This window comes from Vulpes vulpes, chromosome 2 (assembly GCF_048418805.1).
Source record: "Vulpes vulpes isolate BD-2025 chromosome 2, VulVul3, whole genome shotgun sequence".
Taxonomy (NCBI): Eukaryota; Metazoa; Chordata; class Mammalia; order Carnivora; family Canidae; genus Vulpes; species Vulpes vulpes.
The window spans coordinates 77156845-77301023 of NC_132781.1; the positions used below are offsets into that span (position 1 = coordinate 77156845).

The window sequence follows — 144179 nt, forward strand, 5'->3', positions numbered from 1 at the left end:
TGAGTACTTGTCTAATGAGTGCCATGAGGAAAAACTCCTTATCTTTTTCGTCACATTGGACTCCCAGCACAGGAGGCATTGCCTGGCATGCTAGGTACCAATGAAATATTGGTAAGTCGAGCGACTCAAAATTTGATTCCTTATCAACCACCTGATTGCTAGTTACTTTGGAAATATATTCAGTTTCTCTAAGTCTCTGTCTTTTTCTCTGGTAAGTGGAGCTCACAATAACTATGTCACAGAATCTATGCAAAGAAGATGTACGATATTGTGTATACCACGCTTCATAAATTATTAAACCTTGTATTATAGAATTTTAAATTTTAAATTTCAGATTCAGCTTCACCCCTCGGAAGCAAAGGGCACCTCCTCCTGTGTGCTAGGCTAAGCTTGCAGAAAGAGCAATATGTGGGCAGTTTTCGCAAGGCTTGTAACTGGACTCCAGGGCGCTCAGGGGCTCAGAAAGGAGTGAAACGGGCCCAGCTTGTCCCCTGAGAAGTGCACTGGCCCCTCAACGGAGCTAGATGCTCAGATTGCTTATTTAGGCTTCAGAGACTCAGCCACCTCCTGTTGGCCTTTCATCCTCTTTCCTAACTGACTTCTCCCCCAAAGCACAAAGCCAAAGGGAAACCCACAAGGGCATGTGTATCAACAGAGCACATGTCCTTGGAGGGGCAGGGTGATCTGTGGTTATTTTAGGTAATAAAAAGATGGAAAGGCTCTGCAGTCACCTCAAACACGGGGCTCTTATCTATACTCAAAGTAGACATCACCCTCTTGACTGCTTATAGATGTTTGGAAGGAAAGGCTATGTCTGACGCAGACTAGGACTTTCCCCAGGGGTTTTGATGAAAACCCTCTTGCTTCTTATTGATCTGGACCTAAAAAAGCAGTAGCATCAGTAACTGTATTAGGGGAAAGGTCAGGATGATTTGAGGCCATTTGCTAGGGCAAGAGGTCACCTGTGGACACCAAGGTCTAAGATATATGCTTTCCTTTGACTTTTTTCTTCGCATCAGTGGGCGAAGCATCTGTGGAACCATCCTTGGAAGTTCTCTAATCCTCTCTAGCACCTCGAGGTAAACAGAGTACCTCAGAGCAGACTACAGAGCTTCCTTGCCTTACAATGACTTACATCTTGATAAATCCATTGAAATATCATAAGTAGAAAGGCATTTAATACACTTCACCTCCTGAGCATCGTTAACTTAGCCGAGCCTGCTTTCAACATGCTCAGAACACTCACATCAGCCTACATACAGCTGGGCAACATCATCTAATGTAAAAACTACTTTATAATAAAGTGCTGAACATTTCACACGATTTCTTAAATACTGAAAACGAAAACCAAAATAATTGTATAGGTACAGAATGGTGATAAGGGGGTCAGTGGTTTGCCCACATTCAAACCCAGAATTGTCAAAGTCCGGAGCCCAGATTCCAATCTAGGATGTTTCTCTTGACCTTGAATAATGAGTAGAACTCTGGGATGAGTATTTGAAAGTACTTCTCAAAGTAAGAGTCATAAAGAAAAAAGAGAGGGTGGGGTTGACATGGCACCAGCCTGGGAATCGATATTGGAACAGAAACTTGAAAACTGGTGTGTCCTGCCTGGAGGAGAATGTGCTGAGCGGGCCCAGCTGTGGTTGGTGCACACCTGGTGAGCAAGCAGCCGCAGTTCACGTAGCACCCTGGGCTGGCAGCGGGAGCTCCAGGGAGGGGAGCTCGGACTCCCTCGCACTCCCTCCAACCAGGCTGCTGCTGCTGGGATCTGCTGTGAAAGCAAAACACTTCCCTCCTTAAACACCAGGTAGGCCCCCTCCTGTTACTCTGACTAGCTGTAATAAGAGCTGGAGGGACGCATCAAAGAAACAGCAGAGCTGGGGATCCCGTTCAGCAAACTTTAATTGCTCCAAAGGAACGGTTATAGTGTGTCTACATAAAAGCCCCTAATTATCTGTTAACCCAATAAAACAAATTTCAAAGGGCCCACAAAGACCTATTAACCAAATGTGTAATCTGTAATTACAAATCATCCATTGGGCAATCAATAGATGTTTTAGCCATTACTTGAAAGTTTATGTATTTCTGTGGGAGGTGGTTTTCCTGAAGCCTTTTATGTTTATTTTTAAACTGAAATATACATAAAAATTGGATCATTGGTATGAGCTACCCACTGTTAAGGGAATCCCACATCAAGACGGAATATCTGGACGCTGATGGGTTTACAGATGCAGACGACGATGTTGAGAACAGTTCCTAAGTTGTACTAAAGGCAATGTACGAACTTGAAATTGGGTCTACAGGAATAAAATGCTGGTCTTAATTCAAGAACTAACAGCTTTTGGTGTGTCTCAGCCATGAAACTAGAGCATCCTGGCTCTTGGGCTGAACGAGACCCTCGTAGGTGGTTTCACCCACGTATATGTTCATTCAGCCAACAAATATTCATACTGTACTCCTACTCTATGCCAGACACTTCGCTACACAGGAGGATTAGATTGACAAGGCCCTGCTCCCAGTGAGCTTGTATTTGGATGTTGGCAAGAAATAAGTAAATGGATAAGATAATTTCAGAGACTGGGTCGCTATTGAGACACTAAAGAGGGATGAGGGGATAGTGATGATCCAGTAGGAGGCTGGAGAGGGACTGATCTAGATTGAATAGAAGGCCTCTTGGGGAATGGGATTCTTTAGCAGAAGATTGATGAGAAGGATCCAGGAACATAAAGATCAACAGTGAGCTTGCCGTGTGTGAGAACCAAACAGAAGGCCAACGCGGCTGGAGCACAGTGAGCAAAGTGGTTACAAAACAATATCAGAGAGGCAGGCAGGGGACCAGCTCATTTGGGAAGTTGTCATTCTGTGTTTCATTTTAAGTGCAGTAGGAAAACTGTAGGAGTGTTCAAGTAGAGGGATGACTTGAAAATATACATTTAAAAATAAAGAGCATTCTGACTACTGAGCTGATAATAGATCACAGGAAAGCATGAGTAGACAAGGAGACAGCTCAGAGGCTATTGGAATAATCCACACAAGAGGAAAAAAGAAAAAAAAAACATAGGCTTGGATTACAGTGATAACAATGGAGATGGTGAGAAGTGGTTGGGCTTGGCATCTATCCTGGCTCAGAGCCAACAAGGCCTACTTCATATGGAGGATGACGGGAAGTGATAAATGGAGGCTAATTCCTGGGATTTGGACCTGGGCTATTGGGTGGATGACGGAAGTGGTCGCTGAAATAGGGGAAGGCAGATGAGGAGGAAGTTTCAGGAGCTGGAGCTGCAGGAATCGGTAGGTCTACTTTGAAAATGAGTTGCGTCTGCCTGTTGGGTATCGAAGCGAAGAGGTCAAATTGGCACCGAATGACTTAGAGCTCAGAGGAGAGGTCAGGATTGGAGCTTTTACATATTGAAAAGTATCCCCATGTCAGGAAAATGGAGACTTGGGCAGAGGGGTCGTATATGATTGAGGTCCTACAACTCATGAACATAACCTCCCAGACCCCCATGAGGGCCTCCTTCTACCCCTCAGCAGCATTCACGGCCCCCTTGCCTGTTGAATCTCCAGCCACACTGACTTTCACTCTGCTCCTCAAAGGTCCAGACATTCTTCTAGTTTCAGCCCAGACATTCTTCTAGTTTTCAGTCCAGCCCAAAGTCATTTCTCAGAAAAGCTTTTCTGACCCCCTGAAGTAGATCGTGTATATCTCTGCAATCCGTATTCGCAGTTCCTTTTATGTGTTACTACGAGCCGTAATCAAATTTAAATAGGTGTGATTATTTGATTAACTTCTGCTCCTCCCCTAGAACATAAGCTTCATCAATGATCTCTTACTACCACAAATCCAGGACCTGGTAATCAGGAAATAGACATTGAAACTGGCAATTCATAAATAGTGGCAATCGATAAATACATGTCACTATATGTTGAAAGAATGAATACATTTTTAAAACGTTATGATTTTCTTATTGAATTCTAAAAATTAGGGCGGCCCGGGTGGCTCAGCAGTTTAGCACCAACTTCGGCCCAGAGCGTGATCCTGGAGGCCCGGGGTTGGAGTCCCACACCAGGCTCCCTGCATGGAGCCTGCTCCTCCCTCTGCCTGTGTCTCTGCCTGTGTCTCTCATGAATAAATAAATAAAATCTTTAAAAAAAAAAATTGATGACTAGATGGATAGTTGTGTTGCCTGAATGATGTCAAGGAAGTTATTTAGCTTTCCTTCATCTTCTGCTAGATGTATAAAATGAAAGTGAAAACATTTTCTTTATCCTTCTGGGGATGTTAAAAGGCTAAAGATAAAGTGCAAAAAAAGTGCAAAAAGCTTTGCAAGTTTAAAGATAAGACCTGTATAAGTATATAAGGGTATTTCTAGACACAGAGAAAATATCTGTACTAAATCCATACTAAATATCATTTAGTTAGCAGTCTACTTTATCAAACCTTTTCTTAGAGTGGTAAACAAATTCATTTGAACAGATTTGTGTTTTTCCTCCCTTCTCATCCTTTGCTCACCCACTTTTAGAAAGTGGCAATATTTAAAGAAAATGTTTCAGTTTGAGAGGGACCAGGAACGTCCCTGGTAATCTTCTAATAACTACGGAGTTAATCCCCAGAGGTTAGAAAAGCTGAGTATTTTTCTCTCCTGTTGCCTTCTTCATTGATGGCCAAAAGACTTGGGACCCAATAAAGCCATCACAGGGCATCGGTGGGCCATGGGAAAAAAAGTGCCCTTCGCACTTGAGCCAAATGTAAGAAGCCCAGCTACCTGCTGGAAAGACCATGTGCAGAGGGGAGAGGTCCTGGGATTACACCAGGGTCACTGGGAGCGTGAGAGCATAGCCCAGTGAGCGGTGGAGCCAAATCTCCCTGCCATCCCCACCAAGGTCCCAGAAATATGAGCAAATCAGGTCTGGAGACTTTAGTCCCTTGGCCCCCACCGTGACTATAGGCACAGCTGACACTGTATGTGAAGCAAAAAACTAACTGCCAAGTTAGTCCACAGAATCACACGAGATCATAAATTGTTGCTTTAATCCTCTAATATGTGTGATGATTTCTTAGGCATCAATGCAAAAGATTATTGTATTTTTATATACCACTCACAATAATATTGCTTCAAATATCATTTATGCTTCAAAACAATTAAATATTTAGGACTAAATATAACAAGAGCTGTTAAGATTTATGCGCTGAAAGTTATAAAATGTTACTGAGAGAAATTGAAGAAATCCTAGGTAGGACCTACTTGCTAAATTGGGTGCTGCCTGAATCAAAAATCCCTTAATCGAGCCAATTAGATAGGAGGAGGGGGGGGGGAGGAGGAGGAGGAGGAGAAGGGAGAGGAGGCGGAGGAGGAGGAGGAAGGAAAGAAGGAACGAAGGAAGAAGGAAGGAAGGAAGGAAGGAAGGAAGGAAGGAAGGGAGAAAAGAGGGAAAGGAAAGACAATAGAGAAAAGACAAAGGAAATCCCAAATAAACTGAAAGCTAGGCCAATTTTCATGACCCAGAGATTAATAGCATAAGATACCCATCTCCTCAAACTAATCTACAGATTTAATGCAATGCTAATAAAAATTCCAACAGGTAATTTTGTCAAAAATTGACAAGAGAATTCTAAATTTTATATGGAAGTACAAAGGGTTAAGAATAGCCTATCTACTCCCTACATCGTGAAGAAGTTCTAATTTAGAGAATTTAGATTACTAGACATCCAGTCTTAATTATAAAGCCCTGGTAACAAAGACCGTGTGATGTTTGCACAAAGATCTACAAATAAACAGAGAGCACAGGATAGATTTCTGCCCAGATGGACACTTTTATTGACTTTTAAAGTGGCAAAGTAAAGCAGAGAGGAAGATACGCTCTTTTCAGGAAATGGAGCCATTTACTTGTACACTTTCCTGAACGTATATTCCACTTCAATAAAAATACCTATTAAACAATTACTTTGCCAACGTGGGACGGGAGGCCCTCCTTGGCCTTCAGAGGCGAGTCTTGAGAAGAGCACGTTGCTGGTTTAAGAGTCCAGCCTGGAATGCAAAATCTGCGTCTAACCATGATGAGCATCACTCAAACCCCAAGTGAGGAATGATCTACTTTAAAAGTGTCAGCGTCACGCAGGACAGAGAAGGGCCGTGGAAATAGTCCAGATCAAAGGAGACACAACAGTGAAACATAATACCTGATGCTGTGCAAAAGGAGTGGACTAGATCAAGAGATCTAACTGGACGACGGCACTACTTTCATGAAACCCAATATTTAAGCAAAAAGGGCGATAGTGAATTAAGATTAGTCTCAGATGGCTCAGAAAAAAAACATTTCACATATATACACAAATAAAAGTACACATAGCAGGTGAATCTGGGTGAAGGGTAGTCGCTGTGTTTTATGTACAATTCTGATTCTGGCATATTTTCTCTAAGTCCGCAGTTATTTCAAAATAAAAAGATTTCAAAATTTGCACTGGCTTATTGGATACCTCCACTGCACAGACCCTAGTTGACATGGTTTCTGAGTTTATACGTGTTACAAATAACTGAATAAATGGTTGAATCGCCCGCCACAGCCTGTTCTGCGTGGTTCTCTGGGCCCAGCCACCCAGCTAGGTGTAATGAAAAGGGTGTCCCCCCATAACCCTACAGGTGGACTCAGCAATCAGATTCTGTAAGTGGCATTGGCAATGACTTACAAGTCATGTTTAGTGTCCCTCAAACTTGGGAATATAGAATGCCTGTGACACTCGCATGTCTTTCCTTCTCATTGATCAATTCGCCCATGGAGCACCTACTATGTGCCAGGCCCTGCTTGAGGCTCTGAGCATAGAGCTGAAAAGTAGAGAACCCACATACTACCCAAACTCCAGAAGGGAACATTAGAAGGGAGCGACATAAGAACAATTTAATCGAGGCAATACTGATTTCATAAATGCTTATTGACTGGATTTCGATACAATGGGAAAGTTTTTCAAATGATGATTAAATACACAAACAATAGAGCTATAAAAATTCGGTCTACTTACTGGGTAAGGATCCAGAATTACCCTGCTAGGGTGGCATGTGTGTGGCCATGGCCTTCCCCCCATATATTCAGAGCCGCCCACCAACCTCCCATGGGGTGCACACCAAAGAGAGCAAAAAGAATGGAAGCAATCATCTGTGGAGAGATTATTGTCTACTGGACGGCTTGGTGGAGAGTTGAATCGTGCCCCCCCCCCCAAGAGATACGTGGAACGACTAGCCCCCCTTTACCTGTGAATGTGGCCTTATTTAGAGAATAGACTCTCTGGGCACCTGGGTGGCTCAGTGGTTGAGCATCTGCCTTTGGCTCAGGTCGTGATCCCGGGGTCCTGGGATCGAGTACCGCATCGGTTTCCCTTCGAGGAGCCTACTTCTCTCTGTGTGTCTGTCACAAATAAATAAATAAAATCTTTAAAAAGGGGGGAAAAAAGAAAATAGGATCTTGGCAGATGTAATCAAATTAAGATGCAGTCATAGTAAATGAGGGTGGCCTCTAACCCAGCGACTGGTGACTTTGTAAGAGAAAGGACAGGAAGATGAAGCACATGGAAGGTGGGCAAGACATGCCCTTGACGTCAGAGGCAGAGCCTGGAGAATGCCCCAGGATCGCCTGCAGCCACCAGCCACTGGGAAGGCAAGAAGGAGTTCTTCCCTAGAGTCTTCAGAGGGAGGCTGGTCATCCCTGCCCATAGCTTGATTCTCAGCCTCTGGACTCCAGAACTTTCCAACCACCCAGTCTGGGGTGACCCTAGGAAACTAATGCAGCCCTGGTTTATCACTGAGGATGCTGGAGTTCAGAGACGTTGCTGCTTGCTCAAGTTCACACAGCTGGTTATTAGCAGAACCAAAAGCCCATCCTGGCACTTTCTCTCCCTCTCTCCAACCCTGACCTCTCTCTCTCTCCTGCATCACACCTGCCATATCAAGACGTCTACCTTGTAGTGTGACTGGATGACGCATAGGCGTCTCTTCCATGTCAAAATTAACGGGTCAGAAATGAACCCTTGAGTCTCCCTTCTCCACCTCCCCCCCAGACTTCCCATCCCAATAACTTATATCGCCATCCACTCAACTTTTTCATTGAAAAACCAGAGTCACCCCTGCTTATTATCCCCCATTCCCCAATTCTTGTGTCTAATCCATTAGCGAGTGCTGCTCAGTTCATCTCCAAACTGAATCCTCAAGCTGGCCATGTGTTGTGGCCCTCAGTGCAGCCATACTGGTCAGGGCAACGTTAACCCATCTCCACCTGGCAGCCGGGGTGACCTTTGACAGATATAGATCAGGTCCTACCGCTTCCTGGTGAAGGTCCTCCAATGACTTCCTATTTGCACTCAAATAAAAAGCTAACCTTTGTCATGACAGAACAGACATCTGTCATTTCTTTGGTGATTCAGAATCCAAACCTGCTTTCTACATTTGGGGAACTCCCTGATTTGTGAGTTTTGATGGGTGCCAGAGTCTACTTCCCACTCCAGAACACTCCAGATACTAATTTTCCAGGCTGTTGTGTCCCCTAAAATGTGGGCAAGTGACCACTCAGCCAGTGGGCTGCGCTTACCCACCACAGTGGTTAAGTTTATGTGTCAAGTCGACCTGGCCAGGGAGTGGCCAAACGTGGGGTTAAACATGATTCTGGGTGTTCATGGATGAGATAAGCGTCTGAGTCAGTAGACTCCGCGAAGCAGGTAGGTCTCCCCAGAGTGCGCAAGCCTCATCACTGAAGGCCTGACTAGAACAAAAGGCAGAGACGCGGAGTTAGCTCTCTCTGCTTGAACGTCTTCGAGCTGGGATGTGGGGTTTTTTTTGCTCCCTGCCTTCAGACTGGGACTCAGGGACTGGAACTCACACCGTTGGCTCTCCTGGGTCTCCAGCATGCCAACTGCAGATCTTGGCACTTCTCAATCTCCATAATCATCTAAGCCAATTCCTTATAATAAACCTCTTTATCTATCCGTACACACATAGCACACATGTCCTACATCCTACTGGTTCTGTTTCTCTGAAGGACCCCGATATACCCACCGCTTGCAAGCTCTGGTGACTTCAGGGAATCGTCCTGATGGTGGTGGCTTGAAGCAGCTTGGTTGCCATCCAGGGAAGTGTCCGGCGACCAGTGCTGGCAGGGGAGGTAGCATTGTCTGAGTCCAGCTGCCATCCCTTCCCTTGTCACGCTTCCATATCTGTCCCTGGCAAACCTACCTAAACTCTTTTCAATACATTCCTTCTCTGATATAATCAACCAGTCAGCCTCTGTGACTTACAAAGGGACCGGTTTATGGTAAATGTGGCCTGTAAGCCTTACAAATGCTACCTCCTTGTCCAATTTCATCATACCCCACCCTTCCCACTGGGTCCCTACACTCCATCTTTCTGGATCTTTTTCTCCAAACCCTTGCCCCCTGGGTCTTTGGTGCTCAGCCTTCCCCAGGGGTCTTTACATGGTGGCTCCTTCTTATTACTGAGGATTCAGCCCAAAGAGCTCCTCTCGGGGACTGTGTGACTTCAAGCAAATCCTTCCCCACCAAGATACCTTCATTATTTTTTTAAATTTTCTTGATAACACTTGTAATTACCTTAAAGTGTCTTGTTCATGTGTTTACATGTTTATGGTCTACCTCTCCCATGAGAGGTAGAGGGGAGTCCAGGAGAGCAGAGACTTTTTCTTCCCCGTCAATGCTGCATCCCCAGGACCTCGAATGACATCTGGCACATGGTCAATGTGCAGGAATCATTTGCAGAATAGAAAAAATAAAAATAAAAATAAATGAAGGCCCCTCATGGGAAGCACCTGGGGCTAGACTTCTCGGGGGCCCTCTGCCCTGCTCCAGGCCTCACGCTTCATGCCCGAGCATTCATTTCTGAGTGTAGTAAACTCATGAATTTTTTTCTTTCTGAGGATCTGGGCTTTATCCCCCTCAGGGTGCCAGCAGGGGTGGTTCTGTCCATGTCGATTACTGCCATTTAAACTCTGAAAACTGCTAGAGTGTTTGACAGGGAAAAGTTAGAAGGCCAAAGGCCCTGACCACCCCCAGCTACAAATGTCATCAAGAGAGCCCTGGCTGTGCTGGCGACAAAGGGCATCCACTGGTACTTTTCACTAAGTAGCAATAGTTACAAAAAAAGAAAAAATTCTTTCTTTGTTCTGGTCTGTCCTAATCCTATTAGCATGTTTCTTGCTGGAGAAGGGAGGGCACAGGGAAGAAGAGGACCTGGTTTTTCAGGCTTTGGGAGGACTATTTATAGAACCAGGCTGTTTGGGGTGGGCATGGGGAGGAGGATGCAGATAGGGGGAAATCCAAGGGGAGGGAGAAGGGAGGGAGAGAGCCAATCTCAGAGGGCAGCAGCGAGCTGGGGGAAGGAGGAAATGCAGCAGAGGGATGAAGGATGGAGGCAGGAAAAGGGGAAGGAAGGAGAAGAGCAGAAGGGAAAGGGAAGGAAGGGAAGGAGGAGGAAGAGAACCTGAGGCCAAGGAATGGGACAGGTATGGAGAAGTGTGGATCCCAGGCCACTTTTTTTTTTCTTTTTGTCCCCAAAACAGCAATTTCCCTCAGTGAGGTAGTAGAAGGGGCTCCTATGTGGTTCATCTGGATCTGGTGCACCACCCTCCCCTCCTTCCTCCATCCTCCAGACTCCGGCCCATCGGACATCCACAGCGATGAGCAAACCCAGCACACTTGCAGGGGGCCCCACACTGCTCACGTTACCCCTTAAGCCTTGCAAAGGCCCTAGGCGGGAAGACCGGTGCCAGTGGCCCATTTTTCAGATGGGAAAACCGAGACGCACAGAAGTGAGTTAAGCCTGCTGGGGGTCACACGTCTAATGAAGCGGAGCTGGGGTTCAACTGCAAGCCGTCGAGCTCCGGAGTCCGACTGTTGCAAACATCCCTCCCTGCCACAGAGAGTGGAGCTGCCAGTGCACTCGGGGCTCCCTGACGTCTCTTCCCTGACCCGCTCAGGCGAAGCTGGCCACCCCCTTCTGCACTCCCAAGGTGTGTGTGTGCCCCAGGTGTCATCATGATAGATTGTCCCTGGACGATCTGCTTGCCCCGGGAGCCCTGACGTTGCTCGAGGGCTGCTGGCTATGCCTCCTTTCCCACGTGCACCTGGCACCCAGTCGTGCACCTCGCACACAGCAGGTCCCCACGCAGAGGGGGTGTGTTGGCTCACAGGGAGTGCGCCACTGCTCTGCCAACGTTACCCCCTCAGAGCCCGGTGCTGCAGGTGCCGAGGCCGCAGTGAGGGCCCCAAGGCAGTGTGCAATCGCCTGTCCCTGTCCCGATGCACGTACCACCAACTCGTGCAGCCCAAGACGAGCTGGGAGGCCGGGTGGGGCAAGCAAGGGGTGCAATCACCAAAGCGGGGAGGGGGAGGCAGGGGGCATTGCATCCACAACTCCAATCCCCAAGGGGCCTTGCCCAGCCCAGGGGGCTCGGGGCTGGCGCAGCATCTCTGGGATGCAAGCCCTTGGGGGCGGGCCCAGTGGGACAGCACCGAGGGGGCCTCGGTAGGACAGCAGACTGGGGAAAGGTCACCCCCCTTCTCAGCAGATGCCACCGCCTTCACAGAATCCCAGGCCCCAGAGCTCAACCCACTGGTGGTTTGCAGAACCTTTCTCTTGCCTGAGCAGCAGGACCCTGTCTTCCGACCAGAACCCACGGCGGAGAAATGTCAGGGGGCTCTGGTTAACACCGGGGGTGGGGGGGGGGGACTCAGACGTCCCACCACTCCCACCTCCACACTCGCGGAGTGTTTTGAAAACCACAGAGGCAGCACGACTGGCTCATTTCAAAGAGGGCGACCCCCAGAGAACCTGAATGACCCAGAGGAGGTGACCTCGGGGCCAAGGGGCATGTAGGTGGGGTGAACCAGACCCGAAGATGTGCCCTCCACTATGTCCCTCTGCTTCTTTTTAGAATAAATACAAATCCACTACGAGCAGTGATGAAAAGGGTGCTCCGAACGCTCCAGTGGGTGGCTGTCAGGGCGCTCGCTGCCTGCTGGAACCCACCGACAGGCCCCTGGACGAGTGGCAAAGCCCTGGCTTGTGTTCCGTGCGCTGGTGTTAACACCCGACGGGCGGAGAAGCTCTTTTTTGGATGTGGTGGTGTCCTCTGTTGAAAGATGAGTTTGCCTGACAGGCAGATGCTGCTAGAAGACAGACACCTTCTCCCTTCTGTCGCCTTCGCTTTCTAGAGGCTGGGTTCCCGGCAAGGCCTTAGGCAGGTTTGCCCAGAGGGAGTGAGGTGGCAACTGCAATCCTGTGGGAGGCACTGGGATGGGGGAGGACTTGGAGAAGCTCTTCACAGGGTCTAGGAGCTGCCCTGGAAGGCAGGCAGCTAGGATTCGGGCTCCACACCAGTAGGGGGGCAAGTCCTCAGTGGACAGAGCCAGGCCCAAGGCAAAGGTCAGGGCCCCCCCAGCAGTCACCAAAGCAACAGGCGTGCCTGGCTTCCAGGGGACCGTGCATGACTTTTCTTTCCCCAGCTTTTTTGGGGTATAATCTACAAATTAAACTGTAAGTATATTATATTTAAAGTGTGCGATGACATGATTTGGTATATAAGTGCATTGTGGAAGGATTCTCACTACTGAGTTAATGCACACATCCATCATCTCACATCGTTACTTTTTGTTTGTTTTCTTTTTTTAGTGAGAACACGTATGATTAATCTCTCGCCAGCTTGGTAGGATGGGGGTGTGGAGAAGCTAGAATTTGATTTAGAAAAAGAAATGTGACTTGTCTTTTGGAGACAAAAATGCTGAGATCCCCATCATAGACAAGATTGAGGGAGCCAAATAAGCCAAATACACTTGGCGCCTTATCTTCTCTGGGCTCCGCACTATGACGTGAGGTAGGTAGGGCACGTGCTACTGCTATATTCTCATTTTCTCAATGAGCAAACTGGGTCTTCGAGTGGTTTAGTGTCCCACGGCTACTAAGAGGGTCTTCTCCTTTTTCCTCCAAATATCACTTCCAAGATTTGTCTCAGAAAAAAGGATATAATTGCTTCTCCCTCTGCCTGTGTCTCTGTCTCTCTCTGTGTGTGTCTCGAATGAATGAATGAATGAACAATAAATAAATAAATAAATAAATAAATAAATATCTTTAAAAAAAAGAAAGGGTGGTGGGGGATCCCTGGGTGGCTCAGCAGTTTAGCGCCTGCCTTCGGCCCAGGGCATCATCTGGAGACCCGGGATCGAGTCCCACGTCGGGCTCTCTGCATGGGGCCTGCTTCTCCCTCTGCCTGTGTCTCTCTCTCTCTGTGTGTCTCTAAAGAATAAATAAATAAATAAAAATCTTAAAAAAAAAAGAAAGAAAAAGAATATATTGGATATGATGTCATGGGAGAGCTTGCTACTCTTAAGAAAGTAAGGGGATGGGTGCCTGGGTGGTTCAGTCAGCTGGGCGTCTGACTTCAGCTCAGGTCATAATCTCGGGGTCCTGAGCTGGATCCCCACATCAGGCTCCCCACTCATTGGGAAGTCTGCTCCTCCCTTTCCCTCTGCCCCTCCCACTGTTCATGCTCTCTCTCAAATAAATAAATAAAATCTTAGGGAAAAAAAGAAAGTAAAGGGATGGGAGTATTTTTGTAATTAGATTCCCCCAAGCTTGGACTCAAAAGGATGCACAGTGACTCAGAAAAATCCTTAAAGTGAGGATGCCTGGGTACCTCAGAGGTTGAGCGTCTGCCTTCAGCTCAGGTCTTGATCCTGGGGCCCTGGGATTGAGTCCTGTGCTGGGCAGCTTGCAGGGAGCCTGCTTCTCCCTCTGCCTGTGTCTCTGCCTCTCTCTCTCTGTGTCTCTCATGAATAAGTAAATACAATCTTAAAAAAAAAAAAAAAAAAACTTGTAGTGTAGGGAATGGGCCCCCTGCATCCATTGCAACCTTCTTCTGTCATTTGCAGCTAACAGGATGTCCTAAGCTCCCTTGAAGCTAGGGTTCTGGCTATGAATTAGATTCCACGCGTTTCAAGTCTTTATGTGAGATGGAGCAGGTGAAAGCGACACAGGGCCATCTTTCCCCTCCCGCCTCAGCTGCTGCATTGGCCCACATGGGCACAGGGACAGGGATATCCTTGCCTGGCCCTTAGCTTCATGGGTGTGAAAGGCAGTAGCAGCAACTCACCAACAGCCATGTCTTCATCCCTGCACTGCAGCTCCGAGGGGAGCTTTGGAAGTCAACAATTCCAGTGGCGGCCTCCTGATTTTCATTTCCTGCTCAGAGACATTAGTTAGCTGACTCTACTAAGACAGTTTTTACAATAGAGGTAGCTAGATTTAACTCCTGCAATTAAAAAAAATTCTGAGACAGTGGAAGGATGGGGAGACACCATTTTATATATTTTTAAAACATATTTTTAATATCTTAATATAAACATTTTAAAAATATGTATATATTTATATATAAACCCATAATTTTAAATATACAAAAATATTCATTATACATATTATATAAAATATTTCTATAATATTTATATTTATATAAGCAAATATAAATATTATATTATATAATATAATATATGCACCAGAGACAGCAGCTCCTTTGGTGAGTCAGTTCAGCAGTGTTTTTCAGAGGGCGTACTTACAGGACTGGTCTAGAGCCCACCTTTTAACGCTTTAAACCCTGCATAAACACAATACATCTCCTGTATTAAATCTCTCTCTACTTGAAACAGAACAGTTATGGGTTTTGTATCGGTACCTTGAATGATACACAAAGTTCCATAAGATAACATAAGCCTTAGAAAACTATACTGGAAAATGAAAGGGGGGCAAACGAGGCATGTGATTAGTACAAAGTGCGTATCATCACACTGTCTCCATCTGCAAGTGGTGGATCGCTCATTTGGTTCTAACCTTTCTAGGAGTGACTCCTGAGAGGAGAAAGAAGCATTTGATTTGCAAAATTCATTAAGCCAAAACATTCCATTTCAGGGAAAAGCACCATTTGTTTCAGGACCGGAAAGAGAGTTCTCTCACGGGTCTTAAAAATGCTGTTAATGACAATAATGTAGTAGGAGTGATCTGGGCACAGTATTTCACTAATTGATTTAAAAACAAAACAAACAGAACCCCAATACTGGTTAAAGTGGGGGGCAATTATTTACCAAAACATCATGATACAGGCACACCTTATACCTTTTATTTAAATTAATCCTATGAATATATGTTTGTTTCCCAATCTTTTGGTAGGGTAAGGCCCTTTCTTTGATTCTGAATCTTCTGCTTTGAGTTATGGTGTCATCTTTCTTCTGTAAATCACATCCACAATACATCATGACTTGAAGTTAAACTGGAGCATGAAATTAAACAAATTGTGAAGTATTTTGAGTGTGTATTTCTTCTGGGGTTTTTATAGTTTTTTCCCCCATTTTAAAAATTGTTGTTATATTCATACCTACACTGAGAGCAATTTTTCTTGGCTACTGATCTTTATGAAGTTTTTCCAAATATTTTCCTTTATTTTTATTAAAATAAATTGCAGTCATACATATTGGAGCATTTTAATGTAAATATCAAAATATATTACTGTGATAAATTCAACTGACATAAATATGTTTGGAATAAAACAACTTGGCTGGTATGAGCACAAGTGGGAGGGCAGACTGGAGAAGAACCCTATTGGCCCAGAGTGTCCAGAAGGTCTGGACATCAGTCTTTATGATTCACAGAGGGTCTAGAGGACTCTGGTGAAAGTCATGCTCAAGTAAGACCATGAGCTGAGTACCGTACTGCTAGAACTTAACACAGGTTATCTCATGTAATTCAACAAACAGCCTATGAGCTAGGAGCTGTTGTTATTTCTATTTAACAGATGAGACAGCTGAGGCTCAGAGAAATTACAGGACTGGCCTAAAGTCTTATACTTAATAGATGGCAGGGCTGGGATCAAAACTCAGGTCTTCTCAGGGCACCTGAGTGGTGCAGTTAAGTGTTCACCTCTTGGTTTCAGCTCAGTTTGTGATCAGGATTGTGAGATTGAGCTCTGAAACAGCTCGGCACCCAGTGGGGAGTCTGCATGAGGTTCTCTCTACCTCTCCTCCTGCTCTTCCCCTCACCACTCCCTCTCTGAAATAAGTAAATCTTCAAAAAAAAAAAAAAAACCAAACTCATGTCTTTTCAACCAAACATTAACCACAATAATGTTCTTTTTTATAATATTCTTAATCTAAGGTGGAAGCCAATGGAATATCCCAATGTCTAATTCAGCAAAAGAATTTCTGGGGATTATGGGACAATATAAACCTAGTCTGTGCGCACAGCTTTCTTCTGTTCATGGATAGAACTTGACGTTCAAATGAGAGGGGAGATGAACTAATTATTCTTTAGACAATTGTGCATAAGCATGGTTTCTATCTATGTGGTTTTCAATGGATTCTGAATGTCAGGGAGTTGGAGGTTACCCTGCCTGACAAGTACCTGGAATGCAGCTATTTTCACTGTCAGGATAAAAGCAGACTAATGCTTTACTAATCAGCCCAAAGAGGGGCAAGGATTGACATTCATGGGAGCAGGGGAGTTGCGATCATTGGGCAGCAGTTCGAAGAAAAGGTGATAGCCTATTGTAGTCTGAACAGTTCACATCTAATGTAACCATGGTGTGGTTTGGCTTTATTTTACTCAGAGACAACTGAGCTCTAAAGCATGGGTGTGATTGAGAAATAACTCCTTTCTTCCAATTTCCCTTAGACATCTAAGAAAAGCTAATAATCTTACTTTTTAAATGCATTGAATAAAAACCAATCCAGGCAAACTAATATTCCTTCTACTTTTTTTGTCCTTTTTTTTTTTTTTTTACCAACTAAAGGATATTATACTTCCGGTCTTCAATAATGAATGCATGTACCCGCCTAGCACCGCTCTGTACCCTCTCCTATGGATCATCTTTATTTAATAAACTGAATAAAATGTATTATCACATACTTCCTGTTGATTTAGCTTCTTACCCAAACAAAACAATGCATGATATCCTCTACATTTGTTAGAAGTGGACCAAAAATATTAGGTCTTAGACTTCCAGTAGCCAATGTGGCAAGCTCTTATCTAAAAACATCAGGTTTTTGGCATGTCCATCCTATGGGAAATCATATGTTTAATTTATATGGGATGATCTGTCGTGATAATCACCGTATATTGGAAGTTAAAAATGTAAGTTGTAGTATTAATAATATCCCCATTTCTTTAAAAAATTTTTTAAGATTTATTTATTTATTTTATAAAGAGAGAGAGAGTGGAGGGAGGGGCAGAAGGAGGGGGAGAGAGAGAATCTTAAGCATCACTCGTCACTGAGCATGGAGCCCTGCTCAGGGCTCAATCTCATGACTCTGAAATCATGACTTGAGCTGAAACCAAGAGTCAGATGCTCAACTGACAGAGCCACCCAGGCGCCTCTATCCCTATTTCTTAAATAATAGGAATATATATATATATATATATATATATATATATATATATATATATATATATCGAAAGGTATGGAAGGAACCATACCAAAATGATCATTGATTACCTAAGGGACAGTAACAGCTCAACAAATCTTTTCAAAATAATAGTATATGACATACAAGTTAAAAAGAAATTTGGAAACAAATTGGTGCTGGAGAAGTCTGGAAATATTGCAGACAAGGAAGGTGTACTTTCTTCTCTGTCTCCTTACTAAGTCAAAAGGGGAGTCTGCGGTTAAGTGGCTGGGGACTGCCCCTGAAGTGCTGCAGGCCTGGGTGTCTTCCAGCAAGAAGAGGCATGAGCCACAGCCAACCACAGCAGGTGGGATGGCATTTTAAGCTTCTGAACTGCAGAGGACTTTCAGTGGTCTTTGTAAGATGAGAGAGTCTGGGGGTAGCTGTGGGACGGGGGTGTAGAAGCCTGGTAAGTAGACTTCAGGGACCCCATTGCCACTGTTTTGGAATTTTCATGTAACTTGGGCTGCAGCAGAGGCAGCAACAAAAGAAGTTGAAAATTTCCAATTCCACTCAGAGGGACTTTGGAGTCAAACAGAATGTACTTCATCTCCCTCTCACACAGCTTCCTCATCTATGTAACATAGATAAATTCAGACCTTTTAGGGCTGTTAGGAGCATAACAAGAAATAATGCAGCTAGGTACTTAGCATTTAATATATGGTCACTTAAAAGAAAAAAAGGGTCACCTACATGGTAAATAGAGGCACAAGTCGGGCAAGTGACAGGCTTGGAATACCTTCCACTATACCACTGTCTTCAACTTTCTCTGTCACCTTGAGACATTATCCATTTCAGAGACCTGGGTTAAGTGGTCACCAACATGTGTTCTGAGCACCTGTTCATCCTGGGAACTTCCTCTTTCCCTGAGAAAGTCATCGCATTTTGCCAGGCTCCTTCCTAAATGCTCATCAGCCTGGGAGGAAAGAAGGCCAGTAGGACACAAAGCTCATGTCTAGTGATCGTGATGGTGAAGACCCCCTTCTTGGATTGTAGGCCAGGACAAAATGCAAGGCCTTTACTGACCCAAGCAGTCTGTCTTGATCGAAACAGGATAATAAATACACAGACAGGAAGTTTGACATGATGTTCAGAACCCCAACTCTGAAACTAGACTCCCTGGATTCAAATCCTGCCCCAGCCCTTATTGACTATGTGGCCTTGGTCAAGTTACCTGCCCTCTCTGTGCCTTAGTTTTCTCATCCATAAAATAAAAACTATTGCATATGCTTGTTGAGAGGGTCAAATTAGTTAATGTACGCAAAGCACTTAAAACATAGTAAGAGCTATGTAAGTGTGCGCTATAAGTGAATACACATGCTACATTTCTCACCGACATAAATCGATGACAGCATTCTTTTTTACTGAATCTCTTTGAGGTCTCTGTAGCCTTCTGATCAAAGCCACTCTATGTATTGTTAATTGATTGGTTCCCCAAATGAAAACTATTTTCATATCATATTATAATGCCAACTGGAATGTTTAGAGGTAAGCAGTAGAGAAAGTCAGTTCCCTCATACCAGTTCTCTATGTCAAACACTCTGCAAAAGTAAAAACATATTTTTATTAGAGGCAAATGATGCCATGCAAGGGAGATTGGGCACTCAGACCAGGCAGCTTGCTGTGTGGACACAAGGGTTTTTAGCAGCCCTAGAATGCTTATTCACATCCTGAGACAAGCAGCCATGAAAACGTCCTTTTGCCTGTCCTCATTCTTCATTTGCTATAGAATACGAGTGGCTGCTAAGCCACAGACCACAAAGAAAAAGGTCAGTCTCATAAAATACGCCACAGTCCTGCTGATGTGCTTGAAAAAGCACGCACACTTCAAAGCCAGCTACGGACGGAGACACATGGGTGAACCACTCGAGAACATTCATTTCAACTAGGAACATTTACCCTGAGGACCCAGCCCTTGTGAGGTTAAACCCCTCATAGAAGAACCCACATCATAAAAGCTGCATTTAACCAACAAAAGTGGAATCAACAGTGAAGGAGACATATGGCTAACAGCTTGTTAATTTATAACCAACAATAACAACTGTTGAAGCGAAGGCAAAGTTGTGTTTTCACCCCCTACTCTCACTGAACCGAAATTCTTGATTTGCCCTCTCTCTCCTGCTCTTCTCTGCACTTCAGACCCCACCCCCTCTGCCAACCCAACATTTTTTCTTGTGAGGCTCAAATGAACAACTGTTGTTTGAAACATAAAGGGAAAAATGTTCCTGGAGAGTATGGGGATCTTTGCGTGGTACAAAAGGGAGTGGACAGATGAGGAACCTGCTAGATCAATAGATGATTCTGGAACCTCACATTTAGTTTTTACTTCAACTGCCATTCTCACCAACATTTAGAAGAGCTGGTAATGAGTATCAAAGTGGTTGATTTATCTTTTCTTATATTTTTGAAGGTGAATGAAATGGTTAAAAGATCACCCAAAGCCCAAAAAATGAATAATAAGGGACTTGCCCATATACCAATTGGATTGGTGACATTATTGTTTAGAATCCTAGGATTCAAAGGTCAAGCAAACTAGCACTTGCCTCTCAGCTCCACTGCTCTTAAACATGAGGTTTAAGCAAGATAGTGAGCCTCTGAGAGGCAAAGTTTTTCATCTTTATTTTTTTAATGATTTATTTATTATTTATTTATTTATTTGAGCAAGAGAGTGAGAGGGAGAACAAGCAGGATGGCAGGGAGAGGCAGACAAGCAGACTCCCCAAAAAGCAGGAAGCCTGATTCGAGCCTCCATCCTAGGACCACAGGGTCATGGCCTGAGCTGAAGGTAGATGCTTAACCAACTGAGTCACCGAGGTGCCTGTTTCTTCATCTTAAATGGAGATAAATCATAGCTACCTCCGGGTGGTAATGTGAGGTATAAATAAGGAAATATGTATAAAACAGCCGATGTAGATCCAGGTACACGGTAGACACTCAATAACTATCATTATCATTATCACCATCATCATCATCATCATTGATGATGATCCAAACAAGGTAAACCTATCAGTTATCACTGTTAATTTTATGACCAAAACATCTAGAAAGATCCCAGAGACAATAAGTGAGACTGGATGAGTGTGTGCATTCTGTAAGAGACAGTCAGACGTGTGATGTCATCTTACAAGGCAAGAATATTGAAAATTAATCCATGGAAATTATTTTAATATCTATTAACTACAAACAGGTATGAGAGAAATTGAGGGGAGGATGAGGGCAATGTTCTAAACTGAATCACAGGGATGGATGAACAACTTTATAAATTTAATAAAATCACTGAATTATATACTTACAATGAGTGAGTTTTATGATATGTTAATTATACCTCAATAAAAATGCCAAAAAGATTCTCCATGGACAGGAGCTGAAGGGGAATTCAGATAACAGGAAAACAGAAACTGCCTTGCATGAAGCATAAAAAGACAAAAAGAAGGAAAATGTGAAAGTTGGGTTAGAAGACAGTGAGAACAGAGTAAGAGACTCTGTGGTGCACTGAACGGGAATCCCAGAAGAGAAACATGATGGGCAGAGGCAATTTTAAAAGGGCTGACAATGTCACAACATTGATGCAAGACACCAGTCCACAGATTCTAGAAACCAAAGAATCCCTCAGAAGATAAATAAAAAGAGATCCGAGTTTAGATAGACGATAGTGACACTACAAAGACCAAAGGCAAAGGGACAGTGTTAAAATCAACAAACAAAGCAAAATAACTATCCTTAATTTTTTTTTTTAATAAGTATCCTTAAAAGAGCAAATTGATCTGACTTCTCAACAGCAATGATGGAAACCAGAAAAGAGGAAAATAAATGTGCTGAGATGAATGTGCTGAATATAATTGGCATTCTTAAATTCTATTTCCAGTGAAAATACTGTTCAAGATTAAAGGTGAGGGACCCCCCGGGTGGCTCAGTCAGTTGACCATCTGACTCTTGGTTTTGGCTCAAGTCATGATCTCAGGGTCCTGAGATCAAGCCCCAAACTGGGCTCCGCAATCAGCAGGGAGTCGCCCTCTCTCCCCTCCCTTTGCCCATCCCCCTGCTCATACACACTCTCTCTAAAATAAATAAAATCTTGGGGGAATCCCTGGGTGGCTCAGTGGCTTGGCACCTGCCTTTGGCCCAGGACACAATCCTGGAGTCCCAGGATAGAGTCCCGCGGTGGGCTCCTGGCATGGAGCCTGCTTCTCCCTCTGCCTGTGTCTCTGCCTCTCTCTCTCTCGCTCTCTCTCTATGTGTGTGTGTATCATGAATGAATAAATAAAATCTTTAAATAAATAAATAAATAAATAAATAAATAAATAAATCTTAAAAAACAAAAAAGAACAAAGGTGAGATAACACCTTTAGACTCCAAAAACAAGGAGATTTGCCACCTACAGACCTTTACGACAATCCAATTCCTCCTGATGTTGGGTTTTTGTTTTTTTGTTTTGCTATCACTGAAACTCTACATTTCTCCATGAGTTGGGCCTTGATAATCAATAATTAGATGCAATGCCTAACTTCAAGAATCCCCAAATCTAGATAAGAGTTATTAGATTTAGCAAACAAAATAAACCCAGTTTAGTGGATTTAACAAAAATGCAACCCAGTTTAGTTTGCATTTCAGATAAATGATATTAGTATCTGTGTGTGCCAACTAGCGCACAGGACATTTAACTAGGTAGCCTCTGTTTTACTGGCAACCACAGTCTATTTGAGGGGAGAGATGTCAAGATAGCACTGGAAATTGTCAGCTTATAGGTGACGCCCACATCCCAGGGTGGGGACTGGATGAGACAGATCTGAGCTTGGTGAGGGCATGTCAGGTGAAAGAAGACAGTAAAGGACCAGGCCCAGCATTCCAACCTTCGAAGAGTGAAAAGAAGAAAAACAGAGAAGAGGAGGACAGGGAGGGCAGGCCAGAAGGCAAGTTCCAACGAGGAGGACTTTCCCATCACATGAAGCTGCATTCATTCGACACGTATTCAGTGTCTGCTACAGACCAGAGAGCATGGTGGACATTGTTCTAAATAATAAGAAAAATTGAAAAGGGTGCCCTGAAATTTGCACTTTGGAGATTGTATTCTTAAAGTTCCTCGAGAGCCAATTTTACTACTCTAGTGAGGACCAGGTCACCGGCTACAATATGGAGGGATTTTGAGGCCTTCCTGTTATGGATTGAATTGTGTCCCATCAAATTCATATGTTGAAGTCATAATGGTAACTAACTCCCAGGACCTCAGAAGGTGACCTTATTTGGAAATCAAGTCATTGCAGATGCAGTTAGTTGAGTTCATACAGGAGTAGGTCCAACAGGACCACTATCCTTATAAAAAGAAGAAATTTGGATGCAGACATACACACAGAGGGAGAACACCATATGAAGACGCAGAGCTCTGCAAGTCAGGGAATGCCTAAGATTGCCAGCAAATCACCAGAAGCTAGGAGCGAGGCATGGGACAGATTCTCTCGCAGCACTCAGAAGGCGCCAACACTGCCAACACCGTGTTCACCTCCAGAACTGTGAGACAATACTTCTCTGTTGTTTCCACCCATTTTCCCCCGCAACATGCAGTACTTCATTACAGAAGCCCCAGAAGACTAATACTTCCTTCCACAAAAATCTCCTTGGATGCTGACCAGATGGTACTTCCTGCTACAGCTTAGCTGGTCCCAAGTTCCCTCATGGGGGGTGTTTCCCCATGCAGATGCTGCCCCACATCAGCCCTCTCCTAAGATCAAGCCTAGAATGGTGGAGGTCTCCCATCAGCAGTTTCTGTACTCCCAGTCCAGGGACTTGTTGGTAGCTCCAGTGCCTTTCCCCCATTCCAGCTATGGAAAGAGAATTTCTGCCCCTGCTCCTTCCTGCCTACACTTCCCCATCCACCCAAGTCCCCCTTTTGTCTACTTCTTAGCTCCTCGCTCCCACAAAGCAGCTGTGCACCCCTCACCAAGCCTGCCCAAAAGAAGTTTCCTCGTTCCCCTTTCCCTTTCTCCCGAAAGAAAGACTTAAAAACCCTCTGACACACCTCCCACACCCTTAGTGAGTGTAAAATAAAGTCCCACTCTGGGTAAAAGTTGTGTTTTTGTAGAGTTCCTATCTTTCCTGGACCCATGTCTTCCCAGATGGCTCTCCCTTACTCCATGCTGATGGGATGTTTAATTATTCATTCAAAAATATTAATCACTCATGAAGCACTGTCCTAGAATCTTCCTGAGTGTCTGAGACAGAGACCACCTGTGTCTCAAGAAAGTTGAAATGTGGTAATCATCTAAGGGTGACAAGGCTTAGGCTAACTCCAATAGATCTGTATGGGCTCCCTGGAGAAGACTGGGACTTCTAAGGCACCTTGGCTCTTTGAGAAAGAGTGATAGATGAGCGATGTCTGCACGCACATGCAGTGAGGGACGTCAGAATGGGAATACTCGCCACCCCCAAAGGACAGTCTCCAATCTGGATCCAAATTCTGGCTCCTTGTCACTCCTCCTAAGTGAATTTAGGGAAGTCTTAAGCTCTCTCACAACCTCCTGAGCAGTTTAACCTTTGGAGTGTTAGATAAATATTTTAACAAGGAAGTGATGATCGCTAAACCTAGCAATCCTAGCACATAGAGGTATTTTATGTTCACTGATTTTAAGACAGGACAGAGTGGGGGATGAGGAGGAGACATACGAACCAAAATAATGACCGTACAAGACAGAAGAGATTTTAAGAGCAGTAAGTATGAGTAACGCCATGGGAATCGAAAGCCATCTTCCAACTGAGATCATTTCCCTGGTCTTGAAAGGTGGCAGCTGAAAGGAAAGGAACAGACAATATGAAGTCTGAATGGGTGGAGGCAGAAAGAGTGGGGCATATTCATGGGTATATGGTAATGTAAGAGAAGCCAGGAAGGAAGGCTTGATCAAGGACAGGGAGCCCTGCATTCCTGGCTAAAAAGTTGGAATTTTAATAAAACACAGAAATCTCCATAGCAAAGTCAAATTTCACAGCAAACTAGTGCGATATTGTTTGCATTTGGGGGAAAAAAAACAACTAGAAGCAAATGTTGACAGTACCGTTCCACATGGGATACCAGCTGGGTTATGCTGGTACAGGAGCATCTTCTTTGTTCCTAGTAAGCCTAACTAGTCTTGACAAAAGTTAGCATTTGTGAGCACTATTTATGTATTAGGCATATGAATGTGGTGTCGACAGCTTCACATTAGTACATTGAGGCAGATCATACTATTATGGAAACTAAGATTTCAAGAGCCGATCTGCCCAATATCACGCATTTTAGTAAGTGGTCAAGACAAGGCTGGAACCAGGACTTGAGCCCAGGTTTAGCCAGGACATCAAGCACCTTGATGCTACTGTGTGATTAGAAGCTGAGCCGGTTGACAGACACATGAAAAATGCTCCACATCACTCGGCATCAGGGAAATACAAATCAAAATCACAATGAGGTACTACTTCACACCAGACAGAATGACTAAAATTCGCCAAGTCAGGAGAGGACCGATGCTGGCGAGGACGCAGAGGAAGGTGAGCCCTCTTGCACTGTTGGTGGGAATGCAAGCTGGTGCAGCCACTCTGGAGAGTAGTATGGAGGAGGTTCCTCAAAATGTTGACGATAGAGCTACCCTATGACCCAGAAATTGCACTACTGGGTATTTACCCCGAAGACACAAACGTAGTGATCCAAAGGGGCACCCACATCCCAATGTTTATAGCAGCAATGTCCACAATAGCCAAACTATGAAAAGAGCCCAGATGTCTATTGAAAGATGAATAGATAAAGAAGAGGTGGGATATATACAATGGACTACTACTCAACCATCAAAAAATGAAACCTTGCTATTTGCAATGATGTGGATGGAACTAGAAGGCTCAGAGAAAACAATTATATGATCTCATTTGCATGTGGAATTTAAGAAACAAAACAGGATCAGAGGGAAAGAAAGGAAAAAATAAAACAGGATGAAATCAGAGAGGGAGACAAACCATAAGAGACTCACTCTTAAGTACAGGAAACAAACAGGGTCACTGGAGAGGAGAGGGGTGTGGGGGAATGGGGTAACTGGGGGATGGGCATTAAGGAGGGCACAGGATGTAATGAGTACGGGTATTATATAAGACTGATGAATCATTGCTCTCCCTCTGAAACCAATAATACATTATATGTTAATTGAATTTAAAGAAAATTGAAAAGAATTAAAAAGAAAGGAGAAAAGCTGGGGCCAGTCAGGGAACTAACTAGAGCCTAATAACACAGGGGCTGTCGACGGGCTTTTAACTCAAGATTTCACACAACGAAAAAGTCTAAATAACACTGAAAACATTCAGAAAGAAAGGACTTCTTTGTTTTGTGGTCAATTAGCATTCATTCCTGTCTGTAATATAATAATGGAAAAAGCTTGGCAGAAATGTGGGTGCTTTCACAGAAAATTGAAGTGTTCCTGGCCACACCATTCCCTCCGTAAAAGGATTCTTCTTCATTGTAGGTCGCACCTTTCACCTTTCTTCCTTTTCCTTTCTGGAGAGAACTTCTGTAGGTTTGGACGCCACGTCAATAAAGAAAATCAAAACTGATGGTGTTTTATGTGCCTAACTCATTTTTAGGAGGATTCTGTGGTTCAGGGTTGTTGTTTGTTTCAAGATGGGAGGACTCGCAGGCCCTGGACAGGTTTCCCTGGTCTGGACAGTATTTCCTAATCACAAAGGATGCTCCGGCCACAGGACAGGACCCAACTAATTGGCACAAATCACCTTCCTCCAAGCAAGAGACAGAGCTTAACTGTTCCAGAAGCAAGTGAGAGTAATGGTTGAAGGGTAGAGCATGAACATCTCATGATGGACCAAAACTCTTTTCAAAATCCAAGCCAACAAGAACACACACCAGTGTCTTGGGAGTCCTCATGTCAACCCTGTGGATTACTTTACAGTTCACGTTCATTTTTAGGCAATCTCTTTCAGGAGGAAACATGCCAGTTATATCAGACTGAACCACATGAAATTGCTATTTAGCTATCATTTTGCCCACAAAAACGGTCATTTCACACAAATCAACCTAATTATAATCATAGCAATGCGTAGTATTCTCAAAATGTTTCCTATATTTATTTTTCAATTTACACGGGGACACTGGGTTGCAAAAATAAAAGGAGAAAATACAGCACATACTAAATTCTTAATATATCTGTTGAATCTTCAAGTATATAAATCCTAGTGATGCGACGGCCTTGCTCAGATCCTAGGCCCGCCAGGAACAAACTTTCTAATGTCAGAGTGAATGCACTTTAACACTCTGAGGTTGGGTTTCACTAAGCTTGAAGAAATAACCAAACAATTCCACTTGATTTATATATGTACATTTTTATTAGAATTCTTCAGAACTGTCAACAATTGGACAACATACCAGGAAGAAAAAAAAAAAAAACACATGGAATACCAACATCCTTTAAACTTGCACCGCTTACTTATTTACACATAAAGTTACTGTATATATAAAAAATATTTTCAAGGACTCATGGGCTTAGGAATATTCAAAAGACATTATTGCTACATTTCAATATTTACAAAAAAAGCCATAAAATAATTTCAAACATTAAGCCACTGCAAAGAAATATCCGATGTAAAAAAAAATTATAAAAATATAAACTTTCAAGAATATCCAAGACAAAACTCTCAGTGAAGTGCCCCTGAAGTACCTAGACATCTACAATTAACAACCACTTTTCTTACCATAATCAAAGTCAATAGAAACACAAAGGAAAGTTTCTGACAAAGGAGAGCAAACAGCGACAATCTCTTACGTGACGACAAAACCCCAAAACCTGTTACCTTTGGAAAGGTGCAAGAGTATAGAACTCCAGTGCAAATGGTTACTTCCAGATAAATGACCACAATTCTCTAAAATGTAGTCTAAGGGACCCAGGAGGGGGAACCATGAAGGCAGCATACCTGAATCTCGCAGGACAACACACGAACCTTACCGCAAACACGTGGACCTCTGACAGTTGGGCAGTGAGTTTTTTTTTTTTTTTAAAGTGAACTCTAAGAATAATATCCAGGCTACAGCATAAAGGGTAAAATTTAAATATGCTTTAGCGGGAAAGTAGCCTTAGGTCTAAGGAATGGGTACAGTATATTGAGTCTAAACAACAGAGTGCTTGAAGTGTAGGTGGACTGCAAAAAAATATTTAAGCACTCTGCTTCCTATATGGACGCTATGTAAGCTTTTGGGAAGCTCCTCTAGACAGCTAGGTTCAGAGAAATGAGCAGTACTGATGATAAAAGCCAAGCTACTCTTGGGCTCAAGGCAAAGAACACCCCCCCAAATATTTTTCTACAAGCACACACATACGCATACACGCGCACACACACACTTATATAGGTACTGGCCCGGTGTCCAGGACATGCCTGCAGTTGGAGGCTGGATCTAAATTTAATTTCTGGCTACCGAAGAATCCGAACTAAAAGAGCACTGTATCGTCACTCCCGCGGGAGTCATGCAGTAGTAAATCAAGTCACTTTTTCAAACGGCATCAAATCCATTGAGCGCAATGCCATTCTTTCTGAAGCTGGTAGGCTTGTTCTGGAGAATCTGCAGAGCAAGTTCATAGACTACAAAAGGAGATTTTTGTGAAGATTGTGCTTGGCAATTATGTATTTTTTTTTTTTTCCTTAAAAAAGAAAAAAAGAAAAAAGAAAAGAAAAAGCACGGTTTCCTTCAATCCTGTCTGGCTCTTCATCTATTTCTACAACACAGCAGACTTGAGCCAGGGTCGTATCCAGAAACTACATCTTGTGGGTCCCCGCCCCCCTTCAAATATAGGAACATGTACAATTTATAGATGAGTATATACAGATGCTGGCTGGGGAGGCCTTCTCTCCAATTCTCAGCGTCCTAATAGCAAACTCTATTTACAAACCAGGTCAGTAGTACAAAGGCTCATGCACAGCAGCGAGTCTTTATTCATGCTCAGGGAGCATTTTTCCATGGCCTATGTCTCATTCCCAGCATGAAATACTAGATTTCTTAAGCCCAGACATTCATAAGCTTCTGCCCTTTGTTCTAATAACATTCCATTTTCCACATCAAGAGATCAGGTTTCAGCTTCTAATCTTGCTGCATCATCATATCATTATGGATGGTTAGGAGGCCCAAAGGCGACCACTGCCATTTATTCAAATAAACTATCAACTGTGCTTTTCAAACAGAAACTGGAGAAGCCTTGGAAAGGACTCGGGGTGTCTAGCCCATTCCATCCTCCCTTGCTCCAAGTCTGTATTATTTTTTTTTCATTAATGGGGGCTGCCTTGCTATTGGGAATACAATATGCAGTCTGAACTCTTACAACAGGATGGTGGCTGATGACAAAAGTCACTGGCCACTAGTTAGAGTGTGCTTGTAAAGAGGGAGGGACAGAGGGGTGTCCGCTACCCTGGAATAGGATGCAAGCCGAAGGAGGACAGAATAACCAGTATAGGAACCAAAAGAACAGGGATCGCTCTTGTTGGGGAGACCCCCGGCACTCCTCCTGCTTCACACATCTTCGTGTACCAGCAGAGGCTGGGTGGAAGACGCGCTGCTGCCCACGGAATTGATCCGCACGGAATGGTCCACCACGGGGCGCTCTGGGTTGGGGCTGCAGTTCGCGAGGTTGGAATAAATCTGAGGAAAACAAGTCCACAGTTAATATGCCAGTCCCCACAACGGACACAGCAACCAGGGGGGGGCACATCTGCATTCTCAGATCACAAATAACTCACAAAGCTTCTTAAGGAGAAGAGATTTACAAGACTTTCACAGCCAAAACCCCATATTGATGAAAGAAAATATAAGCTTTGTCTTATTCTTCGTTTCCCCCAAGGTCTGATGCATAAGAAGTGATGGCCAAAAAAAAAAATTTACTTTTTTGCTGGGACACATATGGAAACAAGTACTATCTAACCTATTAAATGGGTTTCTAAACCTCTGTAGCCAACTATAACCCAATGGCTGATGTCATTTACTGGGGAATGGGTGGCCTTCCCAGGGGCCCTCTGCTGAGAATTAAACATATAGGTGGGGAATGCTGTTTAATTTGAAACATGCTCTGACACCCAAAAAGAGCAAGCTTTAACCCCAAAATACCAGTGGTATGCTTTTAGAAAGGATAGCTCCAGGCCAATCCATCCAAAAAGCAGCTTTAAAAAAATCTGAGTTAAAGTAAGGATCACTAATTCTTCCGTAAGAGGGGGAGGAGAAATAATGGATTTGAGTTTTTGAATTCCACCCCTGCCCCCCCAAATCACTGGCAGGGATCTCCCAAACTCAAAAAGCTCTTCATGCTATATGGCTTGTGGGCATGACAGCTAGCTGCCATTTCTGGCTATGCTTGTTTGAGCAGAAGGCTTATTTCACTGCTGTAACAAGCTGTCTTTTCTGTGCTTTTATTCTAGTTCATGTTACCCCAACCGTCCCAAGGCTGAATGGCCCGGACACGTGAGGCAGAGACCACGCCGACCCCATGATCAGCATTTGGGGTGGGGAGGAACCATGGCAAATCTGTATGGCAGGCTCAGGACAGGGGTTGGCCCGGAAGAACCTGTTTCATTGCCTTCCTAGACTCCCCGAAGCCCAGTACACTGCTTAAGCCAAGGAGAGAAGGGGTGGATAACAGAACCCCCCGAGCCTGAGAACCCCAGGAGAAAGCAGGGAGGTTCTATGGCTGGCGGGAATGAACTCACATGATTGGTGCTATCTGAAATCTGCTTCTCAATTAGCTGCACGATCTGCTTGAACGTCGGCCTTTTCAGGGGATCAGCATCCCAGCACGTCTTCATGATGTCATACCTGCAGAGCGAGGACCATTTCCTGTCACTCCTCAACGCCCTTAGCCTGGCTTCTCATGGTGCACGGTGTCATGCGACAGTCTCAAAAATAATTCCAGGGCCATGCAAACTGGACGTATCATGCATGAACTAAAACACCGTGCATGTGAAAGGCTGCTGAAACTTTCTGCATATTTGGTGACAAGAGATTATGAAAAGAAGCTACAAAAATGACATTTGATCACGACACGTCATAGGAAGGAACCAGGAGACACTGCTGTTTCAAACCATGAAACCCTAGTGAAAACCCTCAACACTCAGGTTTCGGTCTTTGAAAAGGAAAATAAAAGGGGAAGCATGATCTGAAGGAAATATCTCGGCCCTTACATTTCAGCAGGTGCATGCTCAGGGCTGAGCATCCGGAACCCTTCCTTGATCATCTTGTAGAACTTTGAATCGACTGGCATCCCAGGGTAGGGGCTGCTTCCTGAGGCACAAACGGTTTGCAAATCAGCATTAATAATAAGCAAGCAGGACCCTGCTAACCCCTTAAAGAAGAGCTCTCGCCCAACCAAGGTGCCTTTGCCCAGGCGTTTTACCTAAAGAGAAGAGCTCCCACAGAAAAATCCCATAGGACCAGACATCACTTTCAAATGTGTACACACAGTTGAAAATGCTCTCAGGGGCCATCCACTTCACAGGTAGCCGAGCCTGTAATGGAAGCACAACAGATCCGGCAATGTTAATTAAGAAGCTCAAAAAAAAAGAATAGAAAGTATTCCTACAGACATCGCTCCAGCTGAGGGGGTGAGGGTGAGAAGGTGACGGCCATCTCACAAAGGCCTTTTACCCTATGACCTCAGAGGACTCCTCCCCACTTCTGAAATAGGTGGCTCACATGGTACTACCCTCATCTTCAAGATGGGGACATTGAAGGACACCTGGGTGGCTCAGTTTGTTAAGTGTCTGCCTTCGGCTCAGGTCATGATCTCGGGGTCCTAGGATCAAGTCCCACATGGCACTTTCCGGCTCAGTGGGGAGTCAGTTTCTCCCTCTGCAACCCCCACTCTGCTCATGCTGTCTCTCCCTCTCAATTTCTCTCTTACAAAATCTGTAAAAAAGGCGGGGGGGGGGCACCCTGAGTCCATACAGCATGGTGGTTAAGAGCACAGATGTCAGAGACAGACACACGGGTTCTATTCTTGGCTCCACCACTGGCCTTGATTAACACAGATTTGTTAGTTGCCACTGAATATGTTTTCCCTTTTTTCCTTAATAAGAGAAACATGGTCCTCCTACAATAAAAACTATACATTCCCAGCTCCTTTGCGGCTTAGCAGAGCCATGTGACTCAGGGTCAGGTCATCTGTTGGAAGATAAGAGACTTCTAATAAGACGTGATAAGAGACCACTAAGTGGGAAGTATGATATGGCAGGTGCAGGGAAGCCTTCTTAAGACATGGCTGGCGTGTGCCCTTTGCTCTTTTCCTTCTTGTCCCTCCTCCATCCTACCTCTGACTCTGGTGGCTGGCTATCTGGTGGCCATCGTGGCCCAAGGAGGGCCACACCAGCGATGGTAAGAAAATAGAAGAGTAGATGGACTTGGTCCCTAGTGCTTCACAGAAGCTCTACACCTGCCCTGGCCTATGGCTACGACACTTCTTTGACTCTTCTTTTGGGTTTTCTCTCACATGAAACCCAAACTATCCTTTACAAATACATTGCAAACGTCACTTAAGTATCTGTAAGTAAGCCTCAATATGTTCTTGTGTCAAGAAGAAATAACGTTTCAAATTTCATGAGTCATTTTGCGGGTTAAATGAGATCGTGTGGGTGGCCAAAGGTGCTTAGCACAGTACTGCTGACTCACTAATCTCTAAGCAATTGCCTCGCATAAGCAGACACACAATGAACAGTAGGGGCTTATGGTGACCATGACTATTCCAAGGTGGCGAGCGGCAGTTCGGGTTTTAAATTCAACAGCTGAACCTCACATCCCAAACCCTTTCTGCTAAAATTGAGCCAAACTTGCTGTGACTATTCCTCTTATAGACACTGTGGGTTCTTGGATCTTAATCTACCATAAAAAGCTACATCAATCCTTCTCTTAATCCATTTAGGGTTGAAAACTGGGAAGACCATCTTTTTTATAGCGTTAAAGTTATTTTAGCCAGCAGGAAAAAATAAAGTAAGAAAGAGAGCAAGTGGGTGCCTTGGTGGCTCAGTGGTTGAGCATCTGCCTTCAGCTCAGGTCGTGACCCCAGGGTCACGATCAAGTCCCGCATCGGGCTCCCCATAAGGAGCCTGCTTCTCCCTCTGCCTGTGTCTCGCCTCTCTCTGTGTCTCTCATGAATAAATAAATAAAATATTTTTAAAAGATAGGAAAAAAGCCTTCTAGTATCCCCTTCCCAGATTTTATGCTCGTAGTCCCATGGGGGCTCTTAACCTGAGACCTACTACCGGTGTCTTGGGTTCAGGGGCCTGTGAAAGACCTTTCTGAGAAACCGACACAGGGACATCTCAGTGACTGGATATAGTGAATTTGGGGTGGTAACAAGCTGTGTGAGCTTGGTGAGGAGAGATTTGTAATTGGTTAGTTCAATGGCCCTGAGCTGGAGCCCCCGATCTTGAAGCCAGGTGGGACCTAACCCATCCTTTTTCATTCCAACTATGGTCACTAACCAGTAACAAGCTAGTAAGAAGCTGCAGCCTAACAACCACTGTCATGATTATTTATATTCCAAATCAGCCATCTATAAAGAACAGTTCGGAAGAACAAGTGCCATGTATTAGCTGCAACGTGGCTGGCACTGTTTTAAGCACTTCACATAGATTAACTCATTTAATCCTCACAACGTGATGAGTCAGGTGACAGTTATTATTCCCAAGAGGAGGAAAACAAGCAAAGTTGAGAGGCACTGGGTAATTCTTGCCAAATAATAACACACAGCCACTTAACGATGGAACCAGATTCAAACTGGGGTAGACTGGGTCCTGAACCTGCTGCCTTCCTCCTCGTGCCCTTCATTCTTTCTTCCAATACTGCATGGACCAGAATGGAGAGAACTTGCTTCCATTAACCCTCATAATGATGGAACCTAGTTTTAGAAGAGGTTTATTCGAAATGCATGCATTGAGGGGCACCTGGGTGGCTCAGTGGATGAAGCATCTGCCTTCAGCTCAGGTCATGATCCCGGGGTCCTGGGGTCGAACCCCTGCATCAGGCTCCCTGCTCGGGCTATTTCTCCCTCAGCCCCTCCCCCTTGCTGGTGCTCTCTCTCAAATAAATAAATAAATTAATTAATTAATTAATCAAACAAGGAAAGAAATACATGATTTGATCAGGAAGTAAAGCCAGCAGCATTTCTACAAAACCAAGTCAAGTACAGAGATGCCATGGTGATGGAGGAGAAAATATTACATTATCATAAGGCACATAAATAGTTACCTCCAGAAATAAATCTGGACTGGGGAAATGGGCCTGGGCAAATAGATGTAGAAGAATACATAGATACAGGACTATATGGCTTCCCATACTAATGGGACGTTGCTCTGGAGATCGTGGGCTCTGGTTTCAGCCTTTACCGACCTGTGTCATCTCAGACTTAGCTGATGCTTATTACTAAAATATATAAAATAGACTGAGTTTTAGTTTCTCCAACGCTGAAAATGTGAAGACACTGCACTCCAATGCCAGGGGCTTGTTCTGATGCTACATGGAGAATTGGCAGGGACATAAAGCACTTTGAAATAAAATCACTATGTTCTCTAACCCAATTATTACTTACGAACCTATTTAATATGCTCTCTATTGATTAGAAGATCCAACATTCTACATACCTAATTCTGAACATTATCTTAGATTTTAATCTTTTGCGCATAGCATGTCAATCTCCAAGTTAAAATTCCCCTGCTGTGACCTTCAGGCCCACATTTGTTTCACTTGAACAAAATAGAGTTCATTGCTATTCTCAGGCTATAATGAAAATTAAGGCTATTTCTGTTTCCTTCACATGCCCCATAATTACACAATTAGAATTAGGAATTCTATTATCGGAATGTTAGTTGTAGTAATGTTCAGCCTACCATGCAAATTTTGCTGAAGTACACTTAATTTGACTGCTAAAATACATGGTATCTCAAAGGTAGGATTTGCATTAGGAAACTCATAAAAAGCAATTCTTAGAAAAACTTGAAACTAAAATCCTTCACTGGACTGTCAAGCAGAGTGGGTACTCACGTTTCCTTTGACCACATAATTAGAATCATTCTTGATGTCTCTGGCTAGACCAAAATCACAAATCTTTGTGATTCGACCATGAGTAAGGAGGATATTTCTAGCAGCCAAGTCTCTGTGAATACACTATTAGGAGAGTGGGAGAGAAAAAGAAAACCATTTACATTTATTTTAAACTCTTCAAGAATGAAAACTCTGTTCAACACGAGAATGCTGCTATGTCACACAAATCCAGTACCTTGGCTTTGCCTTGAAACTCTTCGGTGCACCAAAAATAAAGATCTAAATTATGCTCTGAATGATGTTCAAAATTTGTGTTTCACATCGTTTAGGACCTTAATTACGATAATCACTTTCCAAACCAACTCGAATAAATTTTTTTTCTTCTTATGACTTGCTTTCATTCATAGGAAAATACATTATAAATAGTCGTATCATATTTTTTAAACCAAAACCTCATTTTTCATGCTTCTCTTTGAATGTCCTTTTATAGAGTTTTTAAAATGTCTTTGCAACTCCAATTTGATGTCTCCCGAGGACACAGGGAAGAGGCTCTTTATTTCAGCCATCCTATATCCCTCTTTTAGTTTCGTAATTGTTTGGAAATGTCACCAATGACACTTAAGGGTAGGATCTGTTCCCTCCTCCTGGTCTGCTAGTCTCATTTGCTACTGAATTCCTCTCACCCTTCCAGAGACCATGTTCCTTGCTTTGGTTCCTTCGTTCTCTTCCCATTTCTACCTTTGTCCCAAATGCTTATTATTCTCTCCGATTCCTTATTCCCCCACACTTCATGAAGCCACACGATATCTGAGGCCCCTCTTCAACAAGACCCAAGCACGTGCTTCACCAAGCACTGCAATTGCATGAGGTACCTCCTCCCTTTGCTGATGAAACCATTCTCTATTTTCTAAGAGCAGCTCCTGTATTCTAAGAGCCAGGATTTTTAAATGAATTTGCTGCATTAAAAAAAAAAAATTCATAGAAAGTTCATTTAGACAGGCTTACACTTTAAAGCTTATAAATGAGAATAGGAATTCCAAAAAGATAGCGGTTGGAACATGAAGAAATGAAATTTCCCCTGTTTTAGGTTACCACACTTCAAAACGACACTGTGCATTCTAACTATGAACTCTAAAATGCGCCGCTGGGGTTAGGGGGTTTTGGGGGTTGGCACGGCGCGGGGGGGTGGTGGCAATACTCCTCGAGAACCACTTCCACTCACATTCTTCGAGGCCAGGAATGCCATGCCCTTGGCCACCTGGTAAGAAAAGCTCAGCAAGTCCTCTAGATCTAGAGCCAACTCATCATCTTCCATGATGGCGGGAGTCACATCTCTTTCTATGTATGAGCCTGTTAGGAGAAGAAGGACTTTCTTAGCAATTAAGCCTCAAAACTTGGAAAACAGAAGACAGCACAACAACAATACCAAAGGTTGGTAATAAGGAACTGATGTGACCGCGCAGGCAAGTCACCCACCTAGCGTTGAGGAAAGTTAAGTGCCCAAGCACCAAGTTAATATTCACAGGCTGGGGCTTCAGGGGAGAAGGATGGTGGATAAATACACAAATCTCCTATTATTTTCTTTTTGATGTGTAAAATACATAGTTGATACACATATATCTTCATTCGTGCAGTGAGATGCTCCTATACGATAACGAACACTCTCTCACCCCAATGCTCACTTGGAAACCTGACCTGCCACTGACCAGTGGCTTTGCCATCGGGCCCTCCTAGAAAGGAGAACCAGGGGAATCCCTGGGTGGCTCAGCGGTTTGGCGCCTGCCTTTGGCCCAGGGCGCGATTCTGGAGTCCCGGGATCGAGTCCCGCGTCAGGCTCCCGGCGTGGGGCCTGCTTCTCCCTCCTCCTGTCTCTGCCTCTCTCTCTCTCTATGACTATCATAAATAAATAAAATAAAATAAAAATTTAAATAAAAAAAAAAAAAAAAGAAAGGAGAACCAGTCACTATGGGGCATGGTAATGTATTTCCCAGCAGTATGAGTAAGCCTTTGTAAATGAAGCTGTTTTTATTATTTGATAGGTACCCACCTATTCTTGCAGATCTCCTTTTGTCTGCCTTGGTTGGCACAACGTAAGAAACGCCGGGTTTCATGTCCATGTATTCATTAGTACTGTCGCTGCTGTGAGAGATGAAATATCCATCCATCAAATTATGACTGAATAAAATGGGAAAATGGGGGAGTTCCCATGGGGCAAGCTCTATCTCCCCACTGCCTTTTTACGTAAGAGGCTGATTTTATTCAGAGAAAGTATTACTAGGTTTGAATGAAGAAAAGCTTGTTCATTATACAGGAGTTTTTAATATTCAACATCAGGGCCCGATGCCCAGGAATGAGACGGTCTCTTTTGTGTTCATAGATGGGACTCAGGTTAGAAATGTCCCATCTCTTGACACCAGAGGTGTAATGGGAAACAGAGAACCATAAACAGTATCCCCTGTTCCCTCAAAGTCTCTAAATTAGCCCCAAGAGACAAGATGAAAGACACAAGAAAGACGAGAAGAGCAAGAGCTCTGAGATGTGTGATGGGGAGGAAGGCAGGGATCGCTAACATAGAGCGACTGATGGAAGAAGGTTTAAAAAAACCAAGTTTAGTTCAGATAAACACCAATAATTTGGATGATTTTCTGAACCATCTGGACCTCTTGAATCTGCAACATTTGGCTGGAAAGTCTTCAAGATTTCTAGTACTTCCTGCTTCTGATTAGCATAGAAACACTATGACAACAATCTCCTTCAGAGTGTGCTGGTGGTTCCAGTCCCATATGGGATCCCAAAGCACAAAGAACACGACATCGGATGGAACAATTTGAGCCATTATTTCAGCAAGTTGAAAAACATGTATGGGGCCAAGGTTTTAGAAATAAGGCAAAGTGGCTCATTTATTCACATAAGGAGCATATGCTCTGGAGAAACTAACAAAAGGTGGTTTGTAATGTGTTTTTACTACCACTTGACACTACCCAAGTCTATAGGACTAAAAAAAAAAAGGAAAATGAAAAGGCTTCACCTGGGGTGAAGAAACCCTTTAGTCAAGGGGTACAGAAAAGGTCTTTAAGAAGTAACCACCCATCAATAATAGTTGCTGAGGCCTTCTTGAGGGCCTGGAGCTAAGTTTAAGAAACACAGTCTTGCCATCTCAAAACGTAGGGGACAGAACGAATAGAAAGGAGAGGAAAAAATCCACCACACAACTTCAGAAATATAAAGTATAAGGGATTGGGCATGATGAATAGGATTTCTGTTGGGCTGGGTGCATCTAGGAAATCTTTCTCAACCTTTGGAAAGAACAGGCAAGGCCAGGCAGAGAGGAATCCTATTCTGGTTGTTAAGCCACACTAATTGTTCTTAAAGGAATCTGAAGCTCTTTGTACGTCATTCAAATTCAGAAGGATATTAAAGAGGAAAAGAGATGAAAATAAGGTACAGAATTTTTAAACACGTGCTAGAATCGTGCCTTTTTATAGCATGACTGAGTTTTTTTTTTTTTTTTTTTTAAAAAGAAGGGCAAGGTATACGGAAATAATTCAGCGGTAGATGGTGAGAAACCTACGTGCAGAGATATGTTCAGAGCTCTTTTGCCACTCCGTTAAAGGTTTTCGAGAAATTTACCGAGACAACTTGACAGACTTTAGCATTTTCCCTACAAACAGTGTCTCACTGCAGAGATCCATACAGTACCAAGCCCAACAGAATAAATGAAAGGACACACGAGAATAGAGCCCTGATAAGTGAAAGAATTATTCAAGTGAACAGAACACTTTGAAAAAAAAAAAAACTAAAGATGCATTAAAAAAAAATCAATAAAAATCTAAGTTCAACACTATTTAAATCTTTACAAACGCTATTCAAACTTCCTAAATTGTTGACGACACCTAAATGATTTAATAATTCTGATTTGGCGCCTCAAAGTACCTCTGTTCATTTGTTTAAAGAATCAGCCTTGATTGCAAACCCTTTCGACCCCCTGAACTGCCTGTTGACAGCTATTTATGTAAATCAGTCTTACCAGGAAGACTCCTTTGAATGCAGAAGGTTCTTATAAAGTGCCACTTCTCCGTGATCTTCCTGCTTTGAGCAAATAAATGAATCACGTTTCCTTCGCAAAAAATTCAAAAGATCACCATAGCAACAATATTCAGTAATGACCAAGGTGGGCCCTGCAGATATGTAAGAGAAGGTTAAAGAGAGGTGAGCTCTCTAGACGATCCTGCCCCCTTTAAATAGACTCAGGGGCCATCATGACCGTTTTCATTCAGGTTCATTGATAAGGCAAATACTTAGCAGGCTTAGCAAAAACCAGCATTCTGAGGAGGACAACTCAACAAGTAAGCCTCCTTTTACCCCTTCCTAAGTGAGGTCAGTGCTCGGGGCCTGGCCTGACTTACATCCAAGTTACCAACTTTCAACAATATCCTACGATCATCATAATTTCCTGCACGAATCCTTCCATCCACTTCGGTCTGCAACAGGGCTTCACGCCCTCTCCTCATGTTATTATGGAAATGATGAAGGGCAGAAAGTGCAGCCTCAGAGGAAAACCAATGGCACGGGATGGCCAGCTGAGATGACCCTGGAGAGGGTGAGCACCTGGCACGCCAGGACACCACCTGCCTTCTGAGCACTACCGGCCACCAGTGTTTCCAGGGCTGTAATTAAACCTCACGCTGCAGCTCTGAAGTCAACAGGCACCCGATTAACTTGGGCAGGAATTTTTACCAACAGGTCATGATGTGGAAGCAACATTTATGGGGCTGTTTTAAGAAGTAAGTTAAGCTGTCAACTTGACCGTGAACCTCAATACATCTTGAGGAATGGCTCATTTTACACATCTCTGTTCCTTTAGACCAAAAGGTTTTCTGGAAACATCACAGAAATCCTTGATGGAAGGCTCTACCTCAGAATTGCTTCCAACTGGAAATTTACTTTTTTTTTTTGCCCAGGTGAAGTGTTTGTCTCATTTGGTGTGTACTGGAGAACTTGCAGGCTTCAAAGTCTATCTTTAATTATGGATAGTAACCCTTTAGTGACTAGATATGCTCCAGTAAAATAGCTTGAAAGATAAAAGAAAAGTTTTCTGGAGGAGATGAGAGGTTCTCAAGATCCTCAAGAGGTTGATACTGATGCAACGCCCATGACAGTAACAAGGGTATGTCCCCATGATGATAAAACTCAAATATACATTCTTAAGAATGGCTTTTGGGGCAGGGGTGTGAAACATCTACAAGAGGTAACAACCCGGGTAAAAATCTTGCAATAAGATATAACCAAGCACTGTCGAAATCATATTAAAATCTCCCCTCTTTAGATAATTTGAAAGATAATGAAAGTTAATTTGGTCATGGCCCTACCTCCAACGGTGCATGCTCCAAGAAGATTCACAATATTCATATGATTACCGAGGTAACTCAAGACTTTAAGCTCAGACATTAGTGCTTCTCGTTCGGTTAAATGGGCACTTGCTAAAATCAGAAAAAAAATTTCATTTTAGCAAGAAGCAAATTTGGCAAGCCAATGTTGAGGGCATGCAGCCACCTGCAGAAACTTACGTTTGAGCATCTTAACGGCAACGGTCATGGCCGCATCCGACTTAATCAGGCCATATGCAGTGGCTTCAACCACTTTCCCGAAGGCACCAGCACCCAAAGTTTTCCCTGCAGAAAGGAAGAAAAGAGTAAGGGGTGGTGGTAGGACCAAAGGAGCATCTGGGTAATTTCAAAGTCAACAATCAAGGAATTGTGAAGGAATTAAGGACAAATCCAGCTAGAGACATTTCTCTATAAGGTGCTTTATGTGGAATCTATCAAAAGTGATGAAACTTCACAGAAAATACTTATTGTCTCAGTTGGAACAGAACAAAGGAAGCTAATGGGGTTCCCTAAAGTCATTGTTACATGTACACAAAAAAGGTTACATGGAAAGCCCCTGTTTCATACTGACCAAAGCTCAGCCTGTTTCTGGGAAACTCCCATTTGTGATCGTAAGGAAGCTGTGTTGGGTCTATGTAAACATAATTGTTTCCATTGATCTCCTCAACAACCTTCCACTGTACTTCATACATGGGTTTCTGGTCGGGGGAGAAAAGAGAGACAAATCATCTTTTAATGAATAACATCTCGATCATTATAGCACTTAGGGTAGAGAACAAATGAATGATTACCTGTAGATATTTGTAGGTAAGAATCATCACGATAATGCACATCATTCCAGCTGCGATCACAAAGCCAATCAGCAAAGGTGTGAACAGGGTGTGGGGATGGATTTGTTCTAAAATGAAAGGGGAATGTGGAATCACAACGTATTAGCAGGGGTGGAGCTTCATGACAACCACCTGACCCCAAACTCACCCATCCCCCACCTTACAGACCATGGCAGGATTCAAAGCCAAGGGCATCTCATAAACTCCTTGCCTTGCTAATACTACCTTCCTCTGGTTATTCAAAGGGATCTCTTGAAGGAACAACTTCAAACCAGACTACTGTGGAAGTTGAGATTTCTGTAGCCCACAAATAATTTTATGGCTGTTTTGTCAATAAAAAGCAACATTATAAATGAGCTTTGTATTTCAACTAAATTCCTGCCTTGGACAACTTTAAGAAGTTTCCTTTACGGATAGTTATATTTTCTTCCTTACGCTTTCCTGTATTTTCCAAATTTTCTACACTGATAAGAATTTCTTTTACAACCAAGAAAATATCTTTAAAGTGTTCTTTTCATTGCCTGAGGGGGGAAAAAAAAACCTGTGATGAAGAACAATGTAAGATTCTTGCCCTCATTACTCAAAAACCGGAAGTATACCACTTATTGGCACACATCTTTGCCAACTCAAGAAAACAAAACTAAGCCCTGGGAATGTAGATGCCCAGCTTCTTTGTCTTCCAGCTTCATACCAATTCATCAATGTATCCACAAGGATCATTTAACTTAATGTTCAGAGGTAGTCCCTCATGAATCAAATCTGACAGACATGAAAGAAATGGCTCACTGATGTAACTTCATAAAAGGCAATGTTAACTTTCTTGTATAGCATCCAGCAATGTGTTCAAATACACGATTTTCAAGGACTAAAATTTTAAACTCAATTTAAAAATTTTAACTGCCCTAATTCTGGTTATATCTGGCTGTGAAGCAAATATAATTCCCTATTTTCTTTCCCCGCCCCTTTTCAGTAGGAATGACTGGAAATACGCAATTCACTACATACACACACACACACACACACACACACGCAAGCGTACATACATACGTGCATATACACATGTAAATATATATGTATGTGGTTAAAATCGCTGCGTACATGTTATTAACAAACTAGTACAGGATGAAACGTAGTGAGTTTGATGACAGCATGGTACAATGTGGAAATTACCAGAAATGACATGGCCATTGATGGAATGGACTTAATCATGATTGATATGGCAGGCAGAGCCTAAACATCCCCTTAAATTGGATTAAAAAGAAATATACCTTTGCTGTTACCTTTAAATGCAAAGTTAAAAAAGGCAGAACTCCTGCCTACATTGTTGTAAGCCCTACACTCGACTGTGCCATTGTGCTTGAAGGCACTATAATCGATGGAACTCTGAACCACTAGTTTTCCAGACGGTGACAGAGACGAGTTTTGCATCTGCACATCCATTGGCCCAATAGGGACAGAACATCTAGAGGGAAAAGAAAATAACAGCCCGGATTTACTCTAGGAAAATCAATCAATCAATCAATCAATCACATTGGAATTGGCATACATTTAAAACTAAGGGAGTGGGTCATAATCAGAAATGTCCTTTTTCAACCAAGGGTGTGAGGATGCATGAGCACTCCCCTGGCGCCGTGAGCAAGAGAAGCAGGGCGGAAAGGAAGAAATGGGGAGTGAGACAGGAGTTTGAATCTGGATTCAAATACCTGTTTTATTGACAAGCTACTTAAAACCCTCCAGGACTCCGTTTCTACAGCTAGAAGGTCGGGATGGTAATACCCACTTTGGAGAGTTACGGAAAGGGCTGGAAATGAATGGAAGAAAGGGAGCTGGCACACAGTAGACCTTTATAAAGTAACTGTGAAAGGGTACATGCGTGAGGGTTGAAAAAAGAGCTTAGAGGAGGAGAGAGTTCAAGTCTACAAGGATGAAGACAGAACATCTAGAGGGAAAAGAAAATAACAGCCCGGATTTACTCTAGGAAAATCAATCAATCAATCAATCAATCACATTGGAATTGGCATACATTTAAAACTAAGGGAGTGGGTCAATCACTTTGGGGAGCGGCCCCCCAAATCCCAGCAGCTGAGATCCTGATCCAGGTTTTAGAGGGAGACAGAGGCCGGACCACTGGCTTGTACTCCAGGTAGCAAAGCCCATCCATCAGGGGCTGGACCCCCATTTTAAATTATGTCCCCCATATACCTAATATTTTTCTATTCCCTTATACCTTGCTTTATTTTTCTCATTAGCACTTAACTGTTTATTTCATCTTTTGCTCACCTCTCTCTACCCATTAGATATAAACTCACAAAGCTGGGACTCCGAGGTGTGTTTGGCTCACTAGACCAGGGTATGGCATACAAGTGGCACCCCATAAATATTTGCTGTATGGAGAACAGTAACTGCTGGGGTTACTTCCACTGTAGGGGCTTTTCCAGGGGCCTCGGGTCCTTCTTACTGTTCCCCGAAGAAAACATTCCACTAAAACGCCGCTGAAAACAACAATCCTACGTAACCTCTTCCAACGTGTTGTGATAAAAAGGACTATTCTGTGAGAAATAAAATTTCTATTATTATCCTGACTATTCAATTGTGATGTTACACTGGGCTTTTAAAGCCCGAGCGCAAAATAGCATTTGATGGATAAAAACAGCCATGGTGACCCCATTTTCATCTTCAGGTAATGTGAAAGGACAATTTAAGGCTTAAGTGCAGATTGGAAGGGAGAGGAAGCACCCTGCCAGATGTGCTCTGCTCAGGGGCCGGGCACCTAATCAAGGAGAAAAAAAAAACCTTTTAAAAACACGCAGCTTACAAATGCTGTATGTATGTTGTAACTGCACGATCATTACTTTTTGGTAACTTGGCAATTAACTTCTGAGGCAATTTTTTTTCATGAAAACTACAGCCACATCTCCCACACACATTGCCTCCTGTGTACAGAATGGAAATCTAATTACTCTGTCCTGGAAAATTGCTTTATCTACCTGCAGGCTAGAAATTGCATGATAAATCCAAAAGATAACCACCAAAACAGAGAAGTAAGTCACTCAGTAATCATTTCTCAGCAAACAAAATTAATGTCTACCACGAAAAATATAGCAATTATGCCCCCCTTAAAAAAGCACATGGATAGGGGAAAAAAAAGGATAATCAAACAAAGCTTTAAAAAAAAGAATCTGAAAACCTATCTGAAGTTCAACTACCCTGCTGTCCTTCCCTCGTGCACGTTAAGTAGTAGCCAGAATAATCCTCTCACCTCTGCTCAGCTCCTGGACAGAAATACCAATCTACTGCGGGCTCTGGGAATCCTGCAACCACACACTGGAGCATGCCATTCGTGAGACTTTCATGGGTCAGGATTTCTGGTTTTGCTGTAGGAAAAGAGAAATGGCCATAGGTCAGACTGCTGGAACACCTCACCAAGGCTCCCCTCCACAGTTTCCAAATCCTTAGAACCTTCTTGAGTTTGAAGAGGACCCTGAGGGAACATATTCAAAGGGGAGCATCGGAACCAGTGAGTGGAAGGCACAGGGAGGCAGAAGCGAGGGTCAGACCAGGAAAGGGTTTCCCCCGTTTAGAGCTGCCTGGCCCCATTGTGGACTGTCCACACTGCAGGTGAGAACTCCCTGTTTGGGGTCGAGTGAACGGAGGTGGGGTTCGCAGGACCCCTGGCCGGGTTTCTGCTTCCAGTTGGGGGGTGGGGGGCAGAATTTGCAAGACTGCTTCTAATCCAAACTTTAGGATTCCAAACTGTTGTGAAGGTGGAAATCGTGTTTAAGATTCTTGCCATCAGACTTTCAAATTACTGAACCTGTCATAGAGAATTTCAAGTTATGGCACAGACTGGGATGGATAAAATTAAGAGGAGTTCTAGGAAATGAGAAGCCCCCCACCCACTTCCCCCCCTCCAAGAATGTCCTCTTTTTTAGGGGTGGGGGCAGAAGGGAGTGGGTGGAAATAAAAGAACTGAATCACCCTATTTACGGAGAAGCCAAAACATAAGAGTAAAATACAATATGGGCTTTTAAACTCCAAATTTGTATTTCAAATGCAAAATATGGACAGAAAATTTTAAGAGGAAACCAGCCCAAGAGTTTTATTCACATGTCTATCTAAACCTGTATATAATCACTGAAAAAGTAGGTTGTATCAGCAGGCATGCTCTAATTTCTGGGGAACGACAATAATCAACTGATATTCATTCAATCAAGGGTGCCTAAAAGCACTGCAAATTCTTGAGATTATTTTCTAAAGTGAAAGGAAAATGAACTTATTACATTCAGTTGTTCTACAGGAAATATAAGTGAAGGGGTCTAAGCCTTGGAGAACGAGTAAGCCGACCTGTAAGGATCTGATGGCAGGGGCGGGGATGCGCTCACCCTGGATCCTCAGTATGACATCAGACACAGAATGGGATGCACCCCACTGTGTGTGTGTGGGGGGGTGAAGGGTGTCCTGCCGCCGGCTCCCACGTTTACCAATAATCTGTCCCTCCATCAAGCCTCCTCGTGTGTCATGTGGGAATAACAACAGTCCCCATTTCATAACGATGCTGGGACAATTAAATGAGATGGAGCACCCAAAGGAGGAAGAATGTTTCGCAGACCCGAGACAGTTTTATTAACCATTAATTTATTAACGATTCAGCTATCATTTCCTATTTTGGAATACCTACCCTCTCTGGTTAATCAAGTTTGCTACCCCTCAACTGTGTTTGCCACCAGGAATATTCTCTTCAGTGATCTAAAAATCTTCAGATAGTGTGATAATGAGTGTCTTAACCCGACGCGTTGGGAATCTGACCTTGATTAGGTTGCAACTGATAGGAAAATTGTACATGGTGAGAAGATAGGGACCGACAGATCGGAAGCTCAGGAGCGTATTTCTTCAAGGGAAGGTACCAGTGTAGAACCACCTCTCAGCACCTCACCTCCTTGCAGGCAAAACGGCTTGACGGGGATCAGTGTCCACATGCATGGCACACCCACCTGTCACTCAACCTGGCCCGACGCATGGGCAGGCCATTTGGCAAATACACACAAAAGAGTGGCACTCCAAAGCGATCTCAAGGTAGGGGCATCCTTGAGAGTTTGGATCCAATGCCAGCTTTCACAAATAGAGCAAGAAGACGAGCCATCGTCTTGCGAAAGTATCCATCTGGCAAGTCTCATTTAATTATCATGGGCAACTGTGTGATTGCGCTGAAAAGTAGGACAGAACACAAAAAAACAGTGGAACTTTAGGAGAATGCTATTTGCTGAAGACGGCAGGCGCCATAAGGCAGGTCTCTCTGGACTCCATTCAAGTGTCATCTCCTGTTCCAAGCCATCCTCAACTCTCCAAAGCCAAGTTGGTTGGTCTCTCCTCCCTCTTCCCGCAGCATGCGAGAGCACCTGACACTCTTACACAACCTTCTGGGCTGCCTCCTCCATCAGACTCTATGCTCTCAAGGGCAGAACCACATCTCCCTGATTGTACCTCTGACTCGGAGCAGAGTCTGACCTGTTGCAGACACACAAAGGAAGAGCTGTTTGAACCACTAAGTCCCCTCTAAAAAACCAAGTTCCTCGGAGTCCAAGGAATTCGATTAGAATCATAAGAAGGGACCTGGGACAAGAGCCTGATGTTGACTTTGCTGTGTTAGGGGCTCTCTTCCCACTCTTACAAGAAGCTATCCACACATCTACCTGGCCAGGTGAATTCTTCTTTAACACAGAGATTGTAGGTGAGAGGGGAGGTCTACACAGAGATGGCAAAGGTAACAGGATAGGACTTAGACTGGAATCGAGGTCCTAAGATGGATTCCCTCCCATCGACATTCCTTTTGTCACCCATCCTTCCTAATCCAAATGATTAGATTTCTTAGAGTGGAATTAAATATTAATTCAATAGGGAAAAAAAAGGCTGAAAGGGTACCTTAAGATGTTAACGATGGTTACCTCTGGGTAAAAGGATTATGGATAGTTTCTACTTTATTCTTTTGACTTATTTTCTCTCTCTCTTTTTTTTTTTTACGGTGAACATGTAGCTAATAATGAACCAATAAAACATTTTTTAATTAAAAAAATTGGAACAGCTCAAAATTACATAATCAATTACATTCAGCTCTGGCTACAAGTGCTCAAGATCCAAGCCTTCCAGCGTGACACCTGGTGGCAGTTACACAACGGCCAAGGCTGGCAAGTGGTGTAGTCCGGTTGGCCTACTTGTTCCCGTGTGCTGGTTAATTGGGCAGACTTTTAAGCTACCGTCTCAGGCCGGTTGTAACCCGAGGCTAGCAGAGCAGCTTTGTCCTGTTGGTCTTTAGCCTGGCCAACCAAGCCCAGAAGGTCTCTAAACATTAATGTGTGTTCGAAGTATTAGGAAAATAAAAACTAAAAAAATAAACATTTCTGCCCCCTACCCCTACCCCCATCCCAGAGATTCAGTAAGCCAAGGATCTGACCTAGCAATGCACCTTTTTAGTGGACCTACAAAAAAGATCCTGACTGGGGGTAGGATGAGGGTGAGGCAAGAGAAGCACATCAGGTGTGGAATTTAAGAAGGCACTCACCCTCCTCAAGGTCTTGCAAATACAGGGCTGGCACCTCGAGTGAGCTCTTCCTTAAATTCTACACCCCAGGCGCCTCGCCCTAATCCCAGTCGTGTCCCTAACATTGGTGATGACAGACCTCATTTTGAAAAGGCTAAATTACACGAGTACAGTTTCAGATCTACATGGCAAGTTGCACTACGAAAATGTTTAATGCATAAAGAATGAGCTAGGTATAAATCTGATTCCTAAAAATGAAAATCTGGGCTCATCTGCATTTTGTAAGTGCCTCAATGCACTGTGTAAGGCATTAAATATGCATTTTGCTTTTAAAGACACATAACTGCAATTCTCCAGGTTAAATCTGAGCTGTGGTTTCTGAGATATTCGGCAATCAGCAGTATACCAAATGACACATTCCCTAATTCCTCCCAGGTTGGAGGTTTGGATAAGCCTAAGAGGTGCATGAGTTATGTATTTCCTGCGGAGATTAAGAAAATAGCCTTTTCTCCTTTCAAAGCGTTGTGGGCCTGGGTCATTCCAGCGTCTGCAACAACACTGATCAACTTGTAGGCTGATTTCAGAGTGCTTACGACTCTACTGAGAATTTATGGCTCGTGCAATTAAAAACCCTAACCATTTGCTGATTTACCCCAAAGATATGTGATCTTGAAAAAATACTCCTTCTCACCACCATCAGGTCCAGACGGGAGGCAAGAACAAAACAAATTTTTAAGACACAGCACAGATAATAAGAGCTGGGGTGGGGTGGGAGGAGATGCACGAGTCATTGATGGGGAAGCATTTCTGAGTTGAGCTCCCCTCTTGCCCCTGAGCACCTCGACCAGTTCCTGCTAATAAACCACATTTGCCCACACTCTATAACCAGCAAAGAACATAGACTGAAGCCTCCACAAGCAATAAAAGACTAAATGAAGAGGGATCATAAGGATGCATTTTGTTTTTACGATTGTGGGTCTGCTGTAGTTTTAATGGCCACACAGCAATGCTTTCCAGCAATTTGGCCCTATTTGGGCCTGGGTCAAATCTACATTCCTGCCATAACACTGCTATGAAAAAGGAACTTAAATCAGCTAAAACAGGACTACAAAAAATTTCAGATTAACTTTCACTTATATAAGGCTATACTTAAAAAACAAAAACAAAATAAAACTGGAATAGATATCCTGAGATTTAGCCCCGCTGAATGGATTCAGGCTCCATGCTCGGCAAAGAGCCTACTTAAGATTCTCTCTCTCTCTCTCTCCCTCCCTCTGCCCTTCCCCATCCCTCTCTCCCCTTTCTCTTAAAAAATAAAAATTAAAAAAAAAAAGATTGTTAGAAACTGGCATATGGGCACTTTGATAGAAGTTTGTTTAACAAATGAAACAAAACTTCAATTGTAGTTGCCTGTATCCAGCTGTCTTTAACAGAGTTTTTACTATTAAAAAAAAAAAAATCACCCTCCTAACGCAATGACATTCTAAACTAGGAGTAAGCTAACTTTTATGGTAAAGACTGAGGTGGTAAACAATTTCGGCTGTGTGGGCCTTAGGGTCTCTCTTGCAAATACTCAACTGTGCCACTGTACCACAAATGTAGCCAGACATGCAAAGCCATGTGCACAGCTGTGTTCCAATAAACTTTACTTATGGACACTGACATTTGAATTTTATCTTCACGTCTCACAAAATCTTCTGATTTTTTTCAACCATTTGACCAAAAATCTTAGTTTATGGGCCCTTTGAAAAGAGGCTGCAGGCTGACTCCGGCCCTAGGACTACAGTTTGCCAACATCTGTTCTAAACAGCCAGTAAAGATCTCCTAGTCCTGAGATTAAGTTAAAAAAAATTTAAAAAGTGATACAACTAACTGCACAAAGCCTTGCCCAGCCAGAATCACGATGCTCGATTTACAGGGCACCACCGCCATGTGACCCAGACACGCAGAGGGCATGTGTAGACACACACGTGGAGGACTGGCATGTGATATAAGTGCTATTTCTCTATTCAGTAAAAGCAGTGAATTCATTTCCAACATAATTCAAAAGTGGAAGGCAAGGGTTATTGCCATAAAACCCATGGAAAAATCATGCACCTATTCTCGGGTTAATTTAAATTTACACTAAATTATAGGTGAGCCTGGATCCACGTATAAATGAAGGGAGCTAATCTGATGTAAAAACATATGGGCTCAGATAGCAAGGGAACTTCCACAGAGTCGAAGTTCCACTAACACGAGGGAAGAGTACTCACACCGTCTTTAGAAAATTATGCCCCAATTCAGGGTCCATTCCTAGCAGACGCTGACACAGTCATATAACTTAAACCTGTTTCTCCTGCTTTTCTACCATAAGCACGAAATGATGGCCAGACCACACCAACAAAGGGCCCAACGATCTAGACGGGTTTCCTGTTCTCAGTTTCGGCCTTTAACTAGATCCTCCAAATTAGCAATACACCTCACCCGACCAACCTTCTCATGATACACAAAGGAAAAAGAATACTAATACATTTCCTAAATTTTTTCAGCACATAAGAGAATCAAAGTAGACTTTAAAAGTAGGTTGCAGTGATATCCCTTTTTTCTTTCAACTCAAATGTCTACAGCAATTCTTGAAGACAGAGAGATCTTCATTATGAGAAAGAGATATTAAAGTGTCACATCAAAACAACACTCATAACTCCAAAGCATTTAACAACAAAAACTCATTTCAAATTCAGTAACAGAATCTGAAAAACAGAGCTCAGACGCTGTCAGGTATCACAAATGAACATGCGCTACCTATAAAAAGATTAATATAAAAAGACAAGAGACTACTTTTACATAGACTAGCAACCATACTAAGAAGACCTGAAAATTATTCCTTAATTTAGAACTGCCCCAAAAGCCAGGGGAGTGAAATCTTCTGTGACATATGTTTAAGACATGGGCAAGCATGAAAGATAATGACAGATGATAACCTTATTTACTGCCAGGCACTTAAGCTAGGTCACTCATTTGAGATTAAACAAGATAATTATAAACCTTAAATAAGCATTTGATGGGTTTCTTTAAAACCCCAGTCAATCATTTGTGACCCATCCCATACTATACAATGTCTCAAAACTGCACCAGATGTGGGTTTAAAAAAAAATGATGCACTATCCATGCAACAGGATACCAAAATGAGGTTGCAGACAGGTATCTCATGTCATGGAAAGGTGTACGCAATGCATTCATTATTCAGTACCAAAACACAAGCTCATGAAGCATTAGGACCTCAGTTTTGTAAAAAAAAAAAAAAAAAAAAAGTTAACAAAAAATGTTCACAAAGAACATATACAATAAGGGATATATTAAGCAACAATATAAAATGTAAACCAACTTTAAGAGGCACAATTAAAATGTGCTTCTTGTTTTTGCTTATTTGATTTTCCAGCTTTTCCTATCCTTTGTGTGACATTTTTACAATAAGAAAAAACTGTTTTAATTTAAAACTGTTTTATGTATACATATGTTTGCACTAACCAAGCTACATTTCTGGTTACTGTGATAGCCTTACAGCAAATTTTCAAAAGCAAGTAAATCAATCAGAAAGGAGTTCTATTCAGCACTGGTTTTATTTAATGTTTAAGAATTCCAGTCATTTGGGGGCACTTGGGCGGCTCAGTCGGTTGAGTGTCTGACTCTTGATTTCGTCTCTGGTCATGATCTTGGGGTCGTGGGATCAGGCCCCGGGTGGGGCTCCACACTGGGCTGGGTGTGGAGCCTGTTTGGGGCATTCTCTTTCTCTCTCTCTCTCTCTCCCTCTGCCTCTCCCCACTGCTCATGTGCTCTCTCTCTCTCTCTCTCAAAAAAAAAAAAAAAAAAAAAAAGAATTCCAATAATTTAATATTAGAGTAGATTTAATAGAATCCACCTAGGGGGATTTCCCTAGGGGGAAAAAACACTAAAAAGCAAAACCTCTTAAGCAAAACTCAATGGTCAAGTGTGTTAGTCATAGGCCTTATTAAAATGCTTAGCCTCTAATGCAAGAATGGTTTGGACACCCAAATGTTTGAAAGGTCCTATCAGCCCTGAAAAAAAGGGAGACAGATGGTAGAAAACATTTCTTCCTCCCAAAGAGGGAAAGTTCTAGTAACTCTGTTCTCATCTCACAGGGATCATGAAAGACACAGACCCAAAGCCCCTAAACTGAGCAATCCTTGAAGGCCAGCCCACATTACCATTTAACCCTGGGTGAAGGTCCCTGAGGACTTCCAGCCAGGTGGGTGACTCAGAGGGCTGGCTGGCCAGGGGGTCTAAGCCATCTACTTACGTGGCTGACTTGACACACCTGCCCTCACCTTTGGCAAATGTGCCACTTTGTCTGCGGGGTGCTCCCCTTCAGAGTGGCTTCTCCCTAGGAGGACAGATTGAACTATGACCAAAACTACATAAAAGGCAGCCCAGATTTTGCAAACGTGGTCAAAGAGAAACTTTCTCATCAAGAGACCTCACTCTGGATGATTTATTACTTTCACTGATACGGGCACGCTGTATGATCTATAAATAATTGCTCATACCAGACAGGATGTTAATTACATGATACGGTGATTTAGAAATAATGCATTATTTAGCATTTCCTTAAATCGTTTCAACCCACTGTTAACACTGCCGTAAATGAAGTAGAGTCGGTGACTTTGAAAGTTAATTTGGTGTACTTCTGCAGTCATTTTGGATAGCCGATCTAGCTTAACAGGACATGTGTTCCACATAAGCCCGATGGTGAAGGGCAAGCCCCTGAGTTCTCTCTATATGCTTGTCCTCCCTCCCTTTCTGTGACCACCCCCTGAGCCACCCCCCCAGTACCACAATACTCTGACTCACCTGGCGAGGTTTGTGATTAAAGGGCAGACCTTTAAGACTGGCCAGAGATCTACTTATGGCCCCTCAATACCATTTACCCCAAATTTTAGATTCACAAAGCTGATCTTGGAAAGGTTACCCGATAATGTGTTCAAGAGGCATTTTAAGACTATGGGTGAATCAAAAAAACCAAAATGAGGTGATCACCCACACCGTTAGCACGTGTATTACCAAAAAGATAAGAAATAACAAACGTTGACAAGGGCACAGAGAAAAGGGAACCCTCGTGCACTGTTGGTGGGAATGCAGACTGGTGCCACTGCAGAAAAGAGCATGGAGGTTCCCCCCGAGAAATTAAAAACACAACTACCAAAGGATCCAGCAAGTCCCACTTCTTCATACATATCCTAATGAAACAAAACTACTACCTTGAAGAGAGATCTGTACTCCCATGGTCACTGCGGTATTACTTACACCAGCCAAGGTATGGAAACAACCTAAATTTCCTTCGATGGATGAGCGGATATAAGAAAATGTGATACACACAGACACTGGATTATTGTTCAGCCTGAAAAAGAAGGAAATCCTACCATTTGCGACAACAAATTAGGTTGGATAAACCTAGAGGGTATTATGTTCCATGTAGAGAAAGACAAATACTGCATGGTATCACTTAGATGGAGTCTTTAAAAAAAAATCAAGTTCATTGAAAAAGAGTAGAAAAGTGGTTGTCAAGGCCTAAGGGATGGGAGGAATGGGGAGAGGCATTAAAGGAATACAAACAGGTGTAAGACAAGTAAGGTCTAGGCATCTAATGAATTACATGGTGACTATAGTTGATAACTCTGTATTACATAATCGAAATTTGGTAAGAAAGTAGAACTTAAATGTTCTCACCAAAAAACAAAACAAGCACCCTGCCCCCCCAAAACCCCAGAAAATCAAAAACAAGAAGGGTAAACATTAACACGTAAGCTGATGTGTTAATTCACTTGATGTGTGTGTGTGGGGGGGGGCAGTTTCTTTCAAAATGTTTACATATATCAAAATCATGTATACACTTTAAAATCTTATTTTTCCCAGCTTTATTGGGGTACAATTGATAAAATTATAAGTTTATTAGATCTTCTTAAAATCATTCCACAGGGGAAAAAAAATCATTCCACAGTTGTGAAAAAACAATTGTTTTATCATATTAATCATACTTTCCACCATCATGTAGGTTACTTCAGGATTCACATGGGGCATTTGAAATTATATGTCAAAATAAACTCATTGAATATGTACATTACTAACATTTAAGTCCACTGCAACGTTTGAGATTTAATCAAGAAATATTGGGTGGGGAGGGAAAAGAGACAGTGGATCACTTAGAGTTAAATGTGCATTTGGCTTTTTATTTGTCCTAGATCTGGTAAAAACCTCAATTGTGTGACATTTATTGCAAACAAAGAGACCATAAGTTTCTAACCAAGTATCATAGGCTACATATAGAACCTTGGTGGTGTCGGTTTTTCTAATACCTCTAAGAATTTTAGAAAGAGTAGGTCCTATTAGGAAAGCACTTTTATTATGTATATTATGTCATTGTAGCTAAATATATTTATTTTTTTAATTTTTATTTATTTATGATAGGCACACAGTGAGAGAGAGAGAGACAGAGACACAGGCAGAGGGAGAAGCAGGCTCCATGCACCGGGAGCCTGACGTGGGACTCGATCCCAGGTCTCCAGGATCACGCCCTAGGCCAAAGGCAGGCGCTAAACCACTGCGCCACCCAGGGATCCTGCTAAATATATTTTTTAAAACAAGAAAGCATGTTCGGGTAGCTCTATAGATTTTAGAACTCTTTCCTCCCAATTTTGATCTGCAAAGGAAACAAATGGCCAATTTTACCAAAGATCTCAAACTTAAAAATAAAAAAAGATTTTATGTATTTATTTGAGAGAGAGCGAGAGAGACCACAGAGGGAGATGAAGAGGGAGAGGGAGGAGCAGATTGGTCACTGAGCGGAGAGCCCGACGCGGAGCTGGATCCCAGGGCCCCAAGATGATGATCTGAGCCAAAAGCAGATGCTTAACCAACTGAGCCATCCAGGTGCCCCTCACACTTCTTTTTGGAACTAAGAACCTGAGTTCTTTTTTTTTTTAATTCAATTTCTTAAAAGATTTTATTTATTCATGAGAGACACACAGAGAGAGAGGTAGAGACACAAGCAGAGGGAGAAGCAGGCTCCCTGTGGGGAGCCCAATGTAGGACTCGATCCCAGGACTCCGGGATCACACCCTGAGCCAAAGGCAGACGCTCAACCACTGAGCCACCCAGGAGTCCCAGAACCTGATTTCTATATACATCTTCAATAAGTAGGGCAAGGGTGATTATAGTAATGCAAATTCAATGTTTTTGTTGTTTGCTTTTTTAATAAAAACTCCGCCCCACCTTCCCCCCCAGCCAAAAAAAAATGGGGTGGGGGGACACCTGGGTGGCTCAGTTGGCTAAGAGTCCTACTCTTGATTTTGGCTCAGATCACGGTCCCAGGGTCATGAGATTGGAGCCCCCCTTCAGGCTCTGTGCTGGGTGTGGAGTCTGCTTAAGGTTCTCTTTCTCCCTCTCTGGTCCCGACCTCAACCCCACACACTCTCTCTCTCTCATTCTCTCTAAACCAAACCAAACCAAACCAAACCAAAACAAAAAACCAAAAAACTCCCATCAGTTTCCACTGGGAGTTCTGCTCAAAAATAGCAAACATGTCATATAGCTCTTGCCCTTTATACACCACCTTTAATGCCATGGAGCCAACTAACAGACCCATGTAAATCATAGCTTGGTTAGAGGAGTTAAAAACAGACCTAAAACATTATCAAGTTTAATATGCTACACATTTTTCTCTAACACAAACTGATAGAACATGGTATTTTTTAAAGCCTCCCACATAAGCAATTAAAACACACACACACACACACACACACGCATACACACGTACACGCACATGCTCAATGTACTCAAATCTACATGTGGAGTTTTTAAAACAAATGAATTTTTCAACGATCAAACATTTAACCATTCAAAATCGGGGATTTTCATAAGCATTTCTCCCAGTTGAATCTATTAAGCAATTATGCAGCAATGTCACTGAGGAAAAGTCACTGAATTTCTGCACTAATATTATGCATTTATTATTCTGATTTTTATCAATTCTAATTTTTGCACAGCAGAATTCCTTCCCTCCTTGGGGCTAAGCTTATTTACAGAACAAATCACACAGTGGATCTACTTGGCTCAGCTGAAATGTTATGTCAAAACGGACACAACCGCTCCGATTTTAAATTTCAAAACTATTTTTAGCTTTTGATTTTAAAGTGTAACATTAGAAACCTTATCCAATTAAAAAAAATCGACAAAGTGATTAGCTAACATTATCTGTAAAGAGCGATTGGACACACTTCACAAGAGGTAGATGTTTTTTAAGTTTCACACAAAAATACCACCTCTGTCAAAGCATGTGGAGCTCAAGAAATCCAATGTGTTAGGTAAATGAAAGAAATGCCTTTTGTCGGTTAAGGGTTTAGAACAAACTGACAGCAACGAAAGACTTCCTGAAAAACTTCACCTAAGTGGGGAGACACTAAACCACCCTTATCTGTGTGCCCAGTGCCATGGAGCAGCTGTTCATCAGTTGATGCTGGGTGGGCATCTGAGACCTGGGCCCCCGAATAAACAAAGTCCTGCCCCAACAGGGAATCCGCCCCCTCCAAAAAAAAAAATCATTTGGGAAGCTTAATGTGGTTCCCTATCTAGTTTCAAAGAGGCAGGAGTTCACCAGCAGAGGTGACTAACACCAATTGTGCGGATGGCAAATGAGCCTGGTAAGTAAAATGGCAGCAATTTTGTCACCAGAAAAATGGGACTTCAGAGACATCTTTGTAAGGTCAGTGACCCACAGCCTCCTTGACCTTGAAGCCAGGGAAAGACAGATGCAAATGGCACAGAGTTTTATAAAATTCCCCACTCCCAAGTAGGGCTGAAGTGAGGCCTGTGGAGTAGGCCATGGCCATGATCTGCTGTTACTGGTCCGCAAAGAGGTGAGGTGCAGCTGACAAGAAGCACTTAGCAGGAGCATCCTGACAGTCGGTTTTCTATCTATGGAATCTCCTTAAAAAAAAAAAAATTTAAACTTGGGTTTTGCATACATCTCTATTCTTATTCAATTCACTTTCCTAGTGATAGGTTCTTACCATATTTTGTAGCAAGGATTGATCCCGAATAATTTGGAAAATTAAAAAAAAAAAAAGGTCCTTTCCCATAGACAGTTTGAGAAGCACTGCACTAGAGCACCCAAAAATCCAGTTTTGGGTGGATAATATGCATATTCGACTCATAAGAATACTGATTTACCTGTAATCGTCTCTTAAGTTACTTGAATATTGAGATTTTTCAGAAGCAGGTAATTTTGCCCATGTGCGATATGCTAAGCTCTCTGATTAACATCTGAATTAATCTAGAGCTATTTGAAATGCAGGCCAATGAGATACCATATAATCAACACTGTTCTGAGGAAGGGAGACGTTAATGAGTATGATTCCCTCAAAAAAAAAAAAAAAAAAAAAAGGTAAATTCTGTGGTCAAACAAGTTTGAGCTGTATACCCCATCCCACAGCCTCCTCCTGGCACATTAAGAATCCTGACAAAGTCTGTAGTTAAGAAATTCGTCTGGCGGGGGATCCCTGGGTGGCTCAGCGGTTTAGCACCTGCCTTAGGCCTAGGGTGCGATCCTGGAATCCCAGGATCGAGTCCCACGTTGGGCTCCCTGCATGGAACCTGCTTCTCCCTCTGCCTGTATCTCTGCCCCTCTCTCTCTATGTCTATCATAAATAAATAAATAAATAAATAAATAAATAAATAAATAAATAAATCTTAAAAAAAAAAAGGAATTTGTCTAGCTCCACAGATGTGATTTTAAGGATCCTGACAAGGTCTATAGTTAAGAAATTTATTTAGCTCCACAGATAAGAGCCTCTTGTTCTTGGAAATGAGGACCGAGTTAAAAGACTCCAGATTAGGAATCCAAAGCCTTGAGTATCACTTTTCTGTCTTCATTTGCAGCTGGATCATGCTAACCCTACCCCGTACGGCTGAGCTGCAGCACCAACGAAGTAACTTGTAAAATGACTTCACAGAAGGTCAGCTCTTTGAGGACAAGAAACTGGCACCCCTCCTTTGTTCCCACAGCCCCTCCTGCACCCCAACACACACACAAACACACACACGAAGCACTCAGCACAGTTACTAAGCTATCCCCTAGGGAATGTTCCAGATTGTCTCCTAATCCCCCACCTCCCAACACACACCCCGGATGGCTAATCCCAATGGTGGTCCTGTTGTTGACCACTCCCCTGGAATTCTGTGTCTGTGGAGGCCTCCCATCCCCTGGTCCCCTGGTCCCCTGGCTGGTGTGGTGCATCAGACACCTGCTGTCCTTCCCTGGATGTGCAGATGGGCCCTAGAGGAGAGCCAGGAGGGTGCCCTGCACGGAGCAGAAGCCCCCCAGCTGGCGAGCATGCTCCCTTGGCCTCAACCTCTGTGCAAAGCCATTTCTCTGAGATGCTGCAGGGGCCACAGCAGGGCAGGACTCAGGTGTTCAGGTTCCCACGCCCAAAGCCATCCTCCCGCCCAAACCACCTGCTCCCTCTCCCACAGTCCCCACGTGCTTTGCAGGAGGGTCTCGTTGAGCTGGATCGATATTGCATTCGTCTTAGTGAGAGAACAATCTCAACACAAATAATAACACAACCCTGAAAGAGAAAGCGCTCTAACAGAGAAATCATGACGGAGCCTGATAGCATCTCTTGCCCAACTAACACCATAATCCAGGTCCTATTCAACCTCTGGCTCCCCATTTCAACAATCAATAATAATACATTTTCCCCCCCTCACATGACGGTTATTTTTAACTTCTCTGGCTCCTCTGTTTGCTTCAACGGCAGCACCCGGAATCCGAGTGACCTCTGCAAGGTCACGTGGTCAGTGAAATGTAGGGCAAGGAATTGGTTTTCGTACACATTCTTCCAACCACCAAACCACAGGGTCTTTGTTAAGGTCAAAATTATCATGAAACATTATTTACATAGTACACAACGAGCTCAGTGCTGCAGCTGTTCCAAGCACGAGCCACAACTTAAAATAATAAAAAATAAAAAGATAAGGGACCGTTCGTTTTACTCACTGTTCACATAAACATTAAATGTCACCGAAGAATTGACATCGGAATTGGACACTTGAAATGTGTAAGTGCCTCCTTCGTTCCCTTTTAATCTGGTTAGATGAAGTTCACTCACATATCTACAAAAGATAAAATAGAAAAGAAAAGAAATCAAGCACTCGTGAATGGCCTGCCTCGGGTGAGCATCTTGTCCACAGTTTCTCTCTGGAAACACACGCCTGTGGGAGGAAGAACCAGACTAAGCACTTCACTCAGTATTAACAGGATCCATGTTAACAGATACAAACCTATAGGCATGTATTGAATTTGGGCCCAATGGCTGAGTGGGGAGAGGCTTTCATGGCCTCGTGGAGGCCGCAGCCTCTTTGGCCTCCTGGCTGTCCTCATGCCCAGGTCCCCATCTGCCCATAATCCTTCCCCGGTGTCCTGAACTCACCCGCCCTGCTGCCCTATAACGCTGTGCCCCTGGCAGGGCCCCCAGACGAGCAGGTGCCCACATGGAGGACCCTCACCTTCCTTCTTGCAAAAATCGTAATCTCCCATTTCTCCTTTCACCCCCGCTACTTCTTCCTGGCATCCTTTCCAGTATGTGCTATTCAAGCTTCTGTTTTCCTACCGGGATGATACTAGATACCGCTGTGTAGACTGAGCCCACAGGCCTGCCAAGGGAGTTCCCCACATGGGCACTGGTGTGGGTGGAGCGCCCTGGGCAGCCCTTGACCCGTGTGAGCAACATACACAACCGCCCAGACATACACAGTGGCCTCTTCAGACTTTCATCTCCTCTCACAATGCACACGCCCCCGAGCGATCCACTCTCACAATCAACTCCTTGCTGTTTGCTCACAGCTTTCAAATCTTTACCTCTGGTTCAGAGTTCTTGGTCCTTCGCCTCCTCTACAGAGCTATTTGCATGCCTGCATCTCCCTGCCTCGTGGGTACAAGCTTATAATGATTCACACCTGCGACATCCTCCCAAGTCTTGCCCTTGGACAGTTGGCCCCTTTTGGACACTGACTGCCTCTCTAGGTCTAGGGCTGATGAGTGACTGCCCGTGGAGAGGGACAAAAGCTCTGGAGAGCGCCCCTGAGATCAGCCTGCCAATCACCCATCCATCCTTTCTTTCCTCCTTTACCCTTCCTGTCCTGCTCTCCCTCTCCCTTAATGAAGCTCTTGACCCAGAATCCCTGTCTCAGGCTCTGCTTCTAGGGAACCTGCCCTTGATACTTCCTACCTGAATGTCCACACTCAAGAGCCCATGGACATTCTCAAATTCAACCAACCCCAAAAACTCATGGTCTTTGCCCTCCCAACCCTTCCCACTCCTCCTTGAAAGACATCACCTCTCACCATCCAACGTAGCTGATAAATACAGAATCTGAAGGGGTATCTTCAGCTCCTACCTCTCTCTCCTATCCCCTCAATCGCTGAGTCTTACTAAAGAGGTAGCCTGGATATCTCCCGAATCCATCCTCCTCCCTCCAGCCCCTGCACCTTGACCCAGGACAGCCTCATCTCTCACCCATATTCCTACAACAGCCCATAGCTCTTCACTGGGGGAAAAAAAAAAAAAAAAAAAGTCTATGAAGGCATCCACTTCTGTTAGCCATTTGACCTTGGTCAAGTTACATCAAGACTCATTTGTGTCTCAGTTTCCTCTTCTCAGAAATGACAAGAATAAAAGTGCCTGTCCATGGGGTTTGTGAGGACTGAAATTATTGACTTAATATATGGAAGGTACTGAGAACAGTGCAGCGCAGGCAAGAGCACCTGCAGCCTACATAAAGTAAGCTACTTTTATGCTTTTGCTTTGTAATTTTTATTATTTTTATTAATTTTATTTTTACTTACTATTTTCATTTTATTTTTTACTATTTTATGATTGCTACTGTTTTTTGTTAGAAATGTCTTGAGGATCAAATAAGAGATGTGGGGGCACGTGGGTGGCTCAGTGAGTTAAGCATCCAACTCTTAGTTTTGGCTCAGGTCATGATCTCAGGGTCGTGGAACTGAACCCCGCATGGGCTCTGAGCTCAGGGAGGAGACTGCTAAAGTTTCCCTAGGCTCCTCGCTGTGTGCGCTTGCTCTTTCTCTCTCAAATAAATTAAATCCTTAAAAAAAAAAGAGAGAGAGAGAGAGGTGTGATGTCATAGAACTTGGAGTGGAGTTCACTGCCTGGACCAAAGCTACTGAATGAATGAGGCTTAGTTTTCATTTAGTTGGTTGTTTTATTTATTTACTTATTTATGTATTTATGTATTTATTTGAGACAGAGAGGACATATCTATTTATTTATTTGAGACAGAGAGAGGACATGCAAGCTGTGGGACCAGAGTGGGAAGGAGCAGAGGGAAAGAGGAGGAGAGAAGCAGACTCCTCACTGAGCCGGGAGCCCAACTCCAGGCTTGATCCCACGACCCTGAGATAATGAGCTGTGCAGAAATCAAGAGTCAGAGGCTTAATGACACAGGCACCTCTCTTTTTCTGACAGTTCTCATTTTTTATTTTTAAAGATTGTATTTATTTAAAGATTTTTATTTATTCATTTGAGAGAGAGAGAGAGCGCGCGTGCACAAGCCGGGGGAGGAGGAGAAGGAGAGGGAGAAGCAGATTCCCCATTGAGCAGGGAGCCCAACGCAAGGCTGGATCTCACGACCTGAGCCAAAGGCAGATGCTTAACCCACTGAGCCACCCAGGTGCCCCTGACAGTATTTTTAAAAAGGTTTCAAAGCACTCACTTTCCTCTTTTCCTCTGAAAAATAATTTAATGTGTCCCGAGAACGTGCCATTCCCTGCTTTCAATCATCCTCCATATCAGAAATGTGAAAACTGATGCACAGACTTTTTGCACGGGTTTTAAACACGACACAAAAGGAAACACTGGCCTGAGGATTCAGGAAGGAGCCCCACACTTCCTCCTATGCCAGGTGTCCTCTCACACACTTATGGGCCACAAAAATAGGATCTGGTACGCCAAGGGAAGTGGGGGGAAATGTCTAATCCCCAGTGCAAGGCTCTTCTCTTACCTGATATTACTTTCATTGTCAGACTTGGGATAATCTTCCCATTTATCAGTGAAGGTTCTGTTCATATAGATCCACTGCTGGTGCTCCGGTTTGGGATATGCCTCATATTCAACAATCAGATCCACATTCTCTCCATCATTTACAAATATTGTAGTACTCATCATGGGGAAGATATTAATGAATCCTTTATCTAGTTATAACAGAATAAAACAGGGAGAAACTATGATCCACAACCACACAACAGAAAACACAGCTTCACCTTTGGTTATAAGGACAGCGGACTGGGGTCAGGTATTAAGAATATTTTGACTTGCCATTGTACCTTTTTTGGGTCTTTTTGCTCTTGTAGAATCACCATCATAAAGTGAGAAAGGACAGCCCTGAAATGTTCATTCTCCCACCTGTCTCTCAAGCAACTCTCTTAAAGATCTAGCACCATCTTGTTAAAAGTCTTCTAGAATGACTGGTCCTGATGCTTCTTAGGTCAAAAAACCTTTGGACTAAATAGTCATACCCAGACTCAATATAAATGTGATGATATGAAGGTGTCCAAAATCAAGATGAAGAAGAGATCCTAATGGTCAATGAAGATGTTGAAAGAACACCGTTTAGTATTTGAAGAAAAATAAACATCCATCTTCTCATCACATCATGTATCACAGATGAAATGAAGGACAGCACCTTAATAACCCTACCGTATTTTTAACTAAACAGAATTAACTCCTATCAAACTTCTAGGTGGAGAGGGGGAAGGGCAGTTTTCTAGGCTTTTTAGGAACCACGGAAGAAAAAGAATCATAAAATCATAAAAATCCCAAGAATCTGAATATATAAGCTTTTTTAAATGTCTATATAGTAAAAGTAAGGTAATAAGAAAAAGAACATGAAAATATAGATGGAAAATATTTAAACTAGTACTTAAAATAAGGCGTCACTCTTCACTTATTAAAAATAGCAAAACTTCAATAAAGCTGCTAAAAAATAAAGTATATCCATCCTGTGGAAAAATAGGAAAACTAATTTGAAAGAAACTCAATAATTTTGCAAGTGTGGTAAAAGTAGCACGCCGAATTACACGCTGTAAATTGGCACAACTCTTTCAGAAAGCATTTAGCAATATAGATTTTCTATAATTATCTATTCTCCCATTTAACCCTGTAATTCCCATTTGAGATCCCTTTTTAGTGGATAACTACAGACCAAAGGAACAGCTATCTACCCTGGACATAATAATTTTCAAAATCAGAGAACTGGTTTCTCAAGCAGCCCTTAGAAATGGTTAAATGATAATAATATAAGAAAGAGTTTGGAAAAAATTATTGCCCATATTAGTTTTATGGCCACCATTTATGGAATGTTTACTATGTGCCAAGAACTGCCCTATGCAGTTTAGCATACACTCTAATTAATAATTATGGCAAATATATAATTGTATAACAATACTGAAAGAGAACACTTAGAACTCCTAATTTATACATGAAAAATATCCAGTCCTGGAAAACTAAATGGTTAGCTACCCAAAGGCAGAGCCCAGATGGGAGTACAGGTTCATGAGAAGCCAAGGCTGGCCTCTTCTTACAGTAGCAAATTCCCTAGATTCTCTACTTTCAGTTAGAGAGAGAGAGTGACATCCTATGTGTAACTGAAACCCTGCCGCGTTTAAAAATATAAGCAATTCACCAAATCTTAAAAACAGTTATATCACATTAGTAGAAGGGTTTTCACATTTTATTCTTCCATTTCTTTCCCCAAATTTAAGAATTGTAAAATTTAAAATTACTCATTATTTTTGGCACTACTCGGTTGAATATGTTAAGGTCCTACATGAGTTGTCATTCTAGTATTTACTGCCCTTTAGTTTCCTAGAGATTCAGAATAAGAAAAAGAGTCCAACTGCACCAATGAAAAGGATGTGTCACAGATGAGAATAAAAAATCACCCAGGTGAAAGCTGGAGATGGAAACCACCACCCTGTTCTATTCTAATGCCTGAATCATAAATGAAGCTCCCTCTGCCATTTTTAAAGCAAATTTAGATCTTCAGTTAATTTTGAAGGAATAAATCTTTCATCAGAGCGCTATGTTACAGTTTCAGGTTCTTAAGGTCATAAATTGATCCCACACAATGCAAAATACTCAAATATTACGGACCACAATATTTGCACTGAAATGAGTTCCCTCATCATCACCATACATAAAATACTTAAGTTCCTCCTGAGTTTTCCAGAGCCCTTTGGCTCAATATACCTTTATGTCCTTCAAATTCATGAAGTATCAGAATTATTCAATTCAAAGAATTCCATCAGGGTTGTTTTAACATAAAGTATGATTTTTTTCAGGTACTTCTGCATTAAGAAATTGGTGATGCATTAATATTTAATCAGTACAAACGCTATGCGAGGTACTTCTATGAAATCTATTGCCTTTTCTCCTCTCTATAACCTCTGGAGTTAGAGGTAGAGTTACTCAGAAGAGAAAATGCAGGCAGAGTTAAAGTAGGGTGCATTCGAAAGTTGGGTGGCACGGCCCCAACTTAAAACCAGGTGGGGACCATCCCAAAGCCACTCCACATGGTATCCAAATCCTCCTACCCCCAGCCCCGAAAGAAATTACTTTTCTCTTTGTCTCCTCCTGTTCCATGTCCCATCCCAACCCATCCCAAAACAATAAAAAACCAGATTCAGGTTTCAGAGCCACAAGCCTTTCCAGTTACACAGTTATATTCTTGGAAATTGATGAATGGATTTTAAAAATCTGATTACATACAATAATATGTTCAAAACATCCTTACTAATTGCTTTCTGGAGCTGAAGCTGATATATCAACATGCTCCCTAATCAACTTAGCAAATTAGCACTTATGGAGTTTAATATTTTAAAAGCATAGCTTTCCATTCAAATTAATAAATGGTTCACAATCACGTTTAGGGAAAAAGTAATACTCTTTCTGCATGCTGGTTCTATCATTGCAAGTAAAGCGTGTTTCCCACGTTTAGTCTGGTGAGATGCTTTCCATTACAACATGGGCAGAAATGCCAAAATTATATGAGATTATTGTGGGATAAATCACAGACCTCTAACACTGCTTCATAAATTATTGAGGAAACATGGGGGAAAGAGGAGAAATGAAAACAAATATCACATCATTTTATTATTGCTCATGATGAAGAAATCTGCCACCCTACCAGTACTTAATCAAAGTCAAGCACAGAGACTGTACTTGCATTAAAAAAAAAAAAAAGCACAAGAGATTAAATTCAAACAATACAAAACAAAACAAAGAAATGTGTAAATAAAGCGATTTAAAAATTACTATTATTTCCAGTAAATCAAAAAAACATCCAGGACATTCACTATCTTCTGCTCCCATTAAGTAAATCTTGGAAAATAAATATTTAGTGAGATTTCCAGAGTAGGGAAGGAAACTAAACCACTTGTGCATACCAGCTATGATGGGGTTAGGATTATAGGGTACCATGACCCAGTTTATGCTGCGCAGAACCAATGATTCAGGCCCCAGGGGACCTCCTTCCTGAAGGTTCACACTATGGCCTACAAGGCTGGAGGATGGGGTAAAGTGAGCGGTGTCCTAGGAAGAAGCAACCCAACTCAGCCCTTCCTGTGACAAATGAACTAGACCCATGAGTGGTAAAAAGATAAACCAAAGGCTCAGGTGCCCCCCTAAAAGGTTCAGAGAACTACTTCAGGTTCTCAGCATCTGCACTCCTCCACTGAGAAAGTCCACACCCATTTCTAAACTCAAGTCATTCAGTAAAGACTAGAATTTTTGAAAAAGTTCTACTTAACATCTTATTTGTTTAGTAGGGAGGGGAGGGAGGGATGGGAGAAAATGACCCATTTAAACAACTTCAGTTACAAGTTTCTACTTCCTCTTTATTAAACTGGTGGAATTTGCTTTTGTGCTCTGGTTGGAAAAGGCGACAGTGATCATTTTCATTCATTCATTCATTCATTCATTCATTCATGTGGTGACAATTAAATTTCTAGTAATCTCTTCAACATTCTATTAACATAAAAAGGAAGCTATCTAGCAATTTCTTCTTTCACTACTGCCAGTAATTTATACATTCTGATAGAGATATTTACCTACTACTTCCAAGGTTGTTGTGACATTTGCTGATCCAAAAGTATTATTGGCGTAACACATGAACACTCCAGAATCATTAACTCTTGCTGAGCTGATAATCAACTTTTCCTGACGTTCAAAATTGAAGTCACCGTGATGCCAGCTATTACTCTGTGTCTGTGCATTAGTCTGCTGGTTTTGGAAAGAGAGAAAAAAAAATCAAAGATTACCATAAAATTTATATTCAGGATCTTTCCTAGATAAATTAAAAATAGCAGCAATTAACTTCTCCATATTAACATTCATTATACACTACTTAAGTAAGAATAATAAAGCATCATGACAAGTCTGTCATTGGAACACTTCATATTACAGGATTATATTGAAAGATAGTCATTATTAATGATTGGAAAAAACATGAAAATTCATTTCATAATAACCATGGCATACATAATTCCAAATTCTCTGCAGCACTAAATATTTTAACAGTGCCAAATTTTAGAAGTTACTATATAAGAAATATTACTGAATACTGATACTTTACATTTAGTCAGCATAGTTAGGTCGTATCAAGAACTCAAATCTTCCAGTTAATCAAAAACATCCAATACATTCACTACATTCTGCTCTCATTAAGCAGATCTTAGAAAATAAATAGTGAGATTTCCAGAGTAGGGGAAAAAAGCGACACCAATTGTTCATAGTTAGGTCATATCATTATCTCTATATCCCAGTGATTGAAAGAAAACACATCACTAATAATAATATTCTATTTTATTAACATTTATATTATTTTCACGAATAAAAATTGAACCACAATGTCTAAAACTAACTTGGAAACTCATCCTACAGTTCTTATCCAGTAGAATTTTGGCAACTATTAAAAAGAGTTCCAAAGTATGTGAGACGTCTAAGAACAAACCCCAAATTATTTAAGCATGAGTGGAAGAGAAAAAGTTGCAAATTTACTCTTGTGATATCACCATTCTACTCATATTATTTGTCTGCAGACAAGACACAGAGAGATTTCTTGTATGGAAAACATCACGGGAATAAAACATAACATAAACTATAGTCACTCTGAAAATATTAGAGGGAGTACTATAGAACTTTCTGCATCTTCCAAATTTTCAGTAAAATGAACACATTCCTACAGAAAAAAATAACAACTGGAAAAAAAAAAAAAGGAAACAGGAGCTGATGTTGACATAAAAGGAGACCAAGGGTAATGCGCTGGCCAGGCTATGGTCAACCTATTAGCATGAGACCATTCTGACACTACTGTAAATCAGAACAATCCCTGTGGAAAGCAATTTGGCTGTTTGTTCATACCCCTGATCAATTCCAGCAAACTTATCTCAAGGAAATAACTCAATTTTTTAAAAAAGCTGCAAAATATTTACTACAGTGAAATCTCAGAGATGACCTAAATGTATACCAAGTATCAAAATTATAAATGTGAAAATAAGAAAAAGGTTCATATTACTTAATAAGCATAAACCGAGTGTACCTTAAAACTGCAAACATGTGGTGATACATATGCATGGGAGCAGAGGGAAAAGAAATATGAAAAAAAAAAGTGGGCAATATAGTATTTATAAAGACCAGACACACAAAGAATACTGAGCTCTTGGAATGCTTGAGGTCCAACTTGTGTTATAAATATAAAGTATGCCCCAGATTTTGAAGCCTTGTTATGAAAAATAGTAGTGCAAAATAACCCATTGATATTTTTTATGTTAATTACATTGATAAGATAATATTCTGGCTATACTAGGTTAAATAAAATGTATCGATTTTACTCTGATCTGTCATGTGCCTACTAGAAAATGTTAAATTACATAGGAGGCTCACATTTTATTTCCCATTGCATAGTACTACAACATGCAATGGTGGAATTATATCTGTTTCTCTTTTCCTCATGTTATTATATTTTTGGAAATTTTTTTTACATTAAAATGAGCATACATAAGAGCAGACTGCCAAAGCGGAATGTTTTGAAATAAAAAGAAGAGAAACCTGCTTTCTTAACTAACTGTGAGATCTTGAGCAAGTGAAGGATACTACTAGTCTCAGCTTTTGTTTCTATAAGGAAATGAGAGGGGGGGGTGCCTGGGTGGCTCAGTAGGTTAAGCATCTGCCTTTGGCTCAAGTCATGAACTCGGGGTCTTGAGATGGAGCCCTGCGTTGGGCTCCCTGCTCAGCAGGAGTCTGCTCTTCCCTCTGTCTCTCTCTTTCTCTGTTTCTCCCTCCCTTGCTTGTTCTCTCTCTCTCTCAAATAAATAAAAGGAAATAAGAAAGCAGAGGTCTTTAAAGGCCTTTTCATTTTGAAGCACAATGCAGATATGAAGACACTCTCTTCCAAGAGATTCTTCTAATAATTGGCAGAAATCTGCCATTTCACTGCAGAAGAGCAATCAAGAAGATGCAGTAGCAAGGTGAGGGGACACTGTTTTGTCCTCTCCCAGTCCACCAGGTTACAGACTTCTCTGCAAAGACAGAGTGACAACAGACAGCTAACATACCACATTCTAGATTTGTCCTATAGATATATGTAGCCCAAGGGTCTATAACAAGGAGCTAAACAGGAACAATGAACACATGTCAGCGCAGGAAGGAATAGCTTGGTCCTATGTGACACAATATCAACACCTAAACCCAAAGACCTTAATTCAGGATGATGTCAAATAACATAATTAAAAGTAAAAATACAAGGGTTTAGAGGCACTAGGAAAGCTAACCAAGATTCACAAGTGTTGAATAAACTCCAAGACTCTCTTAGGGTTTAAAACAAACAACTGCAAAAACTCTAGAATAGTCATTTTATCCTAAATTTCTCTGTGAGTTTTAAACTTATTCTAAACGGTCAGAATCAAATACCAGGAATTTTTAAGATAATTTGATAGCGCTCACAGTGCTAAGTATTCCGAATGAAGCCAAAGGATATCAACAAAAGATTCATGGATGAACCTTGGCATGGAGCCACGAGCCCCATCTGCAAGTCACACATTACATATTGTTTGCATGTGATTTGGTTTTCCTTAACCCTTGAGGTGCACACTGGGATTTCCCCAAAGAGCTCCCAACACTGAAGGCTTATCTAGCAGCGCCAGTGGATTAATTGGGAATGGCATGCAGGACTCCTGGGAAAAGTGGTTCAGAACAAAACTGCCTGGGGCAATTGAATTTCTCATGAAAAAAGGCTAATTTTCAAGTTATACAGAAGCTCAAATACACACATGGTCTAAACCGTTCTCTCATCTGAAATCAAGGATTATGGAAAGCCAATTAATATAGGATTGCATTCCGTAGGGTTAGTCAAAAATCCATACATAAGCTATTGTTTTTATTAAATTATATGATATAGAAACTAAAACTTGTTTCTTTGAGCCACTGGTCTGAAAGAACAAGACTCTAGTACAATCCATTCTCTAGTCAATGGCAGGCTTCATTAGCAAGGTATCATCCATCACAAGTCTATGTGAATACCATCATAGTACTTTGCATTATGCTAATCACCATGGTTACTTATGGAGCAAAGAATTCTTTAAAGAGGCATGAAATTGCCCATGTTGAATACAGAGCATGAGAAGGAAGAAGAAGAGGAGTAAGAGGAGGAGGAAAATATATCATTTCTTTTCTCCCATGTAATGCATATGTGTGTTCTGAAGAAAAACCACTGTGATAGCAAATTACCTTAGATGGCCAAGATTATGCAAATAAAAATTACTGAAAATTCGGTCGATGGGAATTTTAAAGCAAAATATTTGGGAAATTAGAATTTGAAAGACCTTGCTATTAATGATTATTTAGAGAGATAGGGGGGGAAAAAAACTTCATATAACTGGCCAAATTTTACTTAAGATATGCCTTTCACAGTATCTGACATATAGGAGACATTCAATATGCATTTGTTAAATGAATGAGAACTTAAACATGTCCAAATGTTTCAAATTAAAGATAACCATTTTATTAATAGTGACTAAAACAAATAGAAAACCATTAGCAACTTGATCTCAGGTAACCAGCCTCAGAGGGGAGAAGTCAGATCAATAAAAAAGGAAACACAGCTCTCAAATGGATAGGCCACTTTGTGGGAAAGGAGGGAGCGCTCCGGTTAGTATCTGAGATCACTGACTGTTTTTAAATATGGAAGGGGGAAAAAAATTGACAACTTTTCCCAATATTTTAAATCATCTGGCCTGGATAATTTTAAGAGTCTTAAAAATCAAGGTTAACGTACGTGGCTAACAAGAAGTGTTCTTAAAATTTTCCCTACAAAAGTCAAAGAAACAGCACACGGTATAGAACAGGAGTCTGAAGTTCTCTCTTCGGTCTTCTCAAAATAAATTTACAAAATGACACGTATTTGTCGCTAATAATGAATATACACATCCACATATGGTGTTACGAAAGGGGGAAATGTGCATCTCGACACACGCCCAGACAGCCCCACCTCAGACAGACACACCAGCTGAGCCATCCCCAGGATAATTAATAGACTGTTTTAAGGGGAAAACCTTAAAATGTCCCCCACAGAGAGAACAATGTATTGAGAAAAACAAAGGAAACAAGCCACTTACCTGGCTGTTTTCCTTTATCCACATCGAGTCCACGAAACTAGACACATCTTTTATAAAGCACATCACAGAGAAGGCTTCCCCTTCCTTCAGGAGAGAGCTTGTTTTGGATACTGACACAACTGGTACAGCTCTGATGGCTAGAATAAGAAGAAACGTGGCCCTCAAATTATTTGTTCCATGATCATATGCCACTGTCACCTACTGCTTTTCCTCAAATGCACCCAACTTATTTGGGCGTCTTTTAAATAAAATCTCAAGTACTAATCAATCTGTATCATTTGCCTATCTGAAGACATCAGCAATTAAATCTTGCATCCTTCAAGCAAATTCATTAATATTGAGTGAAAAAAATAGGAATGTCTGCTTTGAGATGATAATGCTCCTGGCCAAAGCTATTTTGAAACAGGCAGAAGCCCTGGCACAGGGAAAGTGGCTTTAACCCTGATGGTTTCATGAGGACGTGACCTACGACTAATTATATTCTTTCAACCAAACAGGCATCTTTCCCATGTGCCGTAGTAATAATATCTTGCTCATTTCTGAAAAATCTCCATTTTAAATAGTCAAAGTTTCCTTAATCCCAATGAGCGCCCTTTTTCAAAAGCCTTCATAAAAACCCCTCCGTAGCAGAATGTCACCCGCTGTTGAATTTGATGAGCTCGGAGACACAAAAATCTAGACATCTTCCAGCTACGAATTTAATCAACATAATGCCACGATGATAACAAGGGCCATACTCTGTTGGTGCTTTCCTCCTCAGACTGGGAATAAGTCTGGGAATGCATTAAAATCAAATCGCTGAGGAGAAACTCAATTCCTCTATCAACAGTAAATCAAGAGGTGAATAATGTATATGCTAATCTTTCCCAACAGTGGAATCAAAGCTCCCCAGTGAGGTTCCCTTGGAAGCACACCTCATGCGGTTATGAAACTCTGGGGGTCCTGATGTTGTGAGGTTTCACACTGTCCCCGGGAGAGTCTACACACCGGTTTCTGGCAGATGCACCTGCCAATGGTGGCCGTGCACTGGTGGTGTGGGGCTTGGGGCTACGAAACAAAGAATTCACCGGCCACTGACAGTAGTTGGGAGCTGGGGAAAGTGATGAAGAGCCAGCCACCTGACCGCTGAGAGTAAGACAGACCAGGGAGAGGAGACAAGTCACCCCTCCATCAACAGATGCTCCGCCTCCCCACGAGAAAGAGAGAAAGGGCCCCTACCTGCCCTCACTTTCAGGGTGAATTTCTTGGACAGCACCGTCCTCCCCTTCTGGTCCGCAGAGCAGTGCAAGCAGAGCCGATGATACTCGCGCTTCACGTTTCTGATGGTGATGCCAGCCTTGGGATCAGCGACGAAAGTCAAGTCCTTGGGAAGAGGCTTCCCCTCGCACCCCCTGAGGGAGTAATTGGTCACTTCTGGGTCTGTCAGAGGACAGCGGACCAGCGTATCATTGCCTTCTTTCCCATACAAGGGAAGGTCAACGAGGAAAAGCTTTGCAGGATCTAAAGCATATCAAAAATCAGTCGTCTGAATGGCAGGCCACAGGCACCGAGAACATTTTTAAAAGATCACGGATGACTCCGCATTTTGTTCGTTCTTTGCAAGCATAAGTAGAATTTATCCAAATACTACGAATTGAGTAACAGTTAACATTTGTTATACACTTCCCCTGTGTCGGACACTAAGCTCGGACCATTACACTTTAGCTCATCTCATCCTCGAAGCACCCCGACATGATGGGTACATGCTTACCCCCCTGATGTGATGGGCACTATGCTTACCCCCCGCCCCTTTAGAGGTGAAGAAACTGAAGTCTCAAAAGTGACTCTCCTAAAAAAGTGACATGGCCCAGAAATGGCTGAGCGGAACTCAAATCCCTGTCCAACTGATACCACGATTTGAGCCCCTAAAACTCGGAGGGTATTTTACTACAATAGTTACTATTCTTCTACAACAGGGAATACTCAAGCAGCATGGGCTAAGACTAAGGCTGTGTGATGATACCCATTAGGGTCAGGGAAAGGTGTTCTTTCTCTACCCTTCTGGTGGTGGGGCGGGGCCTTTCCAGAACTCCCAGTGGCCAGGACCTTTCAGCTTCTGCACAGAGCCTGGGAGACCATCAGCCGGCCACCCTGTACAAATGTCATCATGGGCCCCCCTCTTCCTATTTCTTGAAAGATATGTATAAACATAAACTTCTGGAAATCAAATGAAGCCATATTCCCAAGGGGGGTCTTATGAGTTTCGGGAATGCTATGGCAAATACTTCATCATCCGAACCAGGACACTTGTGAGTGAAGGGGAGTGCTATTAATAATTATGCCAGGACACCAGGTGTGGACTGGAAAAGCCTCGGGCAGACTGGGACCTCCTATAAGCAACGACAAACCTCATTCTGTACACACAATATGCGGCCACCCCTACCGTGTAAAGATAATACAGATAGATGGTTGGGCCAACAGATCATGTTTAAAATGTTTTTTTTTTTTAAGGGCACTGAGGGGGGCACTGGATGGGATGAGCACTGGGTTTTATACTATAGGTTGGCAAATCGAACTCCAATAAAAAATATACAAAAATAAGTAAAAATAAAATAAATTTTAAAAAATTTCTTTATTCATTGTCCATTCCACTTGGAATTCGGTGTCCCACAAAAAATCAATTTGACAGTGGTGAAATAGATTTACCATCTGATTTTAGGAAAAAAAAAAAAAACAACTTCTAGAATGAATAATTACGCATGTCCCAGCCTCACTCCTTTGTTCTATGAATAAAGCACGTCATGAGGATAGAACTGAGGTCCGAAACCATCGCTGGTTATCATTCCATCTCCTCTTTCTCAGTTGCTGGAAGCCAGCTCCTACAATGCCCCAATCTCCTTCACTGCTGTAACATAAACCACTCAAGTATCCAAAACATCTCAAATCAGTAGTAGTTTAGTGTAGCTCTGATTTATTGAGGAAGACTTCCCTTCTAAAAAAAAAAAAAAAATCCATGAACTCTGCGAGACTGACTTGGCTACTTGAGCAGTCTCCCCCCATTTATTCAGTCATCTACCCACTGTATGCATATGCAGAATGAGATTTCATTACCACCTGGAAATTAGAGTATCTTCTCGAATGCCAATGACCAGCACACAGGATACCTCCACAATTACAGAAACATACCCAGAGGCTAAGCTGTGCCTTATCAACGGGTAGGTCTCAGTTTACCCACGTAGGAGAATAACAGATACACTGAGGAGAGGCAACCTTCTCTACAGCGAACACGAGGGGAGTCAACTTTATGAACCCTTGAGAAAGCTAGAATTTGCACGATTCTGGTCTCCTGAACGACAACAATTACACCAGGAAGACAGGGCAGGAAACTCTCAGTGTTCTGGTAAGAAACCGAAACTCTTGAGGTCCCTCAGACCTGCAATCTAGGACAGATGTATTCATTATTCCCCCACAATACTGTGGATGAGGCCTCCTACGTAGTCCCGTTTTCACTGGACAGAAACTCAGAGCCAGGACCGGGACTCTATTCTTCCTCCTATGACCTGAGGATGCGTCTCCTAAAGCCCAAAGTACTTGTTTTTACAGCAACAGAAAGAGCCTCCTGCCTCCCACACATTAGCAAACCTCCTCTTGACAAGGATGTTAAGCAAACAGAGGCGAATCACCGAGTTTATCATAGGAAATGAGGTACGGAAATCCAACATTCATATTTTTCTTCTGTTTCTAAAAAGGTCACTATTTTGTTTTGGTTCTTTGTTTCTTTTTCTTTTCTTTTTTTTTTTTAAACGAATCAACTGACAACTATTAAAGAACCTAAGAGGGACATGGGGTGATTTAGCTGACTGGGTTATTTTTCTGGAATTTGCTCCCTAAAAGTGGGTCAATTCTTTTTGAAGTGTTGGTCTGTTTGGGCCTTCCGAGGCCTTTCGTTCCCTGAAGTGTTTTTACTAAGTGGGAGTATCTAGGATCTCAAGGCATTAAAATGCAGCTTTCCCAAAGGGCCTAATTTATTCTCAGGGTTTACTCAGAGTGCCAGGACAAATGGGCTAACCATATTGTAATCTCATTAGGAAGAGCAGCGCAGGCTCACAGACCTTCAGCTGAAGTCATACCCACAGCCACGATGTATCAAGAGATGGTGGGGGGGCGGGGGGGGGGGGGGGACCAACAAAGAAAAATTTGTTTTAGGCTTTCTAGACCTAGCCATATTTTCTCTATGGCTCAGCCATCTCTATGTCATCCATAATTAAGAACAGGATATTAAGTTCTCTAAAGCATAGCATGAAAGAAAGCCACACATTTACCTCTGACAAACACATAAATGGACCTGCTCAAGCCATCTCTGTTGGTGCACGTGTAATTGCCCGTGTGGCCAGCCTCTGCCTTCTCTGTGATCCATTCGTTGTGTGTGTTCTCATTCAGTTGGCCCAGGGTCTCAAAAGTCCACTTGACAAATCCTGGATCGGTGCAGGACAGCCTAAGCTCGTCGCCGACACTGACTATTAACTCTGATTTTGCTGGATGGATGGATGGGAGAGACGGTTCCCCTGGACTCACAGATGGTTGAGAAGAGCCTGCCAAGAAAAATAAGAATCGTGTTGAGTATGATCTTTTCCTTGGCGAAATAAAGCAACTCTTCCAATATTGATTTCCATCTTCTGTGCGCTCTACAATAAAAATAGGACAAAGCTGCCCCACTATTTATAGTTAGAAAGAGTTCTGTTTTAAAGTTTCTTAAGTTCATCGAGAAAATTATTTTCTGCAACTCTCCATTAATCCTGAGGGTCACACTTGGTATGCAAGCCATCCTCGCGGGATGCCACGCATGGCCCTTCTCCGGGTGAAACACACAGCTGGGTCAAGTTTCCACTCTGAATATGGGCCATCGAAATGGTACTGACATGCTGACGCCCTGCTTAGAAACAACAAAAACAAAACCCCACACTATTACAAACAAACAAAAAAACCTACTGGCCTGTTACTCTTCTGGCAAAATGTACATGACCATGACATGGGTTGGCTGTGAATTCAGTTATTTGTGTGAAATTCTCCTTATACGGTGATGTTCCCCAAAAGGAGAACTATTTAAGAGTCTCAAATAATAAGGCAGCACATGAAAATCCCATTTTAAAGATCACACCATGAGGGCAGCCCGGGTGGCTCACACCTTCAGCCCAGGACGTGATCCTGGAGACCCAGGATTGAATCCCACATCAGGCCCCTGCATGGAGCCTGCTTCTCCCTCTGCCTGTGTCTCTGCCTCTCTCTCTCTCTCTCTCTCTCTCTCTCTCTGTATCTCTCATGAATAAATAAAATCTTAAAAAAAAAAAAATCAGACCATGACATAACTCATGACATATGTTGGGCTGCAGCCTAATCAAACTAATGCCTAGATAGGCTTCTTAATATAAAGATGCAAACTTTAGACTCGGAGTATGAAACTTGAAGCTTAGAAAATTCACGGCAGTCCATTCATTCATTCATTCATTCATTCATTCATTCATCCATCTGTTGCATGAATGCAAATGTACCTGTTCCTTATTCACGGTCTGCAAAAGCTTCGAGCTGGGTGCTCGGGAAACATCCACATAAGTGCAACACCTGGTTCTTACACGCACACCAGAGTTTAGAGAATACACTACTCACATGTCACAATAAGTGAAACACAGCTGTTCTGGCTTCAAGCTGAAGAAGAAGGAAGAGGTGGGCTGGACCTTGACCATATCAGAAGAGGTGAAAGAGAAGACAGACATGGGCCGTAGATGTATACCATAGAGACCACACAGACCATACAGAGACACTCGATATTTTCCAGCAGAAAAGTGACATGCACAGTAAGATACCGAGATCTTCTGGATTCAAGGAACTCAGTGAAGAGCTCCAGTCCTCAAAGGTTGGCAGAAGGAATAAGACCTACAGTAAGGATCTGAGACTAAAGGAGCATTATTATACCATCAGAGGAAAAACACATTAATGGTTCTAGTGTAATTAAAACTACAAAGACTGACTCACATTCGACCTGGGTGAGTGAGTGGGAAGAAAGGGTCCCCGGGTGAGGTAGGCTAGAGCAACAGGGTAACAGCACTCCCCGCCGGGGGGTGGAGGGGGAGGGAGCTTTCAATCACTTCTGCAGGGTCATAGGCAAAATGGCATATCTATCCCCTCCACACACATACAAGGTCGGAGACAAGAAGCGACCTGAGTTCTGATGTTGGAGTAAAAATCCTCCAATCCAGGTGGAGAAAGGAGCAGGTGGGAGGCAAAGGCAGCAGGTAAGCCACGCCAGGAAGCTCTCCCCAAGTCTGGCATGACTGGGGGTGGGGAGACATGATCAGAAACGTGTGGGGCCAGGAAGGCCAAGAGCCCTGCTCTCAGGGGCTCCCGGGCCAGTGGATGGGACTTCTCACCTTATGACCTGCATTTCACATGGTGGAGGAAGAGCAAATAACGTGTGAAGTTAAAGACAGGATCAGGGGATGCCTGGGTGGCTCAGGGGTTGAGCATCTCCTTTGGTTCAGGTCATGATCTTGGGATCCTGGGATCTAGTCCCGCATCAGGCTCCCCCGCAGAGAGCCTGCTTCTCCCTCTGCCTATGTCTTGCCTCTCTCTCTGTGTCTCTCAGGAATAAACAAATAAATAAATCTTTAAAAAAAAAAAAAGGCAGGATAGTCAAGGGTGAGGGCTTGTGGAAAAAAGAGGCACACACAAAATACCAATCTTGAAGAGCTCTTCCAGCTAAGAGGGTATAGATTTGAGATTTAAAAGTCAAACAAAAATGAACAAGCTACAACAACAAAACCACCACCAGAAAGGAAGAGGGTGGGAGGGGAAGGCAACACATCAGAAGGTTTCAAAGAGGTGGTAGGGACTAGGGCAGATGCTGAGCGAGATCAAGAGGATGAACAAAAGTGACCAAGGGAACAAACCAAATCTATTTGGTGAGAAAGAGACTGCAGGAAATGCAAGAGTACAATTTCAGGTGAGTGGGAATTTCCATGTGCTCCCAAGGTCAGAGGCTCTACGTGTAGACCTCTGTGAGAAGCTATGGCACCGGAAGGCACAGAAACAGATCTATAGTCAAATGAGGGATCCCTGGGTGGCGCAGCGGTTTGGCGCCTGCCTTTGGCCCAGGGCGCGATCCTGGAGACCCGGGATCGAATCCCACGTCAGGCTCCCGGTGCATGGAGCCTGCTTCTCCCTCTGCCTGTGTCTCTGCCTCTCTCTCTCTCTGTATGACTATCATAAATAAATAATAATAAAAAAAATTTATAGTCAAATGAGGTGAAAAGTTCCAGAAGAGGGGCGCCTGGGTGGCTCAGTGGTCGAGGTCTGCCTTTGGCCCAGGGCGTGATCCTGGAGACCCGGGATTGAGTCCCACATCGGGCTCCCTGCATGGAGCCTGCTTCTCCCTCTGCCTGTGTCTCTGCCTCTCTCTGTGTGTCCCTCATGGATAAATAAAATAAAAATAAAAATTAAAAAAAAGAAAGAAAGAAAGAAAGAAAGAAAGAAAGTCAGTCCCAGACGAGACTTGTTGACATGTGAGGACAGAAGAGGAGAGGGACAGACCAAAGATGCTCTAGAGCAGCAGTGAAACCATCCCCTGCAGGTGCATATAGATGATGACTGGTCTCAATTCCAATTTGTTACCCAATATTTCATCTGGGCACCTTTCAACCATGGCTTCAATTGCAGCTGCGTGAGGTCATGCCAAGTACACCCCAGATTGAAGATACTCAGCAAACCTCGATTCGCAGAAGGTAACAACAAGGTCGATTACAATCATCAAACATTATTAAGCACCAATAACACATGAAGGGCTATAGGCAAGATCATCTGTCCCTTGCTGGGCTCAGCATCTAAATGCAGGGGGCCAGAATAGGAAACGAAGTGCTTGGGATTGTTTTCAGAGTCATATGCGGTGTTAAATAATGAAAATGGGCACAGCAATAAATGGAGACGCTATTATGTCAATTATTTATCCCCTTTTAAAAAGGGAGTTGTTGCAAGGGAATAGCAGTGACGTTGAAAGAAAATTTAATCCAAAAATCCTTAAAGAATTTATACTGCAATACACTTCAATCAATTTAGCTTTCTCGGGAGGGGATCTTAAGGGCCATAGGTGCATGGCAATCCAGCTGAATAACCATCGCCAACTTCTGGAGAAGTACCGTAACCAATGGAAGCTAAGCCTCGCTGCGTGACCTCAATGGCAGGCCACTCTACTTCTCTGTGACCAAGTTTCCAGATCTGGAAAATGATAAAAATACCCTCATCTCCTAGAGTCCTTATGGGAATCAAATGTGACAAATCCATGCAAAGAGCTTAAGACAGGACAGGGCACTTTGAAGATGTTGGCTTTCACACTGAGATGGTCGAGCATACTCAGTAAGAGCCTGGCTCTGGAGTTAAGACTCTAGATTTGCATCCTGGCTCTGCCAAGGAGTTAAGTGTGTGATCCTGAGGCGAGTTACTAATCAATTCTGTCTCGGTTTCCTCATTTGCAAAGGAGGGACAGCAACAGAACCTATTTCATAAGGCTGTCATACAAAGCACTCAGAACTGTTTCTATTACGTAGAAAATACATAATAAATGTTAGACACAATTATTCTAAAAACAGAACCTCTTATCACCCCTCCAGTCAGTCCTGACTCACTCACTTCCCATGAATGTAAACGGTTCCATCATTTCCCAAATGGGTTCCTGCCTGACTTCTGCCTCCTTGGCAGCAAATCCCAGCCATCTCTCCTTTGGAGCCTCTGCCTCTCATCCTTGCCTGCCGTTCCTCTCCTGCTGCCCCACCCCCGACTAGCCACCTACTACCACCCAGACAGATGACATCTTCTCCTAGGAGATCTCTGTGCTTCCAGCTCATCAAACTCCCAACTCATCAAACCTCATAGCCCTGAGATCCATCAGGCCAAAAAAAAAAAAAAAAAAAAAGAAAACCACTGTCCTTCAACAACCCCAGTCCCAGCTTCAAAAACCTCTGTCAGAGGCAGCAGCAGCAGCTAAGACTGACCTCATGGATAGCTCACAAAGCACCTGCATGGGACTTAGTTTCTAGCTGCTTCCTCTGGACTTTTACCTCCCTCTCCAGTAAGACAGAGTCTTAGGCTGGCGGGCTAAGGAGCCTATAAACAACTCCATCCCTTCGTGGGCCCATCTTCCCGCCCCCATTCCCAACCCCGGAACACATCTACTCCACCAATTCACCTTCTTGCCATGTGGAAAGCCCTGTTTTCCATAGGCATTGGTCCCTAACCACGATCACCTGCCCTCACTAACTCCATCCAACATGTCCAGCCCCATCACCCATCCGTTTGTTCTGACGCTCACCATGTTCTAAATCTAAGTCCTACCTCCTCCACCTACTCCAAGGATCTTAAATTGTATTTTCCCCCTGGCAAAGCCATAAAAACATACATTTCAATCCCTGAACATAGAAAAGATCGGAGGAAGGACAGTTTCCTAAGTACCTAGCCCCTGTAACGGGTGTCAACAGTCCACTGACCTATCCCCAAAAGAGGACAGATGTCATTTCTGGTGTTCCACTAAGAAAAGGGAGTGGGGTTCTATGCATCCATTAAACTGCTATGGATGCTTCTAAAAAAGAGTCCTCCGAACTTGAGGTCATTGGTTTCTGCTTTACCTCTAGAGCTTTAGAGAATAAATTTTAAGATAATTGGCACCAAAAGATTAAGGGTTTTATTTTCAAAGTAAATTACTTATAAGTTCAACCCTCAAACTCATCCTACAAAATGAAAATAGAGCTTATATTAGAATGGGACCCTAGGTATTATTTATTCTCTTTTTCCCAAACTATCTTGAATGTTGTTATGAAGCTCTTACAATAAAGACTAGAGATTCATGTTAAAAAGTATGTACCTACCCTTATTATATTTAAAATTCAATACCAATAAGGTATTCCAACTGAGCTTAGAAATTGCCCTGAAATTACACATTTTAAAAAGGTGTCTGGTACATAGCAAGTTCTCAACAAATGTTTGTTGAATTGGGTTTTATCTACATTAGGAGTCTCTGCATTAGAAAATGTACGTCCCTAATCATGTTTGGCTAAGGCTAATTTAAGAGTTGTTTTCTATTCCCTGAACACATGTTAATTAATGAGCCAGAAAAAAAAGAAAACAAGATAGATGGCAAAACCTACCATTCTGGGGGCCAACTACTAGAGCATATGATGGTTCTGGACTAAGAATTCCAGGAACTAATCAAATATTGATATATTTATCCCAGGTACCTGGCTAAGGGCTGAACCTAGAAGGCAGTCCGTGCTCTCAAAGAACAAGAATGAGGGAGAAAAGGAGCATTTATGAACAGTCAATAAGGTTGCAAGAGTTTAACAATATCACGATAAATGCCAACATACCCTCTATAACCCCTTTCGCTCATGTAAAATCCAACCATATCCAAGAGAACCGAGAAAGTAGGGATGCAAACAGATATTTGCACGCCCATGTACACAGCAGCATTATCTACGATAGCCAAAAGGTGGAAACAACCCAAGTGCCCATCCACAGGTCAATGGATGGACAAGTGGCAAGATCGTGCAATGGAATATTATTTGGCCATGAAAAGGAAGGAAATTCTGACACAGACTACCACATCCGCGAACTTCAAAAACATCCTGCAGCGTGAAATTAGCCAGAAACAAAAGGACAAATGTCATATGATTCTACTTACATGAGGCACCTCGAGTACACAAATCTGTAGAAACAGAAAGTAGAATGTAGACACCAAGAGACAGGGGGAGGGAAGAATGGAAAATTAATGGGGCTAACGGGTACAGAATTTCCATTCACAACATTGTGAATACACCTAATGGCACTGAACTGGACATTTAGAAATGGTACTTTTTGTACTGTGTGTATTTTACCACAATAAAAAAAACCCTAGGGGCACCTGGGTGACTCAGTGGTTGAGCGTCTGCCTTTGGCTCAGATCGTGATCCCAGGGTCTGAGATCGAGTCCCACATCGGGTTCCCTGCGAAACCGAGGGAGCCAGCTTCTCCCTCTGCCTGTGTCTCTGTCTCTCTGTGTCTCCCATGAATAAATAAATAAAATCTTTAAGAAAAATCTTAAAAATTTAAAATAAATTTAAAAACCCTAACATTAAACAAAAAACAATTCTTCAAAGCCCTGGCTGGTGAGCCTCAAAGCTGCTCTGCTCTCCTGGCTCTTTCTTAGCTGACTTCTCTTACCTCTGGTATTGGCCTCAGTGAGCCCCCTGCCTTTGTTTTAAATCACACCATCTAAAAAAATTAATTGTTGTCATTATTTGTATTTGTCCCACACAGTTGTGCTTGCGGGCAAGCATACCATCTTGGTTCCCATCTCTCCGCTACCTGACACAAAGCAGGCATTCATAAAAGTGCTTTCAACTTTCTGGGCTGAATAAGCTCTAAGTTTTAAACCGGGGACTTTGAGTGCTCAAGACTGTGAGGTTCTTCTCTCTGGCACCTCTGCTCTCCTGCTTGCACCATCAGAGTCACGTGGTCTTATTCTCAAACTGTCTACAGAAGCTAGACTTGTGGCGTATTATATATACAGATTAAGTGCATGTTATGAAAATTGATGAAATAGGAGTGTGTGTGTGTGTGTGTGTGTGTGTGCACGCTGAAAAAGAGCTGTTGATTCTCTGGTAACAAAGAAACCCTCAAAGGGTGACTCAACTAAAAGGAGTGTCCAATTAAATGGGATTGAAACATGAGAACCTGGGGGGGGGGTGACCACCAAGGGCAGGGGGGCTCTTTATCCCAAGTGCTATTTCATAAGCACTACACTAAAGGAAACTGAAGTTAGAAACTGCATACCTGGCTTGCATTCTGGGTGTGGTGTGTGGTGAGAACTCCCGCCCCTCATCCCAAACTCAAAGTCAACCAAAACTCAAAGAAAAGGTTCTGCTTCTCCATCAAAATGAACACAGCTGTCCATCTTTCTTAAGGGAAAATAAACTATTCAAGATACACCTGTCATCTTTGCCATCTGTCGATTAAAAGACTAATTGAGAGTCCAGGCTGCACTGGTCCTATAGAATGTTCTCGATGGCCAGTGTAAGAGCCACCTGCTTGAGTGCAAGGCGCTCCCTGGTCAGCTCCGCGGTGGCTGGACCACCCATTATTGCAAATGTTGTCCCAAAGATCCCTCCGCCCTAAGGGGTCTATGCACTTCACAAATGTCTAAGCTGCAAAGACTGGATTTATAGCCGGAGTTAAAAGTAAGGAAGTCATTTCAAAACCTTTTCTCCTTTGGACACAAATATAAGGAACCAGGTAAAATAACGGCAGGGAGGAAAACCCACGTAGAGAGGCCTATTCTGGTTTTGAGGAAGTAGAAAAGGACCTATAGCAAAGACAAAGCTCCAAGCTCCATTGTAGTCCAACTACTCTTTAGTTCATGTACTATTTATTTAAATATTCTATTTAAATTCAGTTTGCCAATATATAATGCCCAGTGCTCATCCCATCAAGTGCCCTCCTCAGTGTCCGTCACTCAGTTACCGCATCCCTCCACCCACCTCCCCTTCCCCAACCCTTTGTTTGTTTCCCAGAGTTCAAAGTCTCTCATGGTCTGTCTCCCTCTCTAATCCCCGCCCCCCTCCCCGCTCACTTTCCCTTATAGTCCTTTTCACTATTTCTTATATTCCACGTATGAGTGAAATCATGTTTGTCCTTCTCCGACCAACTTACTTCACTCAGCATAATACCCTCCAGTTCCATCCACGTCGAAGTAAATGGTAGGAATTCATCCTTTCTGATGCACTATTTAACCACAATTTGTGATTCAGGAAAAGGGAAAAAAAAAAAAAGCTCATGATTTGTATATCCTACTGTTTCTGACATACTTTTAGATCCCCACAGGAATAAACTGGATAAAAACCAAGATGGAAGGATCCTAGTAATTGCCCACAACACCCATGAGGCTTTAAAAACAAGTAGATGATACTGGAAATAGAATAAAGCTGGGGTGGGAGGAGAGAGAGTATGAGCTCAGTGAAAACCAAACAAATCTGGAGAAAAAAAAAATGCTCTTGCCCAGAGAGGGGGTGGGGGGCGGCACTGTAAATCCACTCTGGATCACCCTTACAGAGTGAAGGAAGCCATGCGATGGAGGATCCCAGAATGGCCCCCACTCTACTGTGGTGAGTTCATGCTACCATAAGCACTGAAATCTTTGGCTTCACCATGCATCTGTTGCATAATCATTAAAACGGTAGTGAACCAGATGCTGATGGAGGAGCTCAGAGACAAATGCAATACAAATGAAATAAAAACATGGAAAGGGGATGAACACGTTCCAGGACTCAAAGGGAGCGGCTACTCTTCGGCCTAGAGCACCATGAAAATGTCCAGAGGGATGGGGGCCCTGAGAGCTGGGCCAGTAAGACTTGGTCCATTTGCATGTGTCCATGTTTATGTGTAATCAAGGAGGGGAAAGGCAAAGGCAAAGCTCTCTGAGTGCAGAGGTGTGTGGTAGTCAGGAAAAGCTCCTCCCTACAAGCACCCCTGCTTCCTGCTCCTACCTCACCCTCAAACGGTAAGCTCTCAGAATCCAAAGCAAAGTCTGTGTCCCCAAAGCCTCACAGAGCACCAGAAATACGGAAGGGGACAATAAATGCATGGTGACAGAGTTACTGCATATATTAACTGGGGAGGTGCAGGACAGGGGAAGGTAATTTGGAACACCATCCTACAGAGGAGTGCTTCTCGGGATCTCGGGTGCTTTCACCCCACCCCGTCTTCTGGGAGGTCCATTTCTTGCAGGGACAAATCATTTTTTAAACGCTTTCATATTATCTATCATAACATGGAAAGTAAAAGAAAAATTCTGGTGGAAAAACATGAGCTTTCCGAGAAACTTAACTACCTTCCAGCCACATCCTCCCAAACACAACACCCCAATCCCTAACTTTTAACAGCACCTCCATGGACAAGATTAAACAGTCCCCTACTGCATCACAGAATTCCAGATTCACAACTCTGCTGTTTCCAAAGGATTTTCTGGGTAAGGGGGAGTTCAGATGTATCTCTAACCTTGTAATACAGAGATTAAAGCACTTACCCAGAAAGAGCTCATTGTGAAAATCTACTCGGGTCAGACAGGAGGTAAATACTATAATAATTGACACGATCTCCTCACTGTCTTAAGTCTTTCACTGTCCTAGTCCTGTGTCCGTGGACTCAAAAACCAATTCCTTGGCACGGTGCAAATTTGTACTTAGTCCTTAAAAACAAAATAACTTTGCTATTTGTGGGCCAGGGCTCGGTACTACAAAATCATACAAAACGTGTTTCAGTATTGGAGACAGTTCACAGTTTTCAAGCCTTGTACAATGATCAGCCATTTGGAAGTCAGTTTAAAATCCCAAAATAAGAAAGACTTCACTGAAACACAGTTAAAAAAAAAAAAAAGGCAGCTCCTTAAGTGTATTCCAGCGTTGGCCTAATGATGATGAACTAATTGACAGAAGGGAACCAAAGGACAGGGAAATAAAAGCTGGAGCATTAGTCATTACTGGCAGAGAGACGGATCAGTAACAAAGCAGGCACTTCTCAAACTGTCTTCATTGATGAACCGGTAACTGAGCTCCTACCAGTGGTCCTGGGAGAGGCTGGGAACCAGGAATACAGAGCAGGGGCTTGGGGCCCAGTGGGGGAGATGGACTCAGAGATAATCACCGTAGAAGCGAGCCAGCACAGCCAACAGGGGAAACTGGGGCGGCGGGAGGGTCAGAAAAGGATTCCCAAAGCTCAAATTAAAGAATGTGTGTGACCTGGTGAAGCCCAGGGGTGGAGGAGGAGAGAGGTCTATTAGGTGTGGGAACCGCAAGAGCAACTATCCCAGACCTAGTAAGTGTGTGCTTAGTATCACAGGATCGTTCAGAATCGCTGCAGCATCGGGGTGTGAGGCCACGGGTCCTGGGGGGCACCATCACCTCAGGGCCCCCTGTGTCACAGTTAAGGGGGTGAGCCCACCCTGATGGGGAGCTACTGATGTGCGCTTGGGGGGAACCCCTCAGGGAGCAGTGAGGGTTAGGACTGATGGGTAAGGGTCTGGGCTGGATCTGGGCAGCGAAGGAGTGAGAGGAAGAAGAGAGAACACCTGTTTTTGGCTTAGGTGATGGGGAGACGGGGTGCCAACAGAAGAGAAGAGGAAGAACACGTTTAAATGCATATGTGGACCAGTGGGAGGCACTGAAACGTCCTGGAGATCAAGCCAGGGGTGGTGGCTGGTGTCAGGGCCACCAACGTCCTCCGCAGCACACCGTAGGCGATGCAGGGGGCGAGGGGTAGTAACCAGCCATGTTCATAAGATCTTCGAGGGTGGGCATGGGGAGTACAAAGAGATGGCCCAAAACGGAATGACAGGTGCAAGGTGACTGGAGTTGGGTAGAGACGGGGAGCAGAAGTGAACAGAGAACCAGGCCCACCACCCTCCACGCACAGGACTGGTCCCTGACCGACGTGAGGAGGGACAGGCCATGGCGCGTCCTGCATGCCTCCTGACAACCCTAGTCGTTCACCCCACGTTCACTCCTGGCATTGCCCCACGCCCATAGCACCAGGATCTCCCACGGTGCCACAGTCCTGGCAGGTGGGAGAAGGAGCTCTGGCTGGCTCGGGCTACTGGGGGAGGGCAACGTCGGGGCCAGCCAGGGGCAGAGGGAGGAGCAGGGGGAGGACTCTCGGAGCTGGAGAGCAGGGGAGCCAAGGGCTCCTGGGGGGGAGGGGTGATGAGCATCCTCAGGGGCGGGGGGAGGATCACAAAGAGCAAAGAGGATTGGAAGGCAGGCAGAGAGGACCGACCAGCAGAGAAGGCCAGAAAGTATCCCGGCCACAAGCTGGTGCGCTGTTCTTGCCTGACCTTGGGGGCTGAGGCATGTGGCTATAAGGGGCATTAGCCCACTTGGGGTTTAAAGGCACCAAAGCCAAGGTGAAAACACTAATTTCAGGTCCCTTTTGCTCTGGGCCTACTCATTTCAGAAAAATACCTGTGGCCCAAAGGGGCCAGGGGTACCGCACGTGGGTCCTGCATTCTCACGGATGTCCAAGGAAACAGTGGTTCACCAGGCTCCCCAGTGCTAAGAAAGGGATGTCCCCCCATCACCAGGGGTGGGTGCTCTTCTCCGGGGGGGGGGCAGGGCCAGGCCGCATCACCCATCCTACCTTCTCACCCACTCGCTTTTCTGTGGGCTTTTCAGCCGGGGGGTGGATTCACCGGTGGTTTGGACCCTTCCTGCCTCTGCAACTGAGAGCGGTTTCCTCCCGGGGGCCGGGCCGGCTCCTCTCCTTTCTGCCTTAACCACGGAACCGGTAGGGTGCGTGCCTGGAGAACCCCAGGCCTGCTCAATCACCTGCGTGGAGCACACCTTTCCCGTTGCACTATTTGCATTCACTGCTTTTCCGGCCGTTACCGGGATCCCTGGTCAAAGTCTGCACACCCGGTCCTCTGCCTTAAAGCACCTGCCACTAAGGTCCCCACAACACTGCACAGCGTGGAGCTTCACTGTAGCCAGAGCCTGGATCCCTCCCTGTCACTAGGTCCTGATTCACAAGCATGCCATCTGATGGCAAGAGAAGACCCCCACCCCCACCCCTTGAGCTGACTCTGATGTTTGAAAAGGACCCCCCCAAGATCAAGGAGATGTTAAACATTCTGCCTGCCTCTTAGGACACTTACACTAAGAGGACCTAGGGGCCAAGGTTCAAACTTCCGGTAAATGCCTTTTCAAGATACAACATCTATGAAAGCTTTGCTCAGGTTGAAGGAGACTAGCAAAATTATTAATTGTTTGGTTTCTGCTACGATATGCAATATTTGTAGGCTTTAGATAAAATGTGTAACAGCCTGTTTTTGCTCTTAAGCAGTTCAGGGAAGGGTGTGAAGGAAAAAAAAAATGTCATGGTGGAGAAATGCAGCTCTGGATTCTAAATCTTGGGCAAGTCACTGAGGTTTCTCTAGGCCTCCATGTCCTCTTCTAAAAAATTATGAAGAGGTCATCAGAAGCTCTAGAATTCTAGGATCTGTTATCAAATACGTAGGCCAGGCAAGTGTCAAGATCCCGGACAGTGGCTGGACAGACCAGGTACTCAGTTCACTGCAGCAAGAATGAAGAGCAGTGATTCTCTTGTGACATAAATAATGTAACTCATCACTTACTTTGTTTTAAAACTACTGTGGGAACAACAGAATAAGGGCCTAGACGTGGAATCTGATCCCTGGCCCTCACCTCTTATAAAAGGAACAGGAAGGGGGCACCTGGGTGGCTCAGTGGTTTAGCTCCTGCCTTCAGCTCAGGGCGTGATCCCAGGGTCCCAGGATCGAGTCCCACATCGGGCTCCCTGCGAGGAGCCTGCTACTCCCTCTGCCTGTGTCTCTGCCTCTCTCTCTCTCTCTCTCTGTCTCTCATGAATGAATAAATAAAATCTTTCAAAAGGGGGAGGCAGACAGGAAGTGTGGAAAGGTACAGATCATTCAACCCTGGAAGAAAGGCCCTTCTCAGCTGATTATTTTGCAAAATTTCTTCTTGCTATGCATACGTCGCCAGCAGCAGAGGCTTTCATAGGACGACTTAATGTATTTCCTACTCACTCACTGTAAGAAAAATACAACCGAGTGTTGGAGGAAGCAGGACTTCCTCTTTTGATCTCAAAGACACACAGGGAGAGGAAACCTTTCTCAGCCATTATGAAGTCGGTCTTTGGGGAATCAGATAAGGTCTGGATTTGACAAGCACGATATATTAGGATCCATCCCTGCAACAGAAAAGAGGAACTTTCTCATTTCCAAGGGGGGTTTTCCCAATAGCCCAGTACAGCTCCTGTTGTAAATACGCAGACTTCCGTGTTTCTGAGTTCTGGAAAGCACTCACTGAAATCGGAACCAGATAAGAAGCATTAAGGGTTTGAATACAATAACCACCACAAGACCCTCGCCATCTGTGGGGTTTGGGGTGGGGGTGGGGGCAGGGGAGCTCTTGACTTCTTTCAACTTGAACTTCCTTAACTTAAAGGACTGAGGAACGACATGAAAAGGAACAGGGCAAAAAGAGTATGGGGAAGGTCATCGACCAGACAAGTCAGTGGCCAGCTCTACCCCAAGACTCACCAAGCTCCAAGGAGAAGCCCCACATGTGGGTGTCTCATCTCAAGGCCGATCCTTCAGGCTGCACGGCCCAGATCCTCGTAAGAATTTGCAGGAGGACCTGTTGGGCATCAACTGCCTTCACCTTAGCATTGCCCTGGGAATGGGGAGCAGTGTGAGCAGGTGTGGCCATACCATTTCCTCCCAGCAGGAGCCAAGAACTCCTCAAAATGCAACTCCCAGGTTCAGGAGGGGGAATGAGGCTGAGCTCGCAGCCACTGAAAATGCGAAGACATAATACATACCTGCCAACCATAAGCTCTCTTCTGATTCCACAGCATCTAATTCTAATGATGTCAAATAAAATGCCAATGAGTAGGGGGTTCGGCTCACAAGCAGAAAGATAACCCCAGTGGGGCATTGAAAATTTTGCTTTAGATCGAACCTAAAATCTACCATTTTTACCATTTTTAATGATGCAGCTGAGTGGCATTAAATACACTTACAATGTTGTACCACCAACACTGTTATCCACCTCGGGAGCTTTCTTATCATTGAAACTTTGTACCCGCGGAACAGAAACTCCCCAGTCCACCACCACCTCCCTGCAGGCCCTGGCAACCACCATTCTACTCTGTGTCTCTACGAATGGACTATTCTAGAAACCTCATATAAGTGGAACCATAAAATGGTTGTCCTTTTGTGCCCTGCTTATTTAAATCGGCATCATGTCTCCAAAGTACTTCGGTGTTGTAGCATGTAGCAAAATCTCCTTTTTAAAGCGAAGTAACTAACATTCCATCCCAGTACCTACCCCGTTGATCTTCATCCATTCATCCTGACATCTGGGCTGTTTTCCTACGGCATCTTTTAAACCTTGTCTTCAAATGTGGATCTACGTTTCTGAAAGGCCTCCCTGATTAAGTTCTAAAAAGTGCTAGGAATTATGCTTGGCTCAAATAGATATTTAAGCTAATTTCCCCCATAATGGGTAAATCAGTAAGTTTTACTGATAATAAATTCCAAATCCTGCTTTTAATGGACCTGTCGGATGAAGGAAATTGCACCTTCCCCTCCATCCCATACCCAAACCGGACAGAACGTGTTTTCCTTCTTTTTCCACTTTCAAAATGTCGTTTTCTAGCCACAGGGCTGGTTTACACCAAAGGAAGTAAAAACAAAAGTAATCATTTTTTTTTTAAGGGAATTTTATCTGAGCCAGTGGCCAGAGAAAAGGGTTAGCAGCATTGATAACTGTCTTTGCAAACAGACTTGAACTAGCGGAGACCACAGTTTAGCTGCAGGTCTGGATAACAAGCTGAGGGATTCGGAATCTCCCCCTCTCCCCCTTGCCACAAAATAGGTAGAAACATGCAAAAAACCCCTCTCTATCTGCCCTTGTAGTGCCCTGTCAAGAACAGGTTCTGGGTTTCAGGTGCTAGAGAGGGCCAGTGTCCGGGAAGGAGCATGAGTTTTAGGGTCTAGTTGAGGGCAAAGTCAAGAAAGCTCAGAGGTGTCCCTCCTTGGAGTCATGGTCCCATGCTAAAAGAAAGAGGGAACCGCCCTGGTGTTGAGGACAGAAGAAGGCAGTCGGTCGTTCTGGGTGGCCCTCAATGCTCTCATAAAATACAAAGCAGAGAGAGAGTTGCCTTCAGAGGGCTCTTCAGGGTGGGAGGCATATTAGCAACTTATTCTCAAATGATATAGTATGTATATACACAAAGGCAATGTGTCGAAATGTTGACCATTAGAGAGTCTAGGTGAAGGGGGTATCCCGGAGTTCTTGGGACTCATCTTGCAACTTCTTTGACTGGATTCAGCACCATTTTCAAGGCTTGAAGCCAGCTCAGAGGCTGGAGGTGATGGTGCTCCCCTGAGCCTCTGGGAGCAGGTGCAACAGGGATGGAATGAGAAAAAGGTGTTTGGAGGCAGACAAGCATGGCTTCCAATCCAAGCTCTGGGAGACTTCGGGGAAGCTCCTTGACCTTTTCCAAGCCTCAGTTCTCACGTCTCTCACTGGAGGTAAAATATTTCAAGATTCTGACCTCGTCTCCAAATCCTGCATGTACCTGGCAGTTGCAAATGGTCCTGTTACAAATCACTTGCTAAGATGACTTGGCTGCAACAAAGGAGGGCGAGGGAGACCCAGAGAAAGCAGCAGAGCCAGGCTGGAACCAGAATGGGCCTGAGAGCAGGGGGAGGCAGCAGGGATGGGGAATGAACCACAGTTGAGGAGGGAAGATGGCATCTGATAAACAAAGGACACAGGCACCAAAACATAAAATTACAGCCATGTGTGCCATCCCCGCTCCTGGCCAGCTCAGCAGATTATAGCTATTCTGATGATAGCTGTTTGAGTGAGAAATTGTGTTTATGATTTTTGTTGCAAAACACATTGCATTTATTACATTCGCTTAATCTAAAAGGAGTTTACAATAGGTCTAAGAGTATGTTAAGCCTCAGATGTAAAAAAACAAAAATAAAAAAAATACACAGCATAACAACCAACTACGCTTGACAAATAGGCAATGGATCAGTTCTATTAATAGCAAGATTCCCATAAGCATGTCAGCATCTTTACCCTCTAGGTCTTGAAAACCCTATCTTAAAAAAAAAAGAAAAAAGAAAAATTGAGCCCCTGTTCTCCATGTATGTATTTTTATAAACTACACACGTGCAGGCTCTTGGCAATCCTATTAAATATCAGCACAGCTTACTTGGTGTCTTATACGAGACAGATGCCCCCACCTTGAAGCTACTGCCTCTGGGAAGCAAATGCCATGCTCTCTCCTTCTGGAACAGAAATAAAAAGTCTTACTTTATCCAGGTCAAGACCAACAGACTAAAATAAGGCAAAGGATGACATCTCTGTTCTATTAAATGGACTTGGAAGTGGGTGGGAAGACACATAGCGCCCCAGCATCAAACTCTATTAGCAAAGCAGGCAGCCTCCTTCTTGGAGGCTCTTGAGGGGAGTGGGGACAATAGTCGCTTCCCTGAGAACTTCTCAGGTGCCACTTCCTCCACTAGAGCTGCTGGCTTCTAGCACATGTACTGTGAATGTCTCCAAGATCATATGATCTCTCTCCTTTCCCATACTCCTGGGATAGTAATACTCAAGAACTTCTATTCTTGGATGTCCCAAAAATCAGACCCCAAATTAGAATCAGGTTGTGAGACTCCGCTGCCACTGTGCAAGGGGCTCGCCAGTCCAGTGGTAGGATTCGATGGTGGTGACAATGATCCCATAAATAAAATTTATTAGGGGACACATCTCTCCAAATGCATACATTATCCAGTCCTATGACCCAGGGATAAAAAGAGGACTGTGCCCTCCCATTCATTCCTTCATTCATCCATCTGATAATGTTTACTAAAAGCTTGCTCCTTGCTGGGCCCTTGGGCAGCAGGGAATATGCAAGGTCTCTCCCCCTCTTGGAATTTATATTGAGCTCCAGGGATGAGCATGAGGAATAAACCAATCATTATATAATTGTATAATTACAATGTGATGAGTATGATGAAGTGCACTGTACAGTGAGAACTGACCTGACCCACACTGGGGGGTCAGAAAGGATTGCAAAGGCAACAAGCCAGTTGCAATCTGAAGTGTACTAGAGACCAGGGAGGCAACAGGGTTCCCTGGCAGCTGGCAGAGGGGAGGCTCCTGCAGAAGCCACAGCTCCAAGGAGCAGGATACCTGGAAGGGATGAGGCAAGTGTTGTGTGCAAAACAGAGGTCTGAAGGAGACCCTGGAGGCCTCCAGTGGGATCTACCTGGATTTAATCAGAGAAGGGCATGGTCATATTTGTCCTTTCAAAATACCACCTCAAGGCACCTGGATGGCACAGTCGGTCAGGTCATGGGTCAGGTCAGGTCATGACCTCAGTCCTGGGGGGTCGGCTCAGATCATGATCTCAGGATCCTAGGATTGAGCCCAGGGAGGCTCCACACTCAGTGGGGAGTCTGCTTCAGATTCTTTTTCCCTCTCTCTCCCTCCCCCCTCTGCCCCTCCCCACTTACATGTGCTCACTCTAAAATAAATAAATAAAACCTTTAAAAATTACAATACAATACAATACAATACAATACCACCTCTAGAGGGGCCTTCCTGTCCCCTCTCCCTCTGGCACATGCACTGTTCTGAAGGCCCCCTGCAGCCTCTACTCAGGCACCGTCCGCCAGCACTGCGATTGTCTGTTTTCCTGTCTGCACTAACCGAAATTCATATCTATCTTTTTAGTGCAACAGAAAGAGAACTGAGAATTGCACCCTGGTCTGGCACTCACAAGGCCACACGCGCTTTAGCTTTTCAATTATCACTGCCTGACGCCGTGACAAGGCCCAGTAACTATAGACTCCTGGTTTGCAAACTTCAGCCTGTACCAGAATCACCTGGAAAGTTGTTGAAATGGACTGGGGGGCACTTCCCCGAGCTTCCCATTTCAGTGGGTCTGGGGCAGGGGAGGGGGAGTGCAGGGGAGGGAAGAGTCTGCACTTCTGAGAAGTCCCACGTGATGCCCCTGCTGCGGTCCAGGACCACACTTGGAGAAGCAGTTACTCAACCCCACAAGACCATCAGCTACCAAAAGAAACCCATGCATGGCATTAGTGCCGAATAAGAGAGAGAGAGAGAGAGAGAGACAGAGAAGGAAAGAAAAGAAAAGGAAAAAAAATGAAACGAAAGGAAAAGAAAAGAAAAATTTTACCAGTATCTGTATCTTGGAAGTCAGAGCAAACCTACAAAAACAGATTTTCTTGAGTGAGCAAATCTGCCTGGCTTTTACACCTAGAAATCGGCCTCGCACTGGGTCCCCCTGACAAGCTTTGGCAGCCACTTGGGCACCAGATTTCTCGAATCCCCAAGCTTTAGAAGTGGGAAATGTTGCAGAATTCACCAGTCACAGCTACAGGACTCCAAATAGTGACACTGGGTGGCAAATACAACTTCTGCAGCACATCAGACCTCAATCTGGTGCACTCCATCTGAGGGCCCCGAGCCCAAGCCCACAGCCCCTGCTAATCCAGTGCGGGCCTCTGAGCTCCCATTTGCAGCGGGTGAGAAACAGAGCAAACAGCACAGGCTTCTCCCGAGACCGTACGTGTTCTTGCACATGGCCCTATCAAATACCAGACATTTCTTGGTGAGGAGTCAGATACCATCCACCAATTTTCTAAATTGCTAATCAGAAAATTGCTGCAATAGTTAATTCTGCATTCTACATTTGAATAAACAAAATAAAAAATAATTAGACCAAAACAATCACAATGGTCCTAAAAGCACACTAATGGACAAAATTAGCTTATTCAAATTTGTTGCGACATTCATCAGAACACTTGCTGGTCAATTTGCTTAATGAGTGCTCACTTTTCCCTTAATTTTTCTTGGGTGACATTCACTTAGAACAACACATTAAGCTGGCTACCCTTCTGCAAAGAATTCTTAATGACCAGCTCTGTTTTCAAAATGATTTCTTCTCATCTCTTTGTAGAAAATAAGAGAAAATGTCTGAAAATGATCTTATTCTGTTTTCCAGAACTTTTTAAAAAAAGTTTCCAATATGTCCATTGAGAAAGTTTTACTCCTTCCTTATATGACTTTAGAATGATGGCTATCCTTAAAAGCAGGGGGGATAAAGAGGCCAATTCTAAAATTGTAACCTTCTAGTAGGTAATTTAAATCAATGGCCAGTTGAAAGAAACTCAAGCTGGAGGAAAGAAATTTAGTATTTTTGGAAATCTAAATTAATATTACGTCAAGCCCTGAGAGCATATTTTTTTCAAAGGACTATAATTAAAGATATGTGAATTTTTCACAGGAGAAAAAAAAAGCTGAAAGTGAAAAATGCACCTAATTAAGTAATGATTTTATCTTTATTAGATGGTATTAAAAATATTATGTGGTTTAATGCTTTTAAAACCATAAAATAGCATTCTCTCTTTCACAATTCAAGGAGTATTACACCAAACAATGGCAAAAGCGTGTCACTTTCTGTATGTTTTTCTCAGAAACAATAGCTCAGATATGAGTTTCCTGGTACTCTGATGATTTCAACCATTACATTTTGTCATAAATAAGCTTAGAAAGTTAATGCTAGGTAGACCATAAAGTGTTCAGTTCTGGTTTTCAGATAGCTACAACTACTAACTTTTCTCTCTACACCACATTTTTAATAACTTATTTTGTAAGAAAAATATTTTTAAAGTCAGCTACCAGTGATGTTTCAAGACTTTTCTACTTTGGTCCCAATTTGGTAGACCAAAAAGTTACCAAATCTTATGTTAAAAAGTCTATGTAGAGGCACCTAGGTGACTCAGTTGGTTAAGTGTCTGCCTTTAGCTCAGGGCACGAGCCCAGGGTCCTGGGATTGAGCCCCTCATCTGGCTCCCCACTCAGCGAGGAACCTGCTTCTCCCACTTTCCCCACCCCCAAAAAAGAAAAAAAAAGTCTATGTAGATTCTGGCAAGGTGGCAGCAGTGGTAGTAGCCTAATTATTGAATCTCCCCTACCTGCACCCACCCTAACGCTAAGAAAAAAAAAGACAAATAGAGCAGAACCAAAACCCCAAGAACAACATCTACAACAAACCCAAGGTGATAGAGTATTCCCACCCATCCTATATATGACAAGATGAGGAATATCAACCAACAGCTTCAAGAAATTTCAGAGAGCCATTCTGAGAACACCCCCTACAAACTGGCAGATGACATTACAGTTTTTAATTTCCCTAGTTAAGTGCAGAGGGAATTGTGACCCACAGATGTCTCAGTGCTGCAATGTCCTGGGTGGGGGGAGGACTGATTCTTATAAAAAAACAAGAGAGGAGAAAGCCCCCATATGGAGGAGAAACTGCTGAGGATGAATCTAAGATGAGCAAAACAGGGGCAAAGGTTGGGTGGGCAGGTGGGAATGGGAACCAAAAATGTAAGATCTTAGACTTTTGAAAAGTAGAGTCCACATACCACTCTGTGAAAACAACGTAAGTGGTCCAGAATTGTGAAACTAGGAAAGCTATACTGGCCCCACTAAAAGCACAGGAAAACCCATAGTGAGCAACAGAAAGGAACCGCAGCTGAATTCCAAAGTTATTTAAAGAAAAAATAAGGAGCAGAATGACATCCCCAGTACAGACAATAAAATCATGCCAGAAAGAAGGAAAACAGATGTAAACTACAACCCGGTATTTCAAAATAAGCTAAAAGAAATGATATCAAAGAAGCTATAAAGAACCACATAAGAAGTTTTAAAACCCAGAAATTAGTTGACAGGAGAGAATGGAAAAGTGGAGGTAGTGAGGAAACCAAGAAAAGAACTAAGAAAAGAAGTAAAAGAAATGAAGGGTAAATTTTTTTAAACACACACACACACACACACACACACACACACACACAGCACATAAAATGAATTGTGCCTTAAAAGAACTGGAAGATAGAGAGGAACAAAATTTTTTAATTCACATAAATGATGAAGACACTGAAAGGTTTTGGGCAAAAGTGATCATCGTAGAAGACAGGCAAAGAAGATCTAACACACATATAATGGGAGTTCCTGAAGCCAAAGAAAAAAGAATAGGACAAACAGCTAAAGCTATGCTACAAGAAAACTTTCCGGAGTAATTACACATTTAAGTAGCATTATTATGTGACTAGAAAACTCAACACAGAGTGGCCGACACCATAAAATACTACTGGACTTCAAAGAATAAAAGCAAAACACATTCCTTTGGGTATCTAGGCAAACCTACCAAGTTAAATGTGAGGAAAAGAAACTCAGAGTATCAGCAGACTTGGACAACACTTTATGGCAAAAGACAGTACCGTAAAATATTAAAGATACTTGAGCAAAGAAAAGATGAGCCAAGGATTTTACATCAGCCAACCTGACTTTGAAGTAGAAAGGTGACAGACAAGCTGTTGTGAACATGTAATTCAGGAAATACTTCCCATGAGTGCTTCCTGAAGCATCTAGCAGAGAAGATGAGCTTCAGAAAAACAAACAGCCAGGAAAGACAGGACATAAGGACCAGGGGCCAGCATCAAATAGATATTTACCAGGAGAACAGAGCAGTAACAAAGAAGAGAGGAGAACATGTAATTATCATATATTCTGATAAAGCAATTTTAGTACAGCTATCATTAAAATTAGGGGAGGGAAGGAGGGGCATTTGAAAAGTAGTATATTATCAACCGATTGTATAGATAGTAACTGGAATGAAAGGACATGACTTCAAATGCCAAGCTGGGGGTGAAGAGGGAGGGAGAAGAAAGAACAGGCTTCTAGCTAATTTAAATGTTACTCACAGTAGGAAACCAATAGAAAATAGCACCCCACCACCACCACCAAAGAGCGAAACAAGGATATAGAAAAGTATCAGCATAAAAGCAACCAGCAGAATGAAAAAATACCAATCTCTGCCAGCACCCCAAGGAATACCAAAAGAGCAGAAAGAAAGTAGACTAACAGAAGAACACTCCAATTATTAAGTAATCTTGTTAGGGAAAAAAAAAAAAATCAAACCTGAATATCACCAAATCTCTAAATCACAAATGCATAAGAAATATAGGGAACAAAGAGCCTGTTCACCAGCACCATGGGGATGCAACCAGAAGAATCAGCAGAATCCTGCACAGGACCAGCACTCAGTTCCTTCAACGGAAATAGGGGAATAGGACCTATGGGTGGCCCAGCAGTTTAGCGCCTGCCTTTGGCCCAGGGCGCGATCCTGGAGTCCCGGGATCGAATCCTGTGTCAGGCTCCCGGCATGGAGCCTGCTTCTCCCTCTGCCTGTGTCTCTACCTTTCTCTCTCTCTATGTCTACACTGAATAAATAAAATATTATAAATAAATAAATAAATAAATAAGAAATGACTTAAAGACCACATGAACCAACTGCAATATGGAAATATCATTTGGATTCTGTATCAAATGTGTACAAATTGGTGTGTGTGCCTATTTTCATACCTATTTTTATAGGTATTATATTTCCACAGAAGAACTGTGACTCCTGTGTAATCAACAACATCGTGGGAAATACATTGACTTGGAAAGCTGTCACACTGGCATTATCACTACATATGGGGGGGGGGTAATCTTTGTATTTCACAGCTACATACTGAAAACATGTCTAGATGAAATCCCACGATGTGTGAGAGGTACCTCGAAATACTGGAAGGATGAAGTGGACAAAGATGAAACAGAAAAGGCTGCTTGCCGATCCAACTGTTGAAGCTGGATGGTAGGTATAGGAAAGTTCATTACACCATTACCTAGGTCTGAAATAGCCTTGTGCTTTATATATTTAGATATGTAGATATATATCAATTTTTATGCATATACACATATATCATTTTCGTTTTTCAGAGAGAGAGAGAGTATGAGTGCCTGGAACAGGGTTTGAGGGAGAGGGAGAGAGAGCAGCATCTTAAGCAGGGAGGGAGTGGGGCTCGATCTCACAACCCTGAGATCATGACCTGAGCCCAAATCAAGGTTTGGATGCTTAGCAAACTAAGCCATCTGGGTGCCTCTATATTTTAAAGTTAATGTGAAGTTCAATTGCTCCATCTTTTTTTTAAAGGTTTATTTATTTCTTTTTTGAGAGAGAGAACCCATGTGTCAAAACAGGGGGGTAGGGAGGGGGAGAGGGAGAGAATCTCAAGCTGACTCCCCGATGAGCACGAAGCCTGAAATGGGGCTCGATCTCACCATCCTGAAAAACCAAGAGTGGAATGCTAATGCAACTGAGCCACCCAGGTGCCCCTCAATTGCTCCATCTTAAGATAAAATGGCTACTACTAGGTTTTCAGACAACCCAAGGAATAGTCTAAAAGTTTCAGGCCCCCTACTTTTTTTTTTAACCCTTCTCTAGTTAACTAATAGCAAACTTAAACAGGGTCTATTTAAACTAGGCCCTGAAATTCTCACCCAAAACAGTGAGAACTAACCAGTGATGACTACACTAGATAAAAATAATTCCCTGACTTAGAAACACCAGTCTTCTGTCAAACGTGAAGCAAGTATATGACAGCAACGGGTCCCATCATTATTTAAGGACCCACACTTGTATATCTTAAAGCTGGTCATCTCAGCCAAATTGTTAGCTGACACCCTACCAAGCACCTGGGGAAATCTTGAAGGCCTTCCCGCCAAAGCTGTGGTCACTGGGGCCGCACCGTCTTGCCCACAACTCACAGGGGTACCACTCTCCATCACCAGATGGTCTGTATCTTGGATTCCTTCCTGAGCATCAACCCACACTATACTAAAGGTGACAAGAGTCCTACTCGATGCCCAAGAAACCGACAGAGAAGGAACTTTCTAGTCCTCAGTAATTCTCATTTGGGGGAGTCCTAGATTTGAAAACTAGAGAGCTTATTACTTCATGGATCTTTGAGAGGCCACTCTCAGGCGATGCAGAGTCACCTGAAGCCAAGCTGCTGCCACCCCACCCCGGCCACCTACGGTGACAAGAGAGTGGCACACGATGCACACAATACCTGTCCTGGGCTGAATGGCCCAGAGTCGGACACAAGCTGCCATCGGCGGATCGTAGTTATCATTAAACCCAAAGATGGTCCGATTTTAACAAGAAAAGGCTGAATTTAAAAAGGAGGTGAAGAGTCTCTAGTCCTTGGAGACGACCTGAAGAGCACTCAGGCTTGGACCCCTGGAGGATCTCTCTCAGCTGTGAAAAAGCATTCTGGTACATTCTGAGAAAAATGATTCCAAGCCTCCAGCCGGTGGGTCCTTCCAGGAAAACCTGCTCATGTGGCTCATCGTTGTTCTGGAGGCCCCTTCCCTGGGCCCCTCGCCCCTTCCCTGTCTCTCCTCTTTCCCCTTCTGGTTTGCCTTCTCCAGTCCCTCCTCCTTCCTCGTGAACCCAGGCCGCCCAGACCCCCTGAGAAACCTTTACCTTTCTCTGCTCCCCTCCCTGAGTGACCAGAACACAGAACTGAAATAAATCTATATTAAGCCGCTTTCTACGAGAGACCCTAGGCTTTCTTCTTCTCTTTCTGGGCTCTTTGTGGGGCCTGGGCTCATGAGCCAAAAAAAGAATTCACTGGAACAGAAGCCCCAAGATGATGAGGATTTTTGCTTGGTGCTCTCCCCACTGCTCTCCCCACTCCCCCGATGCTTTAACAATCCTGGATGAGCCAACCTATGAATGATAAAAGATCTTAAATTTTAAATTTTAAAAATTAAATTTAAAAAGATTTTATTTTAAAAGGTCAGTTTGAAAGATATTAGAAGGGACCAAGGGAATGAAACTGAGTCATAAGCCTACAATTTTATGGATAGAGCTGCTGGTCCAGATTTCCCATAGGGACAGAGAAGCTGGCTTACACCCCGCTAAGGACTGTCCTCACCTGCTGGCCCGCCACCACCTCAGCTCTCCAGCATCCCCCTCCCTTGGCCAGCCTCTCTTTGGAAGGCAGTCATTCCGATCCTAAGGTGATCATTTTAAATAATATCCTTGAAAATGCACAAATGTAAATTAGGCTACACATTCAGATCTACTAAAAAATTCATAAACCCTTCTACATATGCTAGTTTATTTTAAAAAGCAAAAGAGGAGGGGGGGTTCTTTTTTTTTTTTTTTTTAAGAAAGTGATGCCTTTGGGTTGAGCTAGAAACGTGTCTACTATTTCCCTGCAGTAAATACCCTGACGATACTATAAGTAGAAAAAAAATTTTTTTCCACATCCCAATTAAACCTTTTCAAGTGGCTCTTCTAATGCCATCTTTTGGATTAAGAATCCGGGTTTCATTTAACAATGACAAGAAGCCTAAAGACCACCCTGTGTGGTTTTTATTACCAGGCCAGTTCTTAAAACGAAGATCTTCCCAAGGTACATGGACTCAACATCACCCATTAAAAGAGAAATCAGTGGAAATCAGAATGGAAATGCACTTAAAACACTTCACAAGCCAAAAAGACCGAGTCGGTTTAAAAGTACCCATAGCCTTTCCAAGTAGAAGAATTCTCAATTTTTTTTTAACATGCTCTTGTTTTCTTTCAAACATGTGCCAGCCCAGTAACAGAGAGCCAATGCCCCCACCTCCCTACCCCATCACACTTCTAAAATCGCCAGTGTTTTCCCCAGAAGCCAAATCTATATTAGAAACCTTTCTATAAATACTTCCTTCCAATAAAAAGACACACCAAACAATCCCCAAAATTCTTTGTGATGATACCCCCTTTGTTCTAACTCTGCTAAGCAATTCTGCTGCTGCTTACCAGCCTACCTCCATAGGTCATTGTATGTAAATTACTGGCAGCCTGGGATTGTTTTTGAAGAATTTTCTAACACCCTTTGAAATAACCTGAGTCATCTGGGGTAAAAATCCCAAAGAAGCTAGGTATTTTGCCTCACTCACTCAACTCACTCGGAAACTTAAAAGATGCAAGCGAAGGAGTGAGGGTGTCTCCTCTTTTCATATTTCCCTATTATTTTTTTCCCACTTGGTCAGGAACAAAGGCACTCCCAGGTGAGTGCCATCACACACCTTTCTTTTTTTTTTTCACACCTTTTCTTTAAGTGATTGACTTTTCCTCCCACCAACAGCCATCTCCTCACCCAAGGCTCCCTGCTTTGGGGAGGGCAGGAAACCAGTGCCCCCAATTACCTTCTAAATGCCCTCTAGTGCAGGGTGGAGAACCCAGAACAGAACCTCAAGATGTCCTAAACCCTACAGGAGAGGTTGATTATCAAGGTTGAGAGGCTTTGCTTGTTCCTGGTTTTTTTGGAGTGGGTTTTTTTTTTTTTTTAAAGGAATGGATTTATGCAGATTGCCACACGCCTGGATTATCATTTTACTAAATATTTAAAATCTGCTAATAAGTAAAGAACCAAAAAAACCATCTAGTGCCACTACGGGACGTTGAGCCTATGAAATCTGTAATCTTGGCTGGCGGTGGGGAGGTAGGAAGGTGAGAGAGGGTAATTAGCCCTGGACTTAAAAGCAACTCAAAGTACGTATCCGTGGCCCTACTCTGGATTTGCATTGTACATGCATCATGTGTAATACATGCAAAAAGAAAGTCTGTAGTTTTTCCATTTTTTAAAGTTAATTTCTCTGAATAAGTAACTACCTGACCAGATTACACTTAACAAAAATCTCCTCACATATGGCACCGGAGGAAATACTACAATTACTGACGAATCAAAAAAAAAAAAAAAAAATCCTCAGAAATTACCCTATCTCATCTTCCAGTAGATTCTTTCCATGGGAGTCTTTTGGCTAGCTGAAACCCCTTCCTTTAAGATTCACACCTTACCCCATGCCTTCACCGAGATTTAACTCAGGCCCCACATCTTCCTCTGATTCAGCCTCTCTCCTCCAGAAGGGATGCCTATGCCTCTAATCCAGTGGTAATGAATATGCATCCTGGCTTCTGGTCCAGGACTGGTATTTAAATCTTATTACAAATCCTATTACATTAGCACCGACCCCAGCCCTTATCTTCCCATAGCTCCCAGGCTCCTTCAAGGCAGGGATCACATCTCAGAGCATCATCACACATTTCAACATGACAAGTGAAATGGCATAATCAACTGGAAGCTGTTGAATTGCAATTTCATTTCTACCGTCCTCCCTACTCGACGGCTGACTGATCTGATCTGTGCCATTGAGCCATGACCATGAAATGACCCAAGGGAAAGGGCAGATGGGAAGGGAAGTCTGGGTGGTGGGTAAGCCACAGGGCGAGCAATCCACCCCTGAGCAATCAAGGAAAAAGGACTTCCTTCATCCTCACAGGTCTCTGGGCCTAGCTGCAGCACGGCTGGCTTTCTCTCAAAATTATCAGTGGGGGGATCACAGAGCACAGTGGTTCTCAGGTTAGGGTGAATTATGATCGATTATAGATTCCTCTGGACCTCGGACGTCCTTTTGTTCCTCTTACTTTGGCACTTGGCTTAAGTGATCCCACAACTGCATGATCCACTCTGGTGAGACAGCCCCAAACCCTAAGAGATCAATAACCCAGGCTTAAGCTGTGGGTTCTTTATTGGCTATTTTCAATATGGCCAAAAACTGTGAAGAGTGGTGGATCACGTTAGAGTCGAACCAGAATTTAGAGAAACACTCTCCCCAAATCCAAGGCAGGAAAGAAGGAAAAAGTGGCTGGTGATTTTATTTAGAAACGATTTCAGACAGGCCCTTAAAGGGTCATCAGACCAGCTGAGGTAAGCAGGACCTAACCATTTCAAATGACAATTATCTGGCTCTCCTCATACTTGCAGCAAAGACCCTATAACTAGCTCTGGCAATGCAATAACGTATTTTCCAAAGCTCCAATCAAAGAATCCACCCCTCCCCGCCCCCCCAAAAAATCTCAATTTCCTTCTGGGGCAATTTAAACTATTCTCACTTTGTCCCATTCTTCACTCACATATTGCAAATATTTGAAGACTGTCATTCCCTAAAACTTCCTCACCTTATCTTCTCCAGGCTTAATAAATCCAATTTCTTTAAGTTGCCTTCAAAGGGCCTATTTGCCAAAGCTTTAATCAACTCTGTCCTCCCTCACACCCACACTGTCCATTCTGTTCTCTGAGAAAACCAACAAACACTCTTGAAAAATGGCTTCATGTGGAGAATAAATGCAGAATTATCCTCCTGCTATGTATTTGTGAAAATTTACCTTTCATTGTATGACTGACACACAACACGCAATTCCTTAAAAATCCCCAAATCCTACCATTCATATCACACAGCCATGTCCTGTTGACTTCTGGGGCACAGTTTTGCTCTTACGTGGACCCAACCCTAAGAAGATGTATCCCATTTGTATCTACCATCATGAAATGGAGTTTCAAGGAAATGTGGGCTGTAAATAGTCAATAAATAAACACAACAGAGTCCAACGCCATATTCCTCTTCCTCCCCTCAAACGGACTGCTCCTCCTCTGGCTTTATTTCCATGTATGACATAGTACCTACCACCAGTTCTCCCAGTTACCCATGCCTACTGGGAACTCCTGCTCCCCTTCCCCTCAATCTCATCCATGCCTGACACATCCAAGATGCCTGTAAATTTGCCAAGTGAATTAAGTCTGCCATCTTGATCTTCCCCACATCTCATTAGTGTTTTCCCTGCTTCCCTGAGCATGCACCCTTCACACTCAGGCCCTCACCCCTCCTTCCCCCAGAGGCCACTTAAAGAGTCTGACCATCGCTCTACCCTGCTCCCCATCAAAGCCATGAGACTGACTGTCCCCAAAGAGGCTCCTGAGAAACTCTCCCTTAGGTGTCTATACGCCCATGTTCACAGCAGCATTATTCAGAACAGCCAAAAGGGGAGAAGCCACCCAGTGGTCCATTGATGGATGAAAGGATAAACAAAATATGGCATAAACTTATACATGTGCATATGCATATGCATACATACATACACATATACATACATTTCCCTCCTTAAAGAGGAAGGAGATCCTAACATATGTTACAACGTGGATGAACCTTGAAGACATTATGCCAAGTGAACTAAGCCAGTCACAAAGACAAATCCTGAACGATTCCACTTCTATGAGGTCCCTAGAGTAGTCGAACTCGTAAATACAGAAAAACAGAATGACGGTTGCCAGGGGCTGGGGTAATAGGGAGTTAGTGTTTAATGGGCACAGAGTTTGTTTTGCAAGATTGAAAACGTTCTGGAGACGGACTGCCCAACAACGTGAACGTACATCTAAAAATGATTAGGATAGTAAATATTACGTTAGGGGTATTTTCCTAAAATGCACACACAAGCACATACACCCTCCCTTGGTCTTGGCTACCCACAGCAAGGGGGTGTCCAAGTTTTCAGGGGAGGTTGGGGATTGGATGGAATGGTGGAGTGAGCAGCCCTGGCCTGATGGTGAGCAAAACCCAGAGAGCCACTACGGGGTCAGGTCCACACTAGCCCTGACCTCTCAGCTCTTTTCAGAATCTGGACCGGGACGCCTGGGTGGCTCCATGGTTGAGCATCCGCCTTCAGCTCAGGTCATGATCCCAGGGTCCTGGGATCGAGTCCCACATGGGGCTCCCCGCAGGGAGCCTGCTTCTCCCTCTTCCTATGTCTCTATCTCTCTCTGTGTCTCTCAGGAATAAAACACTAAATAATCTTTAAAAAAAAAAAAAAGAATCTGGACCAAACGCAACAATAAATATTCCCTCCCTCCAATGTTCCTTGAGGCTAATCAAAGAGCCCACCTTTCCTGCCTCTCTTCCCCTTCGATTCCCTACCCACACCAACCACCACACCAACTGGAAGATGTGACAATCCTCAAATAAGATCCTAAGACTTGTCCTCTGTTCCCACGGTTTTTTCCCAATTGAAGCCTCAACTACACTCTACCCTCCAACGCACAGAAATCACTTTGCACTTCTTTTGACACCAAGTTGGATTTAAATTGGAGGCTCTGCTCTCAGGCCCCCCTCCCCTCTGGCCCACACCTGTAGTGCCTGCAAGGACCAAGGCCTAGGGATTGACAGATCTTCCTAAGACCCGTTCTGAAAGGTTTACTGAGCATTTACTATGTTCAAATGCTGCACAAGTGCTGGAGAACGGGAGATGTTAAGCTCACATCTACGGAGCACCGCTGTGTGTCCAGCCTGAGGCAAAGGCCAAGGTCAGCCGGGTCCCTCACTCCTAGGGAAGGTGGTCACAGAAAAACCCCTCACTCTTGAGGTGCTTTCATCCCACTTCACAAAGTAACAGGGTCCCTGGACCCTGGACCCACTTATTCACATTGAGAAAATGGCCATTCTACAGACTTGTCCCCTCCTGAACTTTCGTCTGGAAATCTGGATCCACCAAGACAGGCCTAAGAATAAAGTGGAACAAAGAACCCGGGGGAGAACTATGCATTGCCACTACCAGCGGATTTTTTTTTTTTTAAAGCTAGACATGAAGTGTACACATTTCTCACCTTAGTACCAAAAACAGCCCTCTACAAAATCTGGTTTCAAACCATTTCCAATTTTTTTTCTAAGAGACAAAGCTGAAAGAGGGCCATGGAATCAGCCTCATGTGGAGTTCCCATGCTGTCCCCGTGAGACACCATGCTAGGGCATGTGATCCCCTTTTGGGAGCCCATGCCATCATCCCCGGGTCACACATGAAGGACTGAGGCTTACAGAGAGGAAGAGTCCTCACCCAGATCGCACAGGTGGCAAGGGGCCCAAGTGGACACAAACCCCAGGTGGTCCCGTTTAGGAGCCCAAGGTCTTAACTCTGATGCCACCCGCCCTGGATAACAATTTAGCCTGACGTTTGCAAGTGTGGAAAACGTAACCATCAGAAAAGGAGGCAGGTACCCAACAAAGTGTGTGGTAACCAAAATATAGCATGAAGGCCAGAGCATAGGATGAATGGAAAAACCAGCAGATGTGAATGTTTTCACTGGAGAAATCGTCTGAGTTGTTTGTCTTTCTGGGGGAGAAAAAAAAAAAAAAGTTCAACATCCATCCAGTCTCCGAGTAGGGATTCCCAACAGTTAGGTCAAAAGCTATATAAAACTCAAAACAAGAAGTAAAGTTTATTTCACGTTAAAAGCTGTCATGTTAGTACTTAATTGGTACCTTGCATGAAAGGTTCCAAAGAGAAACCGTCAAATTCTACATCCTCACAGAGCTCACTCACTCATTAGGTGCCCATCCCATCCCAGGCCCTGTGCCAAGCATCTGGACAAGAATCTCTTTCTGATTTTTAGGACAATCATATGAGAGTAGGCATGATTTCCATCTTGGGGAAAACAGTAATTCCTATTTTACAGATGGTAATTATTGACTGACATGTATTGAGCTTGTACTGGCAACCATTCTAAAAACGCTACACGTAGAACAGATTTACTGGAACAGAATGGTTTCGTAATTTAAAGTCACACAGCTGAAACGAGGGTGAAAAAGGAAATTCAGTGGGGTGACAGACTTGCTCCAAGCCCCCAAAGGTCTCAGCCACGAAGCCAGCAGACTAATTAATACAAGGCTGTCTTCACTCCTTAGGCCTGCGCTCTGTCCCCTAGGTACCTGTCCATCAAATACCTGTCCACCAGGTACCTGTCCACCAAATACCTGCCCACCAGATACCCATCCACCAAATACCTGTCCACCAGGTACCTGTCCACTAGGTACCTGCGTGGCCCATCTATGCTCACCAGCGCCTGAGGCTTAAAGCCTACAATGTCTTAGGGCTGGCAGCAAAGAGTGGTATCTCCTGGAGCCTCCTAAGGAGCACAAGTCCCATCTAAAGAGGCAGAGTTTTCCGTTCTTCAAGAGAACAGAGAAATCGAGAACTTGACATAAATTCTCCAGATTTTTAAGCACTGCCTCGATGTTTTCCTAAAAAGCAGCATGTGGGGGAAAACAAAACAAAACAAACATGTCCAGGGGCCAGCAGCCGGTAAAGTCTCCCTACTTAGTTAGAGTCTGAAGTCAAAAGTTGGGCTGTCTCGGGTCCCAAACGTCCAGAATCAGAGGTCCTGGGCCAGGCTTCCTCAGAGTCCCCTCCCCTTCGACACAGATTTACCCTGGCTCTGCCCTCGACTCACACCGGTACCTCTGCTTACTCCCTGGCAGGTGCTCCTCGCTCTGGACTTGCAGTCACAAAGCCACCTTATCCTTATTCAAGTTACAGAAACCGCCTATGAAATTTTGCACACTTGAGATTCCTTCCAAGGCCTTTCAGTCCCTTATTTGGAAAGTCCCCTCCCGTGCATGCTGCAAAACAAAGAACTTCCCTCGTCCCAGCCTGTGGACCCTCCAACTAAATCCATTCTGGAGCCAACGCTGCTGCAGCCTTGACCACTGCCTCGGAGAGGTTCTCATCCTGCAAGGCCAGCTTTAAGATTTCTGCTCGGGACACCAGGACACCGTGGCTCATTTCCCGGTGTCCTCTCATCGGCTGGGGGCGGGGAGACTTGAGGAAATGAGTCAAAATCCTAAGGGCAACTTCTGGCAGCTGTCAACAACAGCAGCAAAATCCATCAGCACAACAACATCTGTCCCTAAACAAACGCGCACGACCAGGGAAGCCCACGAGACACTTGGCACGTTTCTGATGCGGATGTGTTTGGGGTTATGAGTGGTAAACTGCCTTTCTGGCTCAACTGTGCCCATTCAGGGTAAATGGCCGGTGGTGTGAACTCATTCCTGGGAGTCTGCTCTTTCACAGCTATGCCACAAGTATATGATAATGCTAAGAGCATTTTAATTTTTTGGAGAGGGGGATGGAAACAAAAAATCTCAACTGACTTTCATCATCATTTGAGAGACCATTGGTCTTCATTTCCGAGGCCTTAGGAATGGGACAGCTAACACCTAGAGCCCTCAGGAGCAGGGTCAGTTGCCTAAGTACCCCCCCATCAAAGCTATATTGAATGATTCCCCCTCCCCAGTGAATACTTCCCTCAAACTGAGAACACTTTAAGTCAGACGTCCTAAGACAGGCAATTCTAGGTTTTGTTTTTTTTTACCAAAATTTGGAGGGCCATCCCATATTCTCAGAGCCTCCAGCGATACCCCAGCATACAATATGTGCTCAGTGAATAGCTTCAAATGATCTCACAACTGATTCTGTTAAGGCTGTGAATGGATATACAGTTGGGCTAATGTCAGACTTCACCATTGATGATTTTGATAACAGACTTATCCTCAGCCACTGTCTCCAGCTATAAAAATGGTAAGGATGGTAAGACTACTGCCTCCAGGGCTTGTTGGGAGGACTAGAAATACCACATGAAACCCTCTCCCAGACTCCCCCACCCCAAAACACGGACCTAGCCCAGTTTTGAATAAAAAACAACTACACAACACACAAAATGAAATGTAAGGCACTTCAGAGAATGCATCGCAATAACACAGCATACAGACTTTATCAAGTCATAAAAAAAAAATGTGTGGATGAGGGGGAAAGATCAGAATGGGGCTAAGTGACTTTGCTGGGATCCCTTTACAGAACCACCGTATTATTCCAAACAGGATAAGAACCAAAATGTCCCTTGGCCAGCTGCTGGGTATGACTCTGGCCTCACACCTGCAGGAACGAGAGGAAAGTGTGATTCACTATTCCTGGCAGGCTCGTGTTGCCGGGCACAGGAGTTGTAAATACTGAGGGGAGCGGTGATGGAGGGTCCTACAGAGTTGGCACCTCCCAGGTTGTATTCAAAGGGAAACAAGGCAAAGGTGGGGACTGGGGAGGGAGCAGGAATAAACCACACCCCCCTGCTTTAGCATAGGGCTGGAGCAGTAGCAACCACCAGTGGTTCCCCAGAGGGGAGAGGCAGAGCAATTTCAGGGAGCCAGAAAGGAATCAGGGAAAGAATTGAGAAAAATTGTAGTCTACACCCAGAACACTGGAAGAGGAGAATGTGGAACCCAAAGGATCCTTCATGATGCCGATGCCTCACTGTTCTCTGGAGGACACTGGGACCTCCAGAATTTAAATGACCTGCCAAGGGCACACCGCTAATACATGCTGCAAAAAGGAGAACGAGAAGGGCAGCTCAAGGCTCTGTCACTATACCACACTGCCCCCCAGGAGCCAGCCCTAAAACTCCCTCTGCCAAAAATCTATTGAAGGGAGCAGGATATTCATGAAGACAGAGGCGACCGATTCATGTAATTTTTAAAAAGGGAACTATTCTGCGTGGTCTGTCTTTTCTGGCGCCCTATTCGGGTCCCTGAACATACCTTAGCTGCAATTTAAAATGCCAAGGCACAAAGACAGGAGGACCAAATGTGTCATTTGAAGCTTAGGCGGTCAAATCCGCCACGGAAACCGGGCCCTGGTTCCTGATCCACGCCCCCCCCCCCCCCCCCATCTCACAGGGTCCAGATGCAAGGCCTCTCTTCCTCCGCACAATGCCTCCTTCCAAGCCCGGGAGCAGGCCGGCTGGACCCGGGGACTTTAGGGGAACGGGCCGGCGGTCAATGGAGTACACGACAGTTCATAACGATGCTTCCTTTTCTTTCTTTTTTTTAAGCCCCTTAAATTCCAGTTCAGACTCACTTTCTGTCCTTGCACCATCGGGATGGCCTTAAAGGGTTTTTGCAAAAAAAAAAAAAAAAAAAAAAAAAAAAAATGACCTGGGTTTTACGGCTTAGCCCGGCGCCCTGCACTCGCTCGTGCACTAGCGACACCCAGAAAAAAAAACGGGGGGGGGGGGTGCAGGGGAGGGGAGGAATCTGACCCAGGGCTTCCAGGAGCCTGCGAGTCCTCCTCCTCCTCCTCCTCCACCACCGCCTTCAGACCCAAGTTCCCGCGCACACAGAACCGGGTTTTCGGGACAGATGCAAGCACGGTTTGCAGAAAGTTCCACTGCGTCTCCCACCCCCGCCCCCGGCGGCCCCGGAGTGCAGCTGTCACGTGGGGCGGGGTGCTGCAGATCTCCCAGCTCCCGGGAGGACGCGGCCCCGCGGCTCCAGGGCGCAGACCCGGCTCGAGCGGCTCGCAGAGCCCCGCCGGGCTGTCGGGCGGCGGCGGCGGGGGCGGGGGGGCGCCCAGCGCGCGGTCCCTGCCTCCCGGCCGCTCGGAGGCGCGTGGCAGGAAAGAAACGGCCCCGCGGCGGAAAGGGGCGAGCCTCCGGCGTGGGATCCACAGCAGAAAGTCTGCAGCCTAGCGGCTGCTTTGCACGCGCCCTGCCCAAGTTGTCCCCGCAGCCGCCGCCTCCGGGCTCAGGGGTCCGGTCCCCGGGCGGACACGCCTATAGCCGGGGGCGGGGGGACCCGGGGGGCGGCGGCGGCTCTGTCCCCAGCTCCGGGCCGCAAAGGGCGCCCGCGGTGTGCGGAGGGGCCTCGGCAACTTCGCCCTCGGCGCGGCCGCGAACCTGCGCGCTCCGGCCACACGCGCAACTTTCAACAAAAGGAAGCAGCGGCCGCGCCTCGCCGCGCGGAGGTAACGCGCTGGGTGCGGACCCGGCCCCGCCCGCCCGCCCGCCTCGGCCCCCGCGCGCCCCGCGCACAAAAGCCGCCCCGACCCGCACAGCTCGCGCCCTCCCGCCCCGCGCCCCCGCCGCCCGCCCCAGGGGCTCCCCGCGCAGGTGAGCGAGGCAGCGCGCGGGGCGTCCCGGGCACGCCTCGAGCCTCCGGAGGCGGAGGAGCACGGGCACCGGGGGTCGTCGGCCACCCCTGCGGACCCCCACCCCCACCCCCGCCCCCGCCCCCGGCCCCGGCCCCGGCCCCGGCCCCGGCCCGCGGGCTGCAGCCCCGGGGCGCGCCGGCGGCGCCGGGGTGGGCACGCGGGGGGCGCGCCCCGGGGGCCCACCTGTCTGGACGCCGAGCTGCAGGAGCAGGACGCAGAGGAAATCCCAGGCCCCGCGAGCGCCTCTCATCGCGGTGGCTGCGCCGGGACCGGAGCTCCGCTCCCCGTTCCTGCTCGCGCCCAAGTGCACGGAGCGCGGCGGAGCCGAGCCCCCAGAGCGGCGAGCGGCGAGCGGCGAGCGCCGAGCCGGCCCCTCCTCCCAGCGCCCTCCCTCCGCGCGGCCACGCCCCTTCCCCGCGCCCCTCCTCGCCTCCCCCCCGCCCGGGGCTCGCGGGCCGCCGCGCCTCCGACGGGCTGGTCCCGGGGCCCTGCACCGCGCCCCCTCCCCGCCTCCCCTGTGATGTGGTCGCGCCCGGCGCGGCTCCCGGGGAGGGGCTGTGAAGCCGGGCACCCAGCGCACCTTAGGGCGCGGGCCCGCCACCTGGCAGGTGCTCCCCAGACAATGAGGTCCGCTCCGGGGCGGGGGGTGCAGGAGCCGGCAGGGGCGGGGCGCGCCGGGCACTAGCGGCGAGGCCCCCGCTCGCTCTCCCCTCCCGTCCGTCGAGGGGGCCCCAGGGGGCGCCTGACCCGAGCGGGCGCAGGTCGCTCCCTCCGCCCGGCTCCACCTGCTCCGCGCCGGGAGCGCACCGGCGGCTTCCCCGGGGCGCTGCGGCCTCCGCCCGCGGACCCCGCCGCGGCTCTCGGAGGAGCGGGCTTGGCTTGCGAGCCGGGCCGGGGAGAGGCGGCCGCGGCGAAGTTTGCTCTGGGAGCCCGCGTCTTTAGACGACTTTGCGCCACAGTTGCAGCGCTAAGCAATTCGGGAGCCCCCGACCCCCGACCCCCCAGCCCCGCACCCCGGCCGATCGCTCGGCGCCCCTGCCTCGGAGCCAGAGCACCGTCCCCGGTCCCCTTAGCTGCCCTAACCTGCACCAGGGGCAACGTATTAGTAAAATAATTCTCTTCAACCAGCTTCCACCGCCTGGGAGGGGCTCCGCCCGAGGCTACCCCGGGCTTTGCCGCTCCTCCGGGCTCTGAATCCGGTTTGAGGCTCACAGCAGCAGCTTTGCGAGGCAGGGGGAGCGCAGTGCTCCTTACTTGGGCTTTAAAAGTGGCCTCAGATCGCACAGCAGGTACAGGGGCCAGGGAGTCCTTCTAAGGCTGACTCCAGGTATGATGGCCTTTCCCTTTGGCTTCTTAATAAACCCAGTAAAACGCCTTACCAGAGAGCTTAAGAGTGGAAAATAGACAAAAAAAGGGTGCCCATCGGAAAAAGTGGTCGAATAATATAGATATACCTGGACTTTTCTCTAAAATGACATCCAAAATGTGTAAGTAACCGCCCCACTTTATTTAATATCGAAAGCTCTCCTGTTGGATAATGATAGGACCCAAGTTAGTTTTTTTTTTTTTTTTAAAGAAATGAGTTTTAAAGCTAATCACTTAAAAATGATCACTGCTAGGGGTGCCTGGGTGGCTCAGTCGACTAAAAGTCTGACTTCTGCTCAGGTCATGATCCTGGGGTCCTGGGATGGAGCCCCCCTCATCGGGCTCCCACTCAGTGGGGGAGACTGCTGCTCTCTCTCCCTCTGCCCATCCTTGCACTCATTCTCTCTCTTTCTCCGTCTCAAATAAATATATAAATAATCTTTTCAAAAAATTATCACTTCGAGGTCAATATGTATGATTGCCTCTCCTTAAACTCATGTATTCATTCAACAAGCATCTAAGTGTCTACTTTGAACAAGGAATAGCTGGGTACGGGAGGACCATTTTTAATAGACAAAGGTGGACCCTGCCACCCTCCTTAGAGTCAAGACTGGGAACCCCCCACCCCCATGTCATGTCCTAGCAAATATATCAAGTCATACAGCTGTGGGAAAACTGAAATTCAAAGGTCTCTGTTTGTGCTCTGGGCCATCAGACCACATCTTTTTCTTGGGATGACAGAGATAAAAGCTACCACTCAAAGCAATCATAAGTTTCTGGGATCTTGATTTATTTCTAAAATCCATTTTGTAGCAAGAAAAAAAAATCACTGTGAGTTAAAATATCAACATTATGCCTGAGAGAGAAAATTTACAATTTTCTTCTTCAATCAACTGATATTGGAGAGGATAACAAGTCTTCAGAAGAGCGGGTGAAAAGGGACCATATTGCAATTTAATTCTAGGCAGGAAACTTCTATCAGAAAAAAAAAAAAAAAACCAGAATAGGGAATTAAACAATGCTGGGCTGTCAGTCATCCCAAATATCTATTGAGCACGTTGGTAGGCACAAGACCCCCAATAATTCATAAAGACAAAGTCCTTGCCTGGGAAGGTAGGCAGATCCCCCCAAAGAAACTCTGATCTCTGCTAACTTGGTTTGTGTTCAGCCAAGACACACCAAGTTGGCCATACAGGTTGTTAGAATATTGAAGTCCTTCTGAATCAACTGGGAAAAAAGTCCCTGCCCCAAACTCCCAAGTACCCCTTCATTCACTCCAAGCTCTTTCCTGAGAGACCCCAAATCTCCTCAGGTCCAGCAATGAAAGACTGAATGCCAGGCATAACAGGAAGCCGCCAGCCGCTGTGCCTTTAGGGTTACAAGCTATTTTTAATAACACCTCATGCCAGCCATGTACTGACAGAAGGCATATAGAAGGTACTGAGAGTGGCCTGCTACGCGAGTGAACTCTATTTCAGAACACGTCCAATAGAAACACAACGATGGAAATGTTTTACGTCGTCAGGTAGGGTGTACAGGGCCAATTCTGTACTTTTTTTGTGTGACAGCCCTCCTACAGCCCTTTATAAATTATATTTTACATAGTTCATTGTTTTCATAACTGTGTTAGTGAGGACTCTTGATTGCAACTTGTAGAAACCCAGCTCAGGGCGCCCGGGTGGCTCAGTCGGTTAAGCATCTGCCTTTGGCTCAGGTCATGATCCCAGGGTTCTGGGATTAAGTCCCATGTTGGGTTCCCTGCTCATCCAAGTGTTTGCTTCTCCCTCTCCCTCTGCCCCTCCTCCCCTATCAAATGAATAAATAAAATCTTTAAAAAAAGAAAAAAAGAAGAAGAGTACCTGGGTGGCTCAGTGGTTGAGCATCTGTCTTTGGCTCAGGGCATGATCCTGGGGTCCTGGGATCGAGTCTCTCGTCGGGCTCCCTGCAAGGAGTCTGCTTCTCCCTCTGCCTATGTCTCTGCCTCTCTCTCTCTCTGTCTCTCATGAATAAATAAATAAAATATTAAAAGAAAAGATACTCAGCTCAAACGTACTCAACCCAAAAACCAAAAACCTAAAATTTATGGATCTTATAACTGGAAAGTCCAGTGATGATAGCATTCGAGACTTTCCTAGATTCAAGAATTCAAAGTCACCAGGACTTGAAGGTAATGTGTGTGGTGTGGTGTGGAGTGATGTGTGTGTGTGTGTGTGTGTGTGTGTGTGTACATGCATTTTCTCCACGTCCATCTTTCAGCAGCACACGCCTGTATGGCTTCCTGTCTTCATATGCACTTAGGCAGCTCTAGGCTCACAGCGTATTAGTATGAATGTGAGCAGAGCTTTTCTGCCCCCATGAACATCTCCTATAGAAGTACTGACCCGGCTTAAGTCATATGCTCACCTGGGACCCATCACTGAAGCCAGATGGGTACAATATGATGATTGACTGCGTCTGGATCCCACACCCACCCCTGGAGCCCGGGGTTGAGGATCCACTTCACCCACACCATGAGGTCTAAGAATGAGGAAGGATGTGTCCCCAAAGAAAAACTGAGGTACTCCCACGGGAGGAAGAAGGAACAAAACAAAAGATGCTCATTACAACTTAACAATTTTTGTAGTTCTGACTGTAAAAGCAAAGGTGCCCATTGTAGAAAATCAAAGAAAGGCCAAAGATTATTAAAAAAAACAAAAACCACCCAAGACATAACTACTAAAGAGTTCATTTTGGTATGTTTCTGTCAAATCTTATTTCTCTGCTTATTGTAAGGTTTTTTTTTCTCATTTTTGTGATTTAAGATTTTATAATTTTTGTTAGTTTTCTATCCATCTTTTTTTTTACCAGGCATAACAGAAGCGTTGTCCTGGGTGATTAAACATTCTTTGGAAGCCGTGTATAATGGCACCATAATGTTTAGTTGCATTATGTACCATAATTCTGGATGTTGAATTATTTCTCTATTTTTTCCAGTATTTTTTCTATCATGAATTACTTGGTGATGAGCATCTTGGTGAATAAAGCTTTTCTGCTTCTGATTATTTAGGAGGAATTTCTAGAGATAGAATTACTACACAAAGGGTACAATCCTTTTCCAGGTTGTCACTTCGTACTCCCGACTCTCCTGGCAACTGTTTGAAAGTCTCTTGTCTGTAAAGTGGAAGAAACGAACGTACGATCCTTAGTGGTAGACCCTAGTCTAACCATAGCCACCTCACAGTTTACGAAGATGAAAGAAAATGATATATGCCCTTGGCTCAAGATTTCATTCTGTATTTATTGAACACCCTCCGTGTGCCAGATGTGCCAGATGTCTAACCATAGCCACCTCACAGTTTACGAAGATGAAAGAAAATGATATATGCCCTTGGCTCAAGATTTCATTCTGTATTTATTGAACACCCTCCGTGTGCCAGATGTGCCAGCCAGATGTGCGAGGAATGCAAAGTTAGGTAAGACACAGATGCTGCCCTCCTGGGACTTGGAGAGAAAGAAGGGACACGTAAGGGGGTCAGAGATGAAGCTGTGACACATACCCAAATGGAGATACGCACAGAGCGATGTCTGAACACAGATGAGCAGCTAAATCACGTTGTGTAGCTCCCCCAAAGAGGTGGCGCTTAGATTCGGAGGGGTCAGGAGGAGAGGAAGGCAGAGCCAACAGGGGACTATGTTCAAGAGACAGAAAGCACAGGTGTGAAGGGGCCAGAGGCAAGACACAGCACCAGGATTCCAGAACCCTAAGTCATGAAGCACAGGACAGCTAGCGAGATAGGGCGTGCAGGGAGGGAAAGTGGGGAGCACAGAGATAAACAAGGCCAATACGGGCCAAGAAACATGAACTTCATCCTCTGAAGAGTCACTCCAGGTCTTCAGGCTGGGGCCAGATGCGGTAAGGTTTGCATTTTGAAAGAGAGCGGGGAAGCCCAGTCAAGGGTGAGTTGAAAGGGGACAAACCTTGGGGCCTGAAGAAAATAGCAGGGAGCCTGGTGGGGTGATCCCCAGGAGAAACGGTGAGCTGAACCAAGTTGGTGCAGGTGAGAAGGTGAGAGGGGCGGATAAGAGAGAAGGTAGGTAACCGGGTAGGCCCCCATCACCCACAGCCCTACGGAAGATGACTGCGAAGAGCATGTGCCCGGGTTTCAAGTGTGAGCTACAAGGTGCTTCCCTTTGGCCAAACAGGAAAGTGGGGTTGGAGTGGCAGCTGGAGGTCTAGTGGCTCAGCATATTGAGTTCAAGGTGCTCAGGAAGTTCCTGAAAGCTCGAGATGCAGGCCTGGAGCTCAGATAGGATCAGGCTGTAGGGAGGTGGCTGCTGCCCCCGAGGACCAGGCGAGGTCACCCCAGCCAGTGCCCCCCACCAGGAGAGCAGAGGGCTGAGGCCAGCGCCTTGGGCACCACCCACATGCAAGAGACAAGCAGAAACGGGTTCCACAAAGGAACCTGAGAAGCAAGGGTCAGAAAGGCAAAAAAAAAAACAGAGAGGGGAGCCGCAAAAGGAGATTTTCAGGGAAGTCGGAGGATTCGGTTGTATTTGCTCTCTTAGGGAAGTCAAATTAGATAAGGGCAGAAAAGCATCCAGTGCAGTTTGTAACTGCATAATAATAGGAACTGGCAACACCTAGTTCCGAATTCTTTACGGGCACAAAATCGTTTAATCTTCACAGTAACTCTGCCGGATAACTTGTCCGTCTTTTCCACTTTACGGTTGAAGAAACTGAGGCACAGGGAAATTAAATAACCTGCACCAGGATTTGAACCCCTGGTGGGCTGAGTCCATAGGCACTGTGCTTAACTACTGTGATACCTCACTTTCTTGGTTAACCCAGAGCTCTTTGGTGATTAAACATGTACTCTCACCCTTGGACACATACACATACACACACACACACACACACACACACACACACACACACACACACACACACAGTTTGTGGGGCCAGAATCCAGGCTGCAAGGGATTGAGTAATGAATTTGAAGCAAAGAAGTGGACCCAAGGATTTATTGTTTGATAAGTTTTCAAGAGATGTCATGGTGCAGGGGCGCCTGGGTGGGTCGGTGGGTTAAGTGGCCAACTCTTAATTTCAGCTCAGTCATGATCTCAGGGTCATGGGGTGGAGCCCATGTTCAGCTCTGCACACAGTGTGGAGTCCACTTGAGGTTCTCTCTCTTGGCCCTATCCTCTGCTCAATCTCATTCCCCAAAAAAGAAAGAAAAGAAAGAAAGAAAGAAAGAAAGAAAGAAAGAAAGAAAGAAAGAGAAAGAAAGAGAGAAAGAGAGAAAGAAAGAGAGAAAGAGAGAGAAAGAAAAAGAGAAAGAGAGAAAGAAAGAAAAAAAGAAAGAAAAAGAAAAAGAAAGAAAGAAAGAAAGAAAGAAAGAAAGAAAGAAAGAAAGAAAGAAGAAAAAGAAAGAAAAAGGAAAAAGAAAGAAAAAAACGTAATGGTGCAAGAAGGGAGGGGATGGGGCAAGAGATTGAGGGGAATCTGGGGAGCTTGAGAAATTTGTGGGCTAAGGAAGGTGACAGGACCAGAAGGGGGAGATTTTGAAGATCTTTTTGTTGGGGGAGGATGGTCGGAAAAGGGAGGTGGAAACCCAATGTGAAGCCAAGACAAGGGAATGAAGAAAACAGAGAAACATGAGAAAAACAGAAGAAACAAGTGTGAAATGGGAGAGATGTAGGAGTTGACTTGAAAACCCTAGAGTCGGACGCCTGGGTGGCTCAGTGGTTGAACATCTGCCGTCAGCCCAGGGCATGATCCTGGAGACCTGGGATCGAGTCCCACGTCGGGCTCCCTGCATGGAGCCTGCTTCTCCCTCTGCCTGTGTCTCTACCTCTCTCTGTCTGTGTCTCTCATGAATAAATAAATAAAATCTTAAAAAGAAAGAAAACCCTAGAGTCATACACATATATGCCACTCTCCTCTCTCTACATACTTATATAGGACTTAATATTTTATACATATTATATATATAAGTATATATGGATGTGTATGCATAAATGTGTGGCGTGTATTATATGAACATGCCGTACATGTATGTGTGTAATGTACATGACTATCTACCTCTAGTACTTAAAATGTGACACCACAAGATTGCTTTATTGTAATTATCAACAACCATTGCTGAGAACTTCATATGCCTGGGCCACTCTACAAACATAAATAAATTAAAAAAGCAACAAAGATAGGGCTTCTTATCTAAATCCACACTACTTCCCAGAATTAGGAGTATTTCTCAACTTTAGAGTCACATTTGTGTCCTATAAATCCCCACAGCACATGGTTCAGACCTCTCTCTCTTAAGTCATATATCTTTCATTGCTTTTTAATAGGATTATTTGCAACCCTGTCATAGCCTCTCCATTAAATAATACATTCTTTGAGGAAACCGTGCTGTTTCCACTGTGGATCTTACTGAAAGGCTTGCCCCATACAAAGCCATGATGCACGCAGTAGGCGCTGCCTGTCTGCAAAATGGAATTAAGTGACAAATTATGCATCTGGGTGCTTTTTCTACGATTTTTATTTTATTAGGATTTGTTTTGGCTCCAAGAAAGCCAACTTAAAAAAGAATGTATTACTGTTGTCATACATTTGTATAATCCAAATCTGTCTTATCCTCATACTAAGCACCATGACTTTTTCACCTTTTTACATTTTCCTAAGGATCTGATAGAGAAGTCATACTGCAGGCGTAAGAAAAACTTGCTTTAAGACTGAAAGTTATTGGGACATCTGGGTGGGTCAATGGTTAAGTGTCTGCCTTCAGCTTTGAGTGTGATCCTAGAGTCCCGGGATAGAGTCCTGGGATTGAGTGGCGCATCGGGTTCCCTGCATGGAGCCTGCTTCTCTCTCTGCCTACATCTCTGCCTCTCTCATGAATAAATAAAATCTTTTTAAAAAAAGATTAAAAGTTATGAAGTGGGTTAGTAAATACAGGGAGTAAGAAATGTATTTGACGCACAGCACATATAAATCAGGTCTCTTGATTGGTAAGGGAGGGAGGAAACAGACATTTTAATATATTTGCAATTCCTAAAATTGGCAGCTAAATGATCTCAGATTAAGGATCCACCACTCATTCTTTTTTTTTTTTTTTTAAGATTCTATTCATTCGTTTATTTATTCATTCACGAAAGACAGAGAGAGACAGAGACACAGGCACAGGGAGAAGCAGGCTCCCTGCAAGGAACCTGATGTGGGACCTGATCCCGGACACCAGGGATCATGACCAGAGCCAAAGGCAGATGCCCAACCACTGAGCCACCCAGGTGCCCCACCCCCCACCCCTCATTCTTGATTGATAGAAATGATTTCCATAATTGCAAGGAGAGCGATAGGAGCATGGTCCTTGTTACACAACCCAAAACTGTAGCATAAACCATTGCTAGTGATAGAAATAAGTAGCTCTGGGCAGAGCTTGTCCATGGGCCTTTAGTCGACAGAGGAGACCAGGGCATACTCCCAACAGGGTGGGAGTGGCAGGTGCACAGGGGTAGAGGTGAGCAACAAAGTAAATAGGGGAAGGGTGACTCCAAACCACGTTTTTTAAAACATGCCTCATGTTTTAGGTGTAGGTAGGGTGATCACATAACTCATCACCCAAACTGGGACCTTTTGGGGAGTGGAAGAGGACAACCCGCCCAAATCAAGCAATCTAGGAAGGACGGTTATCCTGAGCATAGGGATTACAGCAACGTCTTTGCTGCTATCCCATTTCAGTTAGGAATCAGATCTCTTGTATCCCTTAGGCCTTGAAGGGAAGAAATGCCTTGGAGATGTGGCTTCAGGGATCAAGCCTTTACGACCTCAGCTTGGAGAAAAGTGTGAGCAGAGAGAGAAAAAGAAAGAGACAGAATATGAGTGCAAAAACACTTGTGCATTACTGGTAATTGACAATTAAAGGCAATTAATTTTAATTGACTTGCACATTAAAAAAATAAACCCTGGCCCAAATCATCATCATCATCATTATCATCATCATCATCATCATCATCCACAATAATTATTATTATGTATTATTATTCGTGGCATAATAAGCAGAACTTTCCACCTTTCACCATCCACTACAAAGTGCCTCCAAGACTTATTAATGGGTCATAACCATGCTGGGATATTATAATAATATCTAGTCTTTAGTGCATAATTATGATGTTTCAGGTGCTGATGTAAGTGTTTACCTGTATTATCGCAAGGCTTTGAGGTCGGGGTATTACCAGCCCCATCTTACAGGTAAGGAGGGGAGGGCACTGCTAGGCCATGTGCCTTACTTAGGGTCACCTGGTGAGTCGGTGGTGGAGGTAGGCTTAGGCCCAGGCAGCCAGTGAGCAAGCCTCCATCCACCCTGTATCGCTTCCCCCTGCACCACCGTGTACATTTGATCCACTTTAACAGTAGAGTTTCAGATTCATTCTTGACCTTTCAGAGCCAAAGGGTAGAGTTTGTTTTTTTTTAACCATCCCTGTGTCCTCCACACTGTCTTGCATTTGCTAAAAGTTCAAAACTTGCTCACTGCAAACCAACTATTAAAAAAAGCGTGCGGGAAAGAGGGCAATTTGAACAGTAGCAGCAAGCCACTTGATCATATTAAGCGATATTGTTATTTTTGAGGTATGGTAATATCATTGTGCTGATATTTAAAAAAAAAAGAGAGTCTTTATTGTTTAGATTTATACTGAAATGTATGATGCTTGAGATTCCCTTCAAAATTCTCCAGCAGGGGTTGGAAGGCGGGGAGTGGGCAGGAATATAGATAAAGCTAGATTGGCCGAGTGGGTGATGGCCGGTGAAGCCGGGTGGTGAGACACAGAGCTCTCCTATACTATTGTTGAAATTTAACTTTCTCCAAGATAGACAGTTTTTTAAAAATTTCTTGCAGTGTTTAACCCAATGGGAAAACCATGCAAAAGACCGAGGGCAGGAGGCAAAATCTATGCCCCCCATGCTCATCAGCTCGAACTTTGCCCAACTCCCGTGGATGCGTGGACTTATGTCTTCCTCTTTTGAAAGGAAAAGTGGTGTGCCCTTGACAGTTTCTGAGGGTCTGTCCAGCTCCAAATTTTTCATGATTATCTAATTTGGGGGCAATAAGTCTGAGAGAAAAAAAAAATCACCAAATTCTTGCCATGATGGCCAAGCAGAGCTGCCCAGAACACTCATTCTTCTTTAACCTTCACACGTTGAACCTCTTGCTTCCACTCCTCTTACTCCCTAGCTGTGTGACCTTGGACCAGTCATTTAACCTCTGCACCTGTTTCCTTACCTATACAATGGGATAAGAAGAGGGTCACTTCATAGGGCTGCCGCGACAACTGCGTGAGTTAATACACGTCAAGTGCGAAAAGCAGCACCCGGCATATAGGAAGCACCCAATAAATGCCAAGGTATTTTCCACTATTTTAGTTTTACAGCTATTCAAAGGAATTGTGGTCCACCTAGGAGAAGTGGTTTAGTCGAAGTCTATCAGTTTTCATAAACCATAGGGCAGATGTTCAAAGGCAGGTTTTTCTGACCATAAATCCAGTGCTGCTTCCCCTCCAACTGCCCTCTGAGGGCATTATTATGAAAGATAGCAATTATGAAAATTTATACTAAACAACAATCTGGGAGAATCAGGTACTACCCTCCGACTCCAGCAGTCATCAGAAACGAAGTTAACATTTATTGTTAACACAAAAACTTAGTCTGGTTGCAGACTGTGGACTTTGCGTCTCGGAGCCAGCCAGCGTCTCTCCCAGACAGCCTGGAGCCCAGCCCAGAGCAGTGGAAGCTGGGTGGCGGGGAGGTGAGTCACACCAGGCCGCAGGAGTCCCCACCGGAGGGAAGGGGCTGGGGGCGGGCCTCCTTTGCCACCCTGCCACCCTCTTCACCCTGTAGGGCCCGGCCCCTTGGGAAGAACAGGGCCTTCTGGGCATGACCTGCGGTGACCAGTTTATTTTCCAAGTGGGAGCATGTTATGCATCCTTTTTTCCAGCAGTTGTGCCTTCTGCAGCCTCTCTGCCTCTCTCGGCAGCATTCATTTATCTTCCTAAGATTATTTTCTTAACAGCTCTTCTAGAAATGTCATGCAACCCCCCAAAATAAAGGCGATCTCTGTGTTCACATCGAGTTTCAGGATGGCTTGCTAAAGAAAACGAGGAGGTGGCAGGATGACATGTGCAGGATGACCCAGAGCACGTTACATAGTAGGTGGAACCATACAAAGGTGCTGCAGGTTGTGCCCTTTTTGAACCACAAAGCCCACAGTTTTACGTGGTTCCACCTAATATCTAACCCATTCTCTGCAAGGCTACACTCCAAACCATCGAGGCGCCGTCGCCTCTGGCCAGGAGGGCCCATGTGGGAAGGAGGAAGGGCAAGTAGGGAAGGAAGTTCACTCTGTCCCCCCTTTCCTTGCTGTGCTGTTGGAACTCTTCTTCAAGGATGTTCATGCATGACTTTTATAATTTAAAAATGAAAGAATAAGTTGGGATTTCTTTGGCCAAATGGAGCCACGTCAAATATTTTCTGCAGTGAACCCCGGAATTAATAAATATTTGTGTCAAATTAAACATTCCTAGTCTCAAGTGTTTTTGCATTTTGCACAGACCCGGGCCACACACTTCGGATGGCACAAACTTCCAATTTCTGCACCTTGACTGAATTTTGTATTTTTCTCCTCGGCGTGACTTTATTGAGGAGGAGAGGGTAATGGGGATAGTTTTCTTTTCTTTTGTCTTTAAAGGGAGGCAACATTTCTCACCCCTGAGGGCTGAGTCGGGGGCCCCCCTGCCATGTGTTTTAATTGGTGGCACATCTGTGATTCTGTGCTTCTCGCCCCTTTACCTGCCTGTGTCTCCCATTGCCCCCCTCTCTCCCTTCTCCACCCATCAGCAACTAGAAAACTAACACCAACTCCACCCCTGAGCCTCCCTAGCCTGCAGTGTCCAGCACAACAGGGGCTCACCCACATTTGTTCAATGGGGGGGGAGGATGCCTGGGTGGCTCAGTGGGTTCAGGGGCTGCCTTGAGCTCAGGTCATGATCCTGGGGTCCTGGGATGGAGCTCAGTGGAGAGTCTGCTTCTCCTTCTGCCTCTGCTCCTCCCCATCCCCCAACTTGTTGTCTCTCCCTCTCAAATAAATAAATAAAATTTTAAAAAATCCGTTCAATGGATGAAAGCTTGCATGCATCAGAGGGACACACTCTTTTCATAAATCGTTCATTTTCATCTCAGAGAAAAATACATGCCACGGTTATGGCAATGGCAGAGTGGAGCTTTAAAGAATTACTCATGTAATGGTACAAGGGCAAAGAGCTAAAAGCAAGTCAGAAACTTCTTCATGTTTCGTTCAAAGCCCACTAACACTTCAACATGTATTAAATGTTAATAAGCAGCTCTCTGGGTCAGTGGGTTAAGTAATAGCGATGCTGGGAGGCGAGAGGTGAAGAAATGCATGGAAATGACATTCGAGGACAGCAGCAGAGCAACTCATGTAATCGCAGGCAAGTGACTTAACCATATTATCTTTTTCCCTTGTCTCATACAGCAGGCCTTGGGAAAGTGACAACATTCTCTTACTCAGGCAGCCGGTCAAATCTGGAAAATATCAGGGAAGATCCCAGGGTTCGGTCACCTCTTCTCCTTAGTGGCAGAAAAAAAAGAAAATCACTACATTTAACAAAACTGTCAGGAGCTGATTATATAGTTTGTGACCATCCTTTCCTACTCCTTGCATTTGACCATTTTTTTCTTTTTATTCTGCACGTTCTCACGGAGGCCAAGGAAAGAAACAAAGAGATGTTGTAGACGGAAGTGGCCGCTCCTTTTTAAAAGCAATACAAGGGATCCCTGGGTGGCGCAGCGGTTTGGCGCCTGCCTTTGGCCCAGGGAGTGATCCTGGAGACCTGGGATTGAATCCCACATAGGGCTCCCGGTGCATGGAGCCTGCTTCTCCCTCTGCCTGTGTCTCTGCCTCTCTCTCTCTGTGACTATCATAAATAAATAAAAATTTAAAAAAAAATCTTAAAAAAAAAAAGCAATACAAAATGATAATAATAATAGAGAATGTCTTTTGAGCACATTGCTATGTGTCGAGTAGTTTCCCGAGATCATTGGTTGGGGGGTGGGGCAGTGGATTTGCCCAACTGGGGACTTTTGGCGATGCCTAGAGACAGTAATTGTCACCACCGAGGAAGAGGGGAGCACAGAGGGATGATACTGGCATTTGGTTGGATGGACGTCAGGGGTAGTGGGGAGGCTGCTAAACCTCCTACAGGGCACAGGGCTACCCTTCTCACGACAAAAAATTATCCAGCTCAAAATATTGAGAGACTGCCAAGGTTAATAAACTATTAATAAACTGCTTTAGATGAATTAGCTCATTTAATACTGAAAACAGCCCCAAGAGAGTATTGTCTCCATTGTACAGATAAGGAAACTGAGGCATGAGCTGAGTTAGAGGTAGAGTAGCTCTTTCTAGCCACATAGCTTGTGAGCTGCCGAGCAACTGCTCAGTCCGAGCCTGTCTGACTCTGGAGGACTTCACCTTGATACTGGGCATGGCCGGAAACAGATGATCTTGGCTTAGCTGTGGACTCTGTGGTTGCATAACAGAGAATCGCTGACCCAGGGACCTACTGTCCATCGCTGGCACTCTTCAGGAACCTCGAGGCGCCACCTCTCCTCTTTGCCCAAAATGTGAACTCTGGGAGTGTACTCACTGCCCTTTGTCATCTTTCAACTAAAACGGTCTGAGATTGTTTTGTTTTTATTAAGATAACGAGTTATGATTAATAACAATGCTATTTAGTAAGAAAGCAGTTTGCAAATAGTTCTCTGAAATAGGAGAAGTGTTAGCAGAGTAACAAAATATGAAATCCAGCCTTTCCCCATTCCATGGAATTTCTCTTCAGCTACGCGTATCAGTGGGCAAAATGTGCCCCAAGTTATGTGAAAGTCATGAAACAGCCTTACATTCCTTATCAGCTGTCATTTTCCATATTTTACAAGAATTAAACATTAAAGTACGTCTCGACTAGTGCACAGCAATAACCCAGACCCGGCAATAAGATATTTCACATGGTTGTAATTGTATTTTATACACGAAGCGTCCCTTTTCTCTTCAAAACCCCCAAAGGCCTGTCATTGGTAGACTCCACTGAAAATCATCCATTTTCCATGAGCCTGAACTAGTTCCATATACAATGGACCAATATAAAACATATTAGAAATATTAGTATGTGTGTTCTGTTTTTCCCCTTCTCAGTGGGCTAAGCTTCTTTTTCATTACTATTTCTTGTCATAATCAGATTTCTTGTTTATTGGCTTGTTACTACATTTGATTGGATAGTTTCCATCTCATACATCTTACAACCCTTTCAGCTCTTACAACCCTGTTCAGCTCTCTGTTGTAAAAAAGAACAGGGACATTGAGGGTCCTTCAGACCCCCAAACCATATCTGAAACCCTCCTTGCTTCAATGCCTGCCCATCCCTGCTTCAATGGCAGGCTTCGCATTACTGCTCTAGAGATACCATCACTACTCAGAACGCAGTGAAGGGGAAAAGAGGGGAAAGGAGGTTAAAAGCCTAGAAAAGTCACGAAGAGGAAGGGATATCTTTTTTTTTCTTTTCCTTTTTCTTTAATTTAAATTCAATTTGTCAACATATCCTATAACACCCAGTTATATATATATATAGTATAACATCCCATCAAGAAGGAGGAGCTATCTTTAAATAAATTCATATTTATTTATATCAACATATCCTATAATACCCAGTTATATTTTATATATATAAATTTTATATATAAATATATTTATTTATTTATATATGTTTTTAATATGTATTTTATATATAAATATATATATAAATATATATATATATATATATATATAAAACATCCCATAAGTGAAGGAGGGGGTATCTTTAAATAAATGTAGCTATTTTTCCACTTATACTACTTTTTAATGAAAGAGCAGATTGGAACAAAATAATATGTATATGCTTTAATGAAATAATTCCATTTGCTAGGAGCACAGTGACTCAAGTATAACATTACATTAACGTTAAACCACACCACAGAACCAAGTATAAATTAATAGGTATTTTTTTATGTTTTAGATTTGAGGCAGAAGATAGAAGTCAACCTAACTTAGAACCCTCAAAATAACTTTGACTCTTCCCGTCCCACACCCCCACCTCTCCAACCCATGCTGCACACTGCACAGAGAGTTATTTTTCAAAAATGAAGGGGTGCCTGGGTGGCTCAGTGGGTTAAGCATCTGCCTTCAGCTCAGGTCATGATCCCAGGGTCCTGGGATCCAGTCCTGCCTCAGGCTCGCTGCTCAACGGGGAGTCCGCTTCTCCCTCTCCTTCGGCAGCTCCCCCTGCTAGTGTGCTCTCTCTTTCTCTCTCTCTCTCTCTCAAATAAATAAATAAATAAATAAAATATTTTTCATTTTGTTAATAATAAAATATTTTTTAAAAAAAGAAAATGGAAATATGATCACTCCCATGACTACCTCAGAAAGCTTTCACCATTACCTAAAAATAATATTCCAAGGCCTTAACATGGCCTTCTCAATTCGGCTGGTATAGAGCTTTCTAGCCTTATTTCTGGCCAATTCTCCTTCCTTTTATTTCTCTCATCACTCAGGAAGCTTCCATTCCAATCAAAGCAGACCACTCAGGATTCTCCAAACATGTGTTCCTATTGGCAGGCCCTTTGTACCTAAATGCTCCTTGTTATCTTACCACGCAGCTCAACCCATCTTTCTAGGCCCAACCTAAATGATATCCTCCTTCCTTTTCCATAGCATGTTGCTCATTTCTCAACAACGGAATCCTTTAGAACAGCCAATAGATATTTTACTCACTCACATAGATATCTGTAACATACCATGACTTCTGGGGTCAAAAATGATTCATCTTCTGTAACCTAGAATCATGCGCATAATTAGGGGGTAAGAAATGTTTGATTTGAATTAAGTGACCATAGGGAATATGCTTTTAGCACTAATTGGTCTTTGTCAAGCTGAGAATAATATCAATACTCGCCACTCTTTACATTTGGTGTATTTTGAAAGAATTTAGGTGGAAGTGGTGGGAAAACTATATCCCGAGTCGGTCAATCCCTCCAATAACCGTGAAATCGGAGGAATTCCAATCAGGTTTATATCAGTTCAAATGCCTCTCCTGAGACCTCCACCCCCACCCCAACTGCCCACCTTGAGGCTGAAGATGCTTCTGCAAAACTTGAAAGAATTTTTCCCACTTGTGTTTTCCCAGAAAAGCCACTTCCTTGCAGTAATTCTAGTCATACAGTAATTATTATATTGATACAAGGATTTTGGACTCCATGCCATACAATTTTCATTATAATTTGCAAAGACCTGGCAATTTAGCAATGTCTTTACCCTTGCTGGCACTGCACATAACCAGTGATACAAACATTTGGCCTAAATTAAGGCCCACTTGGGTGTATTGTACTTAGGAATTTGTAAACATAGAAATTTTAGTTCTTTGGGTCCTTTCTGGAGAAGCAGTCACCACATTCCTTCAGGCTCCTACTTCCTTGCTTCTTTCTTAAAGACTCCCTGTGCCCTGAAAATGGAATAGCAGAAATTGCTTTCCTGACTCAAAAATTAAGGAAGAACAAGCAGGCACAGATCTGGTTAAAAGATCTACCCCTAGAATGTAATCTAGAGAATCAAAGGATGCTAGTATTGAAAATGACCCTGGGGGCAAGGAAGAGCCAACTGCTGGACCACCTCTAGGTACCAAGCAGAAACATCCACATGTGAGTAGGCTGGTGGACAAAAAGCATGGCTACTATTGGAATATAAGAGCTTGTGGCCTTTTTAAAAGGAGCAAACTCATCTTTTCCCAGGTGACATTGGCTAGGTAAGAAGGAGCGTCCCATTATTGCCAAGAATTTCCAATTTTCCAAGAGAGGCTAAAAATCTAAGTTTGGTGGGAAATCTCCCTGTGGGGAAACTAACTGAAATTTATTTTCAAACGTCATGTAAGTCCAAGTAAAGTCAATCTATAGCCTGGAAGTGGCTTGAAGCCCCAGGGTTGCAATTCTCATTTTAGGGAAATCTTAGCCTATCTCCTTCATCTTACATATGGTAATGCTGCAGGAGTGAGAGAGAAATTTCACACAGCTGGGTGGGAGCAAAAAAGATGGCTAGAACCCCAGTCCTCTGATTGCCAATCCCCTTAGAATCATTCACCTCTGATCAGTCATTAGAATCTGAGACAATTGGGATGTCAGGATCAAATCAGCCTGGAGGGTTCTTGCCTAGTTCAAAACAGGGTTCAGAACTCACTGGAGTTTGAAGGACGGTTGGATGACAGATGCATTCCAGGTCCCTCTATTGTCTCTCGAATCCCCTGGTACTAGACCAGCCCTTCCCTAATGTGGCTGACCATCAGGTAGACCTGAAGAATCTTCAGAATGATAGATTTCCAGGCTCCTAGAACAGAGCAATCTGAAGCTCTAGGGACATGTATGTTTTTCATAAGCTCCATCAATGATTCTCAGTGAGTCTAAAGCTCGACCACTCTAGGTGAGGAATAAATGTGGACCAGACCCCGAATTCCACATAAATCCCAATCCAACCCTGTGAACGTAGAGCAGTGTGACTCTTCCAGTGAGTGACTGCACATTAATTTTTTCCATGTTTTAGAATTTGTTTCCAATGTCTTTCCAAATTCTTACATCTCACACTTTTAGGGGGGAAAAAAAAGAAAAGGAAAGAAAAGAAAAAAAAAAAGAAAATCTAATCCTGTTGTGGTAAAACTTTTGATTTTCAATAGTACTGCTGGGTGCAAGATATTTTTATTCCAGCGTGAACCTGAACAGCTGCAGTGAACTACGAAATTAAATCATGAATGATAGATTCCTCATAAATTATACTTAAACATTTTATAATTTTAATAGTTCTTTTTTTTAAACTATAATCTGTAAACATTTAAGTGGAAGCTGTGAATTAGATTTCAAAATAGATGAGTAATTTTAGACTGCAACATCCATTTTCATAGCATTCCAGTTTATTTTAAGGGACAATTAGTAGCACTTGTAAAAATCTATCTAATTGCTAGACTAAATCTAACTGCACAGTACTTGGATGTTTTTGCCCTCATCAGGCCTATTTTTTTCCCCTATAGTGACCAAAACAATAAAGGAATAGAGGCAAAAAAATAAAATTCAAGGGAAAATGCTTATAATAAACCTAATTATCATTTTGAAATCAGCCCAGATTGACTTAGGCCAATAACTCCTTCCCAGGTCTCATAAATCATTTATTGTTTTGACCCCTATTGCCGACATGGCCAAAGTGTTTCCTGATGAAATGTAACTAGAACCTCTTTATATCAAGTTCAAACAGTTGCTTATATTGTTTGGGGGCTTAACTTGTTTTCAAATGCTCAGATGAAAGCTCAGGTTTCATTGGTGAGGATATGATGTCAATGCTCTGCTGCTGCTAACTCATCATCAATTGATAAAATATGCACTTTGACTTGTTTGTCCAGACACTAGTTTTGTTTTTTGTTTTTGTTTTTTTGCCAATTTTCAATACATGGGGCCCAGGAACAGATTTAAATAATGCCTATATTTGTTTCCTCCTTTCTTTAGAAGTTGGAGGCATGGTGTCCTTGAGTAACTTTTATGAGCTCAGTTACCTTGGTCCTAAGATGAAGAAATCAGTTTAGCTTCTTACTCCATGCCCAGAATTTAACAACATAGAAGATCTCAAGGGTAAATAATTTCTATTCCAGCCACTACCTACTGCACTACTTGCAGAGAGCTTTGAGCAAATCTCTGAAGGACTAATCAGGCCTAACTCCATCTCAATTTGCACAAATATTCCCTCAGATGGTTCTCCATTTATGGTGGGTCTTCTGATGAAACTCTGTATTTACCTACTTTAAAAATCCCCCACTATTATTTTCAGGATAATTGTACTGGGGCAGAATTCTTGCATCAACACAAACTATTAGGAAAAGCAAACAGAGAGGATGTGAGCCTCCAAAAGGGGTGGCCACTACCCAGCTTCAGCCCATTGGGCCATGTGGCAAAGAGGAACCTGTGTGGCTAGATCTTCTGGCTTTCCAAGAAAAGTTGACGTCAAAATATTTATATGAAATTCCAATTTTTTAAGATTTTATTTATTTATTTGAGAGGGAGAGAGATAGTGAGAGAAAAAGAGCACAAGTAGCGGGGAGAGGGAGAAGTAGGCTCTCCCCTGAGCAGGGATCCTGACACAGGGCTTGATCTCAAGGACCCTGGGATCATGACCTGAGCTGAAAGCAGATGCTTAACTGACTGAGCCACCCAGATGCCCCTGAAATCCTAATTTTAAAATATAGGCAATTGATTTAAAACAATTTAAAATACTATCCAAGTCAAATAGTACACTTCTGTAAGATACCTCTAGCCAGTTTGCAAATTCTCTATTTTAAGAACCAGTGCTCTGTGGATTTATAGTCTCAGTACTAAATCAGTTCAGAAATTTGAACCTGGATGGCTCTTCTGTAACAGCAGTACTTATATAATGACTACTATGTGCCAACCCCTATTCGACATACAGCAGGAACAAAACAGACAAAATGAAGCTTACATTCCAGCATACATTCATCTTCATGGGATTCGTAAAGGACAAGACAATAAAATGTGAGAAAGCAGAGGACGGAGACAGCCTCAACGAAACCTAGAACTAGGTGATTTTACCAGATGATTAGCATGCCATATAGAGTTAAATTAAAACTCTAAAAGCAAACTACGTCATGGAAGAAGCAGCCAATTTAAAACCCCCTATCAGAATAAAGTGTTTCTAAACAGAGGAAAGAGCATATGCAAAGGTCCTGAGGTTTGCAAGAGCTTATTTAAAGAATTGAAAGCTAGTGAGGCTAGAGGACAGTGGGTTGAGCACGGAGAAGGGACAAGCAGGGCCATGTATCCTCAGGAAAATCTTGGGGTTTGCTCCAAGAGTGAGGAAAATTACTACACAGTTTCAGTGGGGGGAGTGACATGGCCTGATGTACACTTTTTGAAAATCACCAGGGCCATTGTGTGTGCAAAAAACACACAGGGGTCAGGCAAGCACTGACACAGGGAGATCAATTAGGAGGCCATGATAAGTAGTAGTCTCAAGATAATGGTTGGGTGCCCCAAGACAGTGTGGCTTTGGAGACAGGAAGAAGGACACAGATTTCAGATACATTTTGTTTTGGGGGTTTTCCCTTAGGTCCCATGAGTCTCTCTGTTTGCCTATTCTTTTTTTTTTTTTTTTTTCCTGAGGAATAAAAACACAAGGTTAAAGTCAACTATGCTTTCTGTTACAAAAAAGCCAGGGCAGGAAATGGACAGTCCATTCTGGCCTAGTAATGACATCTCTGTGAACTGACTTTCATGGACTTTAAGTCCACAAAGATAAAAATCAAGGCTATGATCCCATGTAAATATCTCCCTTAGTGCCAAGAAGTTGGGTCATCAGTTCTTTGCATTCTGAAAGATAACAAACAGCACGGCTGCCCCTCTTATCAAAATAATGTATGTGTTTTATTGCTTACTTGTTAAAAAAAAAAGAAAGAAAGAAAGAAAGAAAGAAAGAAAGAAAGAAAGAAAGAAAGAAAGAAAGAAAACTGACATGATGATTGCAGAAGAGACTTTACTGTGACTCTTCAAATAAAATGAATGGGGAGTTAGTCTTGGAGAAAGTTTAAATGAGTCCATCGAACTGACAGGGTCTGGGACTTGGGATTCCATGACTTTTTTTTTTACTGCAGGTGCTAAGAACTCAGTGAAGCCAGCCTGGACCCAGTGAGTGGGGCAGTGTTCCCCACAAGGTGGGCTTGGAAATCAGGGACATTTGGAAAGGTAAATCAGAGTAAATTCTTGATGTTTTTTTTCAACCTGATGCAAGGAAGGGGCAAGGAGAGAGCTTGGGGGCAGGGGGAGTTAGCAGGAGTTCTCAGCCTGGGACCCAGGCCCTCTGCAAGGGGAATGTTCCCTTAAACTCCTCCTCCCTGCCTCTGAGCCCCTTATTTCATTCTCATCATTCCCATCTTCTGCACCCCTTCTGAGCATGGGTTTCTTCTCTTTATTTTATTTTATTTTATTTTATTTTATTTTATTTTATATTTTATTTTATTTATTCATGAGAGACAGAGAGAGAGAGAGAGAGAGAAAGACACAGGCAGAGGGAGAAGCAGGCTCCATGCAGGGAGCCTGATGTGGGACTTGATCCTGGGACTCCAGCATCACACCCCGGGCCAAAGGCAGGCACTCAACCACTGAGCCACCCAGGTGTCCCCCCAGCATGGGTTTCAGCCAGGGAAAAAGAAACCTGGGGAATATCTAAATACAAGAGAACATAGCAGATTGATTAGAGTTGGAGTGTTTGAAGTTCCTCAAGTGTGAACTCCCCAGGTGAGATGAGAATTAAGAAAAGGTTACAGATGCTTAAAGAGTACAGCCTGCCCTACCTACATACTTTATGTTACTTTGTGGAGGGCAGTGGGTGGGTGGGGGCACGGGATTCTCAAGGAACACCACTTCCTTTAGCTGATCTCTGGAGTCATTTGTCCTCCACCTCTTTTCTTCAGCCAGTCCCACCTCAGAGTAAAGAAAAACACTGCCAGCCTCTCTGACCACCCTGGTAACACCTTTCAAGGATTCAACACTTAACCCAGAGAATCCAGGGCTAACCTAGTAACGGACAAAACAGAATTTGAAAAAGAAAAAAGAAAAGAAAAAGAAACAGAGTTTGAAGTCAACTTCAGAAATTCTGTCTGTCCCCTGGGGTTTTAAACTTCGTGGGAAATCTGCAAGGTCTGAATCAGGGCCTTCTTCCCTCAGTGTTGCCTCTGTGGATAGGCCACAGCTTAAGGTTGAGAATAGCAAACACCATGACCCCTAGGGTGTTGGGCAGCATCCCAGGGGCTTGACCCCAACTACCTCCTTTAGATCTTAAAAATGGCCCTGCAGAGCCAACCAGATGGTTGGTGGCACACAGTCTCACTCAAGCAGCAGGGCTGCAGGTGTCTGCCTTTACTGCCCCTCCTGGCCACCTTTAGCCCCCCAATCCCTGCTGGTTTTCCTGGTAGGTATCTTGAAGTCATGATAAGTGTCCTTGTAGGAGTCATCCTTCTCCTTTTCAGCTCACACCTTACACAGGTGGGATTGAGTCATAGGGATAAAGTAGGAAAGAGATCCTGTGAGAATAGTAATCACCCCCAAATCTAACATCTAGGGGACCCCCCAGTGCACATGGACTATCTGCTTCAGCCTTGCCCCAATTCTCAGAGGTCAGTACCATCCCCCCCCCAGTGGAGAGATGAGGATGTGGAGACACAGAAAGGTTGAGTAACAGGTCCAAACCACACACAGGAAGGAACAGAGCTGTGACTGGGAATCAGGGTGACCTGCTTGGGACTGCATGCTCTCAGCCTCGGGGCCTGTGAGCCACACACCTTGCGAGGACTCATCATTTGTGTTATCTCTGGTCTTCGCTCCATAAGGCAAGAGGGTTGGCTGCTGTGCTGGGTGGGATGATGCACTGCCCGGATCCCCCTGCAAGAAGAGGATCCACACTCCCAGTTCCAGGACAGACAGCTTGGCTGCTACAGATCCCTCTCCAGGGTTGCCCTTGGTGGGAGAAAGTCACCTTGGTTAACATGGTGCCCCTCCCTGGGCAACCCACATACAATGACTAGATGTAGAGATGGGAAAGCTCAGTCCCTTGTCCTACCCTTGAGTCAAGCCTGAGTTCCCCACTATGTAAGTTGAAGTCTTTGCTGTATCTTCTGTCACAGTCTACCTCCTCCCCATGCTGCTCCCCGCCCCATCCCCTCATATGTGTTGATCCTAAGACCACTTCCCAATGCGCTTCCTGCATACAAATCTCAAAATCTGCTTTCCATGGGGGTCCCTGGGTGGCTCAGCGGTTTAGCACCTGCTTTTGGCCCAGGGCATGATCCTGGAATATGGGGATCAAGTCTCATATCAGACTCCCTGCATGGAGTCTGCTTCTCCTTCTGCCTGTGTCTCTGCCTCTCTCTGTGTGTGTCTCTCATGAATAAATAAATAAAATCTTTTTTAAAAAAAATCTGCTTTCCCAGGAATGGAATTCAACATGTGAGGCCAGCCAAGTGTCCCAGTGCCCTCTCCAAACCCCTCTCTGAACACTTGCCCCACTAATGCCTGCTATTGGTGTCCCGAGAAGGGCGAGGGAATAAGCACCACCCATGCCCTTACACTGTGCTGGGCACGGTAGTGGACATCATATGTCTAGCCCTCTGTCCAGGGAAGTGGATCAGGGAATCATATACCACCCCTACCCAGGGTGGAGGTGAGGACCCAGGACTGGGGACAGGACACTCCTATTATGCCTTTTCCAGCGGAGCCCTGCTGTATTTACTTTTGGGAGCCAGCTGGTCTCCTCTGATCACAGGTGCTTGGTTTGCTGCTTTTCACTGCCTTCCCATCCCTTCATCTGCGATCAGGGTCGAGCTCTCTGAGTAGCCTAAAGCAAGTTGAAAGGAAAAACAGGGCAGATATGACGTCTTCATCCCTCTTTAAGATCAGAGCTTTTCATCACGGCTAAGCGTTAATTGAGTATTGACTTTCTCGGGTTTGGGGGTGAGGCTGGGAAGAGAAGCAATCCTGGTCCGCTGGAAGGGAAAGTCGCATTTATTGAGTCTCTGCTCAGTGTCAGTAAGATCCCAGTTTTGTCAAGGAGAAAATTAAGGCACTTACTCAGGGTCTGCTAAGAAGTGGCAGCGGCAGGATGCAAACCCACACCTGTTCGATTCCAAGCCCTGGCACTGGGGCTCTTTCTTTACACGCTGCCCTAACTCTCAGACTCATGTTTTAACATTGATCAAATAGTAACTTCTCCTCCTTTTCCAATGTCCTCTCCAAATTCATGGAACACAATGCCAATTTATATATATTTCAGAAACCACATTCCCACCTCCTTCTACAGATGACTCCTCCAGGGCCCCTCCACACTGCATCTGTCCCCCACACCAGCTCTTCACTTGCCCTGGAGCTGACCCAACACCAATGTCTTGCCAAATGCTTTTATCTCCTGCAAGGCTCACCAGCACCTCTGGATTCAGGTGTCCTAGGGCTCCTGAGTAAAAACCCAAGCTTGTGGAGACTTCCTGTCTCCAATTCCTAACACCTTAATGGCTGCTATCCACTTGTTCCCGAAGCTTCCATGATTATAGTCCAGACTCCTATTGAGAAGGGCAGGCACGTTAGAGTCTTATGGGCTTTGAAGAATTTAAGGATTAAGAACTCTGGATTCAGACTGCCCAGGGTTCAAAGCCAGCCTCTGCCACTTGCTAACTGCATGACCATGGATAAGCTTCTTAACAACCTCTGTGTTTCGTCCACAAACTGGGACTAACGTAAGTACCAGCGTCGTAGGGTTGATTGAGAATTCAGTTGGTTATGGGTAATTGTCCAAAGCAATTGTTCAAAAGTGTTCATTGTTCATTATTATTTCATCCGATGCATGGAAGATTTTAATGAAACAGAATTACCAAACTTCCCTGCAGTGGTTTGAGAGACTTCCAGACGGAGATGGGCATTACAGCAGAGTAGGCAAGAGGAACCATGAAAAATGAACAGTCGAGGTCCAGACCTTGGTTCTGGCTTTCTCTGCCTGTAAGACTTGGGAAATTATTTAATTTCTTTATGCCTTAGTGTCCTCATCTCTAAAATGGGGGAAATGAAAGTATTGACCAGCAAGGGATGTCGGGGAAACGAAATGAGATAATCTAAGCTCAGCACCTGGTACATAAAAGCTTAATACGTGTCAGGTCTTATCCTATGCTGAGGTATTTATTATATATCTCACTATATATATTATATGTTTTATATATTATTATAGGACAAAATGGACTTCTCTCCATTGTTTTAAGTCCAGTCATTTGGTAAGTCATGCATACTTTGTATACATAGAGAGAGAGCTTCGCATTTACAGAGTGATCTGTAATCGCTGCATTATTTACTTAACCAGTTAAAGTGTATAATTCAAAATAGCCCTGGAAGTTATCTGCAGTTATACCTCTGTATTTGTGATAAGTCTTGGAAACTCGAGGTCACAGAAGGAGTTTATGATAGAATCATGAAAGGAATTTGCAGTCATGTCCCTAAAATTTGCTTTCCAATCGATCCTTGATAATTTATCCCCATCAAAAACAAACACTGCTTGTTTAGCTGGGTGATCTGACTGTACAAGTGCTTTAAGGGCCTCGATCCCCAAGATTCCCAAACCTGCTCACATCCTCCATCCTTGCTAAGAGCAAGTGTGGCTCAAGTGGAAACTGAGCGCACCACCAGGTGGGTGGACCGCTCCGACCTGGGGTTTATGGGTCAGTTAGGAACAGGGTAAAAGCTGGGAAGTTAGCCTAAAGAACTCAGGATTTGGAAAATACCTGAAAGAGAGCCAAAGAGAGTAACTTCTATGGTTGAGGTCAAGGGCAAAGAAGGATCTTTGGCAAAAGGCTGTGCGTATCTGAAAAAAATGCAGTATCTCCTAAATATTACAGACCCTGTGTCCCTGTGTTCACAGTGCACACCTTCTCAAGGACAGAGTCACCTGGCAGGAGAACCAGCCACAAGCAAGTTTCTGGAGGCTGGAGCCAAACTCCCAGAGGAAAACAAAAGAAGCCCTAGTCTCACCCAGGAGCTGTACCAGAAACCGGCCCCGCCCCCGGCCCCCCACCTGCGGGTGGGTGTGGAGGACTCCGGGGCGGGCTCCCAACAACCTGGCCCCAGGCAACAACCACACCTCATTACAGCTGAATGGATCACTTCACAGGCAAATGCACCCGATAGGAATCAGGTCAAATCAGTTTTATATCCTGCAATCCTTGTTCACCATTCCGGGCAGATGAGCCCATTTCCCCTACTAATGCCCCATGTGCAAAAGGGTGGCCAGAGTTTCCTTTACACAATAGCAAGGAACCGGTGGCACCAAAGTAAGAAAAATAAAATAAAAGCAAAAACCTGGTTGTTTTAAATCAAATTGTATGTGTGTGTGTGTGTGTGTGTGTGTGAGAGAGAGAGAGAGAGAGAGAGAGAAAGCATACCCATTTGTGCAAACTGAATCGTTTTAAATACAATAGGAGAGTTTGCAACTTCAAGGACTCCCCTCTTGGGATAAAAGAATTGGGTTCAGTTTTGTTTGTTTGTTTAAAGAAAAATTTTTGCTTCTTGTTTCTTTCTTTCTTTCTTTGTTTCTTTCTTTCTTTCTTTCGCTTCTTGTTTCTTGAAGTAAAACATGCCTCTCCACTGACAACCTCTACTTCTTGGAGATAAAAATGATGCTAACGAAAAAACAATGAGGGATTGTTGCAAAACAATATTGATGAGTAATCGCCCTTCTTTCTTGACCTCTGACCTAAAAAACAAGACCCTCCAGTAAAAGGCCCCCAGGAGACTTCGTTATTAAGCAGGTTTATTTACATAACACAATGGAGTTTCAGGAAACACTCCAAGGACACCTTTTCATTCCAACTAAAGCAAAGAATATGGAAGGATGTAGAGCAAGCCCAATGACTTTGAGCCCTGGGACTTTGTAAGACTGTCCAAGGACCAGACTACAAAAAAGCCCTCCTATATGAGGTGGGGGCTTTGTTTCCCGGTTGGCCTCATTTAAATGACCCCAGACTGGCTGAGTAGAATTCAAGTTCCGTACATAAAATATTACCTACCCCTCTTTCATCACACTCCCACACAATGTGGGTGTTTCCTGGTGTGATGACTTATGAAAATGTGCCCATGGTCCATGAAATCAATCCACCAAACCAAACACTAGCCCTCCAGAGGATGGCTGGCCTGTGCCGCACCCTGAAAGTCAACTGCCAGGCATTTCTCTCAGGCAAAGAAAGGAGGGGTAGGTATTCTAAACGTCAAGGCCCTCTATTTTGAATACCCAGTGTCCCCATTTTAAATCTGAGAGGATCAGCAGAGAGCATCCTGGCATGTCTTAATAGTTGCCAAGGGATGAAGGCTGATTAGACAGATGCTGGTACCCAGCTGTTCCAAGCTCCACTGAGGTCAGAACAAAAAATAACATTTTGGATCAGCATGGGGGAGGGCAGGTAATTTAGAGACAAGAACACAAAGTATTTAGGAACCAGAGGCTTTCACAGAGAAGGTGCTCGATACATATGAGATCAAATGCTTGGATGAATAAATGGAAGGATGAGGTCGTAGAATCCTCTATCTTAAATGTATTGGGTTTGATCCTAAATATATATTTGAGGGATGAGCAACACATTACCTTGGTGAGCAGTTATATTAGTTCTAAAAACCCCTAAGATGTTACAAGTCCCAAGGACATTTTATTCAGGGTCTCCCCTGGGCCAGGAACTGAGAACCCCCCTGAGGAGCTTCGGTCCAGTGGAAGGGAACAAGGCCTACGCAGAGTCATACCAACCAGGGGGCAGTCATGAAGGGAAACTACATAAAAATGTTAATGCAGAATATGAAATTCTGCTTCTGAATTCAACCTGTAGATTGGATACACGCACTTATTGACAATTTTAAATTGATTCTTCCAGCCATCAAATATTTATTAGGTGGTATTTCAGGCACATTCGGTACAATGGAGATACAGTAGTACATATAACAGATGATCTTTGCCTTCCAGGGAGAAGACAGCAGACAACACACACTAGCAAATAGATAAGGTGTCGGGTGAAAATAATACTGTGAAAAAAAAAACTACTGTGAAAAAAATAAAGCAGTATAAAAGATATAGAGGGATAAGGGGTACAGCAGGGTGTGTGTGATAAAAGGACAATTCCAGCTGCAGTTTGGACAATGAGGTATATGGGGGAAGGACAGCAGCAGGAAGGCCAGTCAAGAGGTTATTGTAATAATGTAGGTGAAATATGATGGGTATCCCGTACCTGGGATGGTAGGAGTAGAGCTGGTGAGTAGTGGTTGGATTTTGGATGTATTTTGACAGTAGAGTTGGCCACATTTTCCATGGATTGGATATAGGGCATGAAAGGGCAAAACAACAACAACAACAAAAAAAAAGCGAGAGAGACAATAGATAATTCTAAGGTTTAGGCCTAACCAACTGGAAGGACAGAAGTGCCATTTCCTGAAATGGGGAAGGTTGTGGCTCCAGAGGAGGGGAAGAGGGGGGTTCTATTTTGGACAAGTTAAGTATATGGTGTCTGCTGGACATCCATGTAGAAATGTCAAGTCAGCAGTGGACGACTGGAGCCTGGAATTCAAGGGAAGATAAGGCTGGCCATTTGGGTTTGGGAGTCATCAATGTTTGGATAATTTTTAAAGCCATAGGGATGGGAGAGGGAGTGAGTGCAAACTGAGAAGAGAAGTGGCCCAAGGCCCGGGCTGCGGGGGGACTCCAGCACAGGAAGGTTCAGGAAAGCAGAAGTGACAATGATACAATTCTTGGCTCAACAGTGATAGATTTCACCAAAAAGTGTCCATGAAATTGTCTTAAGAGAAAGGAAGAAGCGAGAGTAGGTATGTGGGAGTTGTCAAAGTGACCCGTGATCATCTTCCAAAGTAGGAATATAATAAATATCTCAACATTATAAAGAAATAGCTGTATGGAGATGATATATGGAAACAGGAAGGTGCCTACCATGAGAAGTAACTGAAAAGTAGATAATGGCTTCTTTGGCGGGGTGGGTGGGAAGGTGGGGAAGGAAAGAATGGAGCAAGAGTTTACTCTTCATGTAAAGTGGGGATTAGGCCACCTGACTCCCCGCAGTGGAAAATCTGCATGGATCTTTTGACTCCCCCAAAGCTAAACTACTAGAGCTTGCTGTTGACCAGAAGCCTTGCTGATAACATAGCCGTTGCTGAACACAACCTTGTACATTATGGGTATGATACACCGTATTCTTACAATAAAGCAAGCTGGAGAAAAGAAAGCGTTATCAAGAAAATCGTACGTACAGTGCTGTACAGTATTTGGTGGCATAGATCCATGTATAAGTGCACCCGTGCAGTTCAAACCCGTGTTGTTCAAGGTTCTACTGCACTTCCAAAGGTGAATAAATGCAACGTGGCGTGCCCATATAATGAAATATTTTTCAGCCATAAAAAGGACTAAAGTGCGGATACCTGCTGCAGCAAATATACTACTGCTCTATACATTATGCTCAGTGATAGAGGCCAGACACAAAAGGCCTCATTGTATGATTCCGTTTAGGTGAAATATTCAGAACGGGCAAATCCGCAGAGACGGAAAACAGATGAGTGGTTGCCAGGGTCTTGGGGCAAGGGTGGAGTGGTAGAAATGTGGAGTGACTGCTGATAGGTAACGGGTTTCTTTTTGGGATGACGCAAATATTCTGGAATTCGATGGTTGATGGTTGTACAACCTCGTGAAACTAAGAACTATAGAATTGTACACTTTGAAAAGGTGAATTTTTTTTTCTAAGATTTTATTTATTTATTCATGAGAGACACAGAGAGAGAGGCAGAGACATAGGCAGAGGGAGAAGCAGGCTTCCTGCGGGGAACCTGACGCAGGACTCGATCCCGGGACCCGGGGACCACGACCTGAGGTGAAGGCAGATGCTCAACCACTGAGCCACCCGGGCGTCCCCAATAAAGGTGAATGTTGGGGCGCCTGGGTGGCTCAGTTGGTTAAATATATGACTCTTGATTTCAGCTCAGGTCATGACCTCAGGGTTGTGAGATTGAGCCTTGAGTGGGCTCCATGCTGGAGTGTGGAGTCTGCTTAAGATTCTCTCTCTCTCCCCCTGCCCCTCTGCCCCTCCCTCTCAGAAAAAGAAGAAAGAAAGAAAGAAAGAAAGAAAGAAAGAAAGAAAGAAAGAAAGAAAGAAAGAAAGAAAGAAAAGGTGAATGTTATTGTAGGCAAATTAGATATATCATATAAAAAGTCATACACTATTTGAAATATTACACAAATCCGAACTTCAATTAAAAAAATATTAAAAAAATATACAAATGTATTGCCTCAGAGTCAAAATTAAAGAATTAGAAAATTAAAATTAAAGAATTTAAAATTAATTTAAAACAAAAGAAATTAAAATTAATTTAAAACTATTATTAAACCCCAGACCTTGAATCGCCTTCAAAATAGGTAAGGATCTCCACTTAGTTTGAACTCCCATTATTTTCATCTTGTGATGAAAGCCACATGAACCAGGAGCCACGACTAGCCTCAGACAGTGGCAGTGAAGTCAATGACAGGAGTGACATCCACACTATTTGACCCTTCTGATCTCCCACAGAGGACTCACTCTGGGGCCTGGGGCCTGCTACCTACTACGCGGGACCCCTCGCAACATGAAAACGCAGGATGCTTTGGTCAAGAAGAAGGAAAAACGTGCTGTTGGCTAGCACATAAAGCCTTTTCCTTTCTTCTGGAGTCTCTCAACTAAAAGTGTTTTCCGTTTGCTGTCAATGCCTTCCTCAGGGAAGGAAGATTAAAAATTCAAATTATTAGCATGAGTTTCGCCATTTATCTTTCCATTGTGCCATGCCAGTTCCAAATACAAATAGAACAGCCCTTAATTTGCATGTTGAATCACTGAAATCCCACGATCTGTATTTTGTAGCTTGTATATGCATATGTATTTTGTTCCTATCCGAATAAGGGAAACATGGCCCATGACTAATTCAATGTTTTTTTTTCTTTTATATTTATTTATTTATTTATTTATTCATGAGAGACACAGAGAGAGAGGCAGAGACATAGGTGGAGGGAGAAGCAGGCTCCCTGTGGGACTCAATCCCAGGACCCTGGGATCACAACCTGAGCCAAAAGCAGACGCTCAACCACTGAGCCATGCAGGTTTAATTCACTTTTTGAGACGCACACATCCCATCAAGATTCTGTGCCTTTGGCTTGCTGATGAGCAAGGAAGAACAGAAAAAGAAAGGAACTTGGGGCTGCCCTTCCCTCTCTTTGCAAGTCTTCATTTTTAGCATAAGTGGTTGGTTAATCTACAGGGAAGTAAAAGGTAAGCAAATAGGAAAAGATCCGACGCAGGTACCCTGGCGTTTCATGGTTTGAAAAATATCTTTACCTCTTTCCTGTGTTCTAAGTAAGGTTCGGCCTCAAGGGGAAGGTGTGGCCTCTCAGGGTTGTACTATGTGTCCAGTTGTATAGGTAGTGCACTCACTGTGGACTAGTTTTGCGTTTTGTTGAGCTCCTGCACACTGAGGGCATCCCAGATTCTGTGCCCCCAGAGCTACTTGGGGGTGGCATGTCAAGGAAGGGGGACAGATGCTCCCATCACACGTATCTTGTCTGCTCATGCACCTGCCCCATCGTGCCATTGAACTTCGCTTACAAAACGCAAATTCATAGCTCAAATCATTCAGGGTCTCAAGACCGCGCACAGAGGAGCCAAACCTGGAGCCTTTCTGGGCAAGGCATAGGTGACATGCTCAAAAGCTGGAGATGCCTTCTGGATGACGGAGAATGTGCTGGAATGTTGGTCTTGCCCTCAGCTTCTGCGGTGCGCGTGTGCAGTCGAAGGCAATAGGCAAGAATTCTGCACGTCCATAGTCAGGGGCATGGGCAGCAGACCCGGTCTCCTTTCTCCTTGGTTTGCTGTTTCTCTCCTAACCTTCTCTCTTCTCTTGGCTGCTTCTCTTACAAAAGAAATGTTGATTAGTCAACCCAGTTCCCAGTGTGCCCTAGCGAAGCATGTTCATCGCTGTCTTCCTACTGGTTTGCTCATAATTTTTCCCTTTGACACATCTAACCCCCACCCCCTGCCCTCCTACCCCCACTAACAACAACACCCAGCCGTGTCTTTATTTCTGAGACCAAGTTCTGCTAGCTTTGCAAAACTTCACCTTTGCCAGGCCAGCAGCCACACGAAGTGGACACCCTCTGAACTCCGTGAGCATTCCTCTCACGAGGTGCTTCAATCATTCGGATTTGGTTTTGCTGCTTTTTTTGCTTTTTGCTGTGTTGGTTTTGTCCCTTCAACGGGAGAATGCTCTTAGACTCCGAGCATTGTGTTCTGTCTCTCCGGTGTCCTTCACAGCCCCTGTTACTGCTGCGTCCAGTGTACGTGCTGACTGAACGACAACGTAAGTGAATGAATGAGCGTGTGAACGAGTAAATGAATCGGAAACTGCAGGATGGAAGTCAGAAAATCGGAGGCCTACATCATGGCTTTCCTACACCTAATACTTGATAAGCTGCGAATATCCGTCTTTTGGCTTCATTTTTCTCATTTATTAAATTGAGACAGTTTGGGTATCAGCTCACTTTGTACGGGACAAATTGCATTATTAGCACAATTCCTAGAATCCACTGGGAGGAAAGAATTCTAGCAGGTTAGTGACCTTACCGTATCCTTTCCTCTCAATACCCACTAAGATGTCTGAGGATGTCATAGTAATATTTAATGTATTTATTTATATTCCTGTTAAATCAGCACTATATCCTTAGTGCAAATAATAATAATAATAATAATCACTGATCCTACGAATGTCAAAAAAACTCAATTATCCTGAACTCTGGTGTATCTTGGGAAATAAGAATATAGCTCTGGTTCATGGTATTTCATCAGCTGCACTAATTTTTCCGTGCATAATCCTGTTCCCCAAATCTCTACCCTGCAATATACCTTAATTTAAGAACTGATGCAAACACAAAAAGGGTGTAAATTCAGACAGACTACTGGTGGCTTGGAAATGGCAAATATATATATATTAAATTTATAGAAAAATTTGCCCTTCCAGGAACTGGAACAGTTCAGACATGACTTGCCAAAATGGCCTTATTCAAATGTGATATTTTGACAGTGTTTGACTTAGCCTTCCTCCTCATCCCCCGCCCGCCCCCCACCAGTCCCAGAACAGGAATGTTGGTCAATTTATGTGAATAATGCCCATTTGTCTGAAATGAGTCCTCCACGAAGGATCCTGGTATGAATGTGGGTGGGAAGTGACGGAGGAGACGCTTCTACTTTCTGGACCAGATGTCTTGGTAGAGCTGATATGTGCATTTTTAAGCTACAATTAAGGGACACTGGGGCTCCAGGAGATTAACTGACCTGCTCTAGCTCACGTAGCAAGGATGTAGAAGAGTTTGGATCCAAACCTTGTGTCTTTTACACCAATAGGCTTTCTGGGATCCAGCACATTCATAAAATGGAGGGAAAGGAAGAGGGGCCATTGGAACCTATATGAAGCTGAAAAAGAACTCTCAATTTACAATCAACTTTTACCAGCTTTGATCCTAAATATGAATCAGCTGACCAGAAACATTTGGAAGTAAAAAAAAAAAAAAAAAAAAAAAAAGCAAAACCTAAAAGACACCAATTAAACCAGTCGTCTTCTTTCTCTATTATCCACAAGGTTATAGATGGGTAAGCTGATACCTCAAATCCTCCTGCTTCGTAAATTCAGGGGAAGATGAGGCTCAGAGATTCTGTTCACCAAAATGCCTTTCTTCTGTTTCGTTTCACAGCTGAGCTTCAGTTCCCATCCCGTGTAGTGACCATGTGACTGAGTTTCAGCCAGTGGGCGCGTAGCAAAAGTGATGTGTGCTCCTTCTGGTCTAGTTCATAAGTTTCCGAGTGTCCTCCTCCCACGCCCTGAGATGGAGCTCCCGGGGGCAGCCTCAGAAGGCATATGCTAAGGGTGGCAGCAATGCC

The 144179-nt window shown here is 44.0% G+C and overlaps 1 protein-coding gene across 4 annotated transcripts; it reads right to left on the bottom strand.

Annotated features, from left to right (window-relative positions):
• Positions 1-26804: 26804 nt before the first annotated feature.
• KIT (KIT proto-oncogene, receptor tyrosine kinase) lies at positions 26805-110572 on the bottom strand. 4 transcript variants are annotated; one of them, XM_072748986.1, is made up of 21 exons: positions 110352-110572; positions 74306-74575; positions 71223-71504; positions 70005-70141; positions 65442-65610; positions 61337-61526; positions 58314-58429; positions 43985-44099; positions 42006-42187; positions 40687-40793; positions 40467-40593; positions 40076-40180; positions 39878-39988; positions 38536-38686; positions 36556-36647; positions 35731-35858; positions 34509-34631; positions 30868-30979; positions 30656-30755; positions 30185-30290; positions 26805-29126 (listed from the first exon to the last, which is right to left on the bottom strand). In XM_072748986.1, the coding sequence occupies exons 1-21, from the start codon at positions 110416-110418 to the stop codon at positions 28998-29000; spliced, it is 2919 nt and encodes a 972-aa protein (XP_072605087.1). In that variant the 5' UTR covers positions 110419-110572; the 3' UTR covers positions 26805-28997. The 4 variants fall into 4 exon arrangements, with proteins under 4 accessions (XP_072605087.1, XP_072605084.1, XP_072605085.1 ...); XM_072748983.1 differs by having other exon boundaries at positions 41994-42187; positions 65442-65613; XM_072748984.1 differs by having other exon boundaries at positions 41994-42187; positions 110352-110571.
• Between the last annotated feature and the right edge of the window lie 33607 nt (positions 110573-144179).

What these genes read in the sequence shown, in the direction of transcription:
- KIT (XM_072748983.1), bottom strand. Translation starts at nt 110,418, where the DNA reads ATGAGAGGCGCTCGCGGGGCCTGGGATTTCCTCTGCGTCCTGCTCCTG. An exon ending in AACAACCTTGGAAGTAGTAG is followed by an intron (nt 61,527 to 65,441) that starts GTAAATATCTCT and finishes TGTTATAACTAG; the next exon opens with ATAAAGGATTCATTAATATC. An exon ending in TTTCAGATAGCACCAATCAT is followed by an intron (nt 29,127 to 30,184) that starts GTGAGTTCATTC and finishes TGTTTTCCTCAG; the next exon opens with ATTTATTCCAACCTCGCGAA.